Genomic DNA, 144,179 nt, shown 5'->3' with positions numbered 1-144,179 from the left:
AGAGAGCTTCTAGATGCTGGTTTAACTTAAAAGATTCAAGAATCTTTGTTATATATGAAAGGCAAGGGTCAGCAGACTGTAGTATTTCATGTTTTTAAAGAAATGCAATTGAAATAATAGTTCCATTTTCTTATATGAACACACAGAATCATTGGAAAGAAAAATAGACAGCTGTTTTTATTACATTTATTGGTTGAAGAATCATTGGCATATTTTTCAACATAGCTTGATATACTCTCAAAAAGGTTTTTATGGGATAAGACAGCAATAGAGAGTATTGGGTCAGTGTTGGGATACAGGTATCTTCCATGTATTTTCAGACACATACAAACATCCTTTTAAACTGTGAAAATATAAAGTTATTAATTGATTGAATGCAATACTATGAATATAATTCTTTATATGAAGCAGTACTATCTGTGTGTATGACTTTCACACTTAGTATAAAATTAGGAAATGAATTCATTTAAAAATTGTTAAACGTGCTGTGGTATAGTGGAGGGATGGAATCCAGGCTCTCCACTCTCTAATCATAAAGCAAACAAGAATGTAAAGAGACAAGTGCCTCTAAGAAAAGACTCACTATAAAACTTAAAATAACCTTATACATTCAAAAGAATAATATAAATATTTTAGATATTCTAATAGGATATAAGGATTATCATTTTAGAACGGGTTCATATTTCCATACAATATATTTTACTTAAAATTTAAAGCTCATATGTGTGCAGTTTTGTTGGTCCGTACTGTTTTCCAGCCAGCATGCATTGATCTTCTTCATTACTTACCCCTTTAATTCTAATTGACTGTATTTATTGCAACCTTCTTAGTTGCCAACATTTTTGTCTGTTCTGTGATAACAACAACCATTTTTGTGCGGCTGAATCTGTCAAACATGTAGAGCCAGAATAAATCTAATGTATCATGGTGAATGGAATTGCAAAAATAGCTAAAATTTACAGGATATATTTTGATATTAAGTACAGGCATAAAGGAAACTCTGTAGTACATTTATTTTTCCTAATTTGTTTCTAAATATTTTGAGATAAAAATGTAAAAGCATGTTATTTGAGAAATGAGAATACCCTATTGCTAAAGTGCCAGAAAATATAAGATACTTATTTTGAATTGCAATGGAATGCAAAATCAAATATAACAAGAATGATTTGATGGGATGGCTATTGTGTATGCAAAATTTCTATGTCACAGAATTATATCCTTACATTATTACTCCTTGGTACATTAATAAGCAAAATGACCAAACTACAGTTTATTTCTTATAGGACAGTTAAGAAAATAAAACAAAACTGTCCTTTTAAGTTCTGTTAAAACTAATTTTGCATTTAATAAATACATCCTTCAGTAAGAGTAGAATGACTCATAGCGCTAAGTGCCTGCAGAACGAAAGAGGAAAGAGCATATGTCACCTGCTTGACAACACACCTAAAACTCTAGAACAAAAAGAACCAAATACAACCAGGAGGAGTAGAAGGCAGGAAATAATAAAAGTCAGAGCTGAAATCAACCAAATAGAAACAAAAAGGACCATAGAAAGAATCAAAAGAACCAAAAGTTGATTCTTTGAGAAAATCAATAACATAGATAAACCCTTAGCCAGACGAATGAGAGGACACAGAGTGTGTATCCAAATTAACAAAATCAGAAATGAAAAGGGAGACATAACTACAGATTCAGAGGAAATTCAAAAAATCATAAGATCTTTCTATAAAAGTCTATATTCAACAAAACTTGAAAATCTGCAGGAAATGGACAATTTACTAGACTTATATCAGGTAACGAAGGTAGATCAGGAACAGATAAACTAGTTAAACAACCCCATAACTCCTAAGGAAATAGAAGCAGTCATTAAACGTCTTCCAACCAAAAAGATTCCAGGTCCAGACAGGTTTAGTGCAGAATTCTATCAAACCTTCATAGAAGACCTCATACCAATATTATCCAAACTATTCCACAAGATTGAAAAAGATGGAGCACTACCGAATTTCTTCTATGAAGCCACAATTACTCTTATACCTAAACCACACAAGGACCAAACAAAGAAAGAGAACTTCAGACCAATTTCCCGTATGAATATCGACGCAAAAATACTCATTAAAATTCTGGCAAACCTAATCCAAAAGCACATAAAAACAATCATCCACCATGATCAAGTAGGTTTCATCCCAGGCATGCAGGGATGGTTTAATATACGGAAAACCATCGACGTGACCATTATATAAAGAAACTGAAAGAACAAAACCACATGATCATTTCATTAGGTGCTGAGAACGCATTTGACACAATTCAACACCCCTTCATGATAAAAGTCCTGGAAAGAATAGGAATTCAAGGCCCATACCTAAACATGGTAAAAGTCATATACAGCAAACCAGTTGCTAAAATTAAACTAAATGGAGAGAAACTTGAAGCAATCCCACTAAAATCAGGGACTAGACAAGACTGCCCACTCTCTCCCTACTTATTCAATATAGTTCTCGAAGTTCTAGCCAGAGCAATCAGACAACAAAAGGAGGTCAAGGGGATACAGTTTGGAAAAAAGAAGTCAAAATATAACTATTTGCAGAAGATATGATAGTATATTTAAGTGATCCCAAAATTTCACCAGAGAACTACTAAAGCTGATAGACAACTTCAGCAAAGTGGCTGGGTATGAAATTTACTCAAATAAATCAGTAGCCTTCCTCTACACAAAAGAGAAAAAAGCTGAGAAAGAAATTAGGGAAACATGGAATATTTCTAATATACTTGGGCTAATGGCACAACGTCTAAATGATATTTTTCGTTGTGGACTTTCCCTCAGACCTTTGGAAATATAAAAAAAAAAGCTTTTGTATATTTGAAGTCTAATTTGCACAATGACAAATCACTTTGAGCCTGGAGAACACTTTCTGGAGCCCTGCAGAGGGGTGAAGAAATATCCTGAAACCCTAGGGCACACGGTGAACACGCCTTTTTGGCAGAAAGAGGAGTTACTTGAGCATCTTTTGACAAGATGGAATGTCCGGCATTGCCTTTTAGGGATTGCCAACTTTCCGCAATTCCTTCGTCATTTTGGAAAAGTCAAAGGCCCTTTGAACAGATGGAGAAGGTGAGGGACTCACCTGGGGAGTATTGGTAGCTTTTGGTGTCTCTTAGGCAGCAGAAGATGGCACAAGATTCCTTTTGGCACGAGGGGGAAGATTGAAACTGTCTTCCTTACAGGAGAAGTTTCAAAAGACTCCATCAGAAAGATCAAATCTTAACCCTTTGTTTTTAGAAACTGGATGCCTGTGGTACACTTTGGTAGAGGGAGAAAGTGACTGTTTCTCCCCAGAGTAGACATGTGAAATAAATGTACTTGGGTAGATGGGGATAGTTGTAAAGAATGCTGTTCAGATGCAGTAGATCCTAAGACATCCTTCTCAGATGAGGAAGGTCTTAATGTACCATTTATATGTGTGGAAATCCTGACTGTGACATCGGAATGTGGGTAGGTATGAAACTACCTCTGAAGATGTGACCTCTCCTAGAGGATCATGGACATATTGAGAGGTCTGAGAACCTCACGAGCAGATAAGGATGTTCGAGATATTGTTGTGTAATTGTGGAAGTTCCAGGAAAATTTTCTTCTGCTGGAGAATTGGAAACAGACTTTCATATAAAAGTGTCAGGTTCCCTTGAATGCTTGATAGGCAAAACAGGTTCCAAGGCCCCTTCAGAAGATGAGGTAAAATGCAGAGTCTTTGAGGTATTTGGTAGGTGTTCTGGGTCCACTTGTGGGTATAAAGAAGGACTGGAACCTCTTTGTGCATATTAGAAAGAGTGTGTAGCTTCTTCTGTAGTTGGGGAAGGTGGCTGATCTTGAGGAGATAAGGAAGTTCCTGCAGCATCCTATGAAGTTTGTGGAGGTCATAAGCATTCTTTTGCAAAAACAGTATCCAAGGCATCCCTTTCCTCAGATGTCGAGGATGGTACAGACACTGGTGTTTGCATATCATGTTCCCCTACTCCACGTTCACATATGGTTGGATCCATAACCTTCTCTACAGACGGAATATGTCCTAGAACATCTTTTGTACATGTGTCACATCCACAAGTTATTTCTAAAGCTGAGGCTGTGGGTAGAACTTCTTTTGTAGAAGTTTCTTGTCCCACAGTCTCTTTATGAGATAGAGTACTACTCAGAGAATCCTGCTCAGTTTTGGAAAATTCTAGCATCTCTGATGTATATATGGAAAATTTTGTAGCATCTCCTTTCAGGGCAGAATGACCTAGAGTTGCCTGAGGAGGTAGGGGATGTTTTATCTTCTCTGAACATTGTATAATTATGGAGTCTACATGGATCATTGACATTGTGTTATGAAAATCTTGGCTCATTTGGGCCTGATGACAACTCAGGAGGGTCCTTTTCAGTGGAAGAAGGTATTTGAATAATTCTCTGTTGTATAGAAACATTGGAAGTACTGGGGGAGATGTTGAGGGTGGTAGATCACATTTTATATCTGCAGAAGGCACAAGAGTCCCTTGGGTCAACTCAGAATTTTCTAACACATCTTGAGTGGGTGGGGAACTCTCAAGAGTCCCTTCTGAAACTCTTAATGGTCCTTAATCTAATGGTGTACATGCAGAAAATTTTATCTCTGCTTTGGCAATTATGTGTGTTATGAGGTTAACTTGGAGATGTGACAGTATTTTGTCTCCCTTGGACTGTAAGTGATGATTTAAGCTCATATTTTAATAGTGGAGGACTTTGAAGGTCCTCGTGGTTTTATAGGGAAGTTCTGACATCCTCTTTGTCAGCAGAATCAGGTTTCAAACGAATTTAAATGAAGCAGATATCATAAGACACGTTGGTGGAAATGGGGCAGATCTTTGACTGTCTTTGTGAGTGGACATAGCTCTCTGCCCTGCTCTGGCAGCTGGCAAAGGTTTTAAAGTCTTGTGTGGAGAGGGGGCAGGACTTAATCCATTTGTGGAATATGAGAAATCACTGATATTACCTTTATGATAAGAACTTTTGCAGCCCTCTTTGTCTGATGGGGCATTTTGTACCTCCCCTTGACCAGAAAGGTCTTCACCAACGATTTGGAGGAGAATTGTCAATATTAGAGACCTGTAGTATAGGGAACGAACATTTGAAACTCCTTTGAAAACTCTGTGGGACAGAGAGCTACAACCCAGAAGAGTGGGCAATACTGGGACCTCAGTGAGGGAGAGACTGCCACATCTTCCCACCTGTGCCCACATCCCTAGCACAAGAGGAAACTGCGTAGGGCCTCTGGGCACATGAATATAGGAGAGGTCAAACTGCAGGAGCCCTGCAGTCCAAACTGCACCTGGATCTGAACTGGTCCAAACTACACCCAAATCTCATGTGGGATGGGGAAGTTTTAGACGTCAGAGTGGTTGACACCCATGAGAACTCTGGTCACATTCCTGACTCAGGAAAAAAAAAAAACCTACCTCCATCTGGTCCTCCTGTGCATAGGGACCTAGGAGCAGAAGGGACAGGATATTTCTGGTTGTAGCTTTCATGGAAAGGTGAAAGTGAGCACAACGATCGCCTTAAGGCCTGAGAAAAGAGGTGAATCCGACTTTTCTGCTGGATGTGACCTGACTGGAGGACTCAGGACATGCAAACGCAGAACTCCTCTGGGACCTGGCACTATCAGATTCTAGCTGGCTCCTGAACCTCGCTATTCCCGGCCTAGAGCTCCCTGCACCTAGACACTGAGGGAGAGAGTGCTGATCACCCAGGAGTGTGGGCAATACTGAGTGCACAAGGAACAGAGACTGCCACTTCTACCCCCCATTGCCCACATCTCTGGTCTTAGACAAAACTGCATAGTTCCTCTGGACATAGGAATATAGGAGGAATAAAGCTACAGGAGCACCATGTTCCAGACTGTGCCTGGATCTGAACAGAACTGGTCAAAAAGCTCCCTGTACCCAAATCCTGAGCGTGGGGAAACTAGACCTTCAGAGAAGCAGACACTCCTGGGAAACCAGAGGAGACTACTCTCTGCCCAAATTCCTGACTCAAGAGGAAAACACCTTGTACCATCTGTGCACCCTCCCCCCACAGAGGTACCTAGGAGAAGTATGGGAAGTACCGTCTGGTTCCTGCCCACAGGGACAGCTGAAAGTCAGTGGACAGGAGCAACTACATGCCTGAGAGCAGAAAATTCTGTTCCCGTAACTGGGAAAAGAAAACAGGAAAACAGGTCTACAGCAGCCCTGAAACAGGAGTCTACAGAACAGTCAAGCCACTGTCAGAAAGAGCAAGCAAGCTAACTCCAGAGACAACCTGATGGCCAGAGGAAAGCACAGGAACACAAACAACAGAAATCAAGACTACTTGGGCTCAACAGAACCCAATTCTCCCATCAAATCAAATACTGGATATCTAAACACACCAGAAAAGCAAGATCTAGATTTAAATTCACATTTTATCATGACAATGGAGGGTGTTAAGAAGGTCATAAATAACTCCCTTAAGAAAATACAGGACAACAGAAAATACAGTAGTAAACAAGTAGAATCCCTGAAAGAGGGAACTCAAAACTACCTGAAAGAACTACTGGAAAAACAGCAAAACAGGAGAAGAAAATAAACAAAGCCATCCAGGAGTTAAAAATGGAAATATAAACAAAAAAGAAAGCACAAGGAAGACAACCCAGGAAATGGAAAACCTAGGAGAGGTACTGGGAGTCATATATGTGAGAATCACCAACAGGATAAAAGAGATAGAAGACATCATCTAAGGAGCAGAAGATTCCATAGTAATCATTGAGACAACTGTCAGAGATAATGGAAAATGGAAAAGCAGCGAGCCCAAAACATAAAGGATATCCAGGACACAATGAGAAGATCAAACCTAAGCTTAACAGGTATAGAAGAGAGTGAAGACTGTCAACATCAAGGGACAGTAATATTTTCATCAAAATTATAGAATAAAACTTCCCTAATCTAAATAAAGAGATGCCCATAAACAAACACAAAGCCTACAGAACTCCAAATAGATTGGACCAGAAAAGGAAATCATCCCATCACATAATAGTCAAAACACCAAAATTGAAAAACAAATAAAAATATTAAGAGCAGTACGGGAAAAGGTCTAGTAACATATAAATGCAAACCTATCAGAATTAAACCAAAATTCTCACCAGATACTATGAAAGCCAGAAGATCCTGGATAGATGTCATACAGACACTAAGAGAACAAAAATGCCATCCCAGCCCACTGTATCCAGCAAAAATATCAATTAACATAGATGGAGACACCAAGATATTCTATGACAAAACAAAATTTACACAATATCTTTCTACAAATCCAGTCCTACAAAGGACACTAACTGGCAAACCCCAAAACAAGGAGGAAAGTAAAATTATAGATAAAGCAAGAAATTAATCTTTTCACAACAAAATAAAGAGAAGGGAAGCACACAAACATTAACTAACTTCCAATTATGAAAATAATATAAAGTGACCATCGCTATTCCTTAATATCTCTCAACAACAATGGACTCAATTCCCCCCTAAATATACACAGATTGACGCACTGGTTATGTAAAGAGGACCCAGCGTTTTGCACTAGAGGAAACACACTTCAGAGACAAAGACAGACACTACCTCAGAGTAAAATGCTGGAAAAAAACTTTTCAAGCAAATGATCTGAAGAAGCAAGCTGGAGTAGCCATTATAATATTATATAAAATTGACTTTCAACCAAAAGTCATCAAAAAGCATAAGGAAGGACACTTTATATTCATCAAAGGAAAAATCCACCATGATAAACTCGAAATCATAAATATCTATGCTCCAAAAACAATGGAACCTACCTACAGGAAAGAAACCTTACTAAAATTAAAAGAACATATGGCACTGCAAATAATAAAAGTACGAGATTTCAACACCTCATTTTCACCATTGGACAGATCACAGAAAGAGAAATAAACAGAGACATAGACAGACTAACAGAAGGTATAAACCAAATGGACTTAAGAGATATTTAGAGAACATTCTATCCAAACAAAAGGATATAACTTCTTCTCACCACTTCATGGCACTTTCTCCAACATTGATCATATAATCAGTCAAAAAGCAGGCCTCAAAGGATACAGAAATATGGAAATAATTCCATGCACTCTACCAGACTACCATGGGCTAAGGTTGTTCTTCAATAACAATCGTGAAAGTACACCAACATATACATGGAAGTTGAATAATGCTTTACTGAATGATAACTTGGTCAAGGAAAAATTAAAGGAAGAAATTAAAGACTTCTTATAATTCAATGTAAATGAAGGTAAATTATACCCAAACTCTTGGAACACAATGAAAGCTGTGCTAAGAGGAAAACCCATAGCTCTGAGTGCCTGCAGAAAGAAACAGGAGAGAGCATACATCAGCAGATTGACAGCATACCTAAAACCTCTAGAACAAAAAGAAGCAAATTCATGCAGGAGAAGTAGAAGGCAGGAAATAATGAAACGCAGTGCTGAAATCAACTAAGTAGAAAAAGAAGTGACTAATCAAGGAATGAAAAGAACCAATACCTGATTCTCTGAGAAAATCAACAGGATACATTAACCCATAGCCAGAATAACCGGATTATACAAAGAGTATGTCCAAATTAACAAAATCAAATATTAAAAAGGGAGACATAACAGCAGAATCAGAGTAAACTAAAAAAAAAATCACTGTACTACAAAAACCTAGGTTCAACAAAACTTGAAAATCTGGAGAAAAAGGACTATTTTCTAGACAAATACAAGGTACCAAACCAAAATCAGGAAAAGTAAATCATATGAACAACCCATAATTCCCAAAGGAATACAAGCAATCACCAAAACTCTCCCAACCAAAAAGGGTCCAGGATCAGATGGGTTTATTGCAGATATCCATCCAAAATTCATTAAAAATTTCATAACAATACTGTCCAAACTATTCCATAAAATTGAAACAGATGTAGTACTATCAAATTGCTTTCATGAAGCCACAATTACTCTTATCACTAAAACACAGAAAGACCCAACAAAGAAAGAGAACTTCAGACCAATTTCTCTTATCAATATCGAAACAAAAATACTCAATAAAATTCTTACAAACCTAAACCTACAACACATTAAACAATCATCCACTACGATTAAGTAGGATTCATCCCAGGCTTGCAGGGATGCTTTCATATACAGAAAACAAACAACATAATCCACTATATAAGAAACTCAAAGATAAAAACCACATGATCCTTTCATTAGATGCTGAGAAAGATTTTGACAAAATTCAACACCACTTCAGGATAAAAGTCCTGGAAAGTACAGGAATTTAAGTCCCATACCTAAACATATATGGTAAACCCGTAGCTAACATTAAACTAAGTGGGGAGAAACTTAAAGCAATCACACTGAAATCAGGGACTAGACAAGGCTGCTCATTCTCTCACAACTTATTCAATATAGTACTAGACATCTTAGCCAGAGCTGTCAGACACTGAAGGAGGTCAAAGGTATATAGATTGGAAAGGATGAAGTCACATAGCACTGTATGTAGGTGATATGATAGCATACTTAGTGACCCCAAAAGTTCCACAAGAGAATTCCTAAACCTGATAAACAATTTCAGCAAAGTGGCTGGGTATAAAAATAACTCTGTATAAAAGCTAAACAAGCGGAGAAAGAAACTAGGGATATGACACCCTTCACAATGGCCCCAAATAATATAAAATATCTCGGGATGACTTTATCCAAGCAAGAAAAGATATGAGCATATGAGCAGAACCTCAAGTCTCTGCAGAAACTGAAGGAGATTTCAGAAGATGGAAAGTTCTCCCATGTCCATGGACTGGCAGGATTACTACAGTAAAAATGGCCATTGCACCAAAAGCAATCTACAGATTCAATCCAATCCCCATCAAAATTCCAACCCAATTCTTCATAGAGTTAGACAGAAAAATTCATAAAATCATCTGGAATAACAAAAAACACATAATAAAACTGTCCTCAACAATAAAACGACTTCCCTGGGAATCACTATCCCTGAACTCAAGCAGTATTATAGAACAGTAGTGATAAAAACTGTATGGCATTGAGAGAGAGGCAGGCAGATTAACCAGTGGAATAGAATTGAAGACCCAGAAATGAATCTATACACCCATGATCACTTAATTTTTGAGAAAAGAGTCAAAACCATCCAATGGAAAAAAGGACAGCATTTTCAGCAAATAGTGCTCGTTCAACTGGAGGTCAGCATGTAGAAGAAGGCAAATTGATACATTCTTATTGCCCTTTAGAAAGCTTATCTCCAACTGGATCAAGGACCTCCACATCAAACCAGATACACTCAAACTAACAGAAGTAAAAGTGGGGAAGCATCTCGAACACATGGGCACTGGAGAAAATTTCCTTAACAAAACACCAATGGCTCATGTTCTAAGATCAAGAATTGACATCTGCAATCTCATAAATCTGCAAAGCTTCTGTATGGCAGAAGACACTGTTGTTAGGACAAAATGGCAACCAACAGATTGGAAAAATATCTTTACCAATCCTACAACAAATAGAGGGCTAATATCCAAAATATACAAAGAAATCATGAAGTTAGACTAAACGGAGACAATTAACCCTATTGAAAAATTGGGTTCAGAGCAAAACAAAGAATTCACAGCTGAAGAATTTAGAATGGCAGGGAAACACTTAAAGAAATGTTCAACATCTTTAGATTAACGGGAAATGCAAATCAAAACAACCCTGAAATTCCACCTCACACCACTCAGAATAGCTAAGATGAAATCTCAGGTGATAAAAGGTTCTGGCATGGATCTGGAGAAAGAGGAACACTCCTCCATGGTTGGTTGGATTGAAGAGTGGTCCAACCATTCTGCAAATCAGTCTGTAGGTTCCTCAGAAATTGGACATTGAACTACCTGAGAACCCAGCTATGCCTCTCTTGGGCATATAACCAAAAGTTGCACCAACATATGTCAAAGACATATGCTCCAGTATGCTCATAGCAGGCTTATTTATAATAGTCAGAAGCTGGAAAGAACCCAGATGACATCAACAGAGGAATGGATACAGAAAATGTGGGACATATACACAATGGAATATTACTCAGCTATAAAAAACAATAACTTTATGAAATCCATAGGCAAATGGATGGAACTAGAAAATATCCTGAGTGAGGTAACCCAATCACATAAAAACACACATGGTATGCACTAATTGGTACGTGGCTATTAGCCCAAATGCTCGAATTATCCTAGATGCACAGAACACATGAATATCAAGAAGGATTACCAAAATGAGGATTCTTCACTCATTCTTTAAAAGTGTAACAAGAATACACTTGTCAGGGAATAGGGAGGCAAAGTTTAGAACAGAGGCTGAAGGAACACCCATTCAGAGCCTGCCCCACATGTGCCCCATACATATACAGTCACCCAATTAGATAAGATGGATAAAGCAAGGAAATGCAGGCTGACAGGGACCGGATGTAGATCTCTACTGAGAGGCACAGCCAGAATACTGCAAATACATAGGCGAATGCCAGCAGTAAACTACCGAACTGAGAACAGGACCCCCATTGAAGGAGTCAGAGAAAGGACTGGAAGAGCTTGAAGGGGCTCGTGACCCCTTATGAACAACAATGCCAACCAACCAGAGCTTCCAGGTACTAAGTCACTACCTAAAGTCTATACATGGACTGACCTAGAGATGGGCTCCAACCTCATAGGTAGCAATGAATATCATAGAAAGAGCACCAATGGAATGGGAAGCACTTGGTCCTGCTAAAACTGAACCCCCAGTGAACTTGATTGTTGTGGGGAAGGCGGCAATGGGGAGGGTGGGGAGGGGAGTACCCATAAAGAATGGGAGGGAGGGATTAGGGGGATGTTTGCCCGGAAATCGTGAAAGGGAACAACATTCGAAATGTAAATAAGAAATACTCAAGTTAATGAAAAAATTAAACAATTAAAGTATATTATGTACATAGAGAATGTATTATTATATAGGGATGCTTCATAAAGTGACCTTAATTAATTTTGTTAGCTACAACAGATCTGCGAATTAGGTGAGATTAATGGGAGCACATTATGTGATTTGACCTTAGTAAATTTAAATTAAAGTGGCTATTTTGAAAAATACTAAGCATTATTTACATGTACAGGCTCAGCAATGAACATCTATAAATAAAAAAAAACTATATATCAAGAAAAAAATAATTAAATTCAACTACATATCTGAACAAAATATTCACAATTGAAGAAACTCAAATCAATAAGAATCCAATGGCAAATATGTATGATCTTTACACATTATGGAAATGCAAAACAAAATTATTTTGAGATTTTTTTCATCCTTTTCAGAAAACTTAGGTTAATAACACATGAGCCAACTTATCTATACTGTGTTATGGAGAGAGGGGAACATTACTATTCTCCTGATGGGAAGGAAACTTCTGTAACAACTTTTGAAATCAGTATGATGTTTCTTCAGGAATATGGAAATGGATACACCTAATGATATGACTCGAGGACATATGTCCAAATGTTGATTCATCCTAGGTTATAAACCCTTGATTATTTGGAAATATTCAAGTTGTTCATTAACAAATGAAGGGATAAAAAAATGTAGTGTTTTACAGATTGGAAAAAGGAAAGCATGTAATTTTCAGGACAAGGAATGGATATTGTGAAAGTCTTCATAGATGAGGTAATCCAACATCCCCCTTCTCTGGGATATGATGTCTCCACAGGACCAATTGCCTCCCTTCCCATATATGGCTGATGAGGCTGCTGTCTTCTCCATGTGCTCTACAATCTATGTAGCAGAAGCCAGTGACTGACCCAAGTATATTCTAGTTCGTAGTAAATTTCCTGAGCTTCTGAAGGGTAAATGTAATGATTCTGTTGTTCTTCATATTAGGCTCCAATCCCCTTCAGATCCTTCAGGCATTCCCCTAACTCTTCTTTTCTGGCTCTCAGGTTCTGTCAAATGGTCAGGTGATGGCAGAGCCCCTCAGAGGACAGACCTATTACGATCTTAACTGCAAGCACATGTTGAAATCAGGAATAGGGCCAGGATTTACAGTCTGTGGATGAAATTGTTCTTATGGTGGGGTGGTCTCTAAAGGGCCTTTCCTTCAGTCTTTGCTCTGTTTTTGTGTTTGTGTTTTTTGAGGCCTTGGATATTTATAGGATAAAGATTTTGAACTGTGTGGGCAGCACCATTCCTTCACAGGTGGGCATGTCTAGCTACAGGAGGCAGTCTCTAGTGGTTCTATCACTTTGCTGCTTGGTATTTCAACTACCATCATCCCATTAGGTTTATCGGAACCTCTTGCATCCCTGGCACCTGGGACTTTCCTGGGGATACCCAAGTTCACCACCCACCACTGATGCTTATTGTAATACATTCCACTTTTTTTCTGGAATTTTCTCTTGTCTCTTTTCATTGTTGCAACTCCCCCCACTTTGTCTATCATTCTCTACCTCTAAATAAGTCCCTCCGTCCCTCTGCCTTCCATGATTATTTTGTTCTCCATTCTAAATTGGTTACAAGCATCCACAATTTGGCCTTCTAACATGTTACCCTTCATGTGATAAATGCTCTGTATAGTGGGCAATCTGAGCTTCGGGCTAACATCCACTTGTCACTAAGTTCATCCCATGTTATGTCCTTTTTGATCTCTGTTACTTCACTAATTTCCAGCTCCATCCCTTTGCCTACAAAGTTCTTGGTGTCCTCATTTTTAATACCTGAGTAGTGTTCCTTTGTTTAAATATAGCACACTTTCTCTATTTATTCCTCAGTGGAGTGGAGGTAAATCACGCTTGTTTCCAGCATTCGACTATTGTAAGTAAGGCTGCTGTGAACCTGTTCAACCACAAGTCTTTGTTGTATGTGGATCAAGTTTGTGTATATGTGTTGAAGTGAGTGGTAAAGCCCGGTCTTCAGGTAAAGCTATTTGCAATTTTCTCTGAACCTCCACATTGATATATAAAGTGGCTATCAGCTACTAATCCCACCAGCAGTGGTGGAGTGATCCACTTTGTCTACATCCTAGACCACTCTGCTACTGGATCTGTTTTTTATCTTAGCTATTCTGATTCGTGTAATGTAGAACCATTGGTTCATTTTGATTTGCCTTTTTCTGATAACTATGGATGTTGAACATTTCTTGATGTGTTTCTCAGCTATTTAGATACCTCAGTTGAGAATTCTTGGTTTGGCTCTCTAACCAATTTTAAAACTTTGATATTTGTCTGTCTGGGGCAGTAAGGAAGGGGATATCAATGTGGAGGGTCAACCACTATAAAAGGTGATGGAAGAGGTTAGAGGTGATGGTCAGGAAAGATAAAAACAATTGAAAAGCAAATAAATACCCAATTTAATAAAAATGGAAAAAAGGAACCTTCCACTTCTAAAATCTTACTATTAATAAATATAGCTTTTGAGATTTTAAAAAATTCATTTCCTATGGAAATTAAAATTGCATATGCACAAGGAAGGCAAGTGCTCATAACTATTTGAGCTGGTTATCTGGAGCCTGAGAATTATACTTGTTTTCTAGATCTACCTTTTAGAATATTTTAGGAGTGTTTTTTTAAATCATTTCTATAAAATATCTGAGACTGACACTTCTATGTTGAATATGTCCAATTGTTTTACAAAGATACAGAAAAGTTACTTAATCTTTTCACAAAAAATTGTCACATATATTTCAACACTGACTCAATATGAATTAGGGTGGATAGTATAAGATATTATTAACTTATTTTTTCCATACTAAAGCAAATTCTGTACCTAGTTATTTATTGGCTCTTTTTATTTGTTTTATTGTATGAAATATCAAAATCTACATTTGCATCCCATTATCATTTACATAAAATATTAATTTCATTGAATGTAATATGGCCCAGATGCAGTGGAAAATGGGAGAAATATGAGGTAGGCTGAGAAGCGTACAGTCTCCTCTTTGTGAAGCTTGGCATTTATCAAAATCAGAAAAGTAGAGTGACTGAAAGTCACATGTAAAAACGAAGTAATTACAAATAGTGTATATGTTGTGAAAATGATAAGGAAGCTTCATATTTAAGATTTTTAGTATTTAAAGGGGAAAGTTACTTTAGATTGCTTTTATTGGATGTCTTTCTGAGGAGATTATTAGGTCTTTATAACAAATGCCCAAAGTACGATAAACTGCTATGTTTATTATTTTAAATTAGTAACACCTGGATTAGGCAAAAGTTGGAAGAAGTTTCATCCCCTATACTCCTGTCTGTTTAGAGATTGGATATGCCAAAATGAAAAGGGTTACCTTCTGTTACTTATTGAATTTTATTTAATTAAATGAGTGTTTTCAAAAAGAAATATTAAAGAATATAACCATAACTGAACAGATTTTTGTCACAGATTATTGTTGTGTTCTCAGTATAGAGTAATTTCATTAGTCATGCAATATTGTTAGTTTATCTGAGTCATTCATCAGATTAAATCATCCAGTAACCTTCAGCATGTTCAAGTCAACACATTCATATGGTAACCTGTACCAAATTTCAACTTTATTTTCTTTTCTGCTCTATTACACTTTGATGCCATTTTTTCTAGTATTTACCATGGATTTATAAATAAACCTGCTTATGTAATCCACTCAGAGTCACTTGTAAATATTCTTCAACAACTTTCCCTCAATATGAAAGTTCAGGTCTTTTACACTTTTTGTTTAAAATCGCATGAAGCACTTCCTTGTATGAGATCTTCTTCTACAACTCTGCTTTCTATTCCAGAAGTGTTCCACTTATTTTTCCTGTCACATAGACAGCTTTCAGTTTTAGGACTGAGTAGAACTAACACATTGTAACAACTTTGTTTTTTCTTGTCTAAAATTTCAATTGAACAAACTGTTGGTACATAATTTACTAGGGGAAAAATAGATCATTTTGTGCTTGGGGATTTAGCTTATTGGTAGAGCACTGCCCTAGCAAGCGCAAGGCACTGGGTTCGGTCCCCAGCTCCAAAAAAAAAAAAAAAAAATAAAGATCATTTATTATCTCATATAATGAGCACTTATAAAATGATTGATGTTGAAAATAGTACTGAAATCAAAGAAGGGGATAGTGATCTCATTTGTGACAGAGAAATAATAGTTATCTCTATGAGAGCAATGTTAGTAAAGCTTAAAAGAGAATCATCAGTAATAATTGTCATGATAGCATATGAGGATTTATTAAGACTTAAATATAGTGATAGGATTTGAGGTAGAATGCAGAGCAGGGTGGAAAGTGACTGAAGATTTGAACATGGATAAAGAGTTTGATGTTATGCATTTAAGGAACAAAGACAAAATGATGAAAGAAGTTGACAGATTAATGCAAAGGAGGTTAAGTATTTCATGTCTGTTATCGACCTGTGTGGAAGTGTCAAATAGACATTTTATTTTAAAGATTATGGCTGATAAATCTCCCTTTAGGTATTAAAATGTGATCACAATTCACATTTTAAATTTTATTATTTTAAAATTAAAAGATATTTTTACCATTCAATACTAATTATTTCGTGACTGATTATTTTGAGTACGTGCTTTGTCTACTTATCATCTGTAATCTTTCATCAATGTAACTATCCATGTATGAATGTATGTATGTATGTATCTATATATCTATATATCTTTCTATCTATCACTCTGATCTATCACATATTAAGTCATTTGATATAGTTTCTACCTCACATAGGTCTAATAGTATCCTGAAATTATATCACATGCTGGAAAAGCTAATTAGTTATGTCTCATGCTAAAACATATATTCAGTCACATAACTAAAGTAAATATTTGTGATTTTATGAAAAAGATAAAAAATTTGATAGTAAAAAAATTAATGACCCATATTGAATCTATTTTCTGAGCAGTACTTTAAAATGAATCTAAATTAATGAAGCTGCTTTTAAAATTCTTGAGTCCTGATAAATATATGAGAAAAATTTCATAAAATTAGAAAAGAGAGTGCATTTGTATGTTACATATATATACACATATACACATACAAATATATATATATATATATATATATATATATATATATACTCATGTGGCCACATACACATATATACATATACACATATATAAACATGTATACAAAATATAAACATATGTCTTTATGTACACATACAAATATATACAAATATACACATACATACATACATACATACATACATACACACATACATACATGCTTTTATAAAGCAAAATACTTGGTTTTAAAAGAATTTGACTAGGCATGATGTTTATGGTTTAGCCAAGTAAGAGAAAAATGATGTTTTTGCTAAATGGCTCTGTCTGAGGAATCATTTCTGCTGGTTTAACATGATGATGGTTCTACCAATCTGAATTCTATGTATTTGGGGATTGAAATGATGTCCTTTGCTTCTCTAACTCACTCATACACTTTCTACAAAAATAAGTAATCCCTTATCACCACAACTAGATGGCATGTGCCTTTAGCCACACATAATAGGAAAATAAACGGAGGAGCTTCATGTCCTACAAACATTATTTTATAAACTTGCTTGAAATCATAGTTTTGATAATTATCATCTTGACCAAAGGAACCATCAGAAATACACATTCACCTTTTTTTAACTAACTGTACTTTCTTTCATACAAGAGTAAGAATAAGTAACTGCAAATGAGGTGCTTTTAAGAGTTTGCAGTACCATTACAGCTCACAGGTTGTTTTTAAACTTTTTATATTGGAAACATGTTCAAAGGATCTACTCTGTCTTGATTTTTCTCCTCTGAGCACATACTGGAATTCCCATTTTAACATTAGCTGCAATAGTTGTAAATGATTGGAATAGTCGCTATCCCTCTGAGGAGAAAATGATGTACAGGACTAATCAGCTACAATAATATGTTTATAGCAGCAAGAAACCTTTCAAACATCTTATATTTTTCAAAGAGAAATCTGGCTATATAGACTATGACAAACAAATAAAGCAAAAGCAACAATGTTTGTGCATCTTGAGTCACTACTAATCTTCAATTCCCTGAGAGAAGCACAGCATAGAACTTCTATCTGTCTAGGCTACTGACAGAAGCCTTGGCTGTTCTTCTATGTTGTGCCACTGCTGCTCTTCCCAGTTTGTTATGACAACTCTACAGACCTGAACTACTAGTGTATTCATGAAATGTTTGCTAATGGAACAAGCTGCCTATTCCAACTTGAGAACTGAAATTCTGGGATTTCCTCCGATGAACCTTTCTAAACAGGGCCAGCACCCCCACTCCCATTGCCCCACATCCTTTCTTTTACCTCTGGTGCCTGGTGGGCTACAAGGGAGGTTAAAGCTTTTAAGAGTCATCAGCTAATATTTATATTTGGAGAAAATATAATTTTAGTTTGAAGAGCTATCAGCTGTGGGCTCTTCTTGGGCTGTAATATCACTCAGGCATGTGAGGTATGCTGAATGAAGGGACCCTCAGGATGCCAAGTTAATATCAAAGGACAGGTATTTTCTGGTCCTGCATATATCAGTGTATATAAAGTTTTTATCAACAGTGGTAAGAAGCAGGAGGTTTGGGGTCTGGAAGGAGAGAGAAGGAATATGTTTACTATGTTTAAAATGCATGGCTTCTCAGCTCTATGAATTCAAAGAGATCTGGGTCATTGAGGGAGTGACATACACACACCAGAGATGCTGAGCACTATACCAAAAATGGTAAAGTGCTATGTTTTGTGCTGTATATATTTTAATACCAAACCAAACCAAAGAAAACAAAAAGCAAATAAAGAATCATGAGTGTGTATAAAGATCTGCTAGAAGAACTATGTCTGAGGCCCTCAATATTCAACACTAAATAAATAATGTAAAATAAATGATGAACACTCACTCATGGAGCTGGCCACGAAGTAATATTGGCAATACTATTGTGAAACAGCATTGAAACCCATGGCAAGTGTTCATTGCACAATATGTGGAAAATATTTGCATGCTTTTTTTTTCAGTGGGAACCAAGCTCTGGTTACATGTGTTCATGCATTTGTGTGAATCTTCAGCTTCCTGAGGTCCAGGCTCACTGACCATTGATTTCCTGCTGCAAGGACAGCACTGACAGCAGTGAATCATAATAAGCTGTTGTCCAGTGAATGAAGAAGGAAGTTAGGAACTAAATACCAATCAAAGAGTACACATGGAGGCATCCATGTCTCATATATAGAAGATGAAGGCATTGTCCAGAATCAATAGGATGAAAAGCCTTTGTCCTGTGAAGTCTAGTTTCTCTAGTGTAGGGAATGCCAGAGTGTTGAAGTGTGAGTGGGCAGGCAGTATTTGTAGCAAACTCACAGAAACATGGAAGGGTGGATGGGAGAGAGGGGAACCAGGAAAGTGTATAACATTTGATGTATAAATACTTAAAATATCCCATTAAAAATGAAGAGACTGGGGGAGAAAGGAAGAGGAGGCTATCCTCAAAGGAATGAAAGAGCTTCTAGATGGTGGTTTAAGTTAGAAGATTCAAGATTCTTTGTTATGTACAAAAGGTAAGGGTCAGCAGACTATAGTGATTCATGTTTTTTTTTAAAAAAGTTATTGAAATAATATTTCCATTTTTTATATGAACACACAGTCATTGGAAAGAAAAATAGACAGCTGGTATTGGGTTTATTGGTTCAGGAATCATTGGCATATCTTCCAACATAGCGTAAACCACTCTCAGAAAGATTTTTATGGGATAAGACAGGAATAGAGAGTATTGATTCAGTGTTGGGATACAAGTATCTTCCATGTATTTTCAGTCACATACAAACATCTTTTTAAACTGTGAAAATATAAAATTATTAATTGATTGAATGAAATCATACGGTTTTAATTACTTACATGAAGCAGTTCTGTCTGTGTATATGACTTTCACAATTAGAATAATTTTAGGAGATGAATTCATTTAAGAAATTTTTAAAAGTGCTGTGGTATAGTGGTGGAATACAGCATCTAAAGTCTTATTGTCTGGGATGGAATACTGGCTCTCCATTATCTAATCATAAAGCAAATAAGAATGTAAAGAGACAAGTGCCTCTGAAAAAACTCTCACTATAAAATATAAAATGCCCGTATACATTCAAAAGAATACTATAAATATTTTAGATCTTCTAAAAGGACATAAGGATGATCATTTTAGACTGGGTTCATATTGCCATACAACATAGTATATTTAAAATTTAAAGCTCACACGTGTGAAGTTTTGTTTGGTCAGAACTGTTTTCCAGCTAGCATGCTTTAATTTTCTACCTGACATACTGCTTTAATTCTAATCGATTGATTTTTATTGGAACATTTTATGTTGCCAAATATTTGTCTTCTCTGTGATAGCAACAACAATTTGTGTGCAGGTGTATTTGTCAAACATGTAGAACCAGAATAAATCTGATTCGTCATGGTGAATGGAATTACAATAGGAAAAGTTTACATGATATATTTTGATATTAAGTACATGCATAAAGGAAACTCTGTAGTACATATATTTTTGCAAATTTGTTTGTAAATATTTTGAGATAAATATGTAGAAGCATGTTATTTGAGAAAATGAGAATACCCAATTAGTAAAATGCAAGAAAATATAAGATACTTATTCTGAATTGCAAGGTAATGCAAAATCAAAATTAACAAGAGTAATTTAATGGGATGGCTATTCTTTATGCAATATTTCTATGTCACAGAATTATTCCCTTACATTAGTACTGACCAAACTGAATTTTACTTCTTGTATTACAGTTAAAAAATAAGAAATAACACAAATGTTATCCTTTTAAATTATTTTAAAACTTAGTTACCATTAGATACATATCTCCTTTAATTAGGGTAGAATGACTTTTTTCTAAAATGCTTTTGCTAACTTGAGACATTCAAAAATGAATTTTGCTTTCTTTTTCCAAAAGCCAATACCAGTGTACATGAAGAAAGTCCATCAGTAGTGAGAAAGATAATTGCTGTAGTTATTCAATAATGATTTCCTTTGGTAAGTGAAATTATATCCAAGTGTTAGAGAATTAATCTAACTATTGTCATTTCCATCAGTAGATGTAGAAGAAACAATGATATAAACAAATGGAATTCCCTGCTACAGTAAACTCATTAAAGGTAAACCATACCTTCAAGCTATAGAAACTTTTCCAAGCAATTCCAATTGAAATTCTTACACAAATTCTTTTTATAATAAATGTAGTAAGCAAAATACTCCCATACAAACAGTAATATCTTTAGAGTAAAGTTCACATTAAATACAAACTTTCACTCTAGATATAGAGTCTTATTAATTAATCTATTATTACTTTGGAAGGAATAAAAGAGAATATGGATTGTGTTGGGTAGCAGGCAGCAATCAGAAGTCTCAACCTCTTTGTGGTAATCTAATAGATATGAATTTCATTTCTTCCATGAATATTTCAACAAGATTCTTCCCTTTTAATATTCCCAGTCTTTTGAATTGTTTCAAGATATCACGGATCCCAAAATTGTTAGATTAAAAAGGGTTCACTGTGTCATGATAATAAACTTAGTCTTAGAAATTCCCTGTTAGTTGCTACCTCTGAATAAGGACGTTTGAATCAGATCATGCAACTTGACTCCACAGAGATGTCATCCTTCTCTAATTAGCATTTGCCCACTTTTGTCCAAAATACCATGTCTTAGCCAGAGTTTCTATTGCTGTTATGAAATACCGTGACCAAAAGGGAAAACAGAAAGTTGGGAAAGAAAGTGTTTATTTTAGTTTACATCTTCTTTTTTAAAATTTTATTTAATAGAAATTTACAATCCAGATCTCATCCCTCTCCCAGCCCATACTCTGACTGTTCTACATCCCATACCTACACCCCACATGCCCATCTGAATGATGCTGACTCCCACACTGCCCCCAATCACCCAGCCCTCTCCACTCTCTGGGAACTCAAGTCTTTTGAATATTAAGTGCATCTTGTGTTGTGTCCAGAACCAGCACTCCAGTCTTAGAGGCCTCATATTAGCTGGTGCATGATGCCTCATTGATGGCACAGTGTCTGAAAAAAAACTGGGGTCCAGCTTAGTTAACACTGCTGGTCTTCCTGCAGGGTTGCTCTCCTCCTCAGCTTCCTCCAGCTTTTCCCCAGTTCGACCACAGGGCTTAGCAGCTTCTGTACATTAGCTGAGTGTAATTATCTGCATCTGATTCTTTCAGCTGCTTGTTGGGTCTTTCAGAAGGCAGTCATAACAGGTCCCTTTTGTGAACATGACAAAGCATGAGTAATAGTGTCAGGGCTTGGGGGCCTTTATTTAATCTGGTTCCCAGATATGGCTGGTCACTGGAATTCCTTTTACTCAGGCTCTTCTCTGGTTTTGCCCTGAAGGTCTTTCAGACAGGAACACATATGGGTCAGAGTATTGATTTATGCATGGCAACCTTATCCCTCACTTGATGCTCTCTCTTCCTCATTGAGGTAGTCTCTACAATTCCCTCTACCCACTCCCGGACATTTCACTGAGTCCGGATAGTCTCTTACCTCTCAGGTCTCTGGAATATTCTAGAGCCACCACCCACAGCCAACATTTTAGCTCCTGAAGTTGCCTCTTTTCATTCATTCTGCTGACACTCAGGGTTTCAGTCCTACTCCCCACCAATAACTCTGTCCCTCTGTCCCTACTGTCTCCTTTCTCACCCAGGTCCCTCACACTTCCCTCCTGTAATTCATTTCTTCTCTCTCTCAAGTGGGATTGAGATTCTGCACTTTGGCTGTTCAGCTTGTTAAACTTTTATTTTTCCTTTTAGAAAAATTGGATATTTTTGTTTATGTTTCCAATATTATTCACTTTCCAAGTTTTCCAGTCGTAAGCGTCCTATCCCTTCCCCCACCAGTTCTTCTATAAAGGTGTGCCCCCTCACCAACCACTCCCTTTCCCATCACCCCCTGACATTCCCCTACGCTGGGGGTCCAGCTTTGGTAGGCCTAAGAGCTTCTCCTCCCATTGATGTCCAACAAGGCTACATATGCACCTGCAGCCATAGTTCTGTCCATGTACAGTCTTTGAATATTGTTTTAGTACCAGAAAGCTATGGGTCATTGGTATCGTTGTTCTTATGGGATTGAAAGCCCATTCAGTCCTGGTAATCCTTTCTCCAAATTTACTAACAAGAGATTCGTTTACATTCCACTGGTTTGCCAATAACCTTCATTTCTATAATTGGCATGCTCTGTGTCTCTCAGTAAAGATCTATATCGGTTTCCTGGCAGCATGCACTTCTTAGCGTCACCAATCTTATGTAGTTTGTGGCAGATCTATCTATCTATCTATCTATCTATCTATCTATCTATCTATCTATCTATCTACCTATCTCTTTCTATCTCTATCTATCTCTATCTATCTATCATATATATATTTATATTTATATATATACATATACATATATACATACTCACACATTAACACACACACACATATATATATATATATGTACATATATATGTATGTACATATATATATATATATATATATATGTGGTAGGTTGGAACTTTAGGATAGATTCTGTGCAACTAGTTCAAAAATGTAGAATCAGCAAAGGCCAATGCCAATCAGACTCCCTCTTGTTATTTTGAACCTATTGAAGTTGAGGTTTCTCTGGACATCAAGCCATTCCTCTTCCTGCCCATCCTCCTGAGTCTTGTGCTTGGCCTGAATAAAGAATCATGGTAAAACCTCCAAAACCCTTAAGTCTGTCCCTGGGAACAGGAAGGTAGATATTATAGAACTGATATCTAATTGGACTAGACATCCACATTCTATAGTCCATGATGTCCTTTGCTTTACTGCTATCTCCTATTTTTGGATAAAATAAGGATTTTGGAGTTCATTATTTCAAGTAGGTACAAAAAATTTACACTGTTATATTCACTCTATAGATTGGCATGCTTTATTGCTTATTAATTGCAAAAAATGGAATTGTAAAACATAATTTTTGAGTACACATTCAGGAATGACATATATATATATATATATATATATATATATATATATATATACATGCATATATATATATATTCTCCTATAAGGAAAGTAAAATATGAAAATGAAATACAATATTCAGTCAATTAAAGGTCTGTAGGGAAAATACTGGCCTTTGGGAAACAAAGAAAACCTAGGAAATTGAAGTGTATGTCACAGGAACAGACCTAAGTGTAGAATTGTTATCCAGAATAAACTCCTCCACTCCATGTTCCTAGACCTTTTCTACCCATGCCAAGTGCCTGATTAACTTTCTCCATTCAGAGCATGAAACCATTAATGAAGGAAAAAGTCACTACGTTTAGAGTGATGGAGTACATAAAGGTTTCCCCTGAGTCACAGGAGAGATACCTGGAAAAGGCACTCCCAAATCTGGACAAGGAAAGGAAAGCTGTTCAGCAGGTAGGCCATGGCACTTCTCGGAGACATCATCATTAGGCCCTGTCTGAAAAATATCTTGTACCTGTAGATACCTATCTTCTGTGATGTCACAATTGCTGTCGTGACTGCAACTGCCTCTCATATATTCCTTCAGTACCTCTAGGTTTTACTAATTGACTTCTAATTCATAATAAACAGCCATTTGGGAGGGAGAACAAAGAGGATGAAAAGATCAGATATGTGGGGAATGAAGGAGGCTGGCCATCTGTCTTGGTATAAAAAAGGAAGGAATACATGGTCCTCGGTATAGCTCAGTGAGTACCTGGTAGGGATTTAGTGGGAATGCTAAAGAGATAGCCTAGATCTGAGCCTCCAACCTATGGGAATCAGGATATGGGAGCCTCTCAGAAGCATCTGGACTTCCCTGTTTTTATGGTTCCGAAATCTGAGAGTTTATATCATTAATTTCTTTATTCTAAAAGTCAAATGTTGGTAAGGGCACAGTTGTTTTTCTGAGAGCTCATAGCCTTTACTCTTTTTGATAAGAAGAAAAATGTCCTAAGGAAAAAGGGAGAGACAGGTATTTTGTCCTACCTCAGAGTAAACTCCTCCATGTTTTGGATATCTATAGTGCAGTCTGGGAAGCAGCAGTGCTATTAGTTGAGATTTCATCATCTCAGTCTTTCCACTAATATTTCCACTGACTACCACTTTACTTCTCTGTGTCACTAGGTATGATTAACTGTCAGTTTTCTCTTCCTTTATTCGTTTGTTTTTTTTAATGTTTTAGCAATTTGTATTGCTTTTTTAACTTGATTTTTCTATATTTACATTTAATGTTATTTCGTTTCCCATTTTCTTGCCCATAAGATTCCTACCCGTACCCTTCCCCTTCTTCTCTAACACCACTGACTGTGCCTTCACATTCCCTTGAACTGGGAGACAAACCTAGAGAGGACCAATAGCTTCTGCTTCCATTCGTGATGAACAAGGTCCTCTGCCACATGCAGTTAGAGCAATAGCTCTGTACATGTACATTCATTGAATATTGGCCTAGTACCAGAAAGCTCTGGGTCATTGACATTTTTGTTCTTATGGGATTGAAAGCTCCTTTACCTCTTGAAATCCTTTCTCAAAATTTGCCAACAAGAGGTCTGTTTCAGTTCACTGATTTCCCACTAGCATTAATTTCTGTAGTTGGTATGATCTATCTGTGTCTCTCAGGAAATTATACACATATATATACATAGTATATATATATTATATATATATACACATATATATATATATTATATATATATACACACATATCTATACATATATATACATATATATATATATATCTATACATATATATATACATATATATATATATGGTTGCTGGCAGAAGGCACTTTTTAGCTACATCAATCTCATCTATTTTGGTGGCTGACTTATATATATATATATACTTTTGGTGGATCCTAAACGTATGTGGTTAGGTGGAATTGTAACATGGATTCTGAGCAACTAGGTCAAGAATGTAGACTTCAGAAATGCCAGTGCCAAATAGACTCCCTCAAGTTCTTATGAACCTATTGAAGTTGAGGTTTCACTGGTCCTCAAGCCATCCTTCTTTCTGCCCATCCTCCAGTATCGTATGTTTGGCCTTCAGAGAGAATCACGGTAAAACATCCAACCCTCAATTCTAGCAATAGGAACACAGGAAAGTAGATAGTGTAGTACTGCTATCAAATAGGACTAGAGAATTCTATAGTCATTATGTCATTTGCTTTGCTGAAAATGGAATTGGAAACAGAATTTTTGAGTGCACATACAGGAATATTAATAAAGTCTCATCGTGGAATGTACAATGAGAAAGTGAAATACAATATTCATTCAATTAAGGTCTGTAGGCAAAATATTGTCCTTTGGGATATAGAGAAAACCTGGGATATTGAACTGTATGTCACAGGAATGAACATGGGAAAAATATTATCTAGAAGAATCTCCTCCACTCTATGTTGCTAAATCTTTTCTAGCCATGCTCAGCCCCTAACTTTGTCCATTCAGAGCAAGTAACCCCTAATGAAACAAAGAGAAATCTCTACCTTTAGAGAGATGTAGTGTGTAAAGGTTTCCACCCTTAAACAGGAGACTCTCCTGAAAGTGTCACCCTCAAATTTGGTCAATGTAAGGAAAGCTGTTTAGCAGGTAGACCATGGCAGTTTTCAGTGACTTCATTAGGCCTCCCTGAAATAACTCTTGTATCCTGGAAAGCCTTAGCTTCTTCTGTGATGTCACAAGTGTCCTGACTGCAACCGCCTCTCAGATATCCCTTCAGGACCTCTAGGGTTCACTAATTGTCCTTTAATGCATTGTATACAGCCATTTGAGAGGGAGAACACAGAGGATGAAGTGATCAGACATGGGGAATATGAAGCTGGCCTTCTGTCTTGGTATGATAAGGGAAGAAATACGTGGTCAATGGGAAATCCCCTTGAGTCTTGGGTAGGGGTTGAGTTGATCCATTGAAGAGATAGCCCTGATCTGAGATTTCCACATATGGAATCAGGAGCTGGGGGCCTCTCAGAAGCATCTCAACTTCCATGCTTGTTATTTTTCTTGGTAGTCAGATAGTTTATATAATTCATTTCTTTATCCCAAAATCCACGTGTTGGCAAGGGCACTATAATTTTTCCTGAGAGCTCATATCTTTTACCATTTTACCAAGAAGGAAAAGGTCCTAAGGAAGAAAGATAAGGCAAGTACTGTGTCCTCAGTACAGAGAAAACTCCTCCATGCATTGAATTCTAATGATGTAGTTTGTGTCTGGCATTGATATCTGGGAGGGACAAGTGCTTCTTGATGAGACTACATCATATCAGTCTTTCCACTAGTATTACTCTGAATACCATTCCCTGACAGTGACCCTTTAAAATTCTGAGTCAATAGTTGTGATTAACTGGAAGATTTCTTTTCTTTTATTTCTTTCATTTTTTTAAAATTTTTAACAAATTGTATTGCTTTTTTAATTGGAAATTTCTAAATTTACATTTAAAATATTATTTCCTTTCCAAGTTTCCTGACTATAATATCCCTTACCAGTCCCCTTACTCTTTTCATTATAACCTCTCTTACTGCCCCTGGACATTCACTTGAACTGGGAGTCAAACGTAGGCAGTACCAAGGATTCTTCTTCCATTGTAACCCAACAAGGCCATCCTCTACAACATATGCATTGGAGACATAGGTCTGTTCATGTATATTCTTTGAATATTGGTCAACTACCAGAAAGCTCTGTTTCATTGGCATTGTTCTTCTTATGGGGTTGAAAGCACCTTCATCTCTTCTAATCCTTTCTCAAAATCTGCAAACAAGTAGTTCATTTTCAGTTCACTGGTTTGACACTAGGGTTCATGTTGTGGTTTGCCCTGAAGTTATCTGTGGTAGAAGCTAATTCCCCGGCCCCAAGGTCAGCTGCATAGTCCTGTACTCAGAATTCAGGTTACTTCACCAGAACCACGACCCCATTGAATTTGTAAAGTATATGTGAGTGGCAGGAACAGGACAGAAGGAAAGTTATCATGGGAAGAGAAGGAAGAATGTGCGGAAGAGAAGTTTGAAGGAGGAGGAGGAGACTAGAGGAAAAAAGAGAGAAAGGAAGATGACAGATTGAGAAGCCATGGTATGTGAATTTAAGATTCTGCTCTGTGTATTTACAGGTCGTTGTTAATGTTCTTAAGGGATGTATGGTACCTGGCTTTGTATGTTTAAGTGGGCTATTATATCTAATCAACTGGATCAAAGATTATTGTGTTGTATGTTTTTTATGTGAGGGTTTGAGTATAGGAAAGTGTGTAATGTCATGAAACACTGTGCAGCAGGAGAGGGATTGTGTTTCTGCCAAGATATCTAGCAGAGAATTGCCGACACTTAGGTTCCAGAGTTAGCAGGGTAGAAGAAAATTTTATTTTTTATTTTTAGATTTTTACATAAAAACATTTCTTGTATATAATATGTTCTAGCTCTGTCTCTCAGAAAATATCTATATCTGGTTTCTGGCAGAATGCACTTATTAGATTCATCAATCTTATTCAGTTTTGGTGATATATATATATATATATATATATATATATATATATATATATATATATATATATATATATATATATATATCTCCTTTGTGTGGCTCCTAATGCTACGGGGATAGGTAGAATTTTCACATAGATTCTGTGCAACTAAGTCAAGAATGTAGAATACACAAAGGACAATGCCAAATAAACTCTCTCCTGTACTAATGAACATATTGAGTTGAGGTTTAAATGGACCTCAAGCCATTCCTCTCCCTGTTTTTACTCCTGTATCTTATTCTTCCTGAAGAATAAATCATGGTAAAATATACACAACACTCAAGTCTGACCATGGGAACACAGTAAGGTAGATAGTGCAGAATTGAATTCAAATGGGACTAGAGAACAAAATTCTATAGTCCATGTTCTCCTCTGATTTACTGATGTCTGGTAATTTTGGGATAAAATAAGGATTTGGGTGTTTATCATTTGAAGTAGGTCCACAATATTTACACTGTTATACTGATTCTATAGCTAGGCCACTTTTGTAGCCAAAATTATTACAGAAAATGGATTTGGAAAACAATCATGTACACAATTAAGACAATGAATTAGGGAAGATCCCAGCAGGCAGTACTCAGTGAACCATTGGATTATAAAGAAAATAAATCAGGAAAATATAAAGGACATGTAGCTGGAAAGGGAATGAATCCAGAGAGAGTAGAACAAAGTTAAGGATTGGTGTGATCAAGGTAAATTGCAAACATGTGTGAAGAATAAATAAAAATTCTAAAATAAGAAAAAAAGTTCTGAAAATATATTGAGGATTTTTATATCCTATGGAAGTCATTTTTCCGTAAAAGTAGAATAGAGTATCCTAACTTTTGTTAAGTTGCAGAAAAGTCAGTAAAAAACATAGTTACACTGGTTTAGTGCATGCTGTCTGCATTATTGAAATATCAAACTGAGGCTCATTAATCTGTACAGTTAATTTATATCACCTGTTCAAATAAAATAAAATGAAACACTGTGTAATGATCCACAAAACCAAACTGCACACTATAGAAGTAAATGCAAACCAAGAAAATGTCCCGTTCCTAACCTCAACAATTTTACTCTTTGAAACTCTGAATAAATATGAATATAAAGGTTCTAACCTGATACATAGCATATATTATGGTGTCTTTGTGACTTATATGGTAAGATTTTTAGAGTTGCACATTGCCATCAATTATGTCATTCACTTTTAAATCCTAGGACAACAAAATTTAAAATCCTTGGGCTTTGGTCCTGACAGCCAGGGATTGTACTCTGTACATGATCACTTTATATTAATTAGCTAAACTCTGAAAGGGAATTAGGTGCTTCACAAAATTATATTGTTTCATTGCTATGGTTATGATAAGTGTTTCTTGTGAGAATATATATATATATATATATATATATATATATATATATATATATATATATTTCTCATGACAAATTTTGCTTTCTCTTCTGGTGTTTTGTGAGCTAATGATGAGCTTAAACCTAGCTTCCTTACCAACCTAGCACTTACAATAGATTATGTTTCAGTGTTGAACATAGACACACTAAAGATAGGGAAAACACTGAAAATAGTATGGGCTTTGTTCACTGTTCCAAAATATCGTTTTCTGACTTCTTCTTCATCATATTCACCACCACCACTATCACCACCACCACCACCACCACCACCACCACCACCACCACCACCACCATCATCAACATCATCATCACCATCATCATCCAATTTACATGAAATTGAATTTGGAATTTTGTTACACCAAAGATGAAATGAGAAGTATTCTGCTTGAAGAAGAGATACTGATGAACACTAACTGCTCTGCAGTCATTTTAATGTCACAAAGACATTGCCAAAGTTGCTTCAGATGATTGAATGAAATGGTAGCATTCTATACAACAGGGTTTGAGAGTCCCTTAGTAATAGAATGGTCTTTTACAGCAAGGTCTTCATTATCAGACTTTGATTTAACCCATCTACCAACAAAATGAAATTGTCCCAGAAATATTATAGTGCCTCTACAGAAAGAGATTTTATCCACTGATACACATCTACTTCTATTTCTTAATTGTCATGTTGACATGGGCATAGGATACAATATGTTCTGATTTACTTATGGCATTTTAGTATTATTTGGGTTAATTTTGAAAATTTCAAAGGAACAAACCTATGCCATGATTGTATCCCATACAATTTTTAATTCGATCTTGAAGAGTTTCATGAAAACTGAATGTATATCTTCCATTTAAAAAATTGTAACAACCATCATGTGAAACTCCCACTGAACCTCAGTGGATTGATGTCTCTGGAAGCATTTAAAGACTCTCCTACTGCATTATTGCAACTCTATAGAGGCTTCACTCCCTTAGTGGCAGTCCCAGATTGGCTGTAAAAAAATCATTTTCTGTGCCTTGGAAAGGGTTTAAAATTTGTGAAAATGGCGCAGACAGGCCCTAGAAAGTATGTTTTAAAAATTATTTTCTTAAAATTAGACTTATTCATGCAATATATTTGAGTTATGACTTGCCTTCCCTCTATTCCCTCCTTCTTCTATTCCTCTCCTGTCGTCTGTATCTACATTCTTCCGACTCTCACTAGAAAACAAACAGTCATCTCAGCGATAAAAATAAAATGCAAGTTAATGAACTGGAGTAGAACAAAACAAGCAGATAGAAAAGAACCAGTACAAGGTACAAGAATCAGGTACAGACACAGGGACCCAGACTTCCAATCACACACTCAGGAATTCCATGGAAACATAAAACCAGGAAAATATATACACAAAACATACAGAGTAACAATTAATAGATACATAAACAAATAACATAAGGAAGAAGAAATCATGAAGAAAAAGTCCTGACCCATTATGAGACAAGGAACCTCCAAAGATAAGGTTGAGTTCCCTTAGTGCTTTATACACAGTCTAAACTTAAATTTAATTTTTGTACCCAGTGAGATTCCCTTGGAGAAAATTAAGTTTTCATTTTCAAATGATTACCCATTGGAGATAACTTCTGGTTTAGAGATAATGTGAAGTGCAGGGCTTGGATTCTTTCAAGGGCTAATTAAGAGATAAGGAGATCTGTGAGTTGCTGTCTTCTGAACATCATGCAGTTGTGACACTCAAGAAGTCACAATCTATCTGAACAGACCCTAAATGATATTGACCCTGCCTATTCAAAGTAACTAAGGACAGTGCTGGAGAAAAAAAATGATGTAGCCACTGGTGTCTTATTAGTGGTTAAATGTATAGCTTCACACCCATGTTCACCGAAATGGCTCAGGTTAAATCCAGGGGTTTATGAAACAAATAATAAAGATATGCAAGTGCTATCAGGGTTTAGTCCAAAGAGGGTATGTTGCTTGGGGAGGATGAGGTTGAGAGTGTAGAGGGCTTCCATACATGTGTTGTGCATCTACGGAATTGTCAAAGAATAACTTGCTTTCTTAAAACTTCTAAATGTAACCACCAAGAAAGTTTGGGAGATATTCTCTCAAGTCTGCTCTATTTGTTTTAAAAATTGGGTCTCATTGCATAGCTAAAATTGACCTAAAACTCCCAGTGTTCTGTCACCTGCCTCCCCTGCCCTTATTGGAGGTTTACTATACATGGACAAAATTAAGGATATATGTAAATCTTCTGTTTATGAAATTTGACTACATAATGCAATATTCTGTTATTTGTTTTTCATTTAACAATATATCTTGAATACATGTACATGGGGAAATTCTTCATGTAACATCAGGCAATTAAGAAATGGTAGTATACTCTTTTGTTTAAACAATAGCCTACCTATGTAATTCAGATTATTTTCATTTTCATTAACTAAAGTTCGTTACTGTAAATCAGCATGAACACTGACTCAGTCACTGTACTCAATGTTGATTATTTACATTGTATTTTGTATAAATTACAAAACACGTTGTTGGAATGACGTCAAGGCTCTTAAGTAATGTAATACTTGTATAAATACTGCCAAATTGCCATCTCAGAAGACTATAATAAATACATTTTGTAATCAATTTTATATGATAGAACCCATAGTATACCATTCAAAATTAATCATGCACATATTTTAAAAACGGTATCAGTCTCTGATTTCTGTCACTTGTTGAATTAGGGTATGGACTGAAGAAACTGAAGGGGAGGGCAGCCTCTATAGGAAGACCAACAGTCTCGAATCATCCCCACCCCTGAGATCTCCCAGACACTAAGCCACCAACCAGGTATCATACACGAGCTGGTCCAAGACCCTGACACATGTATAGCAGAGGACTGCCTGGCCTGGCCTAATCCTGGAGCGACGTGAGCCCCCAGGGACCAGGGATGACTGGCAGGATCTGGGGAGCATCCTCTTGGAGTAGGGGAGGAGGAAGTGGAATGGGATGAGGAACTGTGGAAGAGGACCTGGAGAGGGAGCAATGGCAGGAATGTAAATAAATAAAATAATTTTTATAATACTTTTAGTCATAAATTCAAATGCTCGTTTCTTTTTAGCATCTACATTGCAATACAATCGTGAAGTTTAGCGTTTTATGCTTACTGAACTGTGTAAGAATTAAATCCTTAATTTTCTCTATTCTTATTACTTTGCATCAATTGTGTTTGCATATGTAGAATGCTTACTATTCATAATTTGTGCAGAAAATACATTCATGAATTTTTTTATTTTAATGATCTGTTATGTGTGAATGTCTGTGTATAAACTTGTGCACATGAACACAGGCACCTGCGGAGACCAGAAGATGTCAGATACCCTGCAGCAGCTTTTACAGCTGGTTGCAAGTGGCTTCATGTGTGTTGGAAACTGAACATGTTTGCTCTAGAGAGTAGTAAGTGCTCTTAACCTCTAAGCTAATACTACAACACTTATTACATAATAAAAACAAACCTATTTATAATTTTCTCATGTATTTCAGGGTATCTTTGAACTTGGGACATCTTGCCACATTCTAGGTGCTGAGACTACATTCAGGCAATTTCCAGCTTTCTTTCCTTTATCTTAGTAAGATGTGTTAGATTAAATATGTTAATATTATGCAGTAAATCCTCCATATGTTTACTTATAGAACCTTGGCTCAGTGTCTGTTTCATTCCTCTGCAATGACTATATTAAATTTAGAGTTCACAGTTCTCTCTTTCTTTACACAATTGATCAGATGTGTTTTTCTTTCATATAGAATGAATAAGAGCCTTTTAGTTTTTCTTTGAATAGTTAATGTACTAAGAAAATGTGTTGAAATTCCCATTTTAAGGCCAAGCCAAAACATTATTTCTTTAAAATGTTCCTGGAGTTATGTTTTTCTTTTTCTTATTATTATTATTGTTCTCATTAGTCTCATTATTAATATTCTGTGTAAGCTTTTATGTGTTCAAGTCATGTAGTGAATATGGAAATCTTCCAAACATATATGTGTAGGTATCAAATTTAGGTTCTTGGTTTTTCATGGCATAAAATTTTATCTGCTCAGGGACCTCACTAGAACACACTGTAAAACATTAAGGTGACATATAGCTCCAGGCTGCTTTTATATATACAATGTTTCCATCATTTTGTTTTAAAAAATATTTTTGATTATTCTAATATATTTTGTTTTCAATGTCCAGTTGGTAAGTCTAGTATGCTTATTTTATTATTTAAGTAATAATTTAATCATAATTATTGTGCACTTGATACATAGCTAATATGAAATTATCTTATAAAATTGAATAAATGTAATTAGTTCCCTTCAGCATGAACCTTGGTACATAATTTTGTTCATTATTACTATGTATTTGCATAAAACAGAGAATATTTCATTGTCCCAATACTGATGCCAATTTTATACAGTATGACAGCTACCAACTACATGTGACTTTTAATCATTTAAAAGGAGTTAAGATTATATTGTTAAATGATATTTCCATAACATCAAGTAAATAGATTTTTTTGCTTCAATTAATTAAACGTGCTACAGCAGGAAAAAATTTAATTTCCTTTGATATGTTAAAATGAAATTTATCTTTACCATTCTCCTGCCTATCAGAAAGCCAATATTCTTATACAGGAAGATTTGCCAAGCACATGGCAGGATAGCCACAAAGGCAGTGCAGTGGCATGAATAGCTTGGTGATAGCCAACAGCTCTCTAATTTTGCTTAAGTCCTGTTCAGTGAACACGTATGGTACTGGTAGTTTATCCACATATATAAGGTTATTGAAGCTGTGGTTATGGGGGAGAATGTACAGCCCCTTACATATTAAAGCCAGTATCATACCTAACAACAATCATAGCCATGTGTCCTTATATACAGAATTAATTACAGTCTCTGCAGCAAAGATCACAGTAAAAATCCCAGCCAATCATATACCCAAAAGATGCCTCAACATATAAAAGAGACACGTGCTCCACTATGTTCATCGCAGCCTTATTTATAATAGCCAGAAAATGGAAAGAACCCAGATGCCCTTCACCAGAGGAATGGATACAGAAAATGTGGTACATCTACACAATGGAATATTACTCAGCTATCAAAAACAACGAGTTTATGAAATTCGTAGGCAAATGGTTAGAACTGGAAAATATCATCCTGAGTGAGCTAACCCAATCACAGAAAGACATACATGGTGTGCACTCATTGATAAGTGGCTATTAGCCCAAATGCTTGAATTACCCTAGATCCCTAGAACAAACGAAACTCAAGACGGATGATCAAAATGTGAATGCGTCACTCCTTCTTTAAATGAGGAAAAAGAATACCCTTGGCTGGGAAGGGAGAGGCAAAGATTAAAACAGAGACTGAAGGAACACCCCTTCAGAGCCTGCCCCACATGTGGCCCATACATATACAGCCACCCAATTGGACAAGATGGATGAAGCAAAGAAGTGCAGACCGACAGGAGCCGGATGTAGATCGCTCCTGAGAGACACAGCCAGAATACAGCAAATACAGAGGCGAATGCCAGCAGCAAACCACTGACCTGAGAATAGGTCCCCCGTTGAAGGAATCAGAGAACGAACTGGAAGAGCTTGAAGGGGCTCAAGACCCCAAAAGTACAACAATGCCAAGCAACCAGAGCTTCCAGGGACTAAGCCACTACCTAAAGACTATACATGGACTGACCCTGGACTCTGACCCCATAGGTAGCAATGAATATCCTAGTAAGAGCACCAGTGGAAGGGGAAGCCCTGGGTCCTGCTAAGACTGAACCCCCAGTGAACTAGACTATGGGGGGAGGGAGGCAATGGGTGGAGGGTTGGGAGGGGGACACTCATAAGGAAGGGGAGGGGGGAGGGGGATGTTTGCCTGGAAACCGGGAAAGGGAAAACACTTGAAATGTATATAAGAAATACTCAAGTTAATAAAAAATAAAAATAAAAATAAAAAAATAAAAAAAAACAAAAAAAAATAAAATAAAATGGGGGTAAAGGGGGTAAGAAAAAAAAATCCCAGCCAATCAAAAAGCAGGAGAGAAACTTCAAATCCAGTCTCAAGGCTCTATTAACAAAATGTCACTTGATTCAAGGCTGAGGAACATTACAGAAGAGGGGGCGAGAAGATTGTAAGAGACTAATTTTACTGTGAGATGGTGTCTCAAAGTAACACGAGAAATTACACTCATAACCTCTCACTAACATGATCGACTAAACAACACCTGAGGAAGAGAGGGGATGGGGAAGAATGAAAGTTTAGTTTTCTTTCTTTTTCAACTCCTCCTCCCCCTCCTCCTCCTCCTCCTCCTCCTCCTCCTCCTCCTCCTCCTTCTCCTCTCCCTTTCCCCCTACCCCTCTCCCTCACCCACCTCCTCTTTCCCCTCCCTGATCTCCCTCCCTCCCTCTCTCTCTCTCTCTCTCTCTCTCTCTCTCTCTCTCTCTCTCTCTCTCTCTCTCTCTCTCTCCTTGTTGGCTATTTCCTATTTACATTTTGAATGTTATTCCCTTCCCTGTTTTTCAGTCCATAAGCCCCTTAACCTTTCCCCCTACCCTTCTATAAGGGGTTCACATTCCCACCCACGCCCTCCCATGCCTCCCCACATTCCCCTACAGTGGGGCTCCAACTTTGGCAGAAACAAGACTTTCTCATTACATTGTATCCATCAAGGCCTTCCTTTTCTACATCCATTTGGAACCATGGATCAGTCCATGTATAGTGGTTTGGTACCAGGAAGATCTGGTTGGTTAGCATGGTAATTATAATGGGGTTGCAAATCCCTTCAGATCTTTCAATCCTTTCTTTAATTCCTACAACACAGGTCTGGTACTTGATTCACTAGTTTGCAGATGGCATTTGCCTCTGTATTTGACATATACTGTCTATGTCTCTCAGGAGGTATCGATATCCAGTTATTGTCAGCCTGCACTTCTTAGCTTCATCCATCTTATCTAGTTTTTGTGTCTGAATATGCATGGGCTACATGTGGGACAGGCTCTGAAAAGCAGGTCCTTCAATCTCTGTAATAAACTTTGCCTCCTTATCCCCTCCCATGGGTATTTTGGTTGCCCTTTTAAAGAAGGAGTGAAGCATCTGCATTTGGTCATCCTTCTTGAGTTTCATGTGGTCTGTGTATTGCATGATGGGTACTTCAAGCTTTTTGGATAATATCTACTTATCAATGAATGAATACCAAGTGTGTTTTTCTGTGATTGAGTAACCTCACTCCAGATGATATTTTCTAGTTTATAACATTTGCCTATGAATTTCATGAAGTCATTGTTTTGATAGCTGAGTAATATTCTGTACTGCAGATGTACCAATTTTTGTATCCATTCCTCTGTTGAAGTGCATCTGGGTTCTTTCCAGCTTCTGCCTATTTTAAATAAGTCTGCTATGACCATAGTCGAATATATTTCTCTGTTGTATGTTGGACCAACTTTTGGGTATATGCCCAAGAGAGGTATAGCTGGGTCCTCAGGTCATGGAATGTCCAATTTTCTGTGGAACCTCAAAAGAGTTGTACCAGTCTTCAATCCCACCAACAAAGGTGGAGTCTTCCTCTTTATCCACATCCTCACCAGCATCTCCTGTCACATGAGATTTATATCTTAGCCATTCTGACTGATGTGAGGTGGAATCTCAGATTTGTTTTGATTTTAATTTCCCTGATGACTAAGGATGTTGAACATTTATTTAGTTGTTTTTTGGCCATTTGATAACCTTCAGCTGAGAATGTTTTGTAATTCACTCTACCCCATTTTCTATAGGGAATTTTTGCTTTCTAGTGCCTTACTTCTTAAGTTCTTTGTATATTTCGGATATTACCAGCTACCAGATATAGGATTGGTAAAAATCTTATCCCAATCTGTTGATTATAGATTTGTCCTAATGACAGTATCTTTGCTGTTTTATGAGGTCCTATTTGTCAATTCTTGATCTTAAATCATAAGTCACTGGTGTTTTGTCCAGGAAATGTTCTCCAGTGCCCATGAGTTCAAGACTCTTTGGGACCTTTTCTTCTATTAGTTTGAGTGTATCTGGTTTGATGTGGAGGTCCTTGATTCACTTGAACTTTAGCTTAGTACATGGTCATAAAAAGGGGATAATTTCCATTCTTCTACATGCTGACTTCCAGTTGAACCACCACTCTTTTTGGAAAATGCTATGTTACTTCTTTGGATGGTTTTATCTACTTTGCCAAATATCAAATGATAGGTGTGTGGGTTTATTTCTGGGTCTTCAATTCTATTCCACTGGTCTATCCATCTGTCTCTTTACCAATACCGTGCAGTAATTATCACTATTGCTCTGTTATACTGCTTGAGTTCAAGGGTGATGATTACGCCAGTTCTTTTATTGTGAAGTTCTTTTATTGTTGAGGATAGTTTTAAATATCCTGGCTTTTTCTTATTCCACATGAATTTGCAAATGCTGTTTCTATCTCTATTAAAGAAGTACGTAGGAATTTTGATGGATATTGCATTGAATGTGTACATTGCTTTTGGTAAAATTGTCATCTTTACTATATTAATCCTGTCAATCCATGAGCATGGAAGCTCTTTCTGTCTTCTGAGATTGTCCTCAATTTCCTTCTTCAGATACTTGAACTTCTTATCATACAGATCATTCACTTTCTTGGTTAAATTTACACCAAGATATTTTATATTATTTGGGACTATTGTGAAGTGTGTGATTTCATTTTTTCCTTTCTAAGCCTGTTTATTCATTGAGGAGAGGAAGGCTACTGTTATGTGTGAGTTAATTTTATGCCCTGTCACTTTGCTGAAGTTATTTATCAGGTTAAGAAGTTCTCTGGTGGACCTTTTGGGGTCATTTAAGTGTATACTATCATATCATCTGCCAATAGTGATATTTTGATATCTTCCCTTCCAATTTGAATCCCTTTGTCCCCCTTTTGCTGTCTGGATTCTCTGGCTCTGACATGGAGTCCTGTTTTGAATAAGTAGGGAGAGAGTTGGGCAGCCTTGTCTAGTCCCTGATTTAGTGGGATTGCTTCAAGTTTCTTTCCATTTAGTTTGTTGTTAGCTATAGGTTTGCTGTATATTTCTTACACTATGTTTTTATATGAGCATTCAATTCGTGATTTTTCCAGGACTTTTATCCACAAGGGTTGTTGAATTTTGTCAAATGCTTTCTCACTATCTAATGAAATTACCATGTTCTCCTTATCTTTGAGTTTGTTTACATGTTGGATTACATTTATGAATTATCCTATATTAAACCATCCTTCCATCCCTGGTTTCAAGTCTACTTGATCATGATGGATGATTTTTTTGATGTGTTGTAATATTCAGATTGCAAGAATTTTATTGAGTATTTTATCATCAATATCCATAAGGGAAATTGGTCTGAAGTCCTCTTTCTGTGCTGAGTCTTTTTGTGGGTTAGGTATAAGAGTAATTCTGGATTTATATAAGGAATGTGGTAGTGCGCTGTCTGTTTCAATTTTGTGGAAGAGTTTGGACAGTTTTAGTATGATGTCTTCTAAGAAGGTCTGATAGAATTCTACACTGAACCCATCTCGACCTGGGCTCTGTTTGGTTGGGAGACTTTTAATAACTGCTTCTATTTCTTTAGGAGTTATGGGGTTGTTTAGATAGTTTATTTATTCCGGATTTTCTTTGCTACCTGTTATCTGTCTACTAAATTGTCCATTTCCTCCAGATTTTGCAGTTTTGTTGAATATAGGCTTTTATAGTAGAATCTGATGATTTTTTTTTAATTACTTCAGATTCTGTTCTTGTGTCTCCGTTTTCCTTTCTGATTTTGTTAATTTGAGTACAATCACTTTGAACTCTGATTAGTTTGGCTAAGGGTTTATCTCTCTTATTGCTTTTCTCAAAGAAAAAGTTCCTGCTTTTGTATCGTCCTTTTCATTTCTACTTTGTTGATTTCAGCTCTGAGTTTGATAATTTCCTGCTTTCTACCCCCCTTGGCTTTACTTAGTTCTTTTTGTTCTAGAGCTTTTACATGTGCTATCAAGCTCCTGACATATTCTCTCTCTTGTTTCTTTTCACAAGCACTCAGAGCTATAAGTTTCCCTCTTAGCTCTTCTTTCAATCTATCACATATGTTTGGGAATGTTGTATCTTCATTATTCATTAAGTTCTAAGAAGTCTTTAATTTCTTTCTTTATTTCTTCCTTGATCATGTTGTCATGGAGTAAAGCATTTTTAAACTTCAGTGTATATGTGGGCTTTCTGTCAATATTGTTATTGTTGAAGACCAGTCTTAGTGTGTGGTGATCTGATAGAATGCCTGGGATTATTTCTATTTCCCTGTATCTGTTAAGGTCTGTTGAAGGACCAATTATGTGGTCAATTTTGAAGAAAGTTCCCTGAGGTTATGAGAAGAATGTATATTCTTATTTTTTAGGACGGAATGTTCTATAAATATCTGTTAAATCCATATGTTTTATAACTTCTATTACTTTCTCCACATCTCTGTTTAATTTCTGTTTCTAGGATCTCTCCAGTGATGAGGGTGGGGTGTTGCAATCTCCTACTATTATCATGTCAGGTGCAATGTGTGCTTTTAGCTTTAGTAAGATTTCTTTTATGAATCCTCAGGATCTCTCATTAATCATTTTTATCGAACAAATCCAAATGTAAATATAACATTCTGGTTCTTGAGTTGATATTCTGGAAATTTAACTGGAAGAGGCAAGGACTCACTCTCTAACTAGAGAGCTACCTATACAAATAAAGAAACTACTAATGAAAAGGAAGTTGCTTTAAAATACTTCAAATTAAAAAATGTAGTCATTTTCTGTGTTGGCTGTGGGAAGGTTGTTTATTTGTTTTTGTTTGTTTGTTTTAATTTAATGTGGAGAAATATTTAAAGTACATCAAAATAAGTGTGAAATGCATCACAATAGAATCCTATGCATTCCAGCATTTTTTTACAAGAGCAGAGTCCACTGAGAGGTCAAGTATGTACAACACCATTCCTGCTTCATAATTGTCAGAGCTTTAAGTCTAACCCTATCTTCTCTACATTTAGATTTTTATAAATTTTGCTTGATTGGGTCAGATCTAATCTAATAGATCTAATAAGCTCTTATAACTGACTATGTCCCCTGCACTCCTGAGAAAACCATTTATTGTTTTAATTTTTTTTTGTTCTTGTTTTGGGGAGCTGTGTTTTTCATTAAGATCAATAGAAAATTAATCTACTGATCAATTAGTGAATAGAAAGGAAAATTATGTATTATGGAGAAAAATTTCCCAAAATGCAGTGTACACAAGTGTAAAACTAAATGTCTGTGTGTAGACATGCATACATGCTCATGAACCATGTAGCTTACAAGCATTCCACACCCGATCAACTTAAGTGATTTGGGAAATTAACTTATTCACACAGAAGAAAACTCATGGGGAATACATTTTTTTCTTAGCCATGTTTATAAGTGACCAAATGGTGAAGCAGGATGTAAACAAATACTATTATCCTTCATTGTTTTAATTCATGTACAATCTCTACATGCTCTTATTCTATTGTGTTTCTCTGTGTCTCAGTCTCTGCATGAATATATAGGAACACTTGGGTATGTGGCATAAGAGTGTGTGTGTGTGTGTTGTGTGTGTGTGAGTGTGTGTGTGTGTCTTATATTGTATTTATGTTCATAGGTGTAATGTTTATTTATTTATAATTTGGAAATACTGAAACCCACATTTGATTTGTGGATCAACTATGTGCAATCTACTCACATAGCTCAGACATTTCATTATACAGGTGAATAGAGAGAGAGCCTAAGAGGATGGAGATATCTCCTAAACTACTCTTGTCAGAAGAAAAGTGGTTTATCTTTTGGCAAGAAAACCCAAACTTCCACAAAGACATATACACTCCATAAAACAGAAATGGACATCTCATGTGAAAGGAAAAGTTATCAGACTGGGAGAAAAATGAGTTTGCCACATTCCAATATTTGAGGGACATGAGACTGATCTTCAGAAGATATAATGGGAAGGGACAGGCAGAATCCCCAAGGAACCAAACTATGCTAAACACTGGAGCTTCTCATTACATGAGAGGTCAGAGATTAATAAGGATGGTAAACATAATGATAAGAATTTTGCAGTCCATATTCAGTCTCCATATAAGGCTACAATGTGAAAAAGATGAAAAGTAGTCACCACCAAAGTGCTAACAGAGCTACTTTAGCAGTTACATTGTGAATAACAAAGTGTAACTATACAAGTGTGTGTGTGTGTGTGTGTGTGTGTGTGTGTGTGTGTCTTATATGCTATTTATGTCCATAGGTAACATGTTTATTTATTAATAATTTGGAAATACTGAAACCCACATTTGATTTTGGAAGCGAAGAATTATATTTGAAAACAAACAAGGCTGTACTGGAACTGAACAATTTTCCATGTAAGTAAGCACACAGCAGGTGCCATATGCAAAAGTGAGCAAAGAAGAAGGAACTGTATACATACTATGTGTACAGAAATACAGGTAGTTTCGTGGAATTCTAAGATGTCGAGATGAAAGAATAGGACGGAATTCTTATCAAGCCAGGCATCATGTTTGCTCTTAGAATACTCACATTCAAGAGTCTGAGGGACGAAATTAGGAATTTCAGGTTAGCCTAGACTACATATGAAGACAACACATATTTTATTATTTTTTATTTATTTAAATCAATAGTTTGATTGATAGAATATCATGAACAATATTAAGAAAACAGAAATTTCATGCCTACACAGTGATACTCCTGCTAAGATAACATGTTCAATAAAGAGACAGGAACTATTCAGTTACAAATACCAGCTGTCATATTGAAGGTTGTGGCATGAGTGGTATGTTGTTTGCTTGATCCTTCTTCACTTTCAAGGCTCATTTTACACACCTTAAAAAGCTTCTCTGACTACCTCGTTACTGTGCAGACATCGAGATGTGCCTTACCTTTTCTATGTATTAAAACCAGTAATCATTTATTTATCAAATGATTATTTGATTTTACTTTATCTTCAAAAATAATGAGTCTTGAAGAAATGATACCTTTACTGTGTGGGTTTGAATATTCATCATAGCAATCAGAGAATAATCGGGGCCCAACACACACACAGGGTGGTTGGAGAGACTATAACTGTGGCAACAAGTAAGCATAGTAACGAGTGGGTTGATCTGTTTTTCTGCATAACATTGATAACTAGTTAATGATAAGAATGGGTAAAAAAATGAGATAAAGTCAAGGTTTTCTTTACCTTAATTTGAATGATTGCCTATACAGCATGTGAAACTGAACCCAGACCCATGGTAAAGCTTCTGCCTGAGCTTCATTAGTGCCACAACTACAAGTGTGCACCATCTTTGTAAATATTTGGACACTTGGCTCAATGCTTAGCACACTTTGGTAAATCCCCTGGTGTTAAGAAAGAAAGTATTAGATATGAAATCTATGATAATAAATCACTTCTAAGCTTTGATTTTTGTGACTACAGAGAAAGACTTTGACTCTGATGTAAGTGAGTATCTAAAAGTATTAAAAAATTAATATCTTTCATCTGCAAGAATCCTTCTAATGGCTTACTGCTATCTTCCAGGAGATGAGTTTCAATTGTGTCAATTGCTCTTTGTGGCAGGAAAAGGGCTTGTCTGTCAAATACTTTGAGATTCCTGGAGAATGCTTCATCCTGTTCACCCTCATTCTGCTCCCATATCCTTTGCTATCTACATTAGTCCATCTCTACACACTGCCATGTACTTCTTTCTGGCGAACTTATGTATCCTGGAAATTGTTTATACTGTCTCTGTCATACACAATTTATGGAGAGCCTTGTAAGTGAGATCTGAGTAATCTCTCTGGAGGGTTGTGTCACACAGATGTTGTTCTTCACAATTTTAGGTATAACAAAGTGCTGCCTATTGGCAGCCATTGCCTTTGGCCACTCTATGGCCCCACTTCACTATTCAACCCAAATGAGTCATGAGGTATGTGTCCATTTGGCATTTTTTTCATGGGGAATAGGTTGCCTTGTAGGGTTGGGAAAAAACTACTTGAGACCCAAATCTAACCACCCACAAGGAGTTGATGAATTCTTGCTCATCTTCCATACCACTGTGACATCCATGCTGAACCCCATCACGTATACCTTAATGAACCAAGAAGTCAAGGCAGCACTGAGAAGAACTCTGGGTCCGATGAAAGTTCTGATAATAAGAAGGTAATTAAAGATCCCAAAGTGCTTTTTAAAAAGGTGCAAAGTCTGTGAAAACAAAACAAAACAAAACCCCTTTGGTCTTTCTTTCTGTCTTGAAACAAACTTTTAGAAACATAACTTTGTTTTAGTGTGTTCCCTTTGTTCCCCACCATGCTTAATTGTAAACAATTGTAATATATGTTTGCTACTAAATTACTTTAGTAGATTAGTCCAGTACTTAAATGTTTTCATCCGGGCAGCGTTTAAACCACATGCTAATGTCTCAGGGTCCTTGAAAATTCTCTGTACCCATTCTTAGCTATTTGGAAATCTTCCACAAATTGTTTGCAAATGATCTCAACTCATTGTGCTACAATTCCATATTCCTCAGTACATGTAAATTCATTGCATTGGACTGGAACTGCTAAGTAGTTCTCGGGACAGTGAATTGTTAGTCTCTGCTTTGTGTAACATTTGGTCAGTCCATACTTCAGTTCTGGGCACCCAGGCCCTATGATCTTAGAACAGGAGTAGTCTTTCCCCCACTTTTTATCTATAGGGCAGTGGTAAAGAATTTCAGCCAGATGTTTCTCAACATAAATATCATAGTTTCAGATAAACACACACATACACACATGCACAGACACACACACAAACACACACACACACACACACACACACAAACAAGCATGCATGAACACATTATACAAGAATTGATGTGGGTTTACAAGTGACAGAATACAAATAGAAAAGCCGGCTAGTGTCAGATAATTAGATTCAGGTTGCTATTAAACAAGAAAATGAAATAACGTAAAATTAGAATTTGAGCCTTTAGAAATATATTGAACAAAAATAAAATTCCATTTAAGTGTGCTGAAAATATGGAACACATTAAAAAAATCACCATGACACTAAAACTACAGTATTGTTTTAGGCATGAGTCACCCAACCAGAAAGACAATAATTATATTGTCCTCGGACTCATTGTTCTGAGTGTACTTATAAGCAGTAACGACCATTCAGGTCAAAATGTTGGTTAAAAAAATGACTGAGATGCTACAAACAAATCCTAAAGTTTTGAAGAGACACACAGTCTTTCCACAGGCATTAAGTAATTCTCCTATTATTTCTATTACTTTAAAAAGAATTACAAAAGAAAAATACATTAAAATATTTTAACTATGAAAGGAAAATAATTTAAAATAATTTCATTGCTACATAATTGGGTGTTGTTAAGATGACAGGCATCCTCCTAATGTATAACTGCGATAAGTAAAGCAAAAAAAACTTTTTGGTATCTGTGTCAAATACATATAATCTCAACCTATAAGAGAAAAACAACTGGACAAATCCAAATTCAGAGACATTTCAGCAAAGTATTTTTCTTCAAAGGTGTAGTCACATAAGATAAAAATAGTAATGAATTATCACAGAATAGAATAACATAAGATATGTAATAACTAAATGTCAACTGGATTTCTGGATTGGATATGGGCATAGATAGTGTACAGTTCTAGAAACATTGTTATTATGATTTGATCAACCTACAAAATTACTTTTAACATTTTTTTCAATTTTCTAATTTTTTGAGAATTAGTCATTAGATTGATTAAAGTATATAAAATTTAGTAATTAGGTTACGATATAAAACCATACTGTTTCCTATCAATTAAATCTCCTTTTCCTGTATTGTTTGAATTCTGCTTTATTTTTTGTATTGATTCATATTATTAATTTATTTATGTCTCAAATGCTGTCATTTTTCCTGTTTTCCCCCACAGATTCCCTTAACCCAATCACCATTCTTTTCTGATTTCTTCCTTCAAAGAGTCAAAACAACAGTAGTTATAAGGCATGTTCAGTCCCTGAATAGCTGTTCATATGGCCATGCATTTGAAAATCTACAACATTGATAGTGCAGACATCAGGAAATATCATTCAAAATGATCTTCAAATATTAAATAATCTCCACTTATCAGCTATCAACTATCAGCTTTACAAAACAGGAAGAATTCAAGAGGAAAAATATCCTTGTAATGTACGTAGATAAAATTGATCAGATAAGAAGGAAATCAGAGAGCAACCTTCCTGGATTCAACACAAGAGAGCCTCAGTTCCTGTAGTGTATTCAGTATGAGTTTATAGAGTTTATGGGTTAATACCTGGAAATGAACTCCTACAAAACCAAAAACAAACAGACCACAAACTGAAATATTTATAAAAGCCAAACAAATATGTGGAAATTATTATTTTCAGCTCTATATGAGAATACTAATGTTTAATTGTATATTAATAAAATTTTAATTTAATAACTGCATATTTTATTGCAATTTTTTAAATAAATAGATTTTAAGTGACTCATGTGATCATTAACCTTAGTGGCTTTGATTGCATTATAGATCAGTAAAGTGTTTATTTGACTGTGATTATCACTATGAATATTCACCAAAATCAAATTATGTGAAAAAGGAACTGCTCTTCTGTTTTCATACTTTTTGTTGTACATATGTAAGAGTTTTATCTGCTTGTTCGTGTGTGCAATACATCCATGCCTAGTGTCCAGGAGGTTTAAGAGGGTGTGAGATTCCATGATGCTGAAATTACAGCCACTTGTGAACTGTCACTTGGGAGCTAGGGTTCGGTCCTGAATTCTCTTGAAGAACACATAATGTTATTAATCACCAAATCATTTCTTCATCTTAAGCAAATGCCACTTCTTGTAAATATAGTTCCTAAGCTGTCCTGTCTTCACCATAGACCACTGTTTTCTCAAATGTGATAATTTATTAAACACACACCCACCTGCTTCTTACCTTCATATATATTCACACAAACACACATACAAACAGAAACACACACACTCACACACAGAGACACACGCACAACTGCTCTTACCTTCAAGTTTACTTACATACTTACTTACACACACACACACACACACACACACACACACACCTGCTTCTTACCTTCAAGTAGACTTAGTTATTTTCACATTAATTTGTTTATTTATTCACTTTACATGCTGCACCCTGCCCCCCTCCAGTTCACCCCTCTCACAATCCTTTGCCCATCCCTTTCTCTTTAGAGCAGGAGGGGAACCCTCGGGTAGCTCCTCCCCTTGCATATCCAGTCTCTATGATCACATCCTCTGATACTGAGGCCAGACACAGCAGCCTAGATGGATTGGGGTGGGGAGCTAGAAGTGATTTCCAGAAAGAGGCAGAGAGCTGGGGTAAGAGATGCCCATTAATCAATGGGTGTTTCCTTAGCTGAGAATCAGTCTCAGTGATATGGACCTAAAGAAACCATCTGCTGTCGCCAGAGAGCAACCCAAATGGAATGATAAAGAGACACCAACTTTAGACACAAAATTCATTCTGACCACAAGAAATGAAAGGGCTGTGCATAGAGAAGATAGTGAAAAATGATCAACCAATGCTTACTGCAGATTGAGACCCAATGGATGAGCACCGATCCCTTACACTATTAATATGACTCTGTTATGCTTGCAGACAGCAGTCTATCATGGCTTCCCTCTGTGAGATTCCACTAAGCTGCTGACTCAGACAGAAGCAGGCATCATCTAGTCAAACCACGGTGGAGCTTGGGGACTCTGATGGAAGAAGAGAATGAAAAGGATTATGGCCTCTAAGGATATAGGCACTCCACAGGCTTTGTCTTCATGCAGGTACCGAACAGCTAGTATTGGGCCTTCCCAAAACATGTTGTCTGTAGATGGGATATTTGTTTTTAAAATTCATTTATTTATTTACTCACTTTACATCCCAAAATGGGTGCTCCATCTTCATGGGATGCCAACACTCATTGTCCGGGGCACTTATAAAAAGACAAAGCTACACATTTGCTACCTATGTCCTGGGAGCTCAGGTTCAGTCTATGTTCACTCTCTGGTTGGTGGTTCAGTCTTTGGCAGACCCCAAGTGTCACTGTGAGTGGACTCTACTGGTCTTGCTGTGGAGTCCCACATATCATCTGGGCCTTGATTCTTCACCTTAATTTTAAAGACTCCCCAAGCTCCAGCTCTTGTTTGGTGGTGAATCTTTACACTTATTTCTCTCAGCTGTTGGGGGGTGGAGTCACAGAGAGGTCAGTTATGCTAGGATTGTGTCTGCAAGCACGGTAGAGTATCTTTAATAGTGTCAGGTATCGGTGATTGCCCACGGGTAGGGCTCAATCTGAGCTAAACATTGGTTGGAAGTTCCTTCCATGTCTGCTCTATCTATCTTCGTATCTGGATCTTGTTGGCTGTGTTCATTTTGGATTGAAGGTTTTGTGGGTAGGTTTTTGTCCTTGTCACATCACTGGGAGTCATTCCTGGCTACAGAAGTGGCAAATTAAAGATCTGTATCCCCACTGCTACAGTCCCCCCAATAGACACCCTGTAGCCTCGCCTTTCCCAGGTCTCTGGCAACTCCTAGAGTTGTGCACCCCACACTTGTGATTTCCATTCTCTTTTACCTGCTTTCCCTATAACTAATTCCTCCAAAGGCCACTCCATTCCCCACCTCCCCTCCCATTCAGTTTCCTCCCACCCTCCACCCTTCTCAATATCTATTATGCTAAATACATTTTAAAGTCAATATTTAGGAAAAAACACTGAGTAAGTGTAGGAAGTATCCCATAAGTAATTGTGGTGGATGTTTAGGGAAGACATGAACATGTTAATTTTTATAGAGGTCAAAATTACTACATATATTGTTAGAAGAGACACTGTCTTCATTACATTCAACATGAAGGAAACCATTTATATATTCTTTTAAGTTATACAAGGGAATCTGTTAAAAGAGTTACACACATCACACAACTTTATTACCTTAAAGCTCCCTTTATTGCAAATATTTACACAATGTAAAGTACAAAGGCTTACACTCATGTGAGTGTACTTTGTTTCAAAGTTAACGTTTAGAAATACAGGTTGATGAGAACAGTCATCTCAGACTCAGAGGGAATAATACATCAGGGAGTCATGTATTACCTTACCTGTGTTCTTTCCTTTATTCCTGCTGAAGACAAATCTCATTTGCAGCCCCTACTGTGAGAGATGGATTAGAAAATGCCTGTGAGTCTACAACCCAGAAAGAAAAAAGACAACATCTCCAAATAGTACACACAGTCAAAACTTTCTTGTAGATCTTAACACTTGAAACAAAATGCAAAGAGAAAATCCATTTCCTAGGATATTACAATAAAAAGGAAAGGGTACCTGTAGGAAGCATTCTCAGGGGATTTTAAACTTCTGTACCTAAGAATGAAACTGCCTCCATTTAGGTGAAGATTTGTTTCTTTGGCAAGAAAGTCAGTTTGTCTCTTGACGGTTGTGCTGTCTGTTCAATACTAAGGCAACGGTGATGCTTTATGAATGTGAACAGATAAACATCCCAGTTTTCACTTCTTCAAAGAATTTCAAGAAGAACCTGAAAGAGAATGTATAATGTTTTAGAAATGAAATATGTGAATTTAAGTTAGCCAGCAAAAATATGTTGTTAAAAGTTTCTGCCTTCTATTAATAATTTTGACTATTCTTGCTATGAATAAAAAGACGGTTATGTAATGTCTACCAATCCCCAAAGCCTGAAACATTGTGGAAAACTGTCTTATTCCTCCCTAACTTGATGTCTCTCTCATGTTGAAGAGCAAGAATCTTTCTGTACTTGCATGTATTTGCTCTTGGGAGCATGCAAATAAATCTTTCAGTTCCAAGAACAAAGACATGGCCGTCCAATGGGACCCATATGAAATAAAATCTTTATTCCTGACGTCAATGAACTTTAGCACACCAGTAACGATGCAGAGAGCAATATAATGGAATAATCCTGTAATAATAATAATAATAATAATAATAATAATAATAATAATAAAATAATAATAACAACAACAATAATAATGGACTAAACCCCTCAAGGGATCACGGAGTAAGGATAGTAAAAGTTGAGATGTGTTTTTCAGGTGATATTGTATCCAGGAAAGCAAGTTTCAATAGGACAGACTCCGCACACATGAAAATTACTCAACCTGTCAGGGCCTCACAGAGAGAGTTGAGAACCAGAGTGGTCTTTTAGGACAAGAGAAAGATTCGCCAACCTCCTAAAAAGAAAAGGAATCCAGACAGTCTGTGTGAGGATGATTAACTTATGCATGATAAACACACACACACACACACACACACACACACACACACACACACACACACACCCATACACACACACACACATGCTCTCACACACACACAGATTCACAGAGAAACACAGCAAGAGATATAGACAGTTAGACAAACAGACATACACACAGAGAGACACAGACAGACACAGACAAACACACAGACACAGACACAGACACAGACACACACACACACACACACACACACACTCTTCTCTTGTCTCCTTCCTAGAGTGTCCAGGGGCACAACATGTGTGAAAGGATGAAGTGGGACCAGGAAATAGTCAGTCAGCAGAAGATTTGTCTGCCTGCAAGGGAATTTTGGTTTCTTCCAAGGATTTCAGTGTCACAGCTCTGTTAGAAGGTATTCAGGGACACGCTATGGCTGTGTGCATATATTTTACTCAGGATGAACAAGGGCTAAATAAACCTTGGAGAGGAGGAAGGGGTTTTCGTTTGCATTTACATCAATTGCAGGTTTAAGGTACCAGGAAGTCCTCATTTGCTATATCTTTATAATCTCTATCCCCGCATCGGTCTCTTGTTCAAGGATCTCAACTTTATCTCCTCAGAAATTGACTCCACTGAATGTGCCCCATCCCCACCCCTGATGTCCTACTTGCTCGATTTCAAAAGATTACAGGTTCGTACTCTGTATCTCTGTCAGATTAAATTCTCAGGAACGTGGCCCTCTAGACACGATGAATTAACCAGTGCTTCCATCGAGTTTTCACATTAAACCGTATCCCCTATTTCTGGCCAGTTCTCTCAGCACCGCGCTATTACTCCATCGTCCCCGCTGACCCTCCACTCCTGTCCTCACTCGCCCTCACTCACTCACAGAACCTGTTCCAGTTTTCCTTTCAGAGAGGTCGATGCTTTTCCCCTCACGGGCCTTCTTCTTTCCTGTGTTCTCTCTGCATTTGTAGATTGTAGATAGAATATGATTTATCTCAAAGCCGATACAATGCATAGGTAAACGCCTGCCATGTTTGTGTATCTAGATCTCAGTTCCCTCCTGTGCTGACTTTTTTTAGTTTCATCTATTTCCTCTTAAACTTCATGATATCATGCCTTGATCACTATGCTGTCATTCCTCCACCCCAATGATGTCATGCCCAACCACCATGATGTCATGCTCCACACCCATGATGTCATGCCTTTGCCCCTTGCTAGAATGGTTGCATCTATTCACCAGGTAACATTCTGAATGCTGCCCTGTCACCACACTCCTCCAGTCCCCCACCAATTACAGTCCCTCCTTGTACCCTCTCCCCTTCTCCTCTGAGAGAGTGGAGGGAAACCTATGGGTGTAACCTCTCCTCTTTCACATCAAGTCTCTGCAGGCCTAGACTCATCGTCTCCCACCAGGTCCTGAAAACGCAGCCTGGGTAGGAAAACAGAATACGCAGACAGGCGATGGGTTTAGTGAACCCACATGAAGACCATTGTGCTCCTCTGCCTCTCTCAGTCCTTCCCTCAGTTCTTCAGTGAGACTCACTGAGCTCCATCCGAAATTTGGCCATGCATCTGTGCACCGGTGTCAGTCGGCTGCTCGGTGGAGCCCTGCAGAGGACAATAACTCTACCCTCCTGTCTGCAAACACAAGAAAGGACCATAAATAATGTAAGTGTTTGCCGTCTGCCCATAGGATAAGTCTCACATCCGGCCACTTATCCTTTTGCCATTCCCTCATTTCCTCTTCCATCTCTGTCCCTGTGTCTTTAATAGAAAGTGCAAATTCTTGGTAAATATTTTGGGGGTGGATTTGTGTCCTTATCCTTCCACCTTAGGTCCTCTGTGGCTACGAAAAGTGACCATTTCAATCTCCGTATCCCCACTGTTATGAGTCTCAGTTAAAGTCACCCTCCTGGATGCAGGGATAGCCTCACGCATCCCAGACTGCAGAAAAATCATACAGATAGCACCCACCCTGGACAGTCACTGATTTCAGTTTATTTCCTTGGCCCTCTGTCCCTCTTGCCCATCTGTCCCAAGAAATGATTCTCAAACCTCATTTCCCTTCCCATACACTCAGCCACCCAATCCTTTTCTTCCACCTGCCTCCTCTCATTATTTTATTCCTCCTTTTGTGTGAAATTCAAGCATTTTTCTTGGGTCTTTATTCATGTTTACCCTATTTGGTTCCATAGATCATAGTGTGTGAATTCTGTACTTTATGGCTAATACCCTCTTTTACATGAGTATGTACATGCTATTTTGGGTCTCAGTTACCTCATTCAGAATAATAATTTCTGATTCCATCTACTTGACCGAATCTTCACAATGTCCATATTTTTCATTAGCTGTGTAGTATAGCATAGTGTAAATGAACGACATTTTCTGTAGCCAGTATTTGTTTGAGGCGCATCTGGCTTATTTCTCTTTTCTGTTCATTATGAAAAAAGCAGTTAGGAACCTTATGGAGCACATGTCCTTGGGGTATGGCAGAGGTCTTTTCAGATATAAGACCAGGTGTAGTATAGCTGTGTCTTTAGGAAGAATATTCCCCATTTTCTCAGAATCTACTGGAAAGATATGCAAAGCATTATATGGATTTGCTCTTCCACCAGCAAAAGCAATTTGTATCCTGATATTTATCTGCTTCCTCAAAGGAGGTTCGCCACTGACTATCCCCCTATCTTGGACTCAGGTGATCACATATGAACCTTCTTCAAATTTTAACTGGTCAGTAAATACTAGAGCTTATTACTGATAGCCAGAGGGGAAAGTTGTTACTGGAGGTTTGATGGTGGGGTTAGGTAAAGAGGCAGAAGAGGGTAAGAGGGGAAGGGAGAGGGCTGAAGATAAAGAGGAGGAAGTAATGATGGAAACAATCCATATGGCCTGGAGAATGCACATTTAGCAAGGGGTTTTATGATTGGGGTATAAGTTATGATAATGTTAGATCTACCCAATACACGTTTATAGATTATAATTATAATAAACATTGTGTGTTTTCTTTATAGGCTCATTGGTTTCTGAAATGCCAACAAGCTTTCCTCTACAGTATTTGTGGATCAAATACTCTGTTAATAGATATCTCCCCTTTTAGGGGCTCTAACCATTGATCCATAGTCCAGTAGACACAGCTGTCTCTTCCTCAGTCATGTCTCTTGTATTTTCTGTGGATATCTGTTTCTTCAGTGATCCATGCCCAGTGTTCCTTTTTCTCAAGGTCTTCAATGATCTCACCCAGAGGAGTTTCAATTTTCTCAACTCGTTCCATCTAGTTGACCACAACTTCACAATGTCCTTATTTTTCATAGCTGTATAGTATTCCACTTCAAATATTTCCTGTTAACAGTGAACCATTGCGAACAGGCTAAAATTTCCCAAGGAAACTTTAAACATTCATTCTCTAAAGCTAGATCTCTTCATCCCATAATGCTTGGGTTGACTGAATGGCATGGCATGAGCAGATTTTTCTAATGGACATCAAAGCCATTTCCTTCTCCAGTAATGGCTGCCATCCCTCTGTAAGAGATTTTTACCCAGGTTATTTTCGGTGACTGATGTGATTTGAAATTGTGACAACATCTGCTTGCTAGAGTGACAGAGATGTTTGAGGTTGACCATGCTTCCACAGCCAGATGCCCTTCACCAGAGGAATGGATACAGAAAATGGCCTATATTTACACAATGGACTACTACTCAGCTATCAAAATCAATGTGTATGAAATTCATAAGCATAACGGATGGACCTAGAAAATATCATCCTGAGTGAGGTTACCTAATAACAGAAAAACACAAAAAGTATGCACCCATTGAAAATTGGATATCAGCCCAAATTCTCTAATTACCTATGATACAATGCCCAGACCACATGAAACTCAAGAAGGAAGACCAAAATGCAAATGTTTCAGTCCTTCCTTTAAAGGGTAAATAAAATATCTATATGAGGGGTAGGGAGGCATTGTTTTTAGGAGACTGAAAGAATGGCCATTCAGAGACTGCTGGACATGTGTCACACACACACACACACACACACACACACACACACTCACACAAATATATATGCACCAAAACTATTATGGATAAAATAAGGATTTGAGAGTTTATCATTTGAAGTCGGTACAAAATATTTACACTGTTATATTCACTCTATAGCTGGGCCCCCTTTGTTGCCAAATTCATTGCAAAAATGGAATTGTAAAACAGAATTTTTGAGTACACATTAAGGAATATTTATAAAGTCCCCTATCAAGGAATGTACAATAAGAAAGTGAAATACAATATTCATTCAATTAAATATCTGTAGGGAGAATACTGGCCTTTGGGATACAAAGAAAATGTAGAAAATTGAACTATATATCACAGGAATGAACCTGGGAATTAATTATTATCTAGAAGAATTCCTCCACTCCATATTCCTAAATCTTTTCTACCAATGCCAAACCTTGACTACCTTTCTCCATTCATAGCATGTAACCACTAATGAAGCAAAGAGATTTCTCTAGCTTTAGAGAGATGGACTACCTAAAGGTTTCCACTGTGTCACAGGAGACATACCTGGAAAGGGCACTCCAAATCTGGTCAATGTAGGGAAATCTGTTTAGCAGGTGGGACATGGCATGTCTCAGTGACATCATCATTAGGCCCTCCCGTAAGTATCTCTTGTAACCTGGAAGCCTCTAGCTGCTTCTGTGATGTCACAAGTGTTGTCCTGGCTGCAACTGCCTCTCAGATACTCCTGCTGTCCCTCTAGGGTTTACTAATTGACCTCTAATTCAGAGTAAATTGCCATAGGGGAGGGAGAAAAAAGAGGATTAAGATATCAGTGATGGGGAAAAGGAAGCTGCCTTTCTGTCTTTGTATAAAAAAAGGAAGAAATATGTGATTCTTGGAATAGCTCAGAGAGTCCTTAGTATTGATTAAGTGGGATATCTGAACAGTTAGCCTTGATGTGAGCCTTCCGCATATGGGAATCAGAAGCTGGGAGCCTCTCATAAGCAACTGGAGTTTCCTGTTCGTATCATTCCTGAAAGTCAGAGAGTTTATAACATTATTTTTTTTCTATTCAAAAACCAAGTGATGGGCAGGGCACAGTTGTTTTCCTGAGAGCTCATAGCCTTTATTCTTTTTGTCAAGAAGAAAAAGGTCCAAAGGAAGAAGGGAAAGACAAATATTGAGTCCTCAGCTCAGAGTAAACTCCTCCATGCTTTGGATACCTATAGTGCAGTTTTTGTCTGACACTGATATCTGAGAGAGAGAACTGTTTGTAGTTGAGTCTTCATCATCTCAGTCTTTCCACTAGTATTACTCTAACTATCATTCCATTACAATGACGTTTACATTTCTGAGTCAATAGCTGTGAATACTTCACAGTGTTCTTTAATTTCTTTCATTTTTTTTTATTTTTTAGCAAATTGTATTCCTTTTTTAATTTGGTATATCTATATTTACATTTCAAATCTTATGTCCCTTCCCAATTTCCTTCCCATAAGATCTCTGACCGGTCCCCCTCCTCTTTTATAACCCCCATTATTGTCTGCTTTCAGTTCACTGGTTTGCCACTAGAATGCACTTCTGTATTTGATATGCTCTAGCTGTGTCTCACATGGAAGATCTATGTACAGTTCCTGTCATCATTCACTTCTTAGCTTCATCAATCTTATCTATTTTGGTGAGTGATATATATATATATATATATATATATATATATATATATATATATATATATATATATATATATTTCTGCCACAAGTTCGGCATGATCTGAATGGGATTCCATCAGTCTCTGCTCTAAATTCATAGATAGTATTGTTCCACCTTTTAAAAAGGAGTGAAGCATGCACATTTTGTGTGTTCTTTTCTTGAGCTTCCAGTTGTCTGTGGACTGCATCTTGGGTACCTTGAGCTTTTTTGCCAATATTCACTTATGATGATTTCATACCATATGTGTTTTCCTGTAATTGGGTTACCTCAATCAGTGTTATATTTTCTAGTTCATTCCATTTGTCAATAACTTTTTTGAGATCATTGGTTTTGATACCCTAGTAGTACACCATTGTATAGATATACCATATTTTCTGTATTCATCCCTCTGATGAATGCCATTAGGGTTCCTTCTAGCTCCTGGTTATTATAAATAAGGCTGCTATGACCACAGTTGAGGATGTGTCCTTTAAGTATATTGGAGCATCTTTGGATTATATGCCAAGTAGAGTTCTATCTGGATTCTCAGGTAGTGAAATTTCCAATTTTCTGAGGAATCTCCAGACTGATATCCAGAGTGGTTAACCAGTTTGTAATCCCACCAACAAAGAAGGAGCAATCCTCTTTCTTGACATCCTTATAAAGATCTGCTGTCTCCTGAGTTTTTATTTTAGCCATTCTTACATGTGTGAGGAGGAATCTCAGAGTTGTTTTCATTTACATTTCCTTGATGACTAAAAATGATGAACATTTCTTTAGATGGTTGTCAGATATTTGATATTCCTCAGTTGAGAAATCTTTGTTTAGTTCTGGACCACAATTTTAATAGGGTTATTTGTCTCTCTGTAGAGTTACTTCTTGAACTCTTTGTATGTATTAGGTAATAGCCCTCTGTCACATGTAGGATTGGTGATATATATATATATATATATATATATATATATATATATATATATATATATATATATATATATATATAATCTCAAAGTGGTTCTGTTCCTTGATACCCACTAGCAAGTTGCTCAATAAGGGTTACAACAACAAGGAGTTGGTGAGCAAAGTTCCTCTATTAGGGGCTTTAGCAAGCTGAATGAATCCTCAGGCCTCCATATTTGTTAGGACAGGAATCTATATGGATGTCACACTGTCATTTAGACAGAGTACACCAAAAACATCATATTATTTCCACAGTACAGTATTGAAGCTACTCCATATCACACACATGGCATGCTGAGGTTATTGTTAAACAGAGATGACAGCAATCTCTCCCTCCTCTTGTCAGGAATTTATTCTTCCATAAGGAAAATCAGTGTTGATTGTTATGTTTCAAAGCCTATATAAAGGTCTGATCCTGAAAAAGGGTTTATAAAGTTCATCCTGGTTTTATATGAGAAATTTGGAAAGCCAGATGTATCCCCATAGTGTTTGTGACATCTAATAAGCACACAGTGGCACGTGTTGGCTGAAAGAATAACATAGTGTACAACAAGGTACACGATCAGCCTGCTGTAAAGGTTATTCTTTTTCACAGGTGAAAGGCTATGTATCATAGGATTTGTGTATTACAACAGCAGCTGATGACAAGTTTGAAGAAGCATTCCTGAGGGCTCCAATAGATTTTCAACACAGTGATATGCCATGGCAAGTAGGGCCTAGCAATCACTTGACTTGGAAACATCATATAATGTGATGTTTGACAGCTAGGTTGGATGATTCTGGATTATTGCTAAATTAGCACAAAAGAATGTAAATACAAGAGGCCATTCCAGAGCAATGCAGAGTCATTGTGAGGACCTTCACCCAGAACAAAGAAACTTGATCATGTACTGCAATAAAAGGCATGAGTCAGCACTATCAGGCATCTGAGGACTCTTAAAAATATCTAAGCAACCATACAACTTGTATTTAGACAGATAGTATCTGAATCTGTAACTAACACATCAGTAAACCTAAGAAGCCTATAAAATGTAATTGTAAGGTGTTTGGATGATGTCATAGTTGGTGATTTCATTGTCATGCAAATATGAGGACTTGAGTTTGCATTCCCAACAAGTATGTAAAAACCACCAGTTGCGAAAATAATTTTTTTTTTATGATGGCTAAACTCATCTAAGAATGCTTGTTCAAATGAGTTATGAGTTTTCTTTTTATGTTCAAAGAATGTTTATGTTTTAATCATGTGAATGTGTGCATGCATGTACACACACACACACACACACACATACACACACACACACACACACAGACCCTCACATGCACATGCATAATCCCATGCACACACACAGGTATTTGTGATGTTTGTAGGAGCCAAAACGGATTATTGGAAGTCTTGAGGGTGAATTTACTGTCAGGGTGGGGTAGGAAGGCAGATGAGACCCAGAAGAGAGAACAGAGTGAAAAGAAGAGGAACGTGCAATGGTTTTTGGTTCAAAAAGGCATGGACATACCATCTGGTCAATTGGAATCAAGAGAAGGCCAGATAAAACATAGTAATAGTGTGGAATTATAGATAGAAAATAGATTTTAATGAGATAAAGTGTAAATATCTGGGCATTTCGATTTCTCAAAATGGCTTATCTTAATATAAAATGTGTGTGTGTGTGTGTGTGTGTGTGTGTGTGTGTGTGTGTGTGTGTGTGTTTTATCAGGGAATAAAATGGACAAAGGCAGGGTAAAAACACCAGAATGGGAGTAAATTATTTTTTACAACAAACTACCTCCTTGTTTTTTGTTTTTGTTTGTTTGTTTGTTTGTTGTTGTTGTTGTTGTTGTTGTTGGTGGTGGTGGTGCTAGTGGTGGTGTGCGTGTGTGTGTGTGTGTGTGTGTATGTGTGTGTCTTTTAACAGGGAATTAAATGGACAAAGGCAGGGTAAAAATACCATATTGGGATTAAATTATTTTCTACAACAAATTACCTCTTTGTTGTTTTTTGTTTGTTTGTTTCTTTGTTTATTTTTTGTTGATTTTGTAGTTGTTGTTGTTGGTAGTGGTGGTGTTTGTGTGTGTGTGTTCGTGTGTGTGTGTTTTGTGCTATGTCTTCCTATTGTCTCAAAGCTCCAAGGTCACCTTACAGAGATCAGGGTTAGCGTAAAAAGAATCATATGTCCTAGAGGTCCTGTGGACAGTCAGTGTGCCACAATTGCCTCATATAGCCAGGCTCCCACTGTGACATAAAAAGAGGCATAGATGCTGCTGTGCATTATGCATTAGTCAGACATACTACCAAGGACAATGCACTCTTACAAGGCTCTTTGGTGATTTCTTGCCTTCCTAATCATCATTTCTCCTGGTGGCCCTGTTGCATACAATCTAGATTACAGTGTTCTAGTACACCAGGAAAGCACCCTTTTGCCTGGTTCTTCCCTGATTTAACAGAAAGCAAGTAGAGGAACTCCACACAAAACTTGCACTCAGGATTCAGCAGCTTTTCCCACCCACTCCCAGCTTTGCATTTTCTCCCCTTAAAGGACTGAAGAAAAGATTCTGTCATCCACAATTGGTAGAAATCAGCTTCGAAAAGTGTCCTAGAAGGTTTCTAGACAGCGAAAATCAAAATATGACAGGAGGTGTGTTCTACAGCTGGCCTCCTTCTCAGCAGACAATCAACAAATATTTCTCCAGGCTCTTCAGTGTCACAGCTCTGTGCCCATGTCTGGGGGGCCCACAGGTGTGTGAGACAAGGGACATAAGTTAGGGATAGGAAGACTGCTACACAGTAAGAAAATCTGTGGGAGAAGTAAGTCATATGGCCAGTAATTCCTTTGTTTTAATTCCCTTCATCTGTTCCCTTTGCATCTGGATTACAGCCTTTCCCAAGTCCTCTCATCCCATTCCCACACTCACATGCTCCTCTTCCATTGCTCCTTATCCTTCACCTTAGAGAAGGGGGATTCCCACATGTGTTCTAACCTGCCATGCTATGCACCCTTTTTTTTAGTTGGGAGACTTTTAATGATTGTATTTCCTTAGGGGCTTTACCTTTATTCAAGTTGTTTACCTGATCTTGATTTAAATTTGAAATTGACTATTTTGTTCTGATTTTCCAATGTTAAGGAGTATATGCTTTTTTTTTTTTTTTTTTTTTTTTTTTTGAGCTGGGGACCGAACCCAGGGCTTTGCGCTTCCTAGGTAAGCGCTCTACCACTGAGCTAAATCCCCAGCCCGAGTATATGCTTTTGAAGTAAAACCTAAGGATTCTTTGAATTATCTCATTGTTCCTCGTTATGTCTTCCTTCATTTTTGTTAGTTAGGTGAATGTTCCTCCACGTTTGAATTAGATTGGCTAAGTTGCTAATTTTCTCAACTCTTGGGACCCTTTTTAATATTACTGTCTTCTTTTTTCTTATTTATTGATTCCAGCCTTGAGTTTGATAACTGCCTTCTGATAACTGCCCCTGTGGCATGTTTGTTTGTTTGTTTGATTGATTGATTGTTTTCTTGTAGAGGTCTTCCCTGTGTTTTTAAGTTACTGGTATGTGATCTCTCTGATTGCATTGGAAAGGCCATTTTTGTAGTGATCTTTCCTCTTTGCAATTCTCTCATTGTTTCTCATGAGATTGTGTATGCTACTCCTTCATTTTCACTGAATTTTAGAATGTCTTTAATTTCTGTATGTCCTCTCGAGGCCATCAGTCATTCGGTAAAAAGTTGTTTAATTTACATGAGTTTGTAGAGACTTTTCCTTGATTTTTAATGCCAGCTTTAGTCCATGGTGATCTTTTCCTATATCTGTGTTCTCTTAATGTATGTAAGATATCTGCCTAGGCCCTTCTGACTTTTAGACTTTCTGTTAAAAATTAATATAGTTTTGTTAAGTTTGCCTATGTTTGTTACTTGGGCTTTTTTCTTTATACCGTTTAATATCATTTTTCTGTATATTAAGATTTGATTATTATGTGGACACATTTGTTTGTTTTCTTTTCTTTTAATCCAACATATTTCTTGTTCTGTAAACTTCATGTACATTCATGGACATCTCTTCCATTGGTTTAGGGGAGTTTTCTTCTATTACTTGGTTGAAAATAGTTCCTGGACTTTCAAACTGAGAATCTTCTCCTTGTATTCCTATTGCACTTAGGTTTGTTTGTTTGTTTGTTTGTTTTTTTCTTTTTTCATAGTGTCCCATATTTCCCGGAGGTTTTATATTTAATATTTATCTTTGCTGATAGATTAATTCCATCTGTCTTATATGCCTGTGATTGCTGCTCCCATCTCTTGTATTCTCTTGTTGATGTTTGCATCTATAGTTTCTGTTCTCTTACGTAGGGTTTCCATCTCCAGGGTTTCTTTATTTTATGTTTTTCTTATTTCTTCTATTTTTCTTTTCAGGCCTTGAACAATCTTATTCATTTTCTTCACCCATTTGATTTTATTTTCCTATATTTATTTACAGGGATTATTCATTACTTCTTTAAAGTTAGCTAGAATCTTCATAAGATTAGATTTAAGGTCATTTTCTGCTGCAGCTGTGATTTAATATTCAACAGGCTGCTTTAGTATAGTTAGAACATGGTTATACCAATTGCCCTGGGTGTTATTGATTGTGATCTTATGTTGCCCTTTAGCCCTCTTGGTTTTGCAGTTATTATGGATTTACATGATGATTTCTGAGATTATCATTGTTGGAAAAGTGCTTTTGGATGCCCCACTCCATTGATTCCTGTTTTCTTTCTGACTTCTGCTCTGAGTGTCCAGAGCACAGGTTACTTGCAAAAGTTCAAACCCAGTAGGGGTCTATCCACAGGTTTTTACGGCCTATGCGGCCTCTTGGGTTTTGGGTCCTAAAATTGTTTCTATGTTACCTAGTATAGGTTTTGTTTGGGAACCCAGTTACCACATTAATCTAGAGCAAAGAAGGTGGAAGTTGTTCTCCAGATAATGGACCCTAGGGAATGGGGTGATATTTAAGGTTCCTGAGTGTGCTTTAAGGGGTCTTGTTACACAAGGAATTGGGGCAGGATCTTTCTTGGTTAGTCCTTGTCAGAGCTGGTCTCCATGAAAGCAGTCAGAGTTGTGCATCAGAAAATGGAGTGCAAGATTCAGGGTGTAGTTTACTCCTGCAGAGTGTGCTTTCAGGGGATTTGCTGGCAAGTGATTGAAGCAGTGTCTTCCTGGTTGTCCATTGTGCCGGTAGGCCTCAGGGAACACAAGCGTCGTTTAAGCCTTGAAATGTAGTGCTAAAGACAGAGTCTAAATGCATGAAGCTTAATTGAAACCCAAATACTTTACTGGCATTCTTTAACTTTATTCTTAAGATACCTATAAACTCACACACAGTTTTGTTTATGTCCTGTGTAAGTGAGGACTAATTTGTGGAGTAAGTTTGCTTCCACAGCAGTAACAGATATCTTGGATTGAGAAGAATTAAGCACCAAGTACCTGTGACAGGATTGGAGGCACCTACTCTATCCTGGGTCTATACCGATTTCACACAACCTAATATTAATCTATGTGTCTACTTATATGTCTAGGTATCTAGGTATCATGGTAGGTAGATAAACAGACAGAGAAGTATTGATCTGAGATATGCATATATATATATATATATATATATATATATATATACATAGATATACATATATATACATATATAGATATACACATATATGTGTGTGTGTGTTTGTGTGTGTGTGTGTGTGTGTGTGCCTGTATGTGTTTGTGCACATATGGGGAGAGGAGAGATTATTTGAGTGACTTACAGGCTCTGGTACAGCTAATCCAACAATGGCTGGCTGTGAAAGTTAAGGTCAAGAATCTTCCAGTTGCTGTGTCACCAAGAATGATGTCTTAAGTTGTCTTCAGTGGTTTTGGCATTCTTTCGAATTAAGATTTAATGCCAGTAATGAAATAAACTTGCTATCAAGACAGACCAAGCAGGATAAGAACAAGCATTTCTTTCTTCCTTGTCCTCCTATAGGCTTCCAATAGAAGGAATTGACCACATTGTAGCAGGATTAAATATCTGGATTCATGGTGTGTTTTTGTATTTTACATATTCAGACTAGAAGTAGATCTTGTCACTTTGAATGAAACCAGAAGTCCTTCAAAGATATGCCAATTATTTTATGGTTTTAGATAATTCCTGTTGCATTCACGTAGGCAACCGAAAATAGCCATCACGAGTCTACTTCTTGTCAACTTGAGACAACATCATATTTTCCTATATTGTGAATAATTTGTAAATGAAAATAATAACCAGATTATAATGGTGCCTTGATAAAATAGAATGATCCTACTTACAAATAGAAATGCATTATATATTTAACCAGGTCATAGTTATACTGAATGTGATATAATTATCAATTCCACAATGTCAAACACGTTATACATTTAGAATAGGTGCAATGGGTTTCATGGCACATTCTTTTAGTATCTCAAATTTGAAATGAATATGAAAATGATTGTATTGTCTTAATTGATATTATATTGCATGATAAAGAAATGGAGGAAAGAAAACACAAAAATCTATAGAAACACTTTATTAACAAAATACGAAGGAATTATTGATTTCAATTATTAATCATTTTCTACTCTAGTTATGGTTATATAGACAACCATGTGTAAATACAACCTTAGGTTGTATTTATAAATACCTTCTTCACTACCCTGTTTTATTTTCTTCCCCAAACAGAAGCACCTCATTAGATACCAATCTCCATGCCTGATGGGTTTGCACCCTTTGTCATTCTGCACGAGTTTGACTATTTTCTTTTTACATTGGCTATGAGGACAAACTTCTCTCCATCTTTTCCAAGTGCAAGCTGTCTCTCGTTTCTACCAACTGGCCTGATAATGTTTCTGGCAGAGAACCCAACTCTCTTCTAGAAACTGAGAAGTTGAAGTTGACCTAGCTGACCGCATGTTCTTGACTCTTGTTAAACTTTCTTGTTTCCCCCAGCATTAGCCAAATAGGATGCATTTTTGTTCTTGTATACTTTTTCTTTAAAACTGAATCTGGTAATTTGCATTTAGAGTTAGTCTTCCTAAAATATTTCCCTCCAAGCCTTGGTCATTCTGAGTGGTCTTTCGATTTTACCCTGTAATATCGTGAAGCCATAGATTTATCTTTTTGAAATTGTAACCAGTTTGAGTAAATTATACATTTCATCATGTACTATGACCCTGATGTGTGTAGGTTTTTTTCAAGGTGCTACCTGAGGCATTCCACAGGGAACCAAGAAAAAGAAACTCAACAGAGTGATTGAGGCACCTGTGATACCCTGGTCTACATTTCCTATAGAAATTTTCATGTATTTTGTTACTTTTAGAAGTAATACTGGATCTAAAACCTTCTGTTGAACACATAGTGTTGGCCATTTTTACTGCCCCTAACAGACATCAAGATTCTAGGGAGAAGTCTCCAAATGACACTTTTCCCAAGTGCATGATTTTGTTGTAGCCACCATTTATTGTCTCCTTATATTCATTTATTTGTTTATGTGTTGTCTATCTCTGTCTCTTCTGACCATTCCGTTATTTGTCATTGTGAATTGAGAGTTTTTTATTAAAACTAATAAGCCATTCACTCCTTGGGGATATTATATTTATTATTTCCTGAAAACCACAAGGAGGTGTGTATGGATTCTTTTAGAATGGCCTTCCTTTAAAGTTAAATGGCTGAGTTCAGGGGAAAAAAACACTGGAAATCTGGAAAAGTATGGCAGGGCATCATAAGAACTCCTGGCCATTCTAATTAGTTTCCTTCCATAGATGTGTGCTTAGGTTTATAACAACACATTCCTCTCTCGTTTGCACTTGATTCCTTAAAATTATATCTGTGACAACTTTAAAAATAACCTTCCCACAGGAAAGAACAGGAACCAAACCAACATCCCAAGAGTACACAGGGATTGACCTATAACTCTTGTCACATATGTAGCAGAGGATGGACCTGGAAGGAGAGGTCCCTTATCCTGTCAAGGCTCAATGTCCCAGGGTAGGGGAATGTCAGGAAATGGAGGCGGGAGGGAGTAGGTGGGTAGGTGGGTAAGGAGCTCCCTCATAGAATCAGGGGAAGAAGGATGAGATACTTGGTTCCTGGAGGTGAAACAGGGAAATGGAACAACAATTAAAATGTAAATAAAAATAAATAAATTATATCAATCTTCCAGTAACCAAGCTTGGAGAGAAAAAACATTAAAAAGATTCTACACATTTTTTAAGATGAGGAAGAAGTACATCTCTCCTCTTTCTTTTTAGGATTGGTGAACTCATGCTGTGCATCAGTCAGGCCCAAGTTCCCTTTCCTCTTCTTCTCCTGAAGTATCTCCTTGCATACCTATGATTAATCAAATTAATTTCCTTGTGTCCTGAATACCGGAATATGGCCACAGTATTTGCAGTTTCTGCAATTATTTAATACCCCTTAAGGCCACTTGGCATGCCCATGAACTGAGAGAGAAACCTAGGTAGGACCAAGGGCTTCTCCTTCCATTGGTGCACAACAAGGCCATCCTCTGCCACATATGCAGTTGGAGCCATAGGTCTGTCAATGCACATTCTTTGAATATTGGTCTAGTACCAGAAAGATCTAATTCATTGTAATTGTTGTTTTCATGGTGTTGAAAGCACCTTCAGCTCTAGTAATCCTCTCTCAAAATGTTCCAACAAGAGGTCCGTCTTCAGTTCACTGGTTGCCACTAGCATTCATGTATATAGTTGACCTGCTCTAGCTGTGTCTTTCAGGCAATATCTACACCCGGTTCCTGGCAGAATGCATTTCTTAACTTCATCAATCTTCTCTAGTTTTGGTGGCATGCATATATATATATATATATATATATATATATATATATATATATATATATATATATATATACACACACACACACACACACACTTTTGTTGTCTCCTAACGCTATGAGGGTAGATGGAATGTTAACGTGGATTCTGTGCCACTTGGTCAAGAATATAGAATCCACAAATGACAATGCCAAATAGACTACCTATTGTTCTTTTGAACCTATTGAAGTTGAGGTTTCACTGGACCTCAAGCAATTCCTCTCCCAGCACATCCCCCTGAATCTTATATTTGCCCTGAAGAAAGATCATGGTAGAACATCCAAAACCCTCAAGTCTGGCCGTGGGAAGATATTTGAGAACTGATATCTAATGTGACTACAGAACCACGTTAGGTAGTCCATATTGTCCTTTGCTTTACTGATGTCTGATAAATTTTGGATAAAATGAGGATTTGGGAGTTTATCATTTCGAAGAGGTAAACAATATTAATCTTATATTCACTCTATAGCTGGGCATTCTTTGTTGCCAAAATCATTGCAAAATATTGAATTGGAAAACAGAATGTTTGAATACACATTCAGGAATCTATGTAAAGTCCACTATGAAGGAATGTACAGTAAGAAAATGTCATACAATATTCTTTCAATTAAAGGTCTATTGGGAAAATACTGTCCTTTAAGAAACAGAAAACACCTAGGAAATTGAACTGTATTTCACAGGAATGATCCAATGAATAAAATTATTATCCAGAAGATTCTCCTCCACTCCAAGTTCCTAGATCTTTTCTACCCATGCCGAGTCCCTAACTAACTTTCGCCATTCAGAGCATGTAACCACTAATGATGCAAAGAGAAGTCACTTTCTTTATTGAGATGTAGTATGTAATATTTTCCACTGTGTCAAAGGACACACTCCTGGAAAGGGCACCCTCTAATCTTGTCAATGTAAGGAAAGCTGTTCTGCAGGAAGGCCATGGCAGTTCTCAGTGACATCACCATTAGGCTTTTCCTGAAAAATATCTTTATCCAGAAGAGTCTTAGGTTCTTCGGTGATGTCACAGGTGTTGTTGTGACTGCTCTGCCTCTCAGATATTCCTTCAGTACCTCTACGGTTTACTAATTGTCTTCTAATTCAGAGTAAACAGCCATTTGGGAGGTGAACAAAGAAGAAGAAGAGATCAGAGATGGAGAGAATGAAGCTGGCCTTTTGTTTTAGTTTAAAAAATCGACGAAATATGTAGTCCATGGGAATGCTCACTGAATGCTCTCTCAGAATAGTTATGGTTCATTGAAGAGATGGTGTTGATCTCAGCCTTCCACACGTGGGAAGCTGGAGCCTGGATCCACTCAGTAGCATCTAGATTTACTTGCTGGCTATGGTTCCTGGAAATCAGAGATGTTTATATCATTAATATCTATATTCCAAATGTCAGGAACTGGGATGGACAGAGTTGATTTTCTAAGAGCTCATGGATTCTATTCTTTCTGCCCAGAAGGAAAAGTTCCTAAGGAAGATGGAAACAACAAGTATTGTGTCCTCAGCTCAATTTAAACTCCTCCAGGCTTTGGATTCCTAGAGTGCAGTTTGTGTCTGAAACTGATATCTGGGAGAGAAAATTGCTTCTAGTTGAGACTTCATTACATCAGACTTTCGACTATATTACTCTGATTATCATTCCCTGACAAGACCATTTAGATTTCTGAGTCAATAAGTGTGATTAGTTGGCACTTTTCTTTTCTTTTATTTCTTTCATTTTTTTTTATTTTTTAGCAAATTTTATTCTTTTCTTATTGAATATTTCTATATTTACATTTCAAATATTATTTCCTTTTTCAATTTCCTGGCCATAAAATCCCTTATCAGTTCCCCTCCCCTTGTTCTATTACCCCACTTACTATACCTTGAAAATATTTGAACAGGCAGTCAATCCCAAGGAAGACCAATGGCCTCTCCTTCCATTGGTGCCCAATTAGGTCATCCTCTGCTACATACTCTTTTGGAGCCATAGGTCTGTCCATGTACAGTCTTTGAATATTGGTTTGGTAAAAGAAAGCTCTGGTTCATTGGCATTGTTGTTCTTATGGGATTGAAAGCCCCTTCAGCTCTTGTAATCCTTTCTCAAAATCTACCAAAATGAGGTCCGTTTTCAGTTCACTGGTTTGCCACTAGCATTCAATTCTGTATTTGGCATGCTCTAGCTGGGTCACTGTGTAAAGTTCTATACCTGGTTCCTCTCAGCATGCACTTCTAAGCTTAATCATTCTTATCTAATTTTGTTGGATGAAATTATATATATATATATATATATATATATATATATATATATATATATATATCTTGATGGTCTTTACAGCTATGAGGTTATTTGGAAATTTAGCATGAATGAGCAGATCTAGGTCAAGAATTTAGAATCCAAAAATTACAGTGTCAAATATACTCCCTCCTGTTCTTATGAACCTATTGAAGTTGATGTTTCCATGGACCTAAAGCCATCCCTCTCCTTGCCCATCTTCCTGAATCTTAGGGTTGGACTGAAAAAAGAATCATGGTAAAATATCCAAAACCCTCAAGTCTGTCCCTGGTAACACAGGAAGGTAGATATTAGAGAACTGATGTCTAATGGGACTACAGAAACACATTCAATAGTTCATGTTGTCCTTTGCTTTCCTGATGTCTGGTAATTTTTGGATAAAATGTGGATTTGGGAGTTTATCATTGAAATGGGAACACAATACTTACACTGTTATAATGACTCTATAACTGGGCCCACTTTTGTTCCAAAACAATTGCAAAATAATGAAATTGGAAAATGGAATTGTTGAGTAAACATTCAGAAATATATATAAAGTTCACTATCAAGGAATGTAAAATTGGAAAATGTAGTAAAATATTCATTCATTTAAAGGTCTGTAGGAAAAACACTGGCCATAGGAAACAGAGAAAACCTAGAAAATTGATTTGTATGTCACAGAAATTGACTGGGATTAAAAATATTATCTAGAAGAATCTCTTCCCCCAAATGTTCCTAATTTTTTCTACCAGTAACAAGCCCCTGACTATCTCCATTCAGAATATGTAACCACTAATGAAGCAAAGAGATGTCTCTAGGTTTAGAGAGATGTATGTAAAGGTTTCCACTGTGTCACAGGAGACACTCCTGGAAAGGGCACCCTCTAATCTGGTCAATGTAAGGAAAGCTGTTTAGCAGGTAGGACAAGGCAGTTCTCAGTCACATCACCATTAAGACCTCAACGAAAAATCTCTTGTAACCTGGAGAGTAGTAGATTCTTCTGTGATGTCACAAGTGTTGTCGTGACATTAACTGCCTCTCAGATATTCCTTAAGTACCTCTACCTCTAGGGTTTACTAATTGGCCTATAATTCAAAGTAAACAGCCATTTGTGAGAGAGAAGATCAAGGAGGAGGGATAGGGAGAAGGAAGCTGGCCTTCTGTCTTGGTATAAAAAGAACAAATATGTGCTCCTTGGTAAAGCTCAGTGAGTCCTGCTTAGGGGTTGAGTGGGTTCCTCAAAGAGATAGCCTAAATCATAGCCTTCCACATATAGGAATCAGTAGCTGGGAGCCTCTCAAAGTATGTAGACTTCCCTGCCTATTATGGTTCCTGGAAGTTATTGAGTTTATATCATTAATTTCTTTATTCTAAAAGCTAAGTCTTGGGAAGGACAAAGTAGTTTTCCTGAGAGCTCAAGGCTTTTCTTTGTGCCCAGAACAAAAAGGTGCTAAGGAAGAAGGCAAAGGCAAGTATTGTGTCCTCAGCTCAGTGTAAACTCCTCCATGCTTTGGATTCCTTTAGTGCAGTTTGTGTCTGAAACTGATATCTGGGAAGGAGAATTGCTTCTAGTTGAGACTTCATCATCTCACTCTTTTCACTACTATTACTCTGAGTAGCATTCCCTAACAGTTACCCTTAAGATTTCTGAGTCAGTAAGTTTTTATTCCTTTTCCTTCGTTTATTTTTTATTTTTTTTTCAGGAAATTTTAATGAATTTTTAATCGGATATTTCCATATTTACACTTCAAATGTTATTTCATTTCCCAAGTTCCTTTCCATAGAGCTTAACTAGTATCCTCCCCTTTTTCTATAAACTCCCCTTACTGCCCCTTGTCATTCTCTTTAACTGGGAGTCAAACCCATGGAGTACAATCGGCTTCTCCTTACATTGGTGCCCAACAAGGCCATCCTCTGCCACATATGCAGTTGGATCTTTAGGTCTTTCCATGTACAGATTTGAATATTGGTTTGAATGAACCAGAAAGCTCTGGTTCATTGGCATTGTAGTTCTTATGGGATTTGAAATCTCCTTCAGTTCTTGTAAACCTTTCTCAAAATCTACCAACAGGAGGTCTGGATCAGTGCACTGGTTTGCCACTGGAATTCACTTCTGTATTTGACATGCTCTAGCTATGTCTCTCAGGGAAGATCTAAATCTGTTTCCTGTCAGCATGTACTTCTTAGCTTCATCAATCCTATATTCATATCAATCTTATATTCTTATATTCCTTCAGTATCTGCTGTAAACTCATAGATATTTTCCCCCTTCTAAAACGGACTGAAGCAAGCATAAGTTGGGTTCCTTTTCTTGACCTTCTAGTGGTCTGTGGATGGTACCATGAGTAATTTGAGCTTTTGGGTCAATACACACGTTTGGTGATTGCATACCATGTGTGTTTTTCTGTGATTTGTTTGCTTCACACAGGATGATATTTTCTTGTTCAATCCATTTGTCTATGTCTTTCTTGTAATCATTGTTTTATAGCTGATTAGTAGTCCATTGTGTAGATGTACCATATTTTCTGTATCCATTTCTCTGATGAATGCCATCTGGGTTCTTTCCAGCCTATGGGTATTTTAAATAAGGTTGCTATGAACATTGTTCTGTATGTGTCTTTTTTTTATGTCTTCTTTTCGGTATATGCCCAGGAAGTGGTATGGCTTGGACCTCAGTTACTGCAATGTCCAATTTTCTAAGGATCCTGCAGACTGATTTCCAGAATGTTTGAACCAGTTTGTAATCCAACCAACAAAGAAGGAGTGTTCCTCTTTCTTCACATCCTTATCATCATCTTCTGTCTCCTGAGTTTTTTTATTACAGTCATTCTGACTTGTGTGAGGTGGAAACTCAGAGTTGTTTTCATTTACTTTTCTACGATGACCATTTCTTTACGTTCTTTTCAGATAATTGATTTCCTTCATTTGAGAAATCTTTGTTTAGTTCTGGAACATAATTTTAATAGGGTTATTTGTCTCTCTGAAGTCGAAATTTTGAGTTCTTTGTATGTATTGGTTATGGCCCTCTATCAGATGGAGGATTGGTATAGACCTTTCCAAATCTGTTACTTGCGGTTTTGTCCTAAAAGTGTCCTTTGGCAGGCAGTTTTCTACTACAGTGAAGAACTGTCAGTTAGTAAACTAAAACAAGGACTGGCTCCTCACTGACTTCCCTACGTGTTCTGAACAGTAGATGGGGAAACTAAACAACCATGTTATACCCCTACAAGGCATGCCTATCTATAGTCGTGGATCTAGAGAGACCTATCAGAGATTCTGGGCATTTGTCAAAGAAATGTAGGCTGGTGAAGTTTGCAGTTTTCATCCTGGTTTCTGTATCTACAGGCTATGGTGTTGTGAAGACAAGATACCACATGTGCAGCTGTGAATAAGTCTGAGAAGGCTGACTTCTTGGATTTCTGAAGCATTACTAAGTGATCCAGAGGAAATCAGCACGCCCTGCTCAGCAGAGCTCTGGGAATGCTGACACTCTTGCTTCATGTTTATATTAACCTAGGTCAAAAGATCACCTGTCAGGTATGTTCTTGAATATTCTTCAGTGTGCTAGCATTGGATTGAAATGAAATACTCTTCAGGAGAGGTGGGGGAAACAACTGAACTCTTCCATTAGAATCAGAGAGATGAGCTGTATTGACCTTCAATTGACTGTGTATGCTTCTGGCCTTTGGCTTTGACTATGCAGATCTATTGTCTCATACATCATTGTTCATGTGGCCAAGTTGCGGGGAAAGCGCGACACACAATTCTTTCCCATTTTCACATCCTCCATTCTAGGGTAATAGATTTTAGAAAAGCCCTTCCCATTTTATATAGTATACCAACTGACCTAACTTTTCTTCAATAAGCTCTTCACTATTATCTGTATACCGTGTTTGTGTTTGTGTTTGTTTGTATGTGTGTGTGTGTGTGTGTGTGTGTGTGTGTTTCAGTTTGTGCGCTTAAATGGTTAGTTTGTATGCAAGTTTAGAGAAGGATTCTATGTAAGAAATCTCTAAACTGTGGATGGGGCAGCATCCAAATGTTCTCCCACATCATGACCTTCTAGAAAGAGTAGCATAATCTGCAAAAAATAATACAGTTGAAAGTAAAACTTGGAGGAAATGCCCTGGGATGGCTACATTATCACTGTTGACTGTGACATTTTTCTCTTGGCTTCTGTGGCCAGACATGAAGGCTCTGAAGCAAAGTTGCATCCTGTTGATCTGTGAATAAGATGAAGGAGGCTATCAACTGGGTCACATGAATCATATGAAAAGCGTGACAGCAGCAGCTCTCTGCTCCCAGACCCCGTGAGAGAGAGACCCAACCGCCTGGTCAGGTGGGCACTCCTGAGGCTGCAGAGCAGAAGAGACCACCAGCACTGCTCACCCCTGCCCACATCCCTGGCCCAAGAGGAAACTGTATAAGGCCTCTGGGCTCCCGTGTAGGAGGGCCCAGGAGCAGCAGGACCCCTGCCTAAGACACCCCGGAACCTGAAGGAAACAGACCGGATAAACAGTTCTCTGCACCCAAATCCCGTGGGAGGGAGAGCTAAACCATCAGAGTGGCAGACAAGCCTGGGAAAAAAGGAGAGACTGCTCTCTGCACACACATCTTGGACGCCAGAGGAAAAAGCCAAAGACCATCTGGAACACTGGTGCACTGAAGCTCCCGGAAGGGGCGGCACATGTCTTCCTGGTTGCTGCCGCTGCAGAGAGCCCATGGGCAGCACCCCATGAGCGAACTTGAGCCTCGGGACCACAGGTAAGACCAAATTTTCTGCTGCAAGAAAGCTGCCTGGTGAACTCAAGACACAGGCCCACAGGAACAGCTGAAGACCTGTAGAGAGGAAAAACTACATGCCCAAAAGCAGAACATTCTGTCCCCATAACTGACTGAAAGAGGCGAAAACAGGTCTACAGCACTCCTGACACACAGGCTTATAGGACAGTCTAGCTACTGTCAGAAATAGTAGAACAAAGTAACACTAGAGATAATTTGATGGCGTGAGGCAAGTGCAGGAACCCAAGGAACAGAAACCAAGACTACATGGCACCATTGGAGCCCAATTCTCCCATCAAAACAAACATGGAATATCCAAACAAACCAGAAAAGCAAGATCTAGTTTCAAAATCATTTTTGATCATGATGCTGGAGGACTTCAAGAAAGATGTGAAGAACTCCCTTAGAGAACAAGTAGAAGCCTACAGAGAGGAATCGCAAAAATGCCTGAAAGAATTTCAGGAAAACATAAATAAACAAGTAGAAGCCCATAGAGAGGAGACGCAAAAATCCCTGAAAGAATTCCAGGAAAACACAATCAAACAGTTGAAGGAATTAAAAATGGAAATAGAAGCAATCAAGAAAGAACACATGGAAACAACCCTGGATATAGAAAACCAAAAGAGGAGACAAGGAGCTGTAGATACAAGCTTCACCAACAGAATACAAGAGATGGAAGAGAGAATCTCAGGAGCAGAAGATTCCATAGAAATCATTGACTCAACTGTCAAAGATAATGTAAAGCGGAAAAAGCTACTGGTCCAAAACATACAGGAAATCCAGGACTCAATGAGAAGATCAAACCTAAGGATAATAGGTATAGAAGAGAGTGAAGACTCCCAGCTCAAAGGACCAGTAAATATCTTCAACAAAATCATAGAAGAAAACTTCCCTAACCTAAAAAAAGAGATACCCATAGACATTCAAGAAGCCTACAGAACTCAAAATAGATTGGACGAGAAAAGAAACACCTCCCATCACATAATTGTCAAAATACAAAACGCACAAAATAAAGAAAGAATATTAAAAGCAGTAAGGGAAAAAGGTCAAGTAACATATAAAGGCAGACCTATCAAAATCACACCAGACTTCTCGCCAGAAACTATGAAAGCCAGAAGATCCTGGACAGATGCCATACGGCCACTAAGAGTATACAAATGCCAGCCCAGGTTACTGTATCCTGCAAAACTCTCAATTAACATAGATGGAGAAACCAAGATATTCCATGCAAAACCAAGTTTACACAATATCTTTCTACAAATCCAGCACAAAAAGGAAAATAAATGGTAATGCCATACATAAGGAGGCAAGCTATACACTAGAAGAAGCAAGAAACTAATCATCTTGGCAACAAAACAAAGAGAAAAAAAGCACAAAAACATAACCTCACACCCAAATATGAATACAACGGGAAGCAATAATCACTATTCCTTAATATCTCTCAATATCAATGGCCTCAACTCCCCAATAAAAAGACATAGATTAACAAACTGGATACGCAACGAGGACCCTGCATTCTGCTGCCTACATGAAACACACCTCAGAGACAAAGACAGACATTACCTCAGAGTGAAAGGCTGGAAAACAACTTTCCAAGCAAATGGTCAGAAGAAGCAAGCTGGAGTAGCCATTCTAATATCAAATAAAATCAATTTCCAACTAAAAGTCATCAAAAAAGATAAGGAAGGACACTTCATATTCATCAAAGGAAAAATCCACCAAGATGAACTCTCAATCCTAAATATCTATGCCCCAAATACAAGGGCACCTACTTATGTAAAAGAACCCTTATTAAGCTCAAAACACACATTGCACCTCACACAATAATAGTGGAGATTTCAACACCCCACTCTCATCAATGGACAGATCATGGAAAAAGAAATTAAACAGTGATGTCGACAGACTAAGAGAAGTTATGAGCCAAACGGACTTAACGGATATTTATAGAACATTCTATCCTAAAGCAAAAGGATATACCTTCTTCTCAGCACCTCATGGTACTTTCTCCAAAACTGACCATATAATTGGTCAAAAAACGGGCCTCAACAGGTACAGAAAGATAGAAATAATACCATGCGTGCTATCAGACCACCACGGCCTAAATCTGGTCTTCAATAACAATCGAACAATGCCCACATATACTTGGAAATTGAACAATGCTCTACTCAATGATAACCTGGTCAAGGAAGAAATAAAGAAAGAAATTAAAACTTTTTAGAATTTAATGAAAATGAAGGTACAACATACCCAAACTTATGGGACACAACTAAAGCTGTGCTAAGAGGAAAACTCATAGCACTGAGTGTCTGCAGAAAGAAACAGGAAAGAGCATATGTCAGCAGCTTGACAGCACACCTAAAAGCCCTAGAACAAAAAGAAGCAAATACACCCAGGAGGAGTAGGAGGCAGGAAATAATCAAACTCAGAGCTGAAATCAACCAAGTAGAAACAAAAAGGACCATAGAAAGAATCAACAGAACCAAAAGTTGGTTCTTTGAGAAAATCAACATGATAGATAAACCCTTATCCAGACTAACGAGAGGACACAGAGAGTGTGTCCAAATTAACAAAATCAGAAATGAAAAGGGAGACATAACTACAGATTCAGAGGAAATTCAAAAAATCATCAGATCTTACTATAAAAACCTATATTCAACAAAACTTGAAAATCTTCAGGAAATGGACAATTTCCTAGACAGATACCAGGTATCGAAGTTAAATCAGGGACAGATAAACCAGTTAAACAACCCAATAACTCCTAAGGAAATAGAAGCAGTCATTAAAGGTCTCCCAACCAAAAAGAGTCCAGGTCCAGATGGGTTTAGTGCAGAATTCTATCAAATCTTCATAGAAGACCTCATACCAATATTATCCAAACTATTCCACAAAATTGAAACAGATGGAGCCCTACTGAATTCCTTCTATGAAGCCACAATTACTCTTATACCTAAACCACACAAAGACACAACAAAAAGAGAGAACTTCAGACCAATTTCCCTTATGAATATCGACGAAAAATATTCAATAAAACTCTGGCAAACCGAATTCAAGAGCACATCAAAACAATCATCCACCATGATCAAGTAGGCTTCATCCCAGGCATGCAGGGATGGATTAATATACGGAAAACCATCAAGGTGATCCATTATATAAACAAACTGAAAGAACAGAACCACATGATTATTTCATTACATGCTGAGAAAGCATTTGACAAAATTTATCACCCCTTCATGATAAAAGTCCTGGAAAGAATAGGAATTCAAGGCCCATACCTAAACATAGTAAAAGCCATAGACATCAAACCAGTTTCTAACATTAAACTAAAAGGAGAGAAACTTAAAGCAATCCCACTAAAATCAGGGACTAGACAAGGCTGCCCACTCTCTGCCTACTTATTCAATATAGTTCTTGAAGTTCTAGCCAGAGCAATCAGACAACAAAAGGAGATCAAGGGGATACAGATCGGAAAAGAAGAGGTCAAAATATCACTATTTGCAGATGACATGATAGTATATTTAAGTGATACCAAAAGTTACACCAGAGAACTACTAAAGCTGATAAACAACTTCAGCAAAGTGGCTGGGTATAAAATTAACTCAAATAAATCAGTAGCCTTCCTCTATACAAAAGAGAAAGAAGCCGAGGAAGAAATAGGGAAACGACACCCTTCATAATGGACCCAAATAATATAAAGTACCTCGGTGTGACTTTAATCAAGCAAGTAAAAGATCTGTACAATAAGAACTTCAAGACACTGAGGAAAGAAATTTAAGAAGACCTCAGAAGATGGAAAGATCTCCCATGCTCATGGATTGGCAGGATTAATATAGTAAAAATGGACATTTTACCAAAAGCAATCTACAGAATCAATTCTATCCCCATTAAAATACCAATCAAATTCTTCAAAGAGGTAGACAGAACAATTTGCAAATTCATCTGGAATAACAAAAAACCCAGGATAGCTAAAGCTATCCTCAACAATAAAAGGACTTCAGGGGGAATCACTATCCCTGAACTCAAGCAGTATTACAGAGCAATAGTGATAAAAACTGCATGGTATTGGTACAGAGACAGACAGATAGACCAATGGAATAGAATTGAAGACCCAGAAATGAACCAACACACCTATGGTCACTTGATTTTTGACAAAGGAGCCAAAAGATCAAATGGAAAAAAGATAGCATTTTCAGCAAATGGTGCTGGTTCAACTGGAGGGCAACATGTAGAAGAATGCAGATCGATCCATGCTTATCACCCTGTACAAAGCTTAAGTCCAAGTGGATCCAGGACCTCCACATCAAACCAGACACACTCAAACTAATAGAAGAAAAGCTAGGGAAGCATCTGGAACACATGGGCACTGGAAAAAAATTCCTGAACAAAACACCAGTGGCTTATGCTCTAAGATCAAGAATCGACAAATGGGATCTCATAAAACTGCAAAGCTTCTGTAAGGCAAAGGACACTGTGGTTAGGACAAAACGGCAACCAACAGATTGGGAAAGATCTTTACCAATCCTACAACAGATAGAGGCCTTATATCCAAAATATACAAAGAACTCAAGAAGTTAGACCGCAGGGAAACAAATAACCCTATTAAAAAATGGGGTTCAGAGCTAAACAAAGAATTCACAGCTGAGGAATGCCGAATGGCTGAGAAACACCTAAAGAAATGTTCAACATCTTTAGTCATAAGGGAAATGCAAATCAAAACAACCCTGAGATTTCACCTCACACCAGTGAGAATAGCTAAGATCAAAAACTCAGGGGACAGCAGATGCTGGCGAGGATTCGGAGAAAGAGGAACACTCCTCCATTGTTGGTGGGATTGCAGACTGGTACAACCATTCTGGAAATCAGTCTGGAGGTTCCTCAGAAAATTGGACATTGAACTGCCTGAGGATCCAGCTATACCTCTCTTGGGCATATACCCAAAAGATGCCCCAATATATAAAAGAGACACGTGCTCCACTAAGTTCATTGCAGCCTTATTTATAATACCCAGAAGCTGGAAAGAACCCAGATTCCCTTCAACAGAGGAATGGATACAGAAAATGTGGTACATCTACACAATGGAATATTACTCAGCTATCAAAAACAACGGCTTTATGAAATTCGTAGGCAAATGGTTGGAACTGGAAAATATCATCCTGAGTGAGCTAACCCAATCACAGAAAGACAGACATGGTATGCAGTCACTGATAAGTGGCTATTAGCCCAAATGCTTGAATTACCCTAGATGCCTAGAACAAATGAAACTCAAGACGGATGATCAAAATGTGAATGCTTCACTCCTTCTCTAAAAGGGGAACAAGAATACCCTTGGCAGGGAACAGAGAGGCAAAGATTAAAACAGAGACTGAAGGAACTCCCATTCAGAGCCTGCCCCACATGTGTCCCATACATATACAGCCACCCAATTAGACAAGATGGATGAAGCAAAGAAGTGCAGACCGACAGGAGCCTGATGTACATCGCTCCTGAGAGACACAGCCAGAATACAGCAAATACAGAGGCGAATGCCAGCAGCAAACCACTGAACTGAGAATAGGTCCCCTATTGAAGGAATCAGAGAAAGAACTGGAAGAGCTTGAAGGGGCTTGAGACCCCAAAAGTACAACAATGCCAAGCAACCAGAGCTTCCAGGGACTAAGCCACTACGTAAAGACTATACATGCACTGACCCTGGACTCTGAACTCTGAGGTAGCAATGAATATCCTAGTAAGAGCACCAGTGGAAGGGGAAGCCCTGGGTCCTGCTAAGACTGAACCCCCAGTGAACTAGACTATGGGGGGAGGGCGGCAATGGGGGGAGGGTTGGTAGGGGAACACCCATAAGGAAGGGGAGGGGGGAGGGGGATGTTTGCCCGGAAACCAAAGAATTATTATTAAGTATTAAATAAATAAAAATAATTGAAAAAAATGGGTCACAATGTATACCGACCTTTCCATGCTGCTATGCAAATGGAATATTTTGATAATGTGACAGGTTTATAACTATTTCATCTTAGCTTCTCAGTAGTCTGTACTTTATGCCTCTGAACAATAAATATGTTGCCCTATTATACACACAGAAAAAAAGAAAAGGAAGTTTCTTTAAAAATATTTCAAATTATAAAAGTATTCATTTTCTGTGTTAGCTGTGGGAAGGTTGTTCATTTGTTTTTGTTAATTTGTTTGTTTTAATTGAAAATTGAGAAATATTTACAAAACATCAAAATAAGTGTGAAATCCATCACAATAGAATCCTCTGCATTCCAGTAATTTTTCTACAAGAGCAAAGTCCACTGAGAGGTCAACTATGTACAACAAACCTACTGCTTAATAATTGTCAGAGCTTTAAGTCTGTCTCATGTTCTCTACACTTAGATTTTTATAACTTTTGCATGAATGGGTGCAGATCTAATGTAATAGATCTAATAAGCTAGTATACGTGATTATGTCTCCTGCCCCCATGAGAAAGTACGTATTGTTTTGCTCTTTTGTTGTTGATGTTTGGGGAGCTATCTTTTTCATTATCCCCAATAGAAAATTAATCTAGTGATGAATTATTGAATAGAAACGAAAATTATGTATGATGATGAGAAGTTCCCCAAAACAGAGTGTACACAAAGTTAAATCTGAAATGTGTGTTGGTAGACATGCACACATGCTCTTGACTCATGTAGCTGACAAGCATTCAACTCCAGATCAACTTAAGTGATTTGGGAAATTAACTTATTTCACATAGAAGCAATCCAATGGGGAATATATTTTTTCTTAGTCGCTTCTTTAAGTGATCTAATGGTGAAATGGGATGTAAACAAATACTGTTACCCTGCATTTTTGTTTATACTAACATTTTAATTCATGTACAATCTCCATGTGCTCTTTCTCTATTTTGTTTCTCTGTGTCTGTGTTTTGCATGAATATATAGGCACACATGTGTATGTGGCATACATGTGAGTGCATGTGCATGTGTATGTGTGTGTGTGTGTGTGTGTGTGTGTGTGTCTTATATGGTATTTGTAAACATAGGTAACATGTGTATATATAATTTGGATATACTGAAACTCACGTTTGATTTGTGGATCAACCATGTGACTGATCTACTCACAAATCTCTGAAATCCCATTATATCAAGTGAATAGAGAGAGAAGCTAATAGGCAGGTGGTATCTCCTATTCTACCCTTGTAAGGAGAAAGTATTTTTTGGCAAGAAAAGCCAAACTTCAGCAAAGACATACACACCCCAAAAAAACAGGTAAGGTTATGTCATTTGAAGAGAAAAGGTATCAACTGGGAGAAAAATGAGTTTGACACATCTTCAATGCTTGAGAGACATGAGATTGAACTTCAGAAGATATAATGGGATGGGACTGACAGAATCTCTAAGGAGCCAAAATAAGCTAAACACTGGAAATTCTCATTACATGAGAGCTCACAGATTGGTAAGTATGGTAAAAATAATGATAAGAACTTTGCAGACCATATTCAATATCCATATAAGGCTACAATTTGAACAAGGTGAAATGTAGTCACCACCACAGTGCTAACAACTACTTTATCAGTTACAGTGTGAAATACAGAGTTTAACTGTAGACAGAAGAGAAGGATGTTATCTGAAAACAGACAAGGCTGTGCTGGAACTGAACAGTTTTCCATGTAAGTAACCAAGCAAGAATACAGCAGCTGCCTGATGCAAAAGTGAGCAAAGAGGAATGAACTGCATAGATACTATGTGTACAGAAATACAGGCAATTTGGTAGAATTTTAAGATGTTGAGATGAAAGAATAGGAAGAAATTTCTATCAAGCAAGGCACCATGTCTTGCTCTTACAATACCCACATTTAAGAGACCGAGGGAGAGGAACTAGGAATTTCAGGTTAGCCTGGAATACATATCAAGACACCACCTCTTTTTTCTCTTTTTTTAAATTTAAATCAATAGTCTGATTGATAGAATATCATGAACAATATTAAGAAAACAGTAATTTAAAGCCTACACAATCATACTCTCTCTAAGAAAACATGTTCTATAAAGAGACTGGAGGGGTTGGGGATTTAGCTCAGTGGTAGAGCGCTTGCCTAGGAAGCACAAGGCCCTGGGTTCGGTCCCCAGCTCCAAAAAAAAAGAACCAAAAAAAAAAAGAGACTGGAACTATTAAGTTACAGATAACAGCTGCCATATTGAACGATGCATCATGAAGAATTATGGTGTTGTTTGGTTGATCCTTCTTCTCTTTCATGGCTCATTTTACACTTCTTAAGATTTGTTTCTGTCCACATCATTATTGTGCAGACATCTAGATGTTCACTGCCCTTAAATTTATGTATGTAAACCAGTAACTATTTATTTATCCAATGATTATTTGATTTTAATTCATCTTCAAAAATGATGAGTCTTGAGGAAATGATAACTTTATTGTGTGGGTTTGAATATTCATAATGGCAAACAGAGAAAAATGTGGGCCCAACACACACACACACACACAAACACACACACACACACAAACACACACACACACACAAACACACACACACACACACAGGGTGGTTGGAGAGACTATACCTGTGGCATTAGGAAAGCATAGAGATGAGTGGGTGGATCAGTTTTTCTGTATAACATTGATAACTAGTTAATGATAAGAATGTGTAAAAATCGAGATACACTCAAGGTTTTCTTTTCCTTCGTTTGAATGATTGCTTATACAGCCTGTGAAACTGAACTTAAACCGAAGGTAAATCCTCCGCCTGAGCATCATTAGTCCAGGACTACATGTTTCCAAATTCTTTTGTAAATATTTGGACACTTGGCTCAATGCTTAGCACACTTTGAAAAATTCCCTGGTGTTAAGAGAGAAAGTATAAGATATGAAATTATGTGAGAAAAAAAATCTTTTCTAAGCTTTGATTTTTGTAACTGCAGACTGACTTTGACTCTGAAGTAACTGGGGCTTTAAAATACTAAAAAATTAATATCTCTCATCTACAATAATCCTAAAAATTGCTTACTGTTCTGTGTTTCTGGAGATGAGTGTCAATTATGTCAATTGCTCTTTGTGGCAGGAGAAGGGCTTGACTGTCAAATGCTTTGCAAATGCCAAGTTCTCTGAGGTCCCTGGAGAATGCTTCCTTCTGTTCACCCACATTCTTCTCTCATTGCCTTAGCTATCTTCACCAGTCCATCTCTACACACCCCCATGTACTTCTTTCTGGTGAACTTATGTATCCTGGAAATTGGTTACATGGGCTTTGTCACACCTAAGGTGTGGAGAGCCTTGTACTTACGACTCTCTCAGGAGGGATGTACCACACAGATGTTTTTCTTCACACTTTTTGGTATAACTGAGTGATGCATATTGGCACCCATGCCTTTGCCCAGCGTATGGCCCAGCTTCACTATGCAACCCAAATGAGTCGCGGTCTGTGTGTCCATTTGGCAATTATTTCATGGAGAATGGGATGCCCTGTAGGTTTGGGACAAAACTACTTGAGGCCCAAATCTAATCACCCATCAGGAGTTGATAATCTCTTGGTCTATACAGCAGTGACATTCATGCTGAACACCATCATCTAAAGCCTAAATAAACAAGAAGTCAAGGCTGCATTGAGAAAAACTCTGGGTCTGAAGAAAGTTGTGATAACAAATAGGTAATTGAGGATCACAAAGTGCTTTTTCAAAAAGGTGCATAGTCTGTGAAAGAAAGAAAACAAAACCACTGTGCTCTTTCTGGCTGTCTTGAAACAAACTTTTAGAAACATAACTTTGTTTTAGAGTGTTCTCTACATTCACCACCATTCTTAATTGCAAACAGTGGTAAAGTACGATTACTATTAAATAAGTTTAGTAGATTAGTCCAGTACTTAAATATTTTGATCTGGGCAGAGTTTAAACCACATGCTAATGTCTCAGGGTCCTTGAAAGTTCTCTGTATCCTTTCTTAGCTATTTGGAGATCTTCCAAGAAATACTTCCAAGTGATCTCAGCTCATTTTGCTACAATTCCATATTCCTCAGTACATGTAAATTCATTTCACTGGACTGGAACTCCTAAGTAGTTCTCAGGGGAGTGAATTGTTAGACTCTGCTTTGTGTACCATTTGGTCAGTCCACATGTCAGATTTGGGCACCCAGCGCCTATGATTTTGGAACAGGAGTAATCATTCTTCCCTTTTATGATTTCTAACAGGGTGTTGGAAAAGAATTTCAGCCACGTGATTCTCAAAATCAACATCATAGTTTCAGATAAACACAAACACACACACACACACACACACACACACACACAAACACATCTGCATGCATGCACACATTATAAAGGAAAATAAGTGAGTTTACAAGTGACAGAAGACTAATATAAAAGGTCAGCTAGTGTTAGAAAATTAGATACTGGTTGTTATTCCCCAATAAAATAAAATTAGAATCTTGGGTCTTTATGTGTATAATGAAAGAAAAATAGAATTCCATTTTGGTGTGCAGACAATATGGAAGATTTTAAAATATAAATTACAGTGATACTAAAACTAGAGTATTGTTTGAGTCATGAGTCACCCAAACATTAAGACATTGATTATATTTTCCTCAGAAGTCTTGTTTTGAGTCTACTTAGAGGTAGGAAGGACCATTAAGGCCAAAGTTTTGGAAAAAAATGACCGAGAAACTGAAAACAAAGCCTAAAATTTTGAAGAGACACACAGTCTTTTCATAGTATTTAAGTAATTCTTCTAAAACTTCTATTACTTTAAAAGGAAATCCAATAGAAAAATACATTAAAATATTTTTTAACTATCAAAGGAAAATAATTTAAAATAATTTCATTGCTCCCTAATGGGGCGATATTAAGATGCCAGGTGTCCACCTAGTGCTGAACTGAGACAAAAAAAGCAGGAAACAATTTTTGGTATCTGCATCAAGTACATACAATCTCAACCTAAAAAAGAAAAAAACGCTAGGCAAATCCAAAATCAGAGACATTCTACCAAAGTAATTATTTCTCTTCAAAGGTCTGGTCATAGAAGATAAAAATAGTAATGAATTATCACAGAATAGAATAACGTACAGTATGTAATAATTGAATGTCAATGGATTTCTGGATTGGATATGGGCATAGAATATAGAAAGTGTACAGTAGTACAAACATTGCTTTTATGATTTGGTCAACCTACTGTGGTACTTGTAATATGTTTTTTTTTCAATTATCTAATTTTTGAGAATTAGTTATTAGATGGATTATGTAATATAAAATTCAGGAGTGGGGTACGATACAAAAGAGTATTGTTTCCTATCAATTAAATCTGATATTTTTCTGTATATTTTGACTTCTGCTTATTTTTTGTATTTATTCATTTTATTAATTTCTTTATGTCTCAAATGCTGCCCTCCTTCCTATTTTCCCCCTCAGAGTCCCTTACCTCAACCCCCATCCCTTTCACATTTCTTCTTTTAAAAAGACAAAACAACAGTAACTAAGGCATGTTTACTCCCTGAATAGCCATTCATTTGAACATGTATTAGAAAGTCTACAACATTGATAGTGCAGATATCAGAAATAGTTCCTAAAATGATCTTCAAAAATTATATATTCTCCAGTTATCAGCTATCAGCTATCAGGTATCAGCTTGACAAAACTGGAAGAAATCCAGAACATGAATATCCTTGTTCATATATACATAGAGAAAAATGATCAGACAACAAGAAAAACAGATAGCAGCATTCCTGGATTCAACAGAAGAGGACCTCAGTTCCTGTAATATATTCTGCATGAGTTTAGAGACTCTATGAGCTAATACTTGAAAATAAACACCTACAATATCCAACAAAAACTAACCACAAACTGCAACCTTTATAAAAGTTAAACAAATATGTGGAAAGTATAATTTTTCAGCTATGTATGAGTATACTAAGGTATATTATATGTATATTAATAAAATTTAAATTTTATTACTGCAAATTTTTATTACAATTTTTTAAATAAATAGATTTAAAGTGACTCAGGTGATTGCTAACTTTTTCTGGCTTTGATTATTATGGATCAATACAATTTTTATTTGACTGTGATTATCACTTTGAATATTCACGTAAATCAAATGATTTCAACAAGGAACAGCTTAGTACTTTTTGTTGTACTTATGTAAGTGTATTACCTGCTTGTCTACATGTGAGACATATGCATGCCTTCTGCCCAGGAGGTTGAAGAGCATGTGAGATTCCGTGATGCTGAAATTACAGCCACCTGTAAGCTGTAACATGGGAGCTGGGGATTGGCCCTGGGTCCTCTGCAAGTACAGATAGTGCTATTAATCACCGAATCATTTCTTCATATTCAGCAAACGCCATTTTTTTTGTAAATATAGTGCCTAAGCTGCCTGTCTTCTGCATAGACCACTGTTGTCTCAAATGTGATAATTTAATATTAAATTCACAGAATTGCTTCTTACCTTCATATATGTATATATATATATATATATATATATATATATATATATATATATATTCTCACACAGACAACACATTCACACACACACACACACAACTGCATCCTTCCTTCAAGTAGACCTAGTTATTTATATAGTTATTTGTTTATTTATGCACTTTACATACTGCACTCTGGCCCCCTCTAGTTCACACTTCTCACAATCTATCTCCCAGCCCTTTCTCCTCTAAGGAGTTTCAGACCCCACAGGGTTATTCTTTCATGATGCATGTCCAGTCTCTGTGATGCTAGTCACATCCTCTGCCACTGAGTCCAGACACATCAGTCTAGATGGATAGGGGTGGGGAGGTTGAGGTCATATACAGAAAGAGGCCTAGACCTGGGGTAAGAATGTTGCCCATGAATCAATGGGTTTTTCCTTACTTGAGACTCACAGCCTCAGTGATATCCACCTGAAGAGCCCTCCTCCTGTAGCCAGAGAGCAACCAAAATGGAGTGATAGAGACACTAACTTTTGACCCAAAATGTATTCTGACCACAGGAAATGCAGGGTCCGTGCATAGAGCAGAGAGTGAGGAATGGTCATCCAATGGTTAGTACAGATTGAGAAGTCCCCCATGGATCAGCACCGATCCTTGACACTATTAATGACACTCTGCTATGCTTGCAGACAGGAGTCTAGTCTCAGAGACTCCACAAATCTGCTCACTCAGTCAGATGCAAAAACCCATTAGTCAAACCACAGTTGGAGCTTGGGGATTCTGATGGAAGAATAGAATGAAAAGGATTATGGCCTCTAAGGACATAGGCACTCCACAGTCTTTGTCTTCATGCGGATACCTAACAACTAGAATTGGAATTTCCCAAAACATATTGTCTGTTGATGGGATATCTGTTTCTTTAAAATTCATTTATTTATTTACTCACTTTACATCCAAAAATCGGTGCTCCGTCTTCATGGGATGGCAACACTCATTTTCGATGGCACCTGTAAAAAGACAAAGCTAAACATTTGCTACCTATGTCCTGGGGGCTCAGGTTCTGTCCACTTTCACTCTCTGATTGGTAGTTCAATCTTTGGCAGATCACAAGAATCACTGTGAGTTGACTCTATAGTTCTTCCTATGGAGTCCCTCATATCATCTGGGCCTCAATTCTTCACCTGTTTTTCTTTGTTTTTTTTTAAGATTTCCCAAGCTCCAGCTAGTGTTTGGTCATGAATCTTTACACTTGTTTCTCTCAGCTGTTGGGTGGAGTCACTCAAAGGACAGTTATGCTAGGAATCTGTCTACAATCACGATAGAGTATCTTTAATAGTGTCAGGGATCGGTGCTTGACCACGAGGTAGTTCTCAATCTATGCTAACCATTGGTTGGACGTTCCTTCCATGTCTGTTGTATCTATATTTGTCTCAGAAGATCTTGTAGGCTGTGTTCATTTTGGTTTGAAATTTGTGGGTGTGTTTTCTTCCGTGTCACATCATTGGGAGTCATTCCTGGCTACAGAAATGGCAAATTAAGGTTCTGTATCTCTATTGCTAGAGTCACCCCAATAGACACCCTGGGGATTCGCCTTTTACCATTCTCTAGAGATGTGCACCCCACACTTGTGATTTCCATTCCCTTTTCCCTGCAATCACTATACCTAATTCTTCCAAACTCACTATACTTAATTCCTCCAACATACTCCCTTCTCTACCTTCCCTTCTATTCAGTTTCCTCCCTCCCTCCATCCGCCTCAATATCTATTCTGCTGAATGCATTTTAAAGTCAATATTTAGGAAAAAACACTAAGCAAGTATAGGAAGTATTCCATAAGTACTTGTGGTGGAAGTTTAGGCAAGACATGAACATATTTAATTTTATAGAGGCCAAAATTACAACATATATTGTTAGAAGAGACACTGTCTACATTATATTCAACATGAAGGAAAACCATTTATATATTCTTTTAAGTTATACAAGAGAATCTATTAAAAGTGTTACACACATCACACAACTTTATTACTTTGAAAACTCTATTGCAAATATTTACACAATGAAAAGTACAAAGGTTTAAACTCATGTGAGTGTACTTTGTTGTAAAGTTAAAGTTTATATATATGGTTTGATGACAACAGCCATCTCAGATTCACAGGGGATAAATACATCAGGGAGTTCTCTATTACCTTACCTGTCTTCTTTCCTTTATTCCTGATGAAGACTCAACTCATCGGCAGCCCCTGCTGTGAGAGATAGATCATAAAATGCCTAACGGTCTACAACCCAGAGTACATCGATAGAAAAGATAAAAGACAACATCTCCAAATAGTATATGCAATCGAAACTTTCTTGTAGTTTTTAAAAAAAAATTCAAAGAACAAACCACATCCGAGGTTATAACCACATATTGGAAACAGTAGCTGTAGGAAGCATTCAGGGGATTTTAAACATCTGCACCTAAGATCGAAACTGCCTCCGTGAACATGAAGATTTATTCCTTTGGCAAGAAAGTCAGTCTGTCTCTTGACAGTCGTGCAGTCTGTCCTTCACTAGAGTGACGGCCATGCTCTATGAATGTGTACAGATAAACACATACCGGTTTTCACATCTTCAAATAATTTCAAGAAGAACCTGAAAGAGAATATATAATGTTCCAGAGAAAAAAATACAGGAATTTAAATTAGCCAGCATTAATATGTTGTTAAAATTTTCTGCCTACAATATTTTAATAATTTTGACTCTTCCTGCTATGAATGAAAAGATGGTTATGTAATGTCTACCAACCCCCAAAACCTGTAATATTGTGAAAACTGTCTTATTTCTCCATAACTTGGGTCTTTGGTCACCAACCTTCTCATTGCCTATCTAAATTCTGTTCCTCAAATAGATCAGAAGACTATGTGAGGGTGTCACTCTCATGTAGAAGACCAAGGAACTTTCTGTACTTGCATGTATTTGCTCTTGGGAACATGTAAATGAAACTTTCAGTTTCAAGAACTAAAACATGGCCGTCGAATGGGACACACATGGAAAATAATCTTCCTGCCATCAGTGAACATTAGCACACTGGTAACAGCACAGACAATAAAATAATGTAATAATCCTGGAATAGTAATAATAATAATAATAATGATAATGATAATAATATAATGATGATTATTTTAATAATAATAATAATAATAATAATAATAATAATAATAATAGAATAATCCCCTCAAGGGATCACAGACTAAGTAAAGTAAATATTGAGACATGTTTTTCAAGGGTTATTTTACCCATGAAAGCTATTTTCACTAGGACAGACTCCTCATACTTGAAAATCACTCAACCTGTCATGACTTCACAGAGAGATTTGAGAATCAGGGTGGTCTTTTCTTAGGACAGGAGAAAGATTTGCCAACTTTCCAAAAAGAAAAGCAAACCAGACAGTCTGTGTGAGGATGGTTAGCTTGTGCATGACTAACACACACACACACACACACACACACACACACACACACACACACACATAAACACACATATCCACACACACACAGACACACAGACACACACACATACACACAGACACACCAAGAGAGACACAGACAGACAAACAGACAGATACACACACACAGATACACACACATACACACACATAAACACACATACACACACAGAGACATACACACATACAAACACTCACACGCATAAAAATACACACAAAGAGACACAACACAGGAACACACATACACACACATAAACACACATACACACACATACACAGAGATAGACACACACAGATGCAAACACACACAAACACTCACACACATAAAAATACACACACACAGACACACAGACAGACACATAGATACACAGACAGACACACAGATACACAGACACACACACAGACAAATAGACACACACACACACACACACACACACACACACACACATCTCTGATGTATGCTTCTTAGAGTGTCCAGGTGCAAAAGGATGAAGTGGCCTCTGGAACTAGTCGGTCAACAGAATCTTGGTCTGCCTGCAAGTGAGTTGGGGGTTGCTCCAAGGTATTCAGTGTCACAGCTCTGTTAGAAGGTATTCAGGGACGCGCTGTGTGCATATATTTTACTCAGGTTGAACAAGGGCTACACAAACCTTGAAGAGCGGGAAGGGGTTTTCGGGTGGATTTACATCGATGGAGGCTTAAGGTACCAGAAGGGCTCATTTGCTTGAGCTTTTATAATCTTTTTATAATCTCTGTCCCAGCATCGGTCTGTTATTCAGGGATCTCCATTTGACCTCCTCAGAAACCGACTCCACTGAATGTGCCCCATCCCAAAACCTGAGGTTCCACTTGCTTGATTTCAAAAGATTGAAGGTTCGGACTCTGCGTTCTCTATCAGATTAAATACTCGGGAGTTTGTTCTCTAGACGCCATGAACTAACAAGTGCATCCATTGAGTTTCTGCATTAACCTATATGTCCCCTAATTCTGGCCGGTTCTCTCTGCACAGCGCTATTCCTCCTTCTTCCCCACCAACCTTCAGCTCCTGTCTCAGTCGTCAGCACTTCAATCACAGAATCTGTTACAGTTTTCCTTTCAGAGAGGTTGATGCTTTCCCTCTCACCGGCCTTCTCCTTTCCTTTGTCCTCTCTCGATTTGTGGATTGTAGATAGAATATGATTTGCCTCACACCTGATACCATCCATAGGTAAACACGCGCCATGTTTGTGTCTCTAGGTCTCAGCTCGCTCTCGGGCTGTTTTTTTTTTTTTTTGTTTTTGTTTTTGTTTTTGTTTTTTTCTAGTTTCAACTATTTTCCATGAAGCTTCATGATAGCATGACCCCATCCCCATGAGGATATGCCCCACTCCCATGATGTCATGCCCCACCTACACGATGTCATGAGCCACACCCATGATGTCACGCCACCATCCCCGTGATGTCATGCCTGTGCCCCTTGCAAGAATGGTTGTATATATTCACCAGGTAACATTCTGAATGCTGCACTGTCACCACACTCCTCCAGGCTCCCACCATTTACAGTCCCTCTTTCTATCCTCTCCCCATCTTCTCTGAGCGAGTGGAGTGCCCTAATGGGTGCACCCTCTCCCCTGGCACATCAAGTCTTTGCAGGGTTAGATTCATCATCTCCCACCAGGTCCTGAAAACGAAGCTCGAGTAGGAGAACAGGATCCAAAGACAGGCGACGGGTTTAGTGAACCCTCGTGAAGACCACTGTGCTCCTCTGCCTCTTTCAGTCCTTTCCTCAGCTCTTTGGTTAGACTCTCTGAGCTCTATCCGATCTTTGGCCGTGCACCTCTGCTTCTGTGTCAGTCGGCTGCTCGGTGGAGCCTTGCAGAGAACAATAATGCTATCCTCCCGTCTGCAAACATGTCAGTGTTTGAGGTTTGCCCGTAGGATAAGTCTCACATCCGGCTACTTATCCTTTGTCCATTCCCTCATTTCTCTTCCATCTCTGTACCTGTGTCTCTTATAGAGAGGGCAATTTCTGTGTCAAAATTTTGGGGGTGGCTTTGTGTCCTTATCCTTCCACTTTTGGTCCTCTGTGGCTATGGAAAGTGACCATTTCAGTATTTGTATCCCCACTGCTCCGAGTCTCAACTAAAGTCACCCTCATACACGCTTGGGTAGCCTCACCAATCCCAGATTGCAGGCAAATCTTAGAGATAGCACCCACCCTGGACAGTCACTGATTTCTCTTTATTCTCTTGGCCCTCTGTCCCTCTTGCTCGTCTCTCTCAAGAAATGATTCTCAAACCCCATTTCCCGTCCCATCCCCTCAGCCACCCATTCCTTTCCTTCCATCTGCCTCCTCTCATTATTTTATTCCTCCATCTGAGTGAAATTCAATAATTTTTCTTGGGTCTTTCTTCTTGTTTAGCCTCTTTGGTTCCTTAGATCTTAGTGTTTGAATTCTGTACTTTATGGCTAATACCCTCTTTTAAGTGAGTATGTACATGTTATTTTGGGACTCAGTTACCTCATTCAGAACAATACTTTCTCATTCCATCTACTCCACCGCATCTTCACAATGTCCTTACTTTTCATAACTGTGTAGTATTCCATAGTGTAAATGAACCACATTTTCTGTAGCCATTCTTTGGTTGAGGGGCTTCTGGGTTATTTCTATTTTCTGCTCATTATGAAGAAAGCAGTTAGAACGTTATGGAGCACATGTCCTTGCGGTATGGCAGAGGTTTTTTCAGATATAAGGCCAGGAGTAGTATAGCTGGGTCTTTAGGAAAAATATTCCCCATTTTCTCAGAATACACTGGATAGATATGCAAAGTCATTATTTGAATTTGATCTTCCCCCAGCAAATGTTATTTGTATCCTGATATTTATCTGCTTCCTCAAAGGAGGTTGCCCCTGACTAGTCCTCTTTCATGGAATAAGGAGTTAGCATATGAACCTTCTGTCCCTTTTAACTGTTCTTTAAATGTTAAAGCCTATGACAGTGAGCCAGAGGGGAAAGTTGATACTGGAGTACTGAGGGTGTGGTTAGGTAGAGAGTCAGAAGAGGGTCAGAGAGGTATAGTTTATTACTATATAATAATTTAATATACTAACATAATATATTAGTATCAATTATATTTTATTATGATATAAATATATAATAATATAATGTATTAATAAAATATGACTATATTATTTATTTTAATAATAATATTCTTTAATATGTTAATATAGTATATTATTAATTATATTATTATAATGATTGTACATATCACTTTAATATATTAATTTATTATAATAATATTTTATATGTGTGTATAAATATATATATGTGTATTTATATACAATATAAATATATATATGTGTATATATATATACTGCCTGGTATGCAACATCCACAAAGTTAACTCCAGGTGGAGCTCGCACGTTAATGTGAAATGCAGAGGGCAGAATATTTTTTTTTCAGTTCAGTTTGCTTATATAGTGGATCACTTTGATGGGTTTTCATAGATTGATCCACTCCTGCAGCCTCAGGAGGTAGCCTACATGATGGCACTGAATGGCGGTTATGATATGCCCTTGGATTTTATTTTTGAGCATTTTACCTAGTATTTTTTCCACCAATGTTGGTAAGGGAAATTCTTCTGAAATTCTTTCTTTGTTGTGTCGTTTGTGATTTATGTGTCAGGGCGACACTGGTGTCATGGAATCATTTTGGCGTTTTCCTCCTGTTTCTGTTTTTTTGGTGTAGGTTGAAAATTCTTTGAAAACCTGGTAGGAGTCTGCACTCAAACAATCTGGCCTTGGGCTCTTTCAGTAGGGAAACTTAATTACTGTTTGTGTCTCATTAGGTGTTGTAGAGCTATTTACAGAGTTTATCTTACCTAAATTTACCTGTGGTCAGTGCAATCAGTCTACACAATCATCCACTTTAAAGTGAGAACTAATGATTATGTGACTTTCATCATTGTACATTGATACGGCTCCCTGTTCATTTCTGAATTTGTTATTTGGATGCTCTCTCCTCCTATTACATTATCTGTCTGAGGATTTGTCTGTCGGATTGATGTTCCCAAGGAACCAGCTCTTGTTTTTTTGTTTTTTTGTTTTTTTTGTTTTTTTTTTTTTTTGTTTTTTTGATCTTTGTATTCTCTTTGTTTCTGATGGATCACCCTGAGTCTGATCATTTCTTGCTGTCTCCTCCTTTAATATGTATTTGCTTCTTTTTATTTTAGAGATCTAGGGTGTGCTGGGAAGTTGCTAGTGTGGGGTCTCTCCGGTTTCTTTATAAAAGCACCCTGTGCTGCATATGCAGGTAAGTTTGGAGAAGTTGTGCCTTCATTTTCATTAAATTCTAGGAGCACTTTTTGTTTTTCATCTCTTCCGTGAACTGGTGGATCTTAAGTTGCCAGCTATTGAATTTCAATGAGTTTATACACTTTTTCTTATTGTTGAAGTCCAGTTTTAATCCATGGTGATCTGAGAAGATCCAATGGTTAGTGCAGTATTTCTGTATCCATTGTGGCTTCTTTAGAGTGGGAGAACATGTTCATTTTAGGATAAGGTTCCATGAGGTACTGAAAAGAGAGTGTGTACTTTTGTGTTTGTGTGAACTATTCTGTAGATATCAGTGAGGTCAATTTTATTGAACCCCGTGTTTGTTAAATCATTTATTTATTTATTTTTTTTAATTTCTGTCTCAATGGCCTGCCTTTGGTGAGATGGGACATTGATGTCACCCACTATTAATGTGTGAGGTTCGATGTGATATTTACGCTTTAGCAATATTTCTCTCACCAATATTTCTGCTTTTTGTCTTTGGCCTATAGACATCCAGAATTGAGATGTCATTTTGGTGGATTTTTCCTCTGATGCATATGAAGTATCCTTCCCCGTCTCTTTTGATTACTTTTGGTAGAAAGTCTGATTTGCTGGATGTTAGAATGGCTACACCATCTTGTTTCTTGTGTCCATTAGGTTGGAAATCTTTTCCAACCCCTTGGTCTGAGGTTGTGTCTATCTTGGTTGCTGGATTGTGTTTCTTGAGTGCAACAGAAGGATAGATCCTGATTTTAAATCCATTGTGTTAGCCTGTGTCCTTTTACTGTTGAGTAGAGGACATTAATGCTTAAAGGTATTAATGAGATGTTGCAGGAGCAGGGTTTTTTTTTTTTTTTTTTTTTTTTGCTTGCATGTTTTTTTTGGTTTTTGTGTTTTCGATTAGGATGTTTGAGTATGTATGTGAGTATTACATCTGTTCAGTAGGGTGCATGATTTTTTTTTTGTTTGTATTTTTTTTTGTGTTTTTGGGGAGCTATTGGAGTATGCATGTGAATGTGAGATCCTTTCTGTAGGTTATGCTGTGTAATTATTAATTTCTAGGGGGAGGCAGAGATGTTTCAATTTCTGAAAATCCATCAATATAATTCACTATATAATGAAACTGAAAGAGAAAAATCACATGATAATCTCATTAGATATTTAAAAAGCTTGCAAAAATATTCCAACCCACCTTCATGTTAAAAGGGTGAGAGCAATCAGGGATACGAGTCCTATGCAGAAACATAATAGAGGCAATGGACAGCAGGCCGGTACCCAGCATCAACCTAAATGGAAAGAAATGTAAAGCAATTCCATTAAAGTCAAGGACAATGTAAGGCTGCACACTCTCCCTAATTAGTATAGTATTTGAAATTATATCTAGGGTAAAAGCATAGTTCAAATTTGGTTCTGAAATGGAGTATTGCCAAGGCCTGTGAAGGAGGAATGGCACAGAGCTTTAGAAATCCTGGGGTATGGCCCACTCTTCAGCACAGTCTCGTTGGACCTTGGTGAGTCATGAACCCCACGAGGATTTCAGGCAGAGTGGTGCTCAGTTATTGCACTCATCCTCTCTTAATCTAAGAAGTGCATGAAAATCCTCATGGAGCTTTCTACCACTCAGAGGGCAGTGCCATTGGCATTTGCAATAAGAGTGATACAGGTCTTTTAGCAATTGCCTCTGGGGTAGATCATTGCTTCTATCATTGCCCGAGGAAATGTAGAATGATTAGCGAGGACCACAACCCATTAAAAGCTTTTGGAAAAATAAAATTGTTTGTGAAGCTGGCTAAGATCTTTTCCCTACTGACTCTGATATAAAAAACAATGTATGGAACAATTTGTAGTTCGGAAAGGCTGGGATCTTTTAAGGTCAGGGATCAAGAACTATGGCGGCACAGGCTAATGGTGTGACTGTCACAAATGCTGGACTGTTGATGACTGATTTCTGAACCAGTTTTACCCTCAGCTTCCTGATAGGATTTAATAAGGTTTGCCAATCACAGATGTGCATTCTGATCATTTAAAGCAGATATAACATTTTTATACAGATGTTTAGATTTCTGTTTCTAAAAGATTCTTACAAGTATCCTTTTAAGGATAAATAATACAATACTTTAACATTTCTCTGTGAATTCAAATTGCTTACTTATGAAGTTACGTTGACCTTGGGAGCAATTTGTTTTCTTTAGGTGTACTATATAATGTTTGTTCTAATACAGTACTGGGTATCACTTTTTTCATCACTAAGCAAGAGAAGAAAACTAGAATATGATCACATTTGTAATACAATATTCAATAAATTAAAGGTCTATAGGGAAAATACTGCCCGTTGTGAAACAGAGAAAACCTAGAAAATTGAACTGTATGTCACAGGAATAATCCTGGGAGTATAAATATTATCTAGAAGAATCACCTCCACTCCATCTTCCTAAATCTTTTCTACCCGTGATGTGCCCCTGACTAACTTTCACCATTCAGAGCATGTAACCACTAATGAAGAAAAGAGAAGTATCTAACTTTATAGAGAGATGGAGTACGTAAATGTTTCCACTGTGACACAAGAGACTCTCCTGGAAAAGGCACTCTTGAAACTGGTCAATGTAAGGAAAGCTGTTCAGCATGTAGGCCATGGGCGTTCTAAGAGACATTATCATTAGGTCCTCTCTGAAAAATCTCTTGTAACCTAGAGAGCCCTAGCTCCTTTTGTGAGGTCACAAGTGTTGTCCTGATAGCATCTGCCTCTCAGATATTTCTTCAGTACCCCTAGAGCTTACTAATTGGCCTTTAATTCAGAATAAACAGACATTTTTGAAGGGAGAACAAAGAGGATGAAGAAATCAGAGATGTGCAAAGAAAGCTTCCCTTCTGTTTTGGTATCAAAAAGGAAGAATTACCTGGTCCATTTGAGAGCTCAGTGAGTCCGGGGTAGGTGTTTAGTGGGTTTCCTGAAGAGACAGCCTTCATCTCAGCTTTCCACATATGGGAATGAGGACATGGGAGCCTCTCAAAATCATCTGGACTTACCTGTTCTTATGGTTCCTGGAAGTCAGAGAGTTTATATCATTCATTTCTTTATTCCAAAAGCCAAGGGATGGAAAGGGCACAGTTGTTTTCCTGAGAGTGGATGGCCTTTATTCTTTTTGACAAGAAGAAAAGGGACTTAAAGAACACGGGAAGGACAAGTTTTGTAACCCTAGCTCTGTGTAAACTCCTCCATGCTTTAGATTCCTATAGTGCAGTTTGTGCCTGACCCTGATATCTGGGATAGAGAAGAGCTTCTATTTGAAACATCATCATCTCAGTCCTTCAACTATTATTTCTATGACTGTCATTACCTGATAGTGACTCATTAGATTTCTGAGTCAATAGCTGTAATTAGCTGGTAGTTTTCTCTTCTTTTATTTCTTATATCTTTTATTTTTTACAAATTTTATTTCTTTTTTTAAAATGTATATTTATATATTTATATTTAAAATACTGTTTCCTTTTAGAATTTCCTCCCATAAGATCCCTAACAGGTCCCTCTCCACTTCTTCTATAAACCATCCCATTACTGTCCCTTCACATTCCCTTTAAATGCAAGTCAAACCAAGGGAGGACCAAGGGCTTAACCTTCCTTTGGTGCCCAACAAGGCTATCCTCTACTACAAATGCAGTTGGAGCCTTAGGTCTTTCCATTTTCCACCTTTGAATATTGGTCTCGTACCAGAAAGATCTGGTTCATTGGCATTTTTGTTCTTATGGGTTGAAACCCTTTTCAGCTCTTATTATCCTTTCTCAGAATCTACCAACTGGAACTCCATTTTCAGTTTACTGGTTTGCCATTGACATTCACTTTTGTATTTGACATGCTCTAGCTTTGTCTCTTAGGAAATATCTATATCTGTTTCCTGGCAGAATGCATTTCTTAGCTTCATCAATGTTATCCAGTTTTGGTGGTTGAATATATATATATATATATATATATATATATATATATATATATATATATATACTTTAGGTGCTTCCTACACCTATTAGGTTAGGTGGAATGATTACATGGATTCTGCACAACTAGGTCAAGAATGTAGAGTTTGCAAATGAGTATATCAAAGAGACTCCCTCCTGTACTTATGAAGGTATTGAGTTGAGGTTTCACTGTTCCTCAAGTCTTTCTTCCCCCTGCCCATGCTCCTGTTTCTTGTATATGACATTAAGGAAGAATCATGGCAACACATCTAAAACCTTCAAGTCTGGCCATGGGAACACAGGAAGTAGATAGTGTAGTACAGATATCAAATGTGAATAGAGAAACGAATTGTATACTCCATGTGGTCCTTTGCTTTATTGATGTTGGTAATTTTTGAATAACATAAGGATTTGGGAATTTATAATTGAAGTAGGTACACCATATTTACACTGTTATTCTCAGTCTATAGATGGGCCCACTTTGTTTCCAAAGTCATAGCAGAGAATGGAATTTGAAAACAGAATTTTTGAGTACATATTCAGGAATATTTATAATGTCCCCTATGAAGGAATGTACAATAGGAAAGTGAAATACAATATTCATTCAACGAAAGTTGTGTAGGTAAAGTACTGGCCTTTATAAAATTAAGAAAACCTAGAAAATTGAACTGTATGTCACAGGAATTGACCTGGGAATAAAAATATTATCCAGAAGAATCTCCTCCACACCAAGTTCCTAAATAATTTCTATCCATGCCAAGCCCCTGACTCATTTTCTCCATTCAGAAGTCACTAGCTTTAGAGAGATGGAGAACGAAAGTTTCCACTGTGTCACAGGAGACATACCTAAATTGGCACCCTCAAAACTGGTTAATGTAAGGAAAGCTGTTTAGAGTCAGGCCATGGCAGTTCTCAGTGACAATATCATTAGGCTCTCCCTGAAAAATCTCTTGTATCCTTGAGAGCACTAGCTTCTTCTGTGATGTAATAAGTGTTGTCCTGACTGCAAATGCCTCTCAGATATTACTTCAGTACCTATAGGTTTTACTAATTGGCCTCAAATTCAGGGGAAACAGTCATTAGGGTGGGAGAACAAAGACGATGAAGAAATCAGAGATGGGGAGAACGAAGCTGGTCTTCTGTCTTGGTATAAAAGAAGGAAGAAATACATCATCCCTGAGAAATCTCACTGAAGCCTTGGTAGGAGTGGAATATGTAAGTTGAAGAGATAGAATTGATCTGATCCTTCCACACATGGGATCAGGAGCTGGGAGCCTCTCAGAAGAATCTGGACTTCCCTGCTTCTAATGGTTCCTGGAAGTCAGAGAGTTTATATCATTAATTTCTTTCCCCCAAAAGCCAGGTGTTTGGAAGGACACTGTCATGGAATATTGGTTTAATACCAGAAAGCTCTGGTTAATTGAACATATTGTACTTTTGGGGGTTGAAAGCCCATTCAGCTCTTGTAATCCTTTCTCAACATCTACAAACAAGGGGTCTGTATTCAGTTCTCTGCTTTGCCACGAGCAATCACTTCTGTATTTGACATGCTCTAGCTGTGTCTCTCATGAAAGTTCTAAAACCATTTATTGGCAGAATGCAATTTTATCTTCATCAATCTTATCTAGTTTTTGTGCCTGATATATATATATATATATATATATATATATATATATATATATACACATACATACATACATATATATATGAATACATACATATATATATATATGTGAATACATACACACACATATATACACATATATATACATATACACATATATACATATATACATATATACATATATACATATATATATATATATATATATATATATATATATATATATATATATATATATACTTTTGGTGGATCCTACAACTAGGAATTTTGGTTTAATATTTGGATGGATTCTGCATAACAAGGTGAAGACTATAGGATCCACAAGTGACAATTGCAAATAGACTCCCTCCTGTTTTTTATAACCTATTGAATTTGAGGTTTCATTGGCCACAAGCCATTCCTATCACTGCCCATCACTCAGAAACTGATGTGTGGCCTGAAGAAAGAATCATGGTAAAACATCCAAAACCCTCAAGCCTATCCCTGGGAACACAAGAAGGTAGATATTAGAGGACTGATATCTAATAGAACTTCAGAACCACATTCTTTACTCCATGTTGTCCTTTGCTTTACTGATGTCTTGTAAATAATGGATAAAATATGGATTTGGGAGTTGATCATTAGAAGTAGGTACACAATATTTCCACTCTTATATTCACTCTATAGCTGAGCCACGTTTGATACCAAATTCATTGCAAAAAATGGAATTTGAAAAATGAAATTTTGAGTACACATGCAGGAACATATATAATGTCCCCTGTCAATGAATTTACAATCAGAAAATATAAAACAATATTCACTCAATTAAAGTTCTGTAGGGAAAATACTGGCACCAGCGAAACAGGGAAAACCCAGGGAATTGAACTTTATGTCACAGGATTTGACCGGAGAATAAAATTAATCTCCAGAAGAATATCTTTCCTTCTGTGTTCCTAGATCTTTTCTACCCATGACAAGCCCCTGACTAACTTTCTTCATTCAGAGCATGTAATCACTAATAAAGCAGAGAGAAGGCTCTAGCTTTAGAGAGATGTAGCATGTAAATGTTTCTACTGTATCACAGGAGACACTACTGGAAAGTGCACAACCAAATCTGGTCAATGCAAGGAAGCTGTTGAGCAGGTAGGCTATGGCAGTTCCATCATCATTAGGCCCTCCTTGAAAATTCTATTGTGTCCTGGAGAGCCGTAGCTTCTTCTGTGATATCACAAGTTTTGTTTTGACAGCAACTACCTCCTTCCATATGTCTATGGTTTAGTAATTGGCATCTAATTCAGAGTAAAGAGCGATTTGGGAGAGAGAACAAATAGGAAGAAGGGATCAGAGATGGGGATGAGGAAGCTGGCCTCTTGTCTTGGTATAAAAGTAAAGAAGAAATAAGTGGTTTTTGGAAAACACCCTGAGCAGATGGCTTTAGTTCTTTTGTTCTTCTATGGGTTAACCGAGCTCTTGGAGAAGTTGGTGAACATCCTAAAGACCTTTTGGCAGATGGTAAAGTTTCTAGACACCCCTTTTTGTATTTCAATGATCCTAGGGATTGTATGACTAAAGGTAATTGTTTCCTAGGATGAGTGCTAGAGCAAGATAGATTTTTAGGTGCTTTAAAAGACATGGAATTTTTCTGATATACTTGGACTAATGGCACAAGGTCTAAATGATTTTTTTTTCGATGTGGACTTTCCCTCAGACCTTTGGTAATATAAAAAAAAGCGTTTTATATGTTTGAAGTCTAATTTGCACAATGACAAACCACTTTGAGCATGGAGAACACTTTCTGGAGCCCTAGAGAGGGGTGAAGAAATTCTCTTAAACCCTAGGGTAGACGGTGAACATGCCTTTTTTGTAGAAGGAGGAGTTACTTGAGCATCTTGGGACAATATGGAATGTCCAGCAAGTCCTTTCAAGGAATGGCATCTTTGCACAATTCCTTCATATTTTTTGGAAATTCCATGACCCTTTGGACAGATGGAGAAGGTTAGGACTCACCTGAGGAGAAAATGTAGCTTTTGCTGTCTCTTTGGCTGCAGAAGATGGCACAAGATCCCTTTTGGCAGAAGGGGGATGTTTGAAACTATCTTCTTTAGAGGAAATTTCTCAAGACTACATCAGAAGGATCAAATCTTAACCTTTTTTTTATAGAAACTGGATGCCTGTGGTCCACTTTGGTAGAGGGAGAATGTCGCCTCTTTATCCCCAGAGTGGACATGTTAAATAAATCTACTTAGGTATATGGGGATAGTTCTAAAACATGCTGTTCAGATGCAGTAGATCCTAAGACATCCTTCTCAGATGAGGAAGGTCTTAATGTACCGTGTATACGTGTAGAATCCTTACTGTGATATCAGAATGGAGAGTATGTATTAGAGCTACCTCTGAAAATGTGACCTCTCCCTGAGCATCATAGACATATTCTAGATATTGTTTTGTAACTGTGGAAGTTCCAAGAGAAATTTCTTCTGCTGGAGAAGTGGAAACCGACTTTCCTATAGAAGTGTCAGGTTCCCTAGCCTGCTTGAGAGGCAAAACAGGCTCCAAAGCCCCTTCAGAAGATGAGGTAAAATCCAGAGCTTTTGAGGTATTTGGCAGATGTTCTGGGTCTGCTTGTGGGTATAAAGAAGGAATGGCAATCCTTTCTGAATATTTGGAAGAGTGTGTAGCATCTTCTGTAGTTGGGGAAGATGGCTGATTTTGAGGAGATAAGGAAGTTCCTATAGCCTACTGTGGAATTTGTGGAGGTCGTATTCATTCTTTTACACTAATGGAATACAAGGAATCCCTTTCCTCAGTTGTCGAGGATGCTACAGACTCTGGTGTTCGCATTTCATGGTTCACATATGGTTGGGTCCATAACCTTCTCTACAGATGGAATCTGTCCTAGAATATCTTTTGTATATGTGTCACATCCACAAGACATTTCTAAAGATGTGGCTATGGGTAGACCTCCTTTTGTAGAAGTTTCTTGTCCCACAGTCTCTTTTTGAGATAGAGTAATACTCAGAGAATACTTCTCAGTTTTGGGAAGTTCTAGCATCTCTGATGTATATGTGGAAAATTTTGGAGCCTCTGCTTTCAGTACAGAACGACTTAGAGTCCCCTGAGGAGGTAGGGGATATTTTATCTTCTCTGCACATTGTATAAATATGGAGTCTGCATGGCTCATTGACAGTGTGTTTTGATAAACTTGGCTTTTTGGGGCCTAATGGGATGTCAGGAGGGTCCCTTCAGTGGTAGAGGATATTTGAATAATTCTCTATTATATAGGGACATTTGAAGTACTGGGGGATATGGTGAGGCTGCTAGAACATATTTTTTATGTGCAGAAGGCACAGGAGTTCCATCGGTGGATTCAGAAATTTCTACCACATCTTGCGTGGGTGTGGAACTCTCAAGAGCCCCTTCTGAAACTGTCAATGGTCCTTCATCTAATGGTGTACATGCAGAAAATTTTGTCTCTTCTTGGGCTGGTATGTGTGTTATGAGGTTCACTTGGGTATTTGTAACTGTATTTTGTACGCCTTGGATCATAAGTGATGATTTAAGCGCATTTTTAATAGTGGAGGACTTTGAATGTCCTCTTGGCTTAATAGGGTAGTTCTGCAATCCGCTTTGTCAGCAGAATCAGGTTTCAAACTCATTTTACCCGAAGCAGATTTCATAAGCACGTTGGTGGAGATAGGGCACATCTTTGACTGTCTTTGTGAATGGACAGAGCTCTCTGCCCTGCTTTGGCAGCTGGAAAAGGTATTAAAGTCTCTTCTGGAGAAGGGGCAGGACTTATTCCACTTGTGGAATATGAGAAATCACTGAGATTACCTTTAAGAGAAGAAGATTTCCAGCCCTTTTTTTTCTGATTGGGCCTGTTGTACCTCCCCTTAACCAGAGGCATCTTCTCAAACAAAATTTGGAGGAGAACTGGAAAGACTGAGGACCTGTAAGATAGGGAGTGAACATTTGAAATCCTTTGGAAAGTCTGTGGGACAAGAGCTGAACACCCAGAAGAGTGTGCAATACTGAGACCTCAGCGAGGAGACCCTGCTACTTCTTCCCACATATGCTCAGATCCCTAGCCCAAGAGGAAACTGCATAGTGCCACTGGATACATGAATATAGGAGCAGTCAATCTGCAGGAGCCCTGCAGTCCAAACTGCAGCTGAATCTGAACTTGTCCAAACAGTGTTCTACACCCAAACGTCATGAGCGGTGGGGAAGTATTACACTGTCAGAGGGGCAGAAACCCGTGAGAACTCTGCTCAAATTCCTGACTCAAGAAAAAAAACACCTAGCTCCATCTGGGCCTCCTGTGCATAGGAACCTAGGAGCAGTAGGGTCAAGACACTTCTGGTTGCAGCCCTTATGGAAAGCTGAAACAAGTGAGTTCAGGCCTGAGAGAAGAGGTGATTCCAACTTTTCTGCTTGAAGCGAGCTCACTGGTTGACTCAGGACATGCAAAGGCAGAACTCCTCTGGGATCAGGCATTTCCAGTTTCTAGCTGGCTCCTGAACCTTGCTGATTCCAGCACAAAGCTCCCTTCTCCTAGAAACTGTGGGAGAGAGAGCTGATCACCCAGGAGTGTGGGCAATACTGAGCATACAATGCACACAGACTACCACTTCTGCCCACAATTACCCACATCTCTGGCCCAAGACAAAATTGCATAGTGACTCTGGAATAGAGGAGGAGTAAATCTACTGGAGCACCATGTTCCAGACTGTGCCTGGATCGGAACTGATCTTGTCAAACAGCTCCCTGTACCCAAATCATGATGGTGGGGTAACTAGAGCCTCAGAGAAGCAGACACTCCTGGGAAATCAGAGGAGACTACTCTCTGCCCAGATTCCTGACTCAAGAGGAAAACACCTTGTACCATCTGTGCCCCCTCCCCCCACAGAGGGACCTAGGAGAGGTATGGGAAGTTCCTTCTGGTTCCCGCCCACAGGGACAGCTGAAAGTAAGTAGACAGGAGCAACTACATGCCTGAGAGCAGAATACTCTGTTCCCTTAACTGGGTAAAATAAAACAGGAAAACAGGTCTACAGCAGCCCTGACACACGAGCCTACAGGACGGTCAAGCCACTGTCAGAAAGAGCAAGACAAGCTAATTCCAGAGACCACCTGATGGCCACAGGAAAGCACAGGAACACAAACAACAGAAACCAAGACTACTTGGGCTCAACAGAACCCAATTCTCCCATCAAAACAAACACTGGATATCTAAACACACCAGAAAAGGAAGATCTAAATTTAATTTCACATTTATCATGATGATGGAGGATGTTAAGAATAGTAACTCCCTTAAGAAAATGCAGGACAATAGAAAAAACTGAAGTAAACAAATATAATGCAAGAAAGAGGGAACACAAAACTACCTTAAAGAACTACTTGAAAAACAGCATAACAGGAGAAGGAAATAAACAAAACCACCCAGGAGTTAAAAATGGAAATAGAAACAATAAAGTAAGCACAAGGAAGATAACCCTGGAAATGGAAAACCTAGGACAGAGACCAGGAGTCATAGAAGTGAGAATCACCAACAGGATAAAAGACATAGAAGACATAATCTAAGGAGCAGAAGAATCACACAACTGTCAAACATACTGTAAAACAGAAAAGACCTAGCTCAAAACATAAAGGATATCCAGGACACAATGAGAAGATCAAACCTAGTCTTAACAGGTATAGAAGAAAGTGAAGACTGTCAACATCAAGGGACAGTAATATCTTCAACAAAATTATAGAGTAAAACTTCCCTAATCTAAAGAAAGAGATGCCCATAAACATACACAAAGCCTACAGAACTCCAAATAGATTGGACCAGAAAAGGATATTCTCCCATCACATAATAGTCAAAACACCAAATGCACAAAACAAATAAAAATGTTAAAAACTGTAAGGAAAAAGGTCAAGTAATATATAAAGGCAAAGTTATCAGAATTAAATCAGAATTCTTTTCAGATACTATGAAAGTCAGAAGATCATAGACAGATGTCATACAGACACTAAGAGAATAAAAACACCATCCCAGGGTACTGTATCCATCAAAACTCTCAATTAACAAAGACGGAGAATCCAAGATATCCCATGACAAAACGAAATTTACACAATACCTTTCTACATATCTAGTCTTATAAAGGACACTAACTGGCAAGACCGAACACAAGGATTCAAGTAAAACCATAGATAAAGCAAGAAATTAGTCTTTTCACAACAACACATAGAGAAGAGAAGCACACAAACATAAACTAACCTCCAATTATGAAAATAACAGAAAGTGACCATCACTATTCCTTAATATCTCCAACATCAATAGACTCAATTCCTCACTAAAAATACACAGATTGACACACAATATGTAATGAGGACCCAGCATTTTGCACTACAGGAAACACATTTCAGAGACAAAGACAGACACTACATCAGAGTAAAAGGCTGGAAAACAATTTTCCAAGCAAATGATCTGAAGAATATATAAAATCGACTTTCAACCAAAAGTCATCAAAAAGCATAAGGAAGGACACTTCATATTCGTCAAGGGAAAAATCCACCAAGATGAACTCAAAATCATAAATGTCTATGCTCCAAATACAAGGGCTCCTACATACACATAAGAAACCTTACTAAAGATCAAAGCACATATTGCACCGCAAAAAATAATAGTATAAGATTACAACACCCCATTCTCATCACTGGACAGATCACAGAAGCAGAAATTAAACAGAGATATCGACAGACTAGCAGAAGGTATAAACCAAATGGACTTAACAGATATTTACAGAACATTCTATCCTAAAACAGAAAGATAAACCTTCTTCTCACAGCCTCCTGGCACTTTCTCCAATATTAATCATATAATCAGTCAAAAAGCAGGCCTCAAAGCATACAGAAAGATAGAAATAATCCAACGCATCCTATCAGACCACCATGGGCTAAGGCTGTTCTTCAATAAAAATTAGGAAAGAACGCCCACATATACATGGACGTTAAACAATTTTTTTACTCAATGATAACTTGGTCAAGGAAGAAATAAAGGAAGAAATTAAAGACTTCTTAGAATTCAATGAAAATGAAGGTACAACACACCCAAACTCTTGGAACACAATGAAAGCTGTGCTAAGAGGAAAACTCATAGCTCTGAGTGCCTGCAGAAAGAAACAGGAGAGAGCATACATCAGCAGCTTGACAGCACACCTAAAAGCTCTAGAACAAAAAGAAGCAAATACATGCAGGAGTAGTAGAAGGCAGAAAATAATCAAACTCAGGGCTGTAATCAACCAAGTAGAAAAAAAGGGACCATACAAAGAATCAACAGAACCAATACCCGATTCTCTGAAAAAATCAACAGGATATATTAACCCATAGCTAGACTAAGCAGAGGATACAGAGAGTGTGTCCAAATTAACAAAATCAAATATTAAAAAGGGAGGCAGAACAGCAGAATCAGAGGAAATTAAAAAAAATTACTGTACTACAAAGCCTAGGTTCAAAAAACTTGAAAATCTGGAAAAAAAAAGACAATTTTCCAGACAAATACAAGATACCAAACCTAAATCAGGAAAAGATAAACCATTTAAACAACCCATAACTCCCAAAGGAATACAAGCAATCATCAAAACTCTCCCACCCAAAAAGAGTCCAGGATTAGATGGGTTTAGTGCAGAAATCCATCCAAAATTCATTGAAAAATTCATAACAATACTGTCCAAACTATTCCATAAAATTGAAACAGATGGAGTACTACCAAACTGCTTTCATGAAGTCACAATTACTCTTATAACTAAAACAAAGAAAGACTCAACAAAGAAAGATAACTCAGACCAATTTCTCTTATCAATATCAACACAAAAATACTCAATGAAATTCTTGCAAACCTATTCATACAACACATTAAACAATCATCTACTATGTTTAAGTAGGATTCATCCCAGGCTTGCAGGGATACTTTAATATACAGAAAACAAACAGCATAATTCACTATATAAACTCCAAGATAAAAACCACATGATCCTTTCATTAGATGCTGAGAAAGATTTTGACAAAATTCAACATCACTTCATGAAAAAAGTCCTGGAAAGCACAGGAATTTAAGGCCCACACCTAAACATATACAGCAAATCCGTAACTAACATTAAACTAAGTGGAGAGAAACTTAAAGCAATCACACTGAAATCAGGGACTGAACAAGGGTGCCCACTCTCTCACAACTTATTCAATATAGTTCTAGACATCTTAGTCAGAGCAAGCAGACACTGAAGGAGGTCAAAGGGATATAGATTGGAAAAGAAGAAGTTAAAATAGCACTGTTTGTAGTTGATATGATTGTATACTTAGTGACCTCAAACATTCCACAAGAGAATTACTAAGCCTGATAAACATTTCAGCAAAGTGGCTGAGTATAAAAATAATTCTGCACAAAGCTAAACAAGCAGAGGAAGAAAGTAGGGATATGACACCGTCCACAATAGCCCCAAATAATATAAAATGTCTTGGGGTGACATTATCCAAGTAAGTAAAAAATATGAGCATATGAGCAGAACCTCAAGTCTCTGAAGAAAGTGAAGGAGATTTCAGAAGATGGAAAGATCTCCCATGTTCATGGACTGGCAGGATTAATACAGTAAAAATGGCCATTATATCAAACGCAACCTACATATTCATTCCAATCCCCATCAAAATTCCAATCCAATTCGTCAAAGATTTAGACAGAACATTCATTAATTCATCTGGAATAAAAAAAAAACACAGAATAGCTAAAACTGTCCTCAACAATAAAAGGACTTCCATGGGAATCACTATCCCTAAACTCAAGCAGTATTACAGGGCAACAGTGATAAAAAAAAAAAAAAACAAAAAAAACAAACAAAAAAAAAAACTGTATGGCGTTGTGACAGAGGCAGGCAAATAAACCAGTCGAATAGAATTGAAGACCCAGAAATGAACCCCTACACCCATGGTCACTTAATTTTTGAGAAAGAAGTCAAAACCATCCAATGGAAAAAAAGACAGCATTTTCAGCATGTGGTGCTGGTTCAACTGTGGGTCAGTATGTAAAAGAATGCAGATCGATCCATTCTTACTGCCCTGTAGAAAGCATAAGTACAACTGGATCAAGGACCTCCACTTCAAACCAGATACACTCCAACAAATAGAAGACAAAGTGTGGAAACATCTCAAACACATGGGCACTGGAGAAAATTTTCTGAACAAAACACCAAAGGCTCATGTTCTAAGATGAAGAATCAACAAATGTGATCTTAAAAAAACTGAAAAACTTCTGTAAGGTACAGGACATTGTTGTTAGAACAAAATGGAAACCAATAGATTGGAAAAAGATCTTTACCAATCCTACAACTGATAGACAGCTTATATCCAAAATATACAAAGAACACATGAAGTGAGACTACAGGGAGACAAATAACCATTTGAAAAATGGGGTTCAAAGCAAAACAGAGAATTCACAGCTGAAGAATATCAATTGGCAGAGAAATACCTAAAGAAATATTCAACAACTATAGTATAAGGGAAATGCAAATCAAAACAACCCTGATATTCCACCTCACACCAATGAGAATGTCTAAGATCAAAAACTCAGGTGAGAGCAAATGCTGGCGAGGATGTGGAGAAAAAGGAACACTCCTCCATTGTTGGTGGGATTGCAGACTGATATAACCATTCTGGAAATCAGTGTAGAGGTTCCTCAGAAAATTGGACATTGAGTTATCTGAAGACACAGCTACACCTATCTTGGGCATATACCCAAAATATGCCCCAATATATAACAAAGACATGAGCACCACTATGTTCATAGTAGCCTTATTTATAATAGCCAGAAGCTGAAAGAACCCAGATGATCTTCCACAGAGCAATGAATACAGGAAATATGGCACATCTAACCAATGGAGTGTCATTAAGAGATACATTGAAATGCTAGCACTCTATACAACAGGGTTTTAGAGTCCCTTAGTGAGAGAATGGTCTTTTACAGCAAGGTCTTCATTATCAGACTTTGATTTAACCCATCTACCAATGAAGTGAAATTATCCCAGACATAAAATAGTGCCTCTCCAGAAACAGCTTTTATCCACAAATACGCATCTACTTCTATTTCATAACTGTCATGTTTATATGGGTTTAGGATACAAAATGTTCTGATTTATTAATGATATTTAAGTATTATTTGGGGTAATTTTGAAATTTTCAAAGGAACAAACCTATTTTATGATTGTATTCCATACTACTTGTAATTTGATCTTGAAGAATTTCATGAAAACTGAAGTATCGAAAATGTATATCTTCCCATTGAAAATTTGTAACATCAATCATGTGAAACTCCCGCTGAACCTCAGTGTATTGATTTCTCTGAAAGCATTTATAGACTCTCCTACTGCATTATTGCAACTCTACAGAAGCTTCACTCCCATAGTGGCAGTTCCAGATCAGATGTAAACAAACAATTTTCTTTGCCTTGGAAAAGATTTAAAATATTTTCATTAACTTTTTATATGAAACTAGTAAGGATTTTGAGAAAAGGGGGCAGACAGGCCCCAGAAAGTATGTTTTTAAAATTCTTTTCTTAAAATTAGACTTTTTCATGCAATATATTTGAATTATGATTACTCTACCCTCTATTCCCCCCTTCTATTCCTCTCCTGTCATCTGTATCTACATCCTTCTGACTCTCAAAACAAACCATCATCTAAGGGATAAAAATAAAATGAAAGTTAATGAATAGGAGTAGAACAAAACAAGCATATAGAAAAGAGCCAAAACAAGGTTCAAGAATCAGATACAGACACGCAGACGCAGACTTCCATTCACACACTCTGGAATTCCATGGAAACATAAAAGCAGGAAAAATATATACACAAAACATACAGAGCAAAAATTAATAGATAAATAAACATAAAACAAAATGAAAAAGACATTCTGAAGAAAAAGTCCTGACCCATTATGAGACAAGGATCCTCCAAAGATGATGTTCAGTTCCCTTAGTGCTTTATACACAGTCTACCCTTAAAATTAGTTTGTGTACCCAGTGATATTCCCTTGGAGAAAACTAAGTTTTCATTTTCACATGATTATCCAATGGAGATAACTTCCAAATTAGAGATAAGGTCATATGCAGGCCTTGGGTTCTTTAAAGGGCTTATTAATGGGTAAGGAGATCTGTGAGGTGCTGTCCACTGAGCATGATACAATTGTGGCCCTCCAGAACTCAAAATACTTACATCTATCTGAACAGACCCTATATAATATTGACACTGCCTATTCAAAGGAACTAAGTGAAGTGCTGGAGAATAGAGAATGATGTAGCCATGGGTGTCTTACTTCATGCAAGAAGATTTTAAGAGACTAAAATTTACTATGAGTTGGTGTCTCAAAGTAACACCAGAAATTACACTGTTAACGTCTCACTAACACAACTGCCTAAACAACAGCTGAGGAAGAGAGGGAATGGGGAAGAATGGAAGTTTAGTTCTCTTTCTGTTTAAATTCCTTCTTCCTCTTCTTCTTCTTCTTCTTCTTCTTCTTCTTCTTCTTCTTCTTCTTCTTCTTCTTCTCCTTCTTCGTCATCTTCGTCTCCTCCTCCTCCGTCTCCTCCTCCTTGTCTTCCTCCTGTTCCTCCTCCTTCTTCTTCCTCTTCTGCTTCTTCCTGCTCTTCTTCCTCCTTCTCAATCTCTTCTTCTTCCTGTTCTCCTTCCTCCTCCTCTTCTCCTTCTTCTTCTTCTTCTTCTCCTTCTCCTTCTCCTTCTCCTTCTCCTTCTCCTTCTCCTTCTCCTTCTCCTTCCCCTTCCCCTTCTCCTTCTCCTTCTCCTTCTCCTTCTCCTTCTCCTTCTCCTTCTCCTTCTCCTTCTCCTTCTCCTTCTCCTTCTCCTTCTCCTTCTCCTTCTCCTTCTCCTTCTCCTTCTCCTTCTCCTTCTCCTTCTCCTTCTCCTTCTCCTTCTCCTTCTCCTTCTTCTTCTTCTTCTTCTTCTTCTTCTTCTTCTTCTTCTTCTTCTTCTTCTTCTTCTTCTTCTTCTTCTCCTTCTCCTTCTCCTTCTCCTTCTCCTCTCCCTCTGGTTTGATGTGTAGGTCCTTGATTCACTTTGACTTAGGCTTCGTACATGGTCATAAAAATGAGATAATTTGCATTCTTCTTCATGCTGATTTCCAGTTGAACCAGAATTATTTTTGCAAAATGCTATGTTTCTGCCTTTGAATGGTTTTTATCTACTTTTCCAAATATCAAATGATAGGTGTGTGGGTTCATTTCTGTGTCTTCACTTCTATTCCACTGGTCTATCCATCTGTGTCTTTACCAATACCATGCAGTATTTATCACTACTGCTCTGTAATACTGTTTGAGTTCAGGGGTGATGATTCCCCCAGAAGTTCTTTTCTTGTGGAGGATAGTTTAAGCTCTTCTAGTTTTTTCTTATTCTAAATAAATTTGGAAATTTCTCTTTTTATCTCTATTAAAGAAGTGAGTAGGAATTTTGATGGAGATTGCATTGAATGTGTAAAATTAAATTGATTGGCAAAATGGTCATCTTTACTATATTAATCCTGTCTATCCATGAGCATGTAAGCTCTTTCTATCTTCTGAGATAGTATTCAATTTCTTTCTTCAGATACTTGATCTTTTGTCATACAGATCATTCACTTGCTTGAATAAACTTAAACCAAGATATTTTATATTATTTGGGACTATTGTGAAGTGTGTGATTTCAATATTTTCTATCTCAGCCTGTTTATCCATTGAGGAGAGGAAGGCTACTGGTATATTTGAGTTAATTTTATACCCTGACACTTTGATGAAGTTATTTATCAGGTTAAGAAGTTCTCTGGTGGTACTTTTGGGTCACTTAAGTATATACTATCATATCATCTGCAAATGGTGATATTTTGATATCTTCCCTTCCAATTTGTGTCAGTTTGACCCCCTTGTGGTCTGGTTTCTCTGACTATAACATGGAGTCCTGTTTTGAATGAGTAGGGAGAGAGTGGGCAGCCTTGTCTAGTCCCTGATTTTAGTGGGATTGCTTCAAGTTTCTTTCCATTTAGTTTGATGTTAGCTACAGGTTTCCTGTATATTTCTTACACTATATTTTGATATGAGCCTTCAGTTCGTGATTTTGCCAGGACTTTTATTCACATGGGTTGTTGAATTTTGTCAAATGCTTTCTCACCATCTAATGAAATGACCTTGCGCTCCTTATCTTTGAGTTTGTTTACATGATGGATTACATTTATGAATTTTCCTATATTAAACCACCCTTCCATCCCTTGGTTCAAGTCTACTTGATCATGATGGATGATTTTTTTGATGTGTTGTAATATTCGGATTGCAAGAATTTTATTGAGAATTTTTTCATCAATATCCCTAAGGGAAATTGGTCTGAAGTCCTCTTTCTGTGCTGAGTCTTTGTGTGGGCTAGGTATAAGAGTAATTGTGGATTCATATAAGGAATGTGGTTGTGCTCCATCTGTTTCAATTTTGTGGAAGAGTTTGGACAGTATTAGTATGAGGTTATCTTCCATTCTCATTTCCCTGCTTTCCCTATACCTAATTCCTGCAAAGGCCACTCCCTTCCCAACCTCCCCTCTCATTCAGTTTCCTCTCTCCCTCCATCCTCCTCAATATCAATTCTGCTAACTGCATTTTAAAGTCAATATTTAGGAAAAAACACTGAGAAAGTATAGGAAGTATCCCATAAGCAATTGTGGTTGATGTTTTGTCAAGATATGAACATATTTAATTTAATAGTTGTCAAAATTACTACATATACTGTTAGAAGAGACACTGTCTTCATTACCTTCAACATGAAGGAAAACCATTTATATATTCTTTTAAGTTATACAAGGGCATCTGTTAAATGAGTAACACACATCACACAACTTTATTACTTTGAAAGCTCTCTTTATTGCATATATTTACACAATGAAAAGTACAAAGGCTTAAACTCATGTGAGTGTACTTTGTTTCAAAGTTAAAGTTTAGATATACAGGTTGATGACAACAGCCATCTCAGACTCAGAGGGGTTAAATACATAAGGGCATCATCTATTACCTTACCTTTCTTCTTTCCTTTATTCCTGATGAAGACTCATCTCATTTGCAGCCCCTGCTGTGAGAGATGGATCAGAAAATGCCTGAAAGTCCACAAACCAGAATCCATCTATAGGAAAGAAAAAAGACAACATCTACAAATAGTACATGCACTCAAAACTTGTTTGTAGATCTTAACACTTGAAATAAAATGCAAAAAGAAACCCATTTTCTAGGATATTACAATATACAGGAAATGGTACCTGTAGGAAGCATTCTCAGGGGATTTTAAAGTTCTGCACCTAAGAATGAAACTGCCTCCATGAAGGTGAAGATTTTTTTCTTTGGCAAGAAAGTCAGTCTGTCTCTTGACAGTTGTGCAGTCTGTTCATCACTAGAGCAACGGTGATGCTTTATGAATGTGAACAGATAAACACATACCAGTTTTCACTTCTTCAAATAATTTCAAGAAGAACCTGAAAGAGAATATATAATGTTCCACAGATGAAATATGGGAATTTAAATTAGCCAGCATAAATATGTTGTTAAAATTTCTGCCTTTATTAATTTTGACTATTTCTGCTATGAATAATAAGATGGTTGTGTAATGTCTACCAATCCCCAAAGCCTGAAACATTGTGGAAAACTGTCTTATTTCTCCCCAACTTGGTTTTTGATCACCCTACTTTTCATTGCCCATCTAAATTCTCTGTTTCTCATGTAGATCTGAGGACTATGTGAGGATGTCACTCTCATGTAGAAGACCAAGGAACTTTCTGTACTTGCATGTATTTACTCATGGGAGCATGCAAATAAATCTTTCAGTTCCAAGAACAAAATCGTGGCTGTCCATGACCCACATGAAACAAAATCTTTCTTTCTGCCATCAATGAACTTTAGCACACTGGTAACAACACAGATAACAATATAATGGAATAATCCTGTAATAATAATATTAGTGATGATGATGATGATGATGATGATGATGATGATGATGATGATGATGGAAAAATCCCCTCGAGGGATCACGTTATAAGGAAAATAAATATTGAGATGTGTTTTTTTTTTTAAGTGATATTGTATCCAGGAAAGCAATTTTCAATAGGACAGACTCCTCTCACATGAAAATCACTCAAACTGTCATGGCTTCACAGAGAGAGTTGAGAACCAGAGTGGTCTTTTAGGACAAGAGAAAGATTCGCCAACATTCTATAAAGAAAAGCAATCCAGGGGTTGGGGATTTAGCTCAGTGGTAGAGCGCTCGCCTAGGAAGCGCAAGGCCCTGGGTTCGGTCCCCAGCTCCGAAAAAAAGAAATTAAAAAAAAAAAAAAAAAAAAAAGAAAAGCAATCCAGACATTCTGTGTGAGGATGGTTAGCTTATGCATGGCTAACACACACAACATATACACAAACACACAAACACACACACAGACACATATGCATGTACACACACACAGATACACAGAGACACACAGAAAGAGACATAGACAGTTAGACAAACAGACATTCACACAGAGAGACTGACAGTAACAGACAAACACACAGACACAGACACACATACACAGACACAAACACACAGACACACACACATATACAGAAGCACAGACACAGAGACGATAACCAATATACAGATACACACACAGACACAGACAGACACACACACACACACAAACACACTTATGTACACACACACACACACACACACACACACACACACACACACACTCATCTCTTGTCTCCAACCTAGAGTGTCCAGGTGCATAAAACGTGTGAAAGGATGAAGTGGACCCAGGAAACAGTTAGTCAGCAGAATATTGGTCTGCGTGCAAGTGAATTTTGGTGTCTTCCAAGGATTTCAGTGTCACAGCTCTGTTAGAAGGTATTCAGGGACACGCTATGGTTGTGTGCATATAATTTACTCAGGGTCAAAAGGGCTAAACGAACCTTGGAGAGCAGGAAGGGGTTTTTGTGTGCACTTACATCAGTTGCAGGCTTAAGGTACCAGGAAGTCCTCTATTGCTATATCTTTATAATCTCTGACCCAGCATCGGTCTGTTGTTCAGTGATCTCCATTTTACCTACTCAGAAATCGACTCCACTGAATGTGCCCCATACCCAACCCTGAGGTCCTACTTGCTCGATTTCAAAGGATTGCAGGTTCATGTTCTGCATTCTCTGTCAGAATAAATCCTCAGGAACGTGGCCCTCTAGACATCATGAATTAACCAGTGCTTCCATCGAGTTTCTGCATTAACCCGTATGTCCTCTATTTCTGGCCGGTTCTCTCTACACCCCGCTATCCCTCCATCTTCCCCTCTGAACTTCTGCTCCTGTCCTCAGTCGCACTCACTCACTCACAGAACCTGTTCCAGTTTTTCCTTTCAGATAGGTCGATGCTTTTCTTCTCAAGGTGCCTTCTCCTTTCCTTTGTCCTCTCTGCATTTGTGGATTGTAGATGGAATATGATTTATCTCACAGCCGATACCATGCATAGGTAAACGCCTGCCATGTGTGTGTCTCCAGGTCTCATTTCCCTCTTGGGCTGATTTTTTTTTCTAGTTTCATCTATTTTCTCTTTGGCTTCAGGATATCATGTCTCGACCACTATGATGTCATTCCCCCACCCCTATGATGTCATGCCCCACCCCCATGATGTCATGCCTTGGCCCCTTGTTAGAATGGTTGTATATATTCACCAGGTAACATTCTGAATTCTGCCCTGTCACCAGACTCCTCCAGGCACCCACCATTTACAGTTCTTCCTCCTATCCTCTCCCCTTCTACTCTTATTGAGTAGAGGACCCCTCTGGGTACACCCCGTCTCCTGGCACATAAAGTCTCTGCAGGACTAGACTCATCATCTCCCACCAGGTCCTGAAAACGCAGCCCGAGTAGGAGAACAGGATCCACAGACAGGCGACGGGTTTACTGAACTCATGTGAGAACCATTGTGCTCCTCTACCTCTCTCAGTCCTTCCCTCAGCTCTTTAGTGAGACTCACTGAGCACTGTCTGATATCAAGCCCTGTGCCTGTGCATCTGTATCAGTCGGCTGCTCGTTGGAGCCTTGCAGAGGACAATAATGCTACACTGCCGTCTGCAAACATAAGAAAGGACCATTAATAATGTCAGTGTTTGCCGTCTGCCCATAGGATAAGTCTCACATCCGGCCACTTTTCCTTTGGCCATTTCCTCATTTCCTCTTCCATCTCTCTCCGTGTGTCTCTTATAGAGGGGGCAATTTCTGGGTCAAAATTTTGGGGATGTGTTTGGTTCCTTATCCTTCCACCTTGGGTCCTCTGTGGCTACAGAAATTGACCATTTCGGTGTCCGTATCCCCACTGTTATGAGTCTCAGCTAAAGTCACCCTCATGGACGCCAGGGTATCCTCACCCATCCCAGATTGCTGGCAAATCATAGAGATAGTACCAACCCTGGACAGTCACTGATTTCAGTTTATTCTCTTGGCGCTCTGTCCCTCTTGCTCAACTCTCCCAAGAAATGATTCTCAAACCCTATTTACCTTCCCATCCCCTCAGTCACCCAATCCTTTCCTTCCAACTGCCTCTTCTCATTACTTTGTTCCTCCTTCTGAGTGAAATTCAAACATTTTTCTTGGCCCTTTCTTATTGTTTATCCTCTTTGGTTCCATAGAACTTAGTGTGTGAATTCTGTACTTAATGGCTAATACCCTCTTTTAATGAATATATACATGTTATTTTGGGTCTCAATTACTTCATTCAGGACAATACTTTCTCACTCCATCTTCTTGACCGCAGCTTCTCAATGTCCTTATTTTTCTTTCTTTTTTTTTCTTTTTTTCAGAGCTGGGGTCCTTATTTTTCATATGTGTATAGTATTTCATAGTGTAAATGAACTAAATTATCTGTAGCCACTGTTTGGTTGAGGGGCATCTGGCTTATTTCTATTTTCTGTTCATTATGAAGAAATCCACTAGGAACATGATGGAGCACATGTACTCTCTGCATGGCAGAGGCCTTTTCAGATATAAGACCAGGTGTAGTATAGCTAGGTCTTTAGGAAGAATATTCCCCATTTTCTCACAATCCACTGGACAGATATTGATAGCATTATACAGATTTACTCTTCCCAAGCAAATGCAATTTGTATCCTGATATTTATTTGCTTCCTCAAAGGAGGTCTCCCCCCACCAACTAGCCCTCTATCATGGACACTGGTGATCACATATGAAACTTCTTCCCATTTTAACCGGTCAGTAAATGCTAGAGCCTATTACTGATAGCCAGAGGGGAAAGTTGGTACCGGAGGTATGACAGTGGGGTTAGGTAGAGAGGCAGAAGAGGGTAAGAGGGGAAGGGAGAGGACTGAAGAAAAAGAGGAGGAAGTAATGATGGAAACAATCCATGTGGCCTGAAGAATGCACATGTAGCAGGGGTTTTATGGTTGGAGTATAAGTTATGATAACGTTGGATCTACCCAATACACGTTTATAGATTATAATTATAATAACCAAGTTGTGTGTTTTCTTTATGGGTCATTGGGTTTGGAAATTCCAACAAGCTTTCCTCAACAGTATTTCTGAATCAAATTTTCTGTTAATAGAGATCACCCCTTGTAGGGGCTCTAACCATTGCTCCATAGTCCAGTAGATACAGCTGTTTCTTCCTCAGTCATGTCTCTTGTATTTTCTGTGGATATCTGTTTCTTCAGTGATCCATGCCCAGTGTTCCTTTTTCTCAAGGTTTTCAATGATCTCACCCAGAGGAGTTTCAGGTTTCTCAACTTGTTCCACTTAGTTAACTGCAGCTTCACAATGTCCTTATTGCTCATACCTGCATATTATTCCACTTTAAAAATTTTCTGATAACAGTGAACCGTCGTGAGTAGGCTAAAATTTCCCAAGAAAACATTAAACATTCAGTCTCTAAATCTAGATCTCCTCATCCCATTATGCTTGCTTTGCCTGAATGGCCATGGCATGAGCAGTTTTTTCTTAGGGACATCAAAGCCATTTCCTTCTCCAGTAATGGCTGCCATCCCTCTGTCACAGGTTTTTACCCTGGTTATTTTTGGTGATTGATGTGATTTAGAAATTGTAACACCATCTGCATGGTAGAAAGCCAGAGATGTTTCAGGTTGATTCTGCTTCCACAGCCAATGATGTCACATGTGCACAATGAGCAACCATGTGACACCCAAACAGCAAGATGATGTCATCTTTGACTCCACATGTGACTGCAAGATTGCCTCTTCTCCTGCATGCACCTTGGCAACCATGTCATCCTGACTGCAAGATAGGAACTTTGAATCTACACCCAAAATTAAGATGGCCTCTTTAACTCTCTTAATCCTACCCATCTGTGAGTATGGGAGGTCTTTCTGTCTTCTGCTACCTTCCTCAGTGTCTCTTTTCAGAGACTTGGAGTTCACACCAGATATGCTTCTGATGTGCTAGGTAAGAGTTAATTTATATTTCATAATATATATATATATATATATATATATATATATATATCCATTGTGATTGGCATGTCTTCCATAATTTCTTCTCAGCCTCTCTGTCATTTGCATGGCATATTATTTTCATTTAATTTTTCATCCATCCACTTGGCTGAAGGTGTTTTTCATATGTAGGTCATTTCTGGTAAAACTTTTGCATCACATATGTTCACTATTATATGATGTGTGAATGGTGATACACTGAGTTCTCCTTTTGCGATATCACCCCCTTGACCTCCTTTGGTTGTCTTATTGCTCTAGCAGGAATTTAAGGACTTTACTGAAAGGATGCTGCGAGGTGTGCAGTCTGTTCTCATTCTCCAATTTAGTAGAATTGCCTTTTGCTTCCCTACCCCTTATTTAGATATTAACTGTTGGCTTGCTATATTGCATTTTATGTAATATTTTTTGTATTTATTTTAGTATTTTATTACATTAGGTATGTGCCTGACATCCCTGGTCTCCCTGAGATCTTAAATATGGAACGACGATGGATTTTGTCAAAAGCATTTTCAGCATTTAAGAGATAGTCTTGCATTTTTTCCTTCTTTCTTTAATTCTGCTCCTTCACACCATTGAGTAATAGTGAATATTAATAAATCATATTAAATATGTTAATAATTAATATATTATTTTTGATATATTAATGTAATATATCAGTTACATTATTATATCAATATATATTAATTTAATATAGTAACATAATATATTAATATTAATTATATTTACCTTATTAATATAATAATTTAATGTATAAATACATGTTAATATTAACATAGTATATTAATATTAGTTATATATTATGATGTTAGGATATAACAATTTAATGTTACTTTATTAAAATATATATGTATTTTATTAAAAAAATATATATTATGATATGCAACTACCAAAAAGTTAAATCCAAGGGGAGCTCCCACGTTAATTTGAAGTGCAGAGGGCACAATTTTTTTTTCAGTTAAGTTTGTTAATATGGTGGATCACTTTAATGGGTTTTCATAGATTGATCCACTCCTGCATCCTCAGGAGAAAGCTTACATGATTGCACTGAATGGCAGTTTGAAATGCTTTTCATTTTGTTTTTGAGCATTTTACCTAGTATTTTTTCCACCATTGTCTGTAAAGAAAATTCGTCTGAAATTCTTTCTTTGTTGAGTCATTTTGTGATTTCGGTGTCAAGGCGACAGTGGTGTCGTGGAATCTGTTTGGTGATTTTCCTTCTGTTTCTGTGTTTTGGAGTAGGTTGAGAATTCTTTGAAAATCTGGTAGAAGTCTGCGCTCAATGAAACTGGCCCTGAGAATTTTTCAGTGGTTAAACTTTCAATTACTGTTTGTGTCTTTTTAGGGGTTGTACAGCTATTTACATAGTTTATCTTACCTTAGTTTACCTGTGGTCAGTGTTATCCATCTACACAAACATCCATTTAATTCAGAGATTCTAATTTTGTAGAAAGCAGGTTTTTGAAGTGAGACCTAAGGATTCTGTGACTTTCATCTTTGTCTATCGATGTGTCTCCCTGTTCGTTTCTGATTTTGTTATTTGGATGCTGTCTTACCTCGTATTACATTATCTATTTAAGGGTTTGTCTGTCTGGTTGATTTTCCCAAGGAACTAGCTCTTGTTTTTGTTAATATTAGTATTCTTTTTGTTTCTGGTGGATCACTCTCACCCTGAGTCTGATCATTTCTTTCTATGCCCTCCTTTAATATGTGTTTGCTTCTTTTTATTCTAGAGATTTCATGTGTGCTGGGAAGCTGCTAGTATGGGGTCTCTCCAGTTTCTTTATAAAATTGCTCTGTGCTGCATGTGCACGTTCCTCTTACACTGCTTTCCTTATGTACCTTAAGTTTGGAGACAATATGCCATCATTATCATTGAATTCTAGGAACTTTTTTTTTTCAAGTCTTCTCTGAACTTGTGGTTCTTCAGTTGCAAGCTATTGAATATCCATGAGTTTATAGACTTTTTGTTATTGTTGAAGTCCAGTTTAAATCCATGGTGATCTGAGAAGATCCAATGGTTAGCACAGTCTTTCTGTGTCTGTTGTGACTTGTTTATTGAGGGTGAACATGATCAGTTCAGGATAATGTTCCATGATGTACAGAAAAGATAGTGTGTACTTTTGTGTTCATGTGAAATATTCTGTAGATATGAGTGAGGTCAGATTAATTGAAACCCCTGGCAGTTATATATTCTATTTTTATTGTTTTATTTTTAGTTTCTGTCTCAATGACCTGCCCCTGGTGAGATGGGACATTGATGCCTCCCACTATTAATGTGTGAGGTTCGATGTGATATTTGAGCTTCAGCAATATTTCTCTCACCAATGTTGCTACTTTTGTCTTTGGGATATAGACATCCAGAATTGAGATGCCATTTTGGTGGGTTTTTCCTCTAATAAATATGAAGTGTCCTTCCCCTTCTCTTTTGATTACTTTTGTTTGGAAGTCTGATTGCTGGATGTCAGAGTGGCTACACCATCTTGTTTCTTGTTTTATTTCTTGGAAAATATGTTCCAACACCTTAGTCTAAGGTTATGTCTATCTCAATTGCTGGAGTGTGCTTCTTGAATGCAACAGAATGACACATCCTGTTTTTACATCCATTATTTTAACCTCTGTCCTTTTGTTGTTGAATAGAGGCCACTAATGCTTAACGGTATTAATGACCAGTGATATTAACTTCATGCTATTTTGATGTTGTGGGTGCAGGGTTTTCTTGCTTGCATGTATTTTGGTTTTTTGTTTTTTTTTGGGTGGGATGTTTGAGTGTGTATGTTAGTATAAAATCTGTTCTGTAGGGTGAATGATTTTTTTTTTGTTTGCATGTTGTTTTTGTTTTTTTCGGGGGGGGGTTGTTAGAGCATGCAGGCGAGTACTTCCGTAGGTTATGCTGTGTAATTTTTAATTTCTAGTCGGAGGTTGGGATGGTTCAAATTCTGAAAATCCATCAGTATAATCCACTATAAGTGAAACTGAAGGAAAAATTACATGATAATCTCATTAGATGCAGAAAAAGCAATTCCAGCCCCGCTTCATGATAAAAGAGTGTGAGTGATAAGGGAGACAAGTCCTATGGAGAAACATAGTAAAAGCAAGGGAGAGGAAACCTTAATGACCGTCAAGCTAAATATAAAGAAACTTAAAACAATTAATTAAAGTGAAGGACAAGGTAAGGCTGCCCACTCTCACTATTCAGTATAGTATTTGAAATTCTATCCAGGGTAAAAGCATGGTTCAAATTTGGTTCTGACATGGAGTATTGCCAAGTGCTGTGAAGGAGGAATGGCACAACATTTTAAAAATCCTGGGGTATGGCCCACTCTTTAGAACAGCCTCATTGCTCTTTGGTGAGTCATAGCCCCAAGGACCAACTGTACTGAGAACTTCATGCAGCGTTTCGCTCGGTTGTTCCCCTCATATCTCTCTAATTCTAAGAAGTACATAAAAATCCTCCTGGAGCTTACCACCACTCAGGGAGCAATATCATTGGCATTTGCAATAATATTGGTCGAGGTCTTTTAGGAATTTCCTCTGTGGAAGACCAGTGCTTCCACCATCACCAAAGGAAATGTAGAATAATTAGTGACGACCAGCACCCTTAAAAAGCATTTGGAAAAATAAAATTGTTTGTTAAGCTGGCTAACATGTTTTAACTACTGCCTCTGATGTAAAAAAAAATTACGTAACAATTTGAAGTTCGAAAAGACAGGGACTTTTTAAGGCCAGGGATCAAGAACAATGGTGGCACAGGCTAATGGTGTGACTGTAACACATGCTGGACTGTTGAGGACTGATTTCTGTCCCAGTTGTACCCTCAGCTCCCTGATAGGATTTAATAAGGATTGACAATCACAGGTGTGCATTCTGATCATTTAAAGTAGATATGACATTTTTATACACATATTTAGATTTGTGCTTTTTAAAAGATTCTTATTAGAGTACTTTTAAAGATAAATGATACAATATCAACCATTTCTCTGTAAATTCAAAATGCTGCCTACAGTGAATGGAAACCGAATGAGAAAACTACTTTGCTTACTCTTTGTTACTCTATAACAAATTGCTTACTTATGAGCCTTGTTGGCCTTGGGAGTAATTTGTTTATTTTACGTGTACTATGTAATATTTCTTCTCATACACTATCACTCTTTTCAGCATCAAGCATGAGAAGAAACTAGAACATTATCACATTTGCAGTTTTACTTGGCTTGAAAGATTTCACTAGGATATCAAAGTTATTTGCTGTGGTTTGCCCTGAAGTTATCTGTATTTTGATGCTAATTCCACTGCCCCAAGGACAGCTGCCTACTCATGTACTCAGAACTCAGGTGACTTCACCAAAACCACCTCCCCATTGAATTTGTAAAGTACAGGTGTGGGGCAGGTACATGATAGAAGGATGCTTTGGGAGTAATTATTTTTCTTTACTTGTACTATGTAAAGAACTTTTCTTTACCATGTAAAGAAGGAGGTCATTGGAGGAGAAGGAAGAATGGCTGAGAGAGATGTTTGAAGAAAGAGGAGGAGACTGGAGGAAAAAGGGGAGATAGGAAGAGGAGAGGGTGAGAAGTCATGGCAGGTGAGGTTACAATTATGGTCTGTGTATTTACAGGTTATTATTAATGTTCCTAAGGGATGAATGGTAAAGGGCTTTGTATATTTAAGTGCGCAATTATATCTTAGCAATTGGGTCAAAATTTTTGTGATGTGTGTTTTCTATGTGAGGGATTGAGTATAGGAAAGTGTGTGGCGGCAAGGGACACTGGGCTGACAGGGAGTAGGGATGTGTTTTCACCAAGATATCTACCTATTATATTAGGACACTACGGTGATAGTGATAGCATGGTAAAAGACAAGTTTTCTTTTTTTTTTTACAACAACAGATGGCAAAACAAGGTGATGGGCAAGAATCCACTAGTAATCAAAAAGTTGAGAGAACCTTTTTATTTTCTAAGTAAGAGGACACCTGTGCCATATTAATTCTTGATAACTTAAGAGCAGAATATAAAACAAAAATGGGGAAGCAGCAAGGGCTGACAGGCTGTTGGTCCCCTGCTGTGTGATAAGTAATGGCAGTTCAGAGAGTTAAGAGATTAAAGCTGCTTTTTAATGAGAGTTGTTTAGTAAGTCTTTCAGGATACACATTTTCTTTTTAACATAGGCTCCACAAGGGAATTTTGTGTGGAAATCCTAGTTACCCAAGACACTTCTTCTATTAAGGTATTTTTAACAAGTGATTAAGTTTTATTTAAGAAAGAAGAGAGTAGAGAGATTACCTGAATCAGGTGGGGATTTTCATCTACTGCTCAGAACTTAGGGAAAAATTAGGCACTACCAAGTAGAGAGTTTTGATGAAATGTCTGTAACACCAGGGAAAGTGAATGCAGACATATATTGTAGAAGTTATTAACGATAAAGAAAAATTTGTGGCTTCAGGTAGAGAGCTTAACAGACTGAGATATTTTGGGCAAAAGTCCTGGTTTGAAGTTTTCTTATTGATATTAGAATTGATAGAAGGTATTTGATTAGTTTTATGAATTATCCCACTATATGGCTCGTTGATGACGCCTAGCGATGATTTGTGGTTACTTTTGATATTTACGACAATAGCAAGTTCAAATTCTCTTAACATGGGCTCCATGGGAACTTTGGGTTTATTTCCTGATATCACCAAGTACTGAGTTATATCAGGCTCATTTTATACATAAATTCCTTTTTTAAAAATTGTTTAATCTTCAGGATGGGTGTGACTTTGAGTTTTATGCTTATATTATTACTCTGGGAGAGAGTGCAAGATACAAGCTTCTCTGGTTTCAGATTAAGAAACAGAGTATTTTGGAAGAAAGATTTTGTCCTTGTCTTTTTAAAAATTGTGATTAGGATTCTGGAAACCTCACAGAGTCATACTGATCAGGTTTGATGTCAGTAGACGGCTATCAAATATATATTCGGGAGAATCAAACAAAAGATATATCGATTCTTAACCTTTTTCCTGAGAGTTGTATTTTGTAGAGTGTACCTACTTGGAATCCTGGTTTCAGTGAATTTCAGCTGGGTCCAGTCAGGACATATCGGCTATCGCATTTGTTTCATTTTTCCTACCCCCTACACCTAAGGATATCTCAATGCCCATGTACAACTTGAAGAAGTTATGGTGGATCCGTTGTCTCAATTACCTGGAATTTGTGGGGTGGGGCTGGAAGTGGTTATTTTAAAGATGTTTTTATAAAGAATTGAAAATTGTTTGAAATTTAGCAGGGAGGAATAAGCTAGATTTAGTTACAGTCATAATCGTATTTGGTAACTAAGCTTAATCTTATCTTTGTTTGGGTATAGAAATAATTTGAAAAAATTTTAAAATTACAAGAGCCAGTTCTATTATTTTTGTCATTACACACTTCTGAGTTGATTAAACCTGTGAGTTAAGATTGAAATATTAAAGTCATGCATCTGACTTTGTAAGAGTACTATCAAGAAAAAATTAAGATATAAAGACAACAGTCCAGATTGTCTTAGATAGATAGATGCTTTTCAAAAATGTAAGAAATCCACAAAATTTGAGATTTAAAGTTATTACTTATCTTTTGTTGAGTCATATCTTCTCCTAACTGTTCCCCTTTGGCAAATTTAATGAAGAATTTGAACATCTCTACCTCCAAATGAGGCAATACTTTGTGGCTAGGCAGTCACTGGAATAAAATGCCTGTTTCATATGCAGATTAATACTATCCAGAAAAGGACAAATTATGCAGAGGATTTGAGGGATAAACCCTGCCAATACAGGGTAATCAGCCCTTCCAAGTCCGCCTTTCAATAGGCTGTCAGTTGATCTTGTGTCAGAAGGCTGAAGACTTAAGCTCACATGTTGCTAACAGGGGATTGTGCTATTGGAGATTTGTCTCTACAACCTCTCAGTTCTAGAAGCCCTCTAAGACATCCTATGTGTATAGATATTTGGTCACTCTCAGATTTCTGACGGGGTAGGAGACTGATTATAGCCTCATTGCTTATCAGGCTGTATAACTCTGAATATACATATTTGACTGGATAGTTATCAGATAGTATACAAGCTAGCCAAGACATAATATAGATTTTAAGCCTTTCTGAAGCTGGAATGAAGAACTAAATGCTCTTTCTAACTGATATAGTGACAGACTGGGTGTTGAGTATATCAAATGCTTTATAAATTGTAGAATAGTAATAATCTTACTCAATTGATATATATAAATGAAAAGTCTGTTTAACTGGACAAAAAGGGGGAAACGTTGTTTACACTAAAGTTATCTGTATTTTGATGCTAATCTACTGCTCCAAGGACAGCTGCCTTGTCCTGTACTCAGAACTCAGGTGAATTCTACAGAACAGCTTTCACATTAAATTTGTGAAGTACAGGTGAGGGGCAGGTACAGGATAGAAGCAGGCCTATCATTGGAAGAGAAGGAAGTATGGGCAGGAATGAAGTTTGAAGGAAGTAGAAGAGACTAGAGGAAAAAGGAGAGACAGGAAGAGGAGAGGGTGAGAAGCCATGGCAGGTGAATTTAAGATACTGCTCTGTGTATTTACTGGTTGTTATTATTGTCCCTAAGGTATGGATCGTACCAGGCTTTGTATGCTTATGTGGGCTACTATATCTTATCAATTGGGTCAAAGATTATTGTGTTGTGCGTTCTTTCATGTGAGGTTTTGAGTGTAAAAACATGTGTGGCAATAAGAGACACTGGGAAGCTGAGGAGTGGTGATGTATTCAACCAAGATATCTAGCAGAGACTTGGGAAACTACAGTGCCAGAGATAGCGGGATATAAGACAACTTTTTTATTTTTATATTTTTGCAACAACACATTCACTTCTGTATTTGACATGCTCTTTTTGTGTCACTTAGGGAAGATCTATATCTGGTTCCTGACAGAATGTGCTTCTTAGGTTCATCAATCTTATCTAGTTATCTAGTTTTGGTGGCTGATTATATATATATATCGGTGGTTCCTACAACTATGAGATTACGTGCAATTTTAACATGGATTCTGAGCAGGTATGTCAAGAAGGTAGAATCCACAAACGGCAATGCCAAATAGACTCGCTCCTATTCTTATGACCCTAATGAAGTTGAGGTTTCATTGGACCTCTAGTTCTTCCCTCCCTGCCAATCCTCCTGTATCTTATCTTTGGCGTGAAGAAAGAATCATTTTAAAACATCCAAAACCCTGAAATCTCACCCTTGGAACACGACAAGGTTGATATTACAGAGATCATATCTAATGGGACTACATAGTCCACGCTGTCCTTTGATTTACTCAGGCAGTTATTTCTTTGCACAAAATAAAAATTTGGGAGTTTATCATTTTAAGTAGGTACACAATATTTACACTGTTAAATTCACTTCATAGCTTAGCCACGTTTGTTGCCAAAATCATTGCCAAAAAACTGGAATTTGAAAACAGAATACTTGAGTACACATTCAGGAATATCTATAAAGACCCCTTTCAAGGAATGAACAATTAGAAAATGAAATACAATATTCACTCAATTAAACATCTGTAAAGAAAAAATGGCCTGTGGGAAACAGGGAAAAAATAGGAAATTGATCTGTTTGTCAGAGGAATGGAACTGGGAATAGAATTATTATCCAAAAGAATCTCCTACATCCCATGTTCCTAGATCTTTTCTACTCAATACAAGCCCCTAACTGAGTTTCTCCATGTAGAGCCTGTAACCACTGATGAAGCAAAGAGAAGTTTCCAGCTGTAGAGAGATGTAGTACATAAATGTTACCACTGTGTCACAGTAGACATTCCTGGAAAAGGCAAACTCGAATCTGGTCAATGTAAGGAAAGCTATTTAGGAGGTAGGCCATGGCAGTTCTCACTGACATCATCATTTGACCCTCCCTGAAAAATTTCTTGTACCCTGGAGAGCCCTAATTTTGTGATGTCACAAAAAACTGCATCACATATATTCCTGCAGTACCTCTAGGGATTACTAAGTGGCCTCTATTTCACTGCAAACAGCCATTTGGGAAAGAGAACAAAGAGGATGTATATAACAAAAATGAGTAGAAGAAAGTTGGCTTTCTGTTTTAGTTTGAAAAAAATGAAAAAAATATGTGGTACATGGGAAAGTGCAGTGAGTGCCGTGTAGGGTTTGTGAGGGTTCACTGAACACATGAGCCTTCCACATATGGGATTCAGGAAGTGGGAGCCTCTTAGTAGCAACTGGATTTCCTTGCTTGTTATGGTTCCTGAAAGTCAGAGGTTTTTTTTTTTTATCATTAATTTCATTATTCCAAAAGTCAGGTGTTGGGATGGGTACAGCTTTTTTTTTTTTTTTTTTTGAGAGCACATGGCTTCTATTTTTTCTTCCAGAAGGAAAACGTCCTGAGGAGGAAGGGAAAGACAAGTATTGTATCCTCAGCTCAGAGTAAACTCCTTCGTGTACATGATTTCTACACTGTAGTTTGTGTCTGACACTGATATCTGGGAGGGAGAAATGCTTCTAGTTCAGACTTAATCATATCAGTCTTTCCACTAGTGTTATGCTGACTACCATTCCCTAACAGTGTCCCTCTAGATTTCTGAATCAATATGTCTGATTACCTTGCAGTTTTATTTACTTTTATCTCTTTCATAATTTTTTTTTAATTTAAGCTAATTTTAATATTTTTTGGATATTTCTATATCTACATTTAAATGTTATTTCCTTTCCCAGTTTCCTCTCCATAAGAGACCTAAATTTTTCCATTCCTTGACATTTAAACCACCCTTACTCTCCCTTGACATATCCTTGAACTGGGAGTCAAACCTAGGGAGGACCTTCCTTTGGTGTCCACCAATGCCATCCTCTGCTACATATGCAGTTGGAGCAATAGGCCTGTCCATGTACAGTCTTTGATTATCTGTATAGTACCAGAAAGTTCTTGTTCATTGTTCTGATGGGGTTGATAGCCTCTTCAGCTCTTGTAATCCTTTCTGAAAATTTATCAACAAGAGGTCCGTTTACAATTCTCTGGTTTGCCACTAGCATTCACTTCGGTAACTGACATGCTCTAGTTGTGTCTCTCAGGGAAGATCTATAACCTGTTACTGGCAGCATGCACTTCTTAGCTTTATTAATCTGAATCGTATCTAGTTTTGGTGTCTGATCTATTTATCTATCTATCCATCTATCTATCTATCTATCTATCTATGCATATATTTATCTATCTATCTCTGCCTCTGTCTCTAGCTCTATCTCTTCTCTATCTCTATATATCTACATCTATCTATATCTATTTTTATATATATGTACATATATTTGATGGCTTATACATCTATGAAATTAGTTGAAATTTTAACATGGATTCTGAGGTCCTAGGTCAAGAATGGAGAATCCACAAATGCCAATACCAAATATACTCCCTCCTGTTCTTATGCGCCTATCGAAGTTGAGCTTTTACTGGGCCTCAAGGCATTCCTCTCCCTTCCCATCATCCTGTATCTTTTGTATGGCCTGAATAAAGAATCATGGTAAAATATCCAAAAGCCTGAAGTCTCACCCTTGGAACACAGGAAGGTAGATATTCCAGAAATGATACCTAATGGGACTACAGAACCGCATGCTAGAGTCCATGCTGTCCTTTGATTTACTGATGTCAGGTAATTTTTGCATAAAATAAAAATTTGGGAGTTTATCACTTGAAGTAGGAACACAATATTTACACTATTACATTCACTCTTTAGCTTGGCCAGCTTTGTTGCGAAAATCATTGCAAAAAACTAGAATTGCAAAACAGAATTTTTGAGTACATATTCAGGAATATCTATAATGTGCCCTATCAAGGAATGAACAATTAGAAAATGAAATACAAAATCCACTCAATTAAATATCTGTAGGGAAACAATGGCCTTTGGGAAACAGATAGAACTTAGGAAATTGAACTGTTTGTCACAGGAATGGAACTGGGAATAAAATTATAATCCAGAAGATTGTCCTACATCCCATGTTCCTAGATCTTTTCTACACATGCGAAACCCGTAATAACTTTCTCCATTTAGAGCATGTAACCACTAATAAAGCAAAGAGAACTGTCTAGCTTTAGAGCGATGTTCTACATAAATGTGTCCACTGTGTCAAAGGAGACACACCTGGAAAGGTCACCTTAGAATCTGGTCAATATAAAGAAAGCTCTTTAGCAGGTAGGCCATGGCAGTTCTCAGTGACATCATCATTAGGCTGGCCCTGAAAAATCTCTTGTATACTGGAGATCCCTAGCTTCTCCTGTGATGTCACAGTGTTTTCCAGACTGCAACTGCCTCTCAAACATTCATTCAGTACCTCTAGGGTTTATTAATTGGCCTTTATTTCAGTGTAAACAGCTATTTGTGAGGAAGATCAAAGAAGATGTAGAGATCAGAGATGGGGAGAAGGAAGTTGGCCTAGGAAGTTTTAGTTTAAAAAACAAAGAAATATGTGGTACATGGGAAAGCACAAGGAGTGCTGTGTAGGGGTTGTGAGGGTTCACTGAACACATAGCCTTGATCTGAGCCTTCCCCATATGGGAATCAGGAGGTGGGAGCCTCTCGGTAGCATCTGGATTTCATTGCTTGTTATGGTTCCTGGAAGTCAGAGGTTGTTTATCATTAATTTCTTTATTCCAAAAGTCAGGTATTCGGAAGTTTACAGTTGTTTTTCTGAGAGCTAATGGCTTTCATTCTTTTTCCCCAGGAAAAATAGTCCTGAGGAAGGAGGGACAACAAGTATTGTATCGTCATGTCATCTCAAGGTAAACTCCTCCTTGATTTGGATTCCTATAGTGCACTTTGTTTCTGACACAGATATCTGGGACAGAGATGTGCATCTAGTTCAGACATCATCATCTCAGTCTTTCCACTAGTATTTCTCTGATTACCATTCCCTGACAGTTACCCTTTAGATTTCTGTATCAATATGTGTGATTCATTGACAGTTTTCTTTTCTTTTAACTCTATCATTTCTTTAGGAATTTTTATTGCGTTTCTAATTGGATACTTCTATATTTACATTTCAAATGTAATTTCCTTTCTCAGTTTCCTGTCCATAAGAGCCCTAACCTGCCCCCCCTCCCCTTTTTCAATAACCCCCCTTACTGCCTCTTGACAGTCCATTGAACTGGGAATCAAATCTAGGGAGGACCAAGGGCCTCTTTTTTCATTGGTGTCACGAAGGCCATCTTCTGCTACATTTGCAGTTGGAGACATTGGTCTGCCCATGAGCAGTCTTTGAATATTGATTTAGTACCAGAAAGGTTTCGTGTATTGGCATTGTCCTTGTGGGGATTAAAGCCCCATTCAGATCTTGTAATCCTTTCTCAACATTTACCAACAAGAAGTCCATTTTCAGTTCATGGGTTTGCCACTATCATTTACCTCTGTATTTCACATACTCTAGCAGTGTCTCTCAGGAAATGTCTATATATGATTCCTGGCCGATTGCAGTTCTTAGGTTCATCAATTTTATATCATTTTGGTGCCAGATGTGTGTGTGTGTGTGTATATATATATATATATATATATATATATATATATATATATATATACACTTTTGGTGGCTCCTACAGCTAGGTGGTTCGTTGGAATATTAACATAGAATCTGCCAAACTAGGTCAAGAATGTAGAATTCAGAAATGACAATGTCAAATAGACTCCCTCCTGTATTATGAACATATTGAGTTTGAGGTTTGACTGATAAACATGTCATTCTTCTCCCTGCCTATCCTCCTGTATCTAAGGTTGCTACTTAAGGACGAATAATGATAAAACATCCAAAACCCTTAATTCTGGCTATGGGAACACAGGAAGATAGGTAGTGCAGGTTTGATATCGAATGGGACTAGAGAACCGAATTCTGTAGTCCATGTTGCCCTTTGCTTTTCTGATGCCTGGTAATTTTTACATAAAAGAAGCTTTTAGGAGTTTATTAATTGAAGTGAGTACACAGTACTCACACTGTTATGCTCACTCTATAGCTGGGCACACTTTGTTGCCAAAATCACTTTGTTGCAGATAATGGAATAGGAAAAAAGAATTTTTCAGTACACATTCAGGAATATTTATGAAGTCCCCTGTCAAGGAAAGTACAATAAGAAAGTGATATACAATATTCATTTAATTAAAGGTCTGTAGGGAAAATACTGGCCTTTGTGATACATAGATAACAAAGAAAATTGAACTCTATATCTCAGGAATGAACCTGAGAATAAAAACATTATCTAGAAGAATCTTCTACACTAGATGTTCCAAAATCTTTTCTACCCATGCCAAGCCACTGACTACCTTTCTCCATCCCAAGTTTGTAACTGCTAATAAAGCAAAGAGAAGTCTCTAGCTTTAGAGAGATGGAGTACATAATGGTTTCTACTGTGTCACACGAGACATACGTGGAATGGGCACCCTTGAATCTGGTCAATGTAAGGAAAGATGTTTAACAGGTAAGCCATGGCACATCACAATGACATAATCAGTAGGCCCTCCCTGAAACATCTATTGAAACCTGGAGAGGACTAGCTTCTTCTGTGATGTCACAAGTGTTGTCGTGACTGCAACTCCCTTCAGATATCCCTTCAGTACCTCTAGTGTTTACTAATTTAACTCTAATCGAGAGTAAACAGTCATTGTGGAGTGAGAAGGAAGAGGATGATGAGATCAGAGATGGGAAGAATGAAGGTGGTCTTCTGTCTTGTTATAAAAAAAGGATGAAATACATGGTACAACGGAAAGCTCAGTGAGTCCTTGTAGGAGTTGAGTAGGATCACTGAAGAGATAGACTTGTTCTGAGCCTTCTGCATATGGGAATCTAGAGCTGCGAGCCTCTCAGAAACATCTGGACTTCGCAGTTCTTATGGCTCCTGGAAGTCAGAGTTTTTATATCATTCATTTCTTTATTCCAAATGCCAAGAATTTTGAAGGTAACAGATGTTTTACTGAGAGCTCATTGCATTTATTCTTTTTGTCAATTATAAAAAGGTCCTAAGTAAGAAATAAAAGGCAAGTATTGTGTCCTCTGCTCAGAGTAAACTTCTCCATGCTTTGGATACCAATAGTGCAGTTTCTCTCTTACACTAATATCTTGGAGAGAGAAGCGCTTCTAGTTGAGACTTCATGATCTCAGACTTTCCACTAGTATTTCCACTGACTAACACTTTAGATTTCTGAGTCAATTGGTGAGATATACTTGCCGGATTCCTTTCTTTCATTTCTTCCATTTTTTCTTTATTTTTTTAGAAAAACTCTCAAAACTCATCCTGGCTGACAATGTAGATTAGACGCATCAGATGAAATGAATTGAAAAACTCTCCTGGGAATGAAAGTGGTAAGGAAATCACATTGATGTATCCTAAATGCAGTGCTAAGAGCAATATTCAGACTAGTCTGTGGAGATGCTGCTGTCATCAGAGACCACAGACAATTAGTGGAGAATGATTCAGCATTAAACTGGGAATGGAAGATGATGGTTGATATTGTTCTAGTAGATCTCACTACATTAAAAAGTGTTTCTTCCAGATAACTGAATGATTATTGTAAAGCAAATCCCGGAATGAACTTATGAGACCCACCATCAGCCTGTCAAATAATGTGCGAAAGAAGAAATCTGTGTCTCTCCAGGGACAAATTGTTGCTTTCAAACCAACAGTAAAGTGTCCATTCTATGAATGATACATTGATATATACACATTATAGAAGGATGGATACAGAGTTTCTTCAGGTCCATGAATGAGGTATTCAGCAGTTGACCTGGAGTAGCAATGAGGGTAATTTTTGCCAACTCTTCAGACTTGAGCTCCTTCACTAGGATCCCCATGATTGAAGAAAAGAACAAACTTCAGACAATTTGTCTCAGATTTTTATGTAGTTAAGATTTCCTGGTCTTGGACCTAGGAAGGAAGGATATCTTGCTTTCCAATTCTTGTTTATCCTATAATCCTCTCTGCTGCATTCATGCAAATAGATTACTGTGCATTTCTTTAATAGGTTACAATTGCTATTTTAATTATGTTGCCAAGAACTATAGAAAAAAAGAAGGACTGTATCAAAGCATCATATGAAAATCCGACTAAGGTAATGTGGCCATTGGAAATTTGTAACTGACCTGAAACTCTTACTAGAGACAAAATGCCATAAAAGGTCTTCTCTAGATATCTGGTGTAGTAGTTGGTGTTCCCCAACAGACAGTAAAGGATGAATCTCTCTGTACAGAGAAATCGGAGTAGTCACAATGATCATAGACTATGGAACACATAATTTAACAATGACTGACTATTTTTAAAGTCCTAGAATCCATTAGTTTATTAGTCCAAAAGGAAAGATGTCTTATCTGGTCATTGACATATGGATAAATATTCAGTATGCAGGTTCTAATGTCTATGAGGATTTGGTATCACTGTGAGTGCAAAAATGAAAAAGTAAAGGCTTCTTTCTTCCATGTTTTCTACGGGGATTCAAATAGAATGCATGGTTTAGAATACATTGGGTTTGCCATTCTCAAACAGACCAATATCTTCAACTGAACATTCTTTTCTTGGAAGCTGCACCCTGTCAGCATGGCTCACGTGTATGTGAACTGCAAGATCTAGTCTGGGAAGGCGGTCCTGTTCATCGATCCAACCTGCCCCTAATACTGAAATACCCAAGACTTCCTCAATCAACTCCTTTGCAAACATGGTCTTCTGGGATTTGAAGACATTACATCTACTAACAACACCAATGCAATTCAAGATTACTTTCAACAGCTCCCTGGAGTGAGCATTGTTCCTTGGGTCCTTATATGTAGAGAAAGACTGCATAGGCAGACACAGTGATCTAATCTACCTGCAACAGAATGAAGAGATGATGATGTGGCTGAAGCAGATTGGAGCTCTGCATTTATTAAAGGGATGGCAGTAAAAGCCCATGCTGACAGCAGACATTCAGACATGCTGAAGCCATGCTGAGACTTGATGTTTGTCACAGATGATGTCAGTATTTTCTTATGACTGGGATTTTCAACAAATTGGCTTTCATTCTATTCCTCATTCCAAAAAATCTGTTGCTGTAGGCCTCAAACCATGGGACAGGGAAACTTAAGAGACAACAGAGGTTTGATAATCCAGTCTTCATTCACTGACTTGTCTCTACCTCTAAGTCCATGTTTCACAATCCAGTGCATTTAAATCTCCAGGGAATCAGTTACTGTTTCTCTACCATGCTGGTCTGCTGAAGTCATTTTACAGAAGTCCACTTCCAAGTAATTATTAAAGCAATGAATATTTTGAAGTTGTTTATGATCTACACACAGGCTTTTTACGCCCCAAGCATGTACCATCCCACTTCTGCATTTGTAGCTCTCAGCCAGTGTTCTCGACCTATCCATCCAGCAACCCTTAGATTCCACACTTTGTATGAGGATAATATTTGAAAAAACAGAAGAATAGCTGTAGCATAGTTGTTCTTCACTGAAGCCATATTAACACAGACGGCAGAGCATATGATGCATTCATCTCTGTTTGTAGTGTTTAATTCCCCGTAAAGTCCCAAACAATTGAGAGTTGATTCTGTCAGAGTACCAGCAAAGTCAAATAGGAAATGCAAAATTTCAGAATTCTCCTGCCAAAGATGTTTGTGAAAGAAGTTGTTTGCAAAACACTGTCTTAATAAATTTATTCCATTCTCACTTTGATATTTTGCTTTGGTGTCTTGAAGTGACGTTTAATTATCACTGAAATGCAGGTCCCCTCTATAGTCTCCAGTAAGAAGAATTCATTCCTCAAAAGGATGTATCTGCAGATGCCTGAAAAAATAATAGAAAGAATATTTCTTGATAAAGATCTAGGTTAAAGTTGAAACATCTTACCACAAAGATACATATAAGAAGTTCATTTGACATTGACCTTATATTATGCAGAAATTCTTCACATATTCCCTCTATCGTTGGGGTTTAATTAATCTCCAATGAATAGTTGACAATGAAGAGTAGCCTTTAGAATCATTTTACCCTTTTAAGTAATAGTTTTAAGCAAATGGAACACTAAAAGATCACAAAGAAGAAATGGTTATAATCAAAAGATACATGTGGGACAGTCTAACTCTCATGGTCAAGATGACTTTGCACATGCTCCTTATGGTCATGGATTGCTCTCATAATACTCTGCAGAAGGTTGTTCCTACTGCCTCACTTTAAGCTCCAGGAATTCCAAGCTACCAGAGCTGATCAAGTTCCCTTACAATGCACTTGAAATCCACATATGCTTAGGAACTTTTGATGTGCTTTAGCTCTATTGTCAGGTTTTTTTAAGCCTCTACCAAATAGCAAGCTGTCCTTTTTACCCCCTTCTCAACACCTCTAAATCTGCCCTACTCAATTTCTCAATTGACATTAGTCATAGCTCAGCACCCCAAATATGCAGTCATCTTACTGTGTTTTTAACATCCTGCCTGCTACACCAATGGCCACTCCATACTAGATCTCACATGACTGGTAACTCTTGCTCCACCCTAAATCCTTTCTCCACCCTTGTGTCTACTAGCCTGTTGGTAGAAATCCACACAACTGATTGGCCAAGAGCATCTTTATTGAACTATACAGAATCAATTTGGGAACAGGACCTTCAGTGTTCGCAGTATGATTCCCGATCTACGAATCAAAACAATAGCAAACAAGACTCAATCCATGTCTCTGGTTTTGGGAGGGAGATAGAGCACTTTGATTCAGAGTTGAAATTTAAATAATTATAATATATATGTAGTATTAATTATGCCAGGATAAAAGGATCCAAAAAGTGGAAATGGGCAACATTAAAGGCAAGAGAAAAATCCCTAGTACAGCAAACAATGTGGACCTGTTAGAAAGACTGGTCTCTTTCCAGCCATCTGAATTTGTACTTGAAATTCTTCTAACCACTCTTGATCTCTGCATGTAGAAAAGAACAAAAAGAAAAAGAAAACAAAATAAAACAAAAAATCACCAAAATGAAACCAAAAGCAAAAGAAATAGCTAATCAACCCAATCCTAAAAGAAGAGGACTGAGTGAAGATTGCTTGAGGTCCTCATTTTTAACTACAACTACAAGTCACCAATAGCTTTCAATGCAAAAGTTTGTCATTATTTTATTTGAAACTTCTCTGTGGGTCAAAGAAACAAGGTTTATAAGCTGCAACAACAGGAAAGAGAAAAAAATCATACTGTAGAGCTCAACACTGATATTACTATGGTGACTGTGGGCAATGCAGAGAATATTGGTGTTTGACAATGGGTTTTGTGGTTTTCTATATGCTGGCAATATCTATGACTCTGAAATGAATTAGAGTCATCACCAAATCATCACTAAATGAACTGCTCCTTTCTTTGGAGCACAAGATCTGGCAAACTGTTGACTGACTATGATTTTTAACTTGGATCTAGCCTCTGTGGTAAAGCTAAGGCTTCTGATGGAAAATCCTCCACCAAAATACTGGACTATCAATTGTGCTGCCAGCCAAAAACCAAGTCCTGACTCTACCCTGCAATCCAGAAGAGGTTTCAAAGTGTCAAACATAACAATATTTTAATTGTGGCTTTGTCTTTTTTTCACTTTTTATTTTAAATAAAGTGTGATTTCTGGCATAATTCCTTCTAAGTTCTTCCTCACATAGAACTTCACTTTTGACCTCAAATTCCATTCATGAAGGGGTACTCTTATCTTTCGTTGGCTAAGTTTTCTATTTTGCTTTTATGGCTTGCTGTGATTGCTTATTGTGACTGTCTAAATGATGCATTATTGAGCAACTGACTCCATAAGAATGGCTTGCGGGCATCAGTATTTTGCATTTTCTTGATGGTTAGTTTATGTAAGGTGACTTAGCCCACTGTGGATGGTAACAGCACTAGTAAGCTGAGGAGGTTACAGAGAAAAGGTAGCTGAGCAGATTAGTAAGCAGAGTTCCTCTTTATTTTCATGCTGCTGCCTTGTGTTCTTTTCATGGATTCCATTGATTATGAACTGGAACTTGTGAGGTGAATTAAACCTTCAATTTCCCACACTGGCATTTTTATGTTTACTATAACATAGTCATACTAACTGGAACATTTGGCATTTTCTTGAGATCTGATCCGATAGTCCATCCTCCTGCTGGCATGTAACCTACCCTTTTAAATTAATAAATAAATCCAAGTCACTCCAAACTTTTGACATATTCACTCTGCCAACAAAATCACACTGTGTATGTAACTTACTTTTTTAATCTCATATTTTTCCTCCCACATTTTTTCTCTTTAAAATTATCTCCCTAAACATGTTAGCACTTTGTCATTTTAAGTTATCTTATGTCCCATAGAAATAGTATAGTCAAATTTTTGATTTTCATAAAAGTGGGTGATTTGTTGTAGTAAAATATTCTAATCAATATTTATTGCATTAACTTTATTAATTAATCAAAAATTGACATTATTATACTATCTAGTTATCCTTAAAACTATAAAAGATTTGATTCATTCAAGGCTTTAAGGTCCTTCAGAACATCAGCTGGAACGTTCTTATGTATAATCTGGATGTATCATGGTTACTTCATATGTCTTCTAACTCACTGTGTTCTTTCTAACAATGCGAATTCAGGGTATTTGATATATATTTTAAGAGTGTTTAAGTGGAATATTTCCCTGATGACTCGCCCATAGTTTGAAATTGGAAAACAAAAAGATAACGTGTTTTGAGTGTTCACTTTGAATTCTACTATTTCATGAATGCATTTTCAGCTTTAAGAAACTTAATCTTTTAAAGAAAAATTGTCTCTATTCAGGATCACGTCTAGCTAATTCATAGTGGTCTTTGCATTTTAAATACTTTCGTCCACAATATTTTGTTTTGTATTTTCAGAGTATTGTGAGGGGAATTTCACCCATATTTCCTCACAGTATGGTTTGGATTGGCATAAAGGAGGCTAAGGAATGTTGTGTGTTCGTATGATATTCTGCTATTATGACTGTATTTTTCAGTCTTAAGAGACTGACATATTTTTAGAGTTTTTAAAATGGTATCATGACATCTGCAAATGAGAACACTTTCATTTCTTCATTTTTCATTTGTATTCCCTGGATCTTCTTCGGTTGTCATATTGCTCTAGCTAAAATTACACATACTGTAATACATAGTTGTGAAACCAGTGTTTATTCTTGTCTTCTTCCTGCTTGTAGTGGAACTGCTTTGAATTTTTCTCTCTTTAGCACGGTGCTTGTGCTGGGCTTCTTGTACCTTGCCTTTATTATGTTGAACTATATCCTCCATATCTACAGCTTCCCCAGGACGAATCAAACTTTTATGTTGGGATTTGAAGAAAGCTTATCTGGTAGAAGATTATTTTTAATGTTGACTTGAATCTGTTCACAAGTATTTTATTGAGAATATGTGTGTATATGTGTAAATTAGTGTGTAATTCTCTCTCTTCCTCTCTTTGTGTCAGTCGTTTGTAACTCTTTCTCCCTCTCTCATTACCTTCCCTTTTGCCTCATTGTCCCCATGTCTCATTCTCTCTCCTTATTTTGTCTGTCATTGTTAGATAATACCAGATTCAAAATACAATTTTAATGTATTCAATCCTTTTGTCTACTTTATTGAATAGTCTTAGACACTTTAAATGCTATTTAAATGTATATTCATTTCTTTTCAACTGAATACATGTGGTCCTATGATATTTCAGGTGGGAGAAATTAAAAACCTATTCTTTGTAATTGTTTAGTATAGAGCTTTTTGAATTATGCAAAATGAGCTGATTTAATATTGGTATATAAATACATCTAGTATTTACTGTCACTTCCAACCCCGACCAGCAGGAAAGGAGAGACACCACACATTCTTCTCAAAGCAGTTTTTTCAGGAACCCTTTTGTCTGCAAGCAGGAACAATGCCTCCATCCAGCCCCCGAGCCCACTCCCTTGTATCCTCCCTCAACCACCTCAACCGTCCAGTCTGCGTGACCTCCATTCCTAGGTCCACGTCACATGGTCTGATCTATCCTCATGGTGCGCCTGCGCAGCTCTCACGATGGGGCATGGCTTAATTTCAGGTGCTATTAATGAGACGCGGCAGCAGTCCCGGGCTCCATTTTGGGATTGCCGCTATACCCGCTCCCCACAGTAAATCCGAATGCTTTAAAAAAATTCTAGATTTTGGACTGTAAATATAAATAATCTGTGTTTTCTCCATTTTTCCGATTTTCTCTTTCATTTTATATAATTCAAACCTTTCATTACCTAACATGGCCAGAGGTTATGACGATCCTGTTAATACTTTCCAAGAGTGACCCCTTCCTTTCATTCGTTATATTGTCTACATTTGTCTACATTTTATTGATTTCAGCCATGACGAGTTGGATATAAATGTTATACCCCTTCCCCAAGGCTAAAAAGCCATCCTGAAACAAGATGCAAAGAGAATATAGGTCCCCAAAATTGTGGATGGGATCAGACATAAAGCGTCTTCTTGATACAAGAGGTGCTGCCCTCATGTCACATAGCAGCTGTGGTTTCCTGCAAAGCTTCAAGCCAGTCAACAGTCAAGAATGCAGTGAAAAGGCCTAAAAACTGCTGTACATAACTGACATACTATGGACAGTAAGTATCTTCAGTTGGAGGGTTGAAAAATTATTTGTAAGGGTTTATAATAGAGTTATTAAACAGTACTTTAATGTAGAAGATATACAAATTTAGGATTCAAAGAAATAGAGTGAGTGGGTAAAATAAATGGAAAGATTATCATCAAAATTCTTTGGAAATTCTCAAAGAATAAAATATATGAACTCTATTCCTCAACATTATGTACATAGAAAATGTTTTATTATATAGGGATACTTCATGAAGCAACCTTATGATTTCTGTTGGTTAAAACAGATCTGCCAATTCTGTGAGTTGAATATGTGCATTATGTAATTTGATCTTAATAAGTTTAAAGTGGCTATTTTCAAAAATTGTAAGCATTATTTCCATGTACATGTTCAAAAACGGGCTTCAATAAATAATAATAATAGAAAAAACTAAAACACTATATATCAAGAAAACATAATTAAATTTGGCTACATGTCTAAGCAAAATATTCAAAAGTGAAGAAACTCAAGTGACTCAGAATCGAAAGTGAAATATTTATCATCCTTATACAATACAGAAATGCAAATCAAAATTATTCTGAGATTTTTTTCCTCCCTTTCAGAAATTTTAGTTTTATAACACATGAGTCAACTTATGTTTGCTGTGTTATGGGGAGAGGGGAACATTGATATTCTTCTGGTGGGAATGCAATCTTCTACAGCAACTTTGGATATCAGTATGATGTTTCTTCAGGAACATGGAAATGTATGCACCTAAAGATATAACGCGAGGAAAATATATCCAAGTGTTGATTCATGCTAGTATAGAGACTCTTGAATATTTAGAAATATTCACGTTGTTCCTTAACAAATGAATGCATAAAGAAAATGTGGTGCTTTTACAGATTGGAAAAGGAAAGCATGTAATTTTCAGGATAATGAATGGATCATGTGAAAGTCATCATAGATGAGATAATCCGGACCAAAGAGAAAAAATGGGATACATTTTCACTTTAATCTGAATATTAATTCTCCACACTGTATCAGTTTGATTAGTTTAGTGTAAAAGTCAAGGGATGTGGTCCAGACTATCCTCACTTTGTGATGTACAAATGTACTTATGGATTGCAGAGGAACACTGTCAGGAACAGGAATGTCAAATGTGAAGAGAGTGGGAAGAGTATGACAATGGAGGGAATGCAGAGATGTACAGTTAAATTGGGAGACGTTTGAGGCATTGAATGAAAACCATATGCAACAAAAATAAAAACTATTTTTTTATTTAATTATGTTTTTTGTCAAACTAAAGATTTAAAGCTATAAGGACAGAAGATAAAACATTGATTGGGTGTTTCTATGTGAAATTTCAATAATAAGAAACTCACAGTACTTATGGATTTCAACTTTCAATAAAGCTATAGTACAGATAATGAAATATACAGTCCTTAAGGAGACAGATGGGAATATCTCTGCTGTTAAAAAATATTAATTATATACATTATATATGTAAAATAATCTATTTATTTGCTTACATTTCAAATGTCATTTCCCAAACTGGTCTTTCTTTCTTGAATCCCCTAAGCTATTCTGTTCCTCATTTTTCTAATATGGTGCTCCCCCATCTACATGCGCACTTCCGCTTTAGTCCTCTAACATCCCCCTTCTCTGGGATATGAAGTCTCCACAGGACCAATTGCCTCCCTTCACACATATGGCAGATGAGGCAGTTGTCTTCACCATATACTCTGCTATTTGTGTAGCAGAAGTCTTCGACTGGGCAAAGCATACTCTAGGATGTGGAAAATTTCCTGAGGCTCTGAAGGTTATATTTAGTTGATACTGTTATTCTTCAAATTGGGTTGCAATCCCCTCCAGATACTTAAGGCATTCCCCTAACTCTTCTTTTGTGGCTGTCAGGTGCTCTCAAATGCTTAGGTGTTTCTGCATCTGTCACAGTCAGGTGATGGCAGAGCCCCTCAGAGGGCAAACATATTAGGGTCTTATCTGTAAGCACATTTGAAATCAGGAATAGGGCCAGGATTTAGAGTCTGTGGAAGAAATGTTTCTTATGGTGGTGTGTCTCTGAAGGGCCTTTCCTTCAGTTTTTGCTCTGTTTTTGTATTTGTCTTTTTTTAGACCTTGGATGTATATAGGATAAAGATTTTGAATTGTGTGGGAAGCACCATTCCTTCACTGGTGGGCACGTCTAGCTACAGGAGGCAGTCTCTAATGGTTCTATCTCTTTGCTGCTTGGTATTTCAACTACCATCATCCCATTAGGTTTATCAGAACCTCTTGCATCCCTGGCACCTGGGACTTTCCTGGGGAAACCCAAGTTCACCACCAACCACTGATGTTTGTTGTCATTTATTACACTTTTCCTCTGGAATTCTCTCCTGTCTCTTTTCATTGTTGCAACTCCCCCCACTTTGTCCATCATTCTCTACCTCTAAATAAGTCCCTCCGTCCCTCTGCCTTCCATGATTATTTTGTTCTCCATTCTAAGTTGTTTGCAAGGATTCGCAATCTGGCCTCGTAACATGTTACCTTTCATGTGATAAATGCTCTCAATAATGGGAGTTCTGAGCTTTAAGGCTAACATCCATTTGTCACTAAGTTCATCCCATGTTATGTCCTTTTTGATCTCTGTTACTTCACTAATTTCCAGCACCATCCCTTTGCCTACAAAGTTCTTGGTGTCCTCATTTTTAATACCTTAGTAGTGTTACTTTGTTTAAATATAGCACACTTTCTCTATTTATTCCTCAGTGGAGTTGAGGTAAATCACGCTTGCGCCCAGCATTCGACTATTGTAAGTAAGGCTGTTGTGAACCTGTTCAACCTCATGTCCTTTTTGTATGTGGATCAAGGTTGAGTATATGTGTTGAAGTGAGTGGTAAAGCTGGGTCTTCAGGTAAAGCTATTTGCAATTTTCTCTGAACGTCCATATTGATATCCAAAGTGGCTCTACAGGTACTAATAACACCAGCAGTGAGGGAGTGTTCCATTTGTCTACATCCTAGCTTACTCTGCTACTGCATCAGTTTTTTATCTTAGTCATTGAGATTGGTGTAATGTAGAATCTCTGGTTCATTTTGATTTGCCTTTTTCAGATAAGTATGGATGCTGAACATTTCTTGATGTTTTTCTCAGCTATTGAGGTACCTCAGTTGAGAATTCTTGGTTTAGCACTCTAACCAATTTTAAAAGTTTGGATATTTATTTGTCTGGGACATTAAGTAAGGGGATATCAATGTGGAGGGGACAATCACTATAAAAGGTGAGGGGTAGAGGTTAGCGATGATGGACAGGAAAGTAGACAATATCATCTGTGATCTTTAATCAGTGTAAATATGCATGTATGTATGTATGTATGTATGTATGTATGAATGTATGTATGTATGTATCTATCTATCTATCTATCACTCTGATCTATCACATATTGCAGTACTTTGATATATTTTCTCCCTCACATAGGTCTAGTATTATCTTCTAATTATATCACATGCTGGAAAAGCTAATTAGTTATGTTTCATGCTAAAAGGTATACAGTCACATAACTAAAGTAAATATTTATGTTTTTATGAAATAGTTGAGAAATTTGATAGCATAAAAATTAATTATCTTTATTGAATCTGTTTTCTGAACTGAAATTTAACCTGAATCAAAATTTATAAAGCAGCTTTTAAAATTCTTGAGTACTAATGTATACATCAGAATTGTTTCATAAAATTAGAAAATAGAGTGCATTTGTATGTTACATATATACACGTACAGACACACATATATATTATGTACACACATATATAAACATATATATATACACACACACACACACACACACACACATATATACATGTGGCCACATACACATATATACAAATATATACATATATACATATACAAATATAAATATATGTACAATATATAAACATATGTCCTTATGTACTCATACACATATAGACATACACATACATACATACATACATACATGCATACATACATACATACATGCTTTTAAAAAGCAAAATCCTTGCTTTAAAAGAATTTCCCTAGGCATGATGTATATGGTTTAGCCAAATAAGAGAAAAATGATGTTATTGCTAAATGGCTCTGTCTTAGTACTCATTTCTGCTTGTTTAACATGATGATGGTTCTACCAATCCGACTTCTATGTACTTGGGGATTGAAATGATGTCCTTTACTTCTCTAACTCACTCATACACTTTCTCCAAAAATAAGTGATTCCTTATCCCTACAACTAGATGCCATGTGCCTTTAGCCAAACATAATAGGAATAATAAAATAGGAGCTTCACATCTTGCAAACATTAGTTTATAAACTTGCTTGAAATCATAGTTTTGATAATTATCATTTTGATCAAAGGCACCATCAGGCTTACACATTCAAAAACACCTTGTTTTCACCTTTTTTAACTAACTTTATTTTATTACATACAAGGGTAAGAATAAGTAACTGCTATTGAGGTGGTTTTAAGAGTTTGCAGTACCATTAAAGCTCACAGGTTTTTAAACTTCTTATTTTGGAAACATGGTCAAAGCATCTCCTCTGATCACATATTGGATTCCCCATTTCACCATTAGCGGCAATTGCTCTAAAGGATTGGAATAGTCTCTATC

At 37.4% G+C, this 144,179-nt stretch overlaps 2 long non-coding RNA genes across 9 annotated transcripts; both read left to right on the top strand.

Moving 5' to 3' along the window:
• The first annotated feature begins 25,961 nt into the window (after positions 1-25,961).
• Positions 25,962-33,597, top strand: LOC134484722 (uncharacterized). Its single transcript, XR_010062422.1, has 3 exons — positions 25,962-26,851; positions 32,630-32,735; positions 33,429-33,597. It is a non-coding gene; the product is annotated as an uncharacterized LOC134484722 (long non-coding RNA).
• A 14,024-nt stretch (positions 33,598-47,621) lies between these two features.
• Positions 47,622-132,500, top strand: LOC134484723 (uncharacterized). 8 transcript variants are annotated; one of them, XR_010062427.1, is made up of 4 exons: positions 47,622-47,783; positions 71,307-71,498; positions 129,701-129,758; positions 132,235-132,500. It is a non-coding gene; the product is annotated as an uncharacterized LOC134484723 (long non-coding RNA). The 8 variants fall into 8 exon arrangements; XR_010062426.1 differs by lacking the exon at positions 47,622-47,783 and adding an exon at positions 68,529-69,158; XR_010062424.1 differs by lacking the exon at positions 47,622-47,783 and adding an exon at positions 68,529-69,168.
• Positions 132,501-144,179: the final 11,679 nt, after the last annotated feature.

This window comes from Rattus norvegicus (assembly GCF_036323735.1).
Source record: "Rattus norvegicus strain BN/NHsdMcwi chromosome Y unlocalized genomic scaffold, GRCr8 chrY_unlocalized_37, whole genome shotgun sequence".
NCBI classification, from domain to species: Eukaryota; Metazoa; Chordata; class Mammalia; order Rodentia; family Muridae; genus Rattus; species Rattus norvegicus.
This window is presented reverse-complemented; position numbering and strand designations above follow the sequence as displayed.